The sequence below is a fragment of the Leiobunum rupestre genome, chromosome 5 (assembly GCF_980474605.1).
Source record: "Leiobunum rupestre chromosome 5, qqLeiRupe1.1.hap1, whole genome shotgun sequence".
Classification (NCBI taxonomy): Eukaryota; Metazoa; Arthropoda; class Arachnida; order Opiliones; family Sclerosomatidae; genus Leiobunum; species Leiobunum rupestre.
Window position 1 is genome coordinate 39,358,193 of NC_143388.1, and position 144,179 is coordinate 39,502,371.

General features: G+C 35.6%; 3 protein-coding genes and 1 long non-coding RNA gene across 6 annotated transcripts; 2 read left to right on the plus strand and 2 right to left on the minus strand.

Annotated features, from left to right (window-relative positions):
- Positions 1–29,794: 29,794 nt before the first annotated feature.
- LOC149944437 (cytochrome P450 3A24-like) lies at positions 29,795–47,298 on the minus strand. 3 transcript variants are annotated; one of them, XM_090175323.1, is made up of 16 exons: positions 47,175–47,298; positions 46,207–46,271; positions 44,988–45,084; positions 43,160–43,212; positions 42,827–42,923; positions 42,635–42,760; positions 41,219–41,456; positions 40,932–41,071; positions 40,723–40,849; positions 40,541–40,634; positions 39,114–39,222; positions 38,550–38,638; positions 36,795–36,932; positions 36,502–36,667; positions 29,912–29,997; positions 29,795–29,827 (listed from the first exon to the last, which is right to left on the minus strand). In XM_090175323.1, the coding sequence occupies exons 2-15, from the start codon at positions 46,263–46,265 to the stop codon at positions 29,923–29,925; spliced, it is 1,608 nt and encodes a 535-aa protein (XP_090031449.1). In that variant the 5' UTR covers positions 46,266–46,271; positions 47,175–47,298; the 3' UTR covers positions 29,795–29,827; positions 29,912–29,922. The 3 variants fall into 3 exon arrangements, with proteins under 3 accessions (XP_090031449.1, XP_090031450.1, XP_090031448.1); XM_090175324.1 differs by lacking the exon at positions 29,795–29,827 and having other exon boundaries at positions 29,866–29,997; positions 40,541–40,631; XM_090175322.1 differs by lacking the exon at positions 29,795–29,827 and having other exon boundaries at positions 29,866–29,997.
- Positions 47,299–58,335: 11,037 nt separating this feature from the next.
- On the minus strand, positions 58,336–58,824 carry LOC149944438 (uncharacterized). The gene is made up of 2 exons (XM_090176359.1): positions 58,625–58,824; positions 58,336–58,561 (listed from the first exon to the last, which is right to left on the minus strand). The coding sequence occupies exons 1-2, from the start codon at positions 58,822–58,824 to the stop codon at positions 58,336–58,338; spliced, it is 426 nt and encodes a 141-aa protein (XP_090032485.1).
- A 2,484-nt stretch (positions 58,825–61,308) lies between these two features.
- LOC149944439 (uncharacterized) lies at positions 61,309–62,153 on the plus strand. The gene is made up of 4 exons (XR_016480804.1): positions 61,309–61,350; positions 61,415–61,486; positions 61,553–61,689; positions 62,086–62,153. It is a non-coding gene; the product is annotated as an uncharacterized LOC149944439 (long non-coding RNA).
- Positions 62,154–112,226: 50,073 nt separating this feature from the next.
- LOC149944440 (cytochrome P450 3A29-like) lies at positions 112,227–127,881 on the plus strand. The gene is made up of 14 exons (XM_090174665.1): positions 112,227–112,353; positions 117,383–117,479; positions 118,274–118,326; positions 118,602–118,698; positions 118,765–118,893; positions 119,210–119,447; positions 119,640–119,779; positions 119,861–119,987; positions 120,343–120,436; positions 120,873–120,981; positions 124,895–124,983; positions 125,853–125,990; positions 126,119–126,284; positions 127,699–127,881. Exons 1-14 carry the CDS (start codon positions 112,295–112,297, stop codon positions 127,774–127,776), a joined length of 1,614 nt encoding a protein of 537 aa, XP_090030791.1. The 5' UTR covers positions 112,227–112,294; the 3' UTR covers positions 127,777–127,881.
- The last annotated feature ends 16,298 nt before the right edge of the window (positions 127,882–144,179 follow it).

The following is a 144,179-nucleotide window of genomic DNA, read 5'->3' on the forward strand; positions in this document are numbered from 1 at the left end:
TCGCAATTTTTTTAAATCTATGCAAATTATGTGGTAAATCCGATAGATTGAGAGAGTTAAATATATTAATACCTCTATAGAAAATTGATTTTAATTTCAGATTTGTCCGAGCCGGGTTAAATATTAGAGTCCTTTGGTTTCTTAAACCATATACCAAGGGAACTTTATATTTAAATACATTAAAAATAGGATTTGTTAGAGATTTGAATATAAATTTTAACATAAATAATACATAGATCTCTTCAATTCTCAATAAATTAAGACTAGCGAAAATAGGCGCTGTATGGGCCAAGTAAGTGGAGTTACTCACTAATCGTATAGCTTTTTTTGTAGAATCACCAATCTATTCATGTTGTACGCAGGCGTATTTCCCCAAATAAAAAACAGTTTGATAAATAAGATAGAAATACAATATACGCATTATATTACGATTAAATACCTCAATAGGTAAATACCATATGACATTTTGTTGGCAATGCAATCAATATGTTTAGTCCAGGTCAAACGTTCGTCGATCCATAAACCCAAATATTTAACACCATTAATATTTATACTATACGTATTAATGCCAATAGGCTTGTTACGTGAGCTTATAATCATATAATTGGTTTTTTCTTTGTTGATTTTAAGTAAGTTAATTTTAAACCAATTATTTAAAAGGGACATTTTTCCATTAGAATTAACAAAACGTGTATTTAGATCCAAGTTTGAATCTAAATGTAGAGTATCATCCGCGTACAATGTAAGATTATTATCTTTATCCAAAAACGCAATATCATTTAAGAATAAATTAAACAATAAGGGCGATAAGATCGACCCTTGTGGGACACCACATGACACATTATTTTTTATAGAGTGATTTTGATTAACTTTAGTTTTAGAAGTCCTATTATTCCGATAACTTCTTATCCAATCAAGAGCAATACCACGTACACCCATTAGATTTAACTTATACAAGAGCAAATCGTGGTTAATATAATCAAAAGCCTTTTTGAGGTCAATAAAAATAGATTATACCAGTTTTCCGGCGTCTAAAGCTTCAATAACTTTTCTGTACACTAATCAAAGACCACACCGCATTTGTCACGGAATCCAAATTGTGTATCCGACAATAATTTATACTTTTTAACAGAATCCAAAAGACGGAGACAAAAACACTTATAAAAGGGAGATTGACCTATAATTTTAAGGGTTATGTAGATCTCCTTTTTTATGTATAGGTATGATAATCGAGTTCTTTAGAGTATTAGGATATTGTCCATTTTTTAGCGATAGGTTAATTAAATATATATATCATGTATAGAATATGATGTTGACTATAAAAAAAGCTCAGTTAGTTTTGTTCGGGGAACTAAAAATTTTGAATCTCATCTATTGTGAGTCATCAGAAAAATAAAGGCCATCAAGAGTCCATGGAAAAGCGGGAATTAGAGAAGCGACCTATCGTAGAAACCCCAATGGTTAAAAGCATATTAACAGAATCCAAAAGACGGAGACAAAAACATTTATCAAATATTTTCGCGAAAATAGATAAAAGGGAGATTGACCTATAATTTTAAGGGTTATGTAGATCTCCTTTTTTATGTATAGGTATGATAATCGAGTTTTTTAGAGTATGAGGATATTGTCCATTTTTTAGCGATAGGTTAATTAAATATATATACCATGTATAGAATATGATGTTGACTATAAAAAAAGCTCAGTTAGTTTTGTTCGGGGAACTAAAAATTTTGAATCTCATCTATTGTAAGTCATCAGAAAAATAAAGGCCATCAAGAGTCCATGGAAAAGCGGGAATTAGAGAAGCGACCTATCGTAGAAACCGCAATGGTTAAGAGCATATTAAAACTGAACGAAACTCATCCAAAAAGATTGAAATATATTTTTAACAGTGTTTTTTATACAATCAACTCTAACTCTTCATATGGAAGCTATCCAGAAATCTGCTCGCTCCAGAAGAAAAATGGTGTTGCACTCGGAGAGTCATATGTTATATTTCAATAGCATTTAAAGATAAAGTTGTTAAAGACCTCCAATCTGTCGAAACCGTTGCTATTACTATGGATGGCTCCACTGACCGCACAACCTCATCTCAAGAAATTGCCTACATTTCATTTCGATTAGATGGCATATTTAAAACTAAATTATTAGGTTTGTGTGAACCAGAGAATGGTTCAGCAGGGGGTTTATTAGCAGCCTTGGATACTATGTTCAAGTCGGTTTACTTTAACAACTGGGCTGAGACACTGGGTAGTATAACTACAGATTGAGCAGCTGTGAACAACCGGTTGTTTCAGCTGATCAAAAAGCAAAAAGAAGGTTTCCTGATGATCAAAGAAGTATTCAAGAAGAAGGAAGAATTGGACAATTTGTGTGGAGTTATCCAATAAATTTACAAATACTACCAGAAGTCTCCAAAGAAACAAACAGCAATTAAAAAAATAGCCAAAGAACTCGATATAATGATTTCCATATTTGGTTATCTGCTCAAGACAAGGTGGCTAATGTCTCACTTTAGGTCGATATCAGCTGTGGAAAAGAACTGGGCTCCGACTCCGATGGTTTAACATTTGCGAAAAGAGACTAGTGATAAGAAAGAGACAGGTAGAAAGAAGGCAGAGGCCTTACTTTCGGAAGTTACAAAATCTTTATTCTTAGCCAGATAAGCATTTTTGTATGACATCTATTGTTTGATTGGAGATCTTTGAACTAGGCTGCAAGCTCGTAACTTATCACTTTATGAGGCGTGTGATGAAATCCTCAACACTGCAGATTCTGTGAAGAAATTGGGAGATTATGAAGGAAAAAATTAAACGCCTTTACACAAGAGCTTCTTAAGAATAAAATTGCATTTAAGGGCCAGAAAATTGAGTTTGATTTGGATGTATTATCTTTTCTGGAAGAGACCGCAACCCCATCCAATGAAATGCATGAACACATAATTGAGCTAGTTAAAGGAAGATTAATATGGAATAATACTTAAGTTTTCGACGTTAGGCTTTGTCCAAAAAACTTTGAATACCTGGACCAAATAGGCCTTTTTATAAAGTAAAATTGGTATTTTTGTTTGATGTTGCTGCTGCGTCACAGGTGACGTATCGACGACTTTTTTCAAGGAAAAGCCCTGGACATAAGGGTAAATTCGACCAGGCATTCTGTTTAAAGTATAAAACTGAACTTCTACGTATTTCGTGACGAATGAGCTACATAAAAACAAGTTCAGCAAGCGTAGCTTATTTTATGGAAAAGCCTATTGAAGATATTTTAAATATTTTCAGTCATTGTACAAAAAAACCAAGTTAATTTTACATGCTTTTTGAAAGAATTTAAGGGTCTAAAACGTAGCTCGTCATAAATATTTAATTTTATAACCATGGTGGAAGTTCTATACTAAATTTACAAAATTATTGCACGACGGATACTTCATGGTTCAATATTTTATTAAAATTAAAGGTTTACGCTAGCTTTCGGGTCGAAACCTCTTCAGGCGTTCTGAAGAGGGGTTTCGACCCGAAAGCTAGCGTAAACCTTTAATTTTAATAAAATATTGAACCATGAAGTATCCGTCGTGCAATAATTTTGTAAATTTAGTAGCTCGTCAGTTTTCAAAGGAAACAAAATCGAACATGTAAGATGTTTTTAAGCCAGTTGTTGAATCATTTAAAGAGCAATTTCTAATTTTCAGTATGCTTTTTAATTTTTTGTTGATAACCAATCCGACATCTGCGGAAGCAGAACGCGGCTTAAGTTTGTGTAATATTACCAAAAGTTCGTTTATGGGTCACCTAGGTCAAGAAATCCCAGATAATTTCATTATAATTAAAATGGAAAAATAGTTGTTAAAGATTTTGACTGTCAGCCTGCCCTTAATCTATGGTTTTTGGATGAAAACCGTAGATACAAAACTAGAAAAAAGAAAGTTGTTAAAGCTAAAACCAAGGATCCTATATGCTAGAAGGATGGGTAGCCCTCCGACCAGCCCGTGTTTACAAAACGTCGGCAGCGCCGTCGATATTAAGAGAGCCTCTAAACGTGGGACGTCTTGTTTCTATTCCCTCAAGGACAAATTTTGGCGGTGCTTCCTCCATGTTTTGTCCTTGACGGAATCTAAAGACGGATTCTCTATCGCGCATGACCCACCGACGGCGTTGCCATTTTTTCGTCCCTTCACCTCATATCTTTCTAACATATAGGATCCTTGCTAAAGAAAAATCTATAGTTATAGAAGAAGAGTTGGAAGACCTTCGCGATTTCCCTGCCAATATTTTGTGATATAATTAATTGTGATGATTAAGTATCAACTTCGTTACATTTTCATACTGTAGTTCCTAAACGTTTCTAAAGGCGAGTAGCCTAAAATTGACAAAAAAGTGGTTAAATTTCATATAATTTTTTTGTAAACTCATAAATAGTCAATAAAGTACTAATAAGTTATAAACGATATTTTACGTTTCATTTAGCTAGTTTGTACCCTCGAATTCGAATTTACCCTATCAAAACGATTAAAAGTTAAAACACGCTATTTTAATATAGCAGACGACGTGCACTGGTCATGGTCCTGTTTATTTATTCTAGGCCTGGGGTCACTGGTCACACGTCCACTTTCCAAAAAATCCCTTTTTCCCACCCACTACAAATATTACTATGAAACGCGTCACTTGCAACCTTCAACGAAATCAGCATCAGGTGATTTCATTTTATTGAACCGGCTCGCTCCCTCTATACACGCCTACCGAGCGAAGTTCAGTACTTCAGATTCAAAACCCAGAAAATAGACTTACGGGAATTAGGCTTTTATCGGTCTCGATAGATAAGATTATACTAAGAATATTTCAAATAGTGTCCGTTAATTTCAGTATGAAACCTTGTTTTTATCAGTTTCAAATAATAATAATTTTTTAATCATATAAAGAAAGGTTTTATCAAATTAAATTTTTTGAGTTATTAGGTTTTGGATCTAAGGAATCGACTTTTTTATCCTAAAGGTTACTTAGCGCATGAGCGGCCATCTCTATAGCAACCGTGACGTCAAAGGATAGAAGGTGATAAAAGCCCTAGACGCGTCGGAGAGCTCTCAGTTAGGACGTTTTACAGCATACGAAAGAGCTTCTATCGTTCGAACGATGGCGGTTTTCTGGAAAGACGTCCTCGGTTGGAACAAATAACGCTTACTTCGTTTGGCCGGAGCTTTCTAAGCCTCGGCAGGCTTTTCGTTTCGTAGCATTCTAGAGCGGTCTCGCAATCGCCCGCTTCCGGGTGCCCTGAGGCTTGAATGCTGCACCAAGGAACGAAAGGCCACCTCTTTCGAAACGTACGCTTTGTTGTGCATTTTAACAATCCAACATTCGTCGTTTTCTGTTGAGGTGGCTGTTTACTTCGTTCGGGAATTATTCGGCACGGCGAATCAACTATCAAGTGCAAAGAACTGTAGAGAAAAAATCGAAAAGTTTTCCTGATGAAATCTGAACATTGATGACTATAACCATATGTAACATAATTACTCATAAGTATGCTACTAGCTCTATTTCTTCACTAACGGTTTGTTTCGCAGATATTGCGTCATCTGTACCCTACGTAAAATTTGACGTCATACTTGATGTCATATTTGACGTCATCGATTATGTCGTCGCAGAATTAGCTCTACGTCTGATAAACCGACGGCCATTATTTTGAACAACCAAGGCTTAGGAGCTAAAATTAACTACAATATAGTGTAAAGTTCTGTTAATGTAATTAATTTGAAAATTAATGAAGTTCCCGGAGACTCACGTTCTAAAATAAATTTGCATTGTCAAATAAAAGAAGAAGGTTTATTGAAAAAAAAGTTGAAATTCCGGTTGAGCTCTTCTGTCGCAGATTGTTTTGAATCTAGGCCTAACTCTTCTAGGCTTGGTATGGGTTTTAATAACGCTGGTGGAATATCCCACTTCGACGACTTGTTCCATTTTCGGAAAGCGATCACTCATTGGTCATTTTCCCCAACCTTTTATTTTCTAAACTACTCATAATTTAACTTCATCCGCACAAACCGAGCGAGTTTATAAATTTCAATAAAGCTACATTGGGATGACTAAAATACTGACACCAAATAAGCCTACTCAATTTTGAGGTTTTCCATTGGCTTAAATACATATGTTAGTAGCCAATGGTGTGACTCCCAAAATTACTAGGATTAATAAAAAGGTTAAAATCTAACGTCGTCCACCTTTTTACTAGTTCGGGGGGAAACAAACTGTTAGTGAAGATTTTTGAAAGGAATAAAGGTGAAGTGGTATACTTATGAGTAAATATGTTACATATGCTATAACCAATACTAAATAAAGTTGCCAGAGTACGTTATAAGTCTGGGAATTATAGGTTTTGTTTTCTTAAAAAATTTTAAAGTTGATATTACATCTTTCATTATTTATAATTTTGGGTGTTAACTATTGTTAAATGGTCATGGAAAACCTGGAAACGTTATATGATTGATTCAAAACACTTATGGATTCATCCCACCTTTAAGTGTTGTTCATAAAATGATACGATATTCCCAAGAAGATTTGATCGTTAAAACTAAATAAGACATTTTTAAACAAAACATTTTTTCATTATTACAAATGCAAGTCGATTATATGAAGGGGGAGGGGGGAATAACGTCATATAGTCAGGAAATGTGAAATAATTTAGATTAAGCCCTAGAGAGATTAAGCCCTAGAGAGAACTTGTAGAGCCGTGGCGCAGGCAAATTTTAAAACCCCAAGGGTTTAACATTCATAATTAAGCGCTCATCATGAAGTTATTAGTTAATATGGTTGAAAACATGTTGTTAATTTTATTGGATAATCTTGTCTGGTTTAATAACAATATTATAGTTTAATACTCGTATGCATAAATTTATCCTAATTTTAGAGATTGATGACTAAAATGGATTCTAAAAATACTGTCACAGTTGCACCTTAAGATTTCAATTTTTTTTACATATATTAATTAAAATCTACGTTGGTTAATATTTAACATGTTACATATACCAGGGTTTTGGTCACAATTATATTTCAACCAATACTGGTCTGTTACTACATTCGCAACAATTTGTTCAGGATATTGTGCAAGGTATTAATTTGGATTTTTGTCTTTTGAGGATAACAAATGTTGGTTACATGGTTTGTCTCTATTTTCGAAATCCACCTATCCGATTTCCAATTTAATTTAATATAATTAAAAAATTTAAAAATATATTAACGTGCATGTATAAATAATATTTCGCTACTTATTCAAATAATTAGAATGAAAGTTTAAACTTGCTGTTGTTTATTTTGAGTAGCAGAAATGAAAGCATACACGAATCGAAAGGGGAAAATATAAACGACGGTAGCGCCACCATTCGTGTATTTCTTAATTCGTCTGTTAGAGTTCTTCTTACTGTTATCAAGAATGAATTTATTTATACTTTGGGAGAATAACTATTTCGAGACGATTGGCGGGCATCGGGACTACTTTTCCCCCAGTATGATTTATGGGGGATGAGAAAGGGGGAAACGTCATGGGGAAAAGAGCTAACCTGTCGAGCGTTAAGGGGATTGGAAACAACGTTATAAGTGGTTTCGAAATTGTCACTCTCTCTAAGTCTATATACATTTTTATCTTATTCTTGTTAAACAAAGTTTTTATTTCGTAGCGATATTTATTCACGTGGGGTGGAGGGCCAAGTCGACTAGCGATTTATAGCCCTCCTGTATACAGTTTGATCCAATGTTAAAAACCGTTACGAAATTTTCATCCTCTCTAAGTCTATATACATTCTTAGCCCAGACGTATCATTTATTTTCAAGGGCAATGTATTCCTCCCTCCCGTATTATCCGCTGGTGGGCTCGCCTTGATTCTTCCTCTCTTCGTTCCGTGTACGTTGATATGACGTCATTTTTGGCCTGTATTCGAAAAGGATTTTATCTCTGCCTATCCGATTCCAATACCAACGCTAGCGTTTTCAACAATTCGCGAACGAAACGAGTGTAGGTGACACTGCGGTGTCACTGTTTTCCGATCTAACGTTTGTTATTGTTAAACTATATAAAAATGCCTATATCCACAAAAACAGTGTCAAATTATAAAATAAATTTTTAGCTTGGTAGGTTATACCAGAAGTCTATATTATTTTTCTTTAAGTTTGTCACATTGGGGAATATTATACTGAGAGCTAGGAACGAAGTGACGTCATCACAAGAATAAAATATCCCCGTAGCGTGGCGCTGTCAAAATCTACGTTTGACGCTGGAACAGGCGGACGCAAAACGGCAACGAAGCCCGTAATGCAGTTTGCCTTGTGAGTAGCTCCCAGTAAAACCTTTGCATGTGAAGAACAGAAGGTGTCACACTTTTTTTTTAATATTATACACTTATAGTTCTACTTCTCCTATCAAAACCATCAAAAACGCGCAATTGCATAAAACAAAATTTCCTAACGCGTCTGCTAATACGCTACCTATCTAGCCAAAAGAGGGCGTAGCGATAGCTTTCGGTCGTGAATACTGGAGGTGTTCTATAATTAGCATACTAGAGATGTATTCAGCTAGGCCTAAAATGCAAAATCTTGGTTCAATTTTTGATGAGCGCGAATTTATAGCAAAATCGCGGGAATCATAAATCACATCAGGACTGAATAATATACCGCATGTGTAAAGTATGCGTAACGATGTAAAATGGATCATTTAAATTTTTTTAAATTTATTAATTGAAAGAATTAAAATTAATAAATTAAAATATTTGAAATAAATAAACTAAAGAATTAAAAAATATATAAAAATAATAATTTAAAATATTTAAAATTAATAAACTTAAAAATAAAAAACATATAAATAATAAATTAAAATAAGAATATTAATAATTAAAATTAATACTTTTAGATTATTTAAATTCAAACATTAAAATACCTTGTATTCGCTCTTATACACCATATTTTAGCGAATAAATATTTAAATACTAAAAGAAAATTTTCGACTCTGTGTATTTTTTTCGCAGAATTATTTTGCGGGAGTCAGCAAAGGTGCGTGTTTCAAGTCAATTTTTTCATTGGGCGGAAATTTCGGTAGGTGTTGTGGCTGTTCTTATCGAAAAACCATTTTGACGTCGTTGCGTCACCGAACTTGCATGCATGCATGAAAGTGACGGAGCCGTCGCCATCTGCACCTTATCTTGTGCATAACAAGGTTTTATTATTCCGTGTTAATTTTAATTTATGTGTTCAATTCCTCGAAATTTTACATACATATCAGAACGTTTATTTGAAATAAATGAAAATTAATAATTATTTTCTCAAATGTTATGGCGCCATCTACATCTAATAGTTTAAATTATACAATTTTCATTTTGAGTTATGGACAGAGTTGGGCATTTTCGCTTCACGGACTGCCTTTGAAGAAGCAATTTACCTTCACTAGACTTTTTCGCGAAGTAATCGAATTCCTACAAAAAAGTCGAGTAGCCTTCAGAAGTTGAAAGTTTTAAAACAATAAAACGTATCTATAGTTTATTCGTTCGAACATTTCAAAGTTAAAAATATCATCCGTCAAAAAAATTAAGTTGTGAATCAAACATTTTCCTGAACACCATTCGGTTTTATAGATGGTAGTATAAAAAATTTCATATACTAGTTTAGACGAAATGGTCTGAAATATATTCAATCGTTAAAAAATAACGCAAAGGTGTTTCGAAAACCGTCGAACGAAGAAATTTCTAGAGAATGAGTTATGTGAAAGCTTCGAAGTATAAGCTTTAGCTCTTTCTAAAGCAACATTCATTCTTCAAACTAAATTTCGTACTATCATTATACTTATTTGATTCTAGCGACATCGCAATAGTATGAAAAATGTATGCAAGTATTAACGCGATAAAAATTCGTGATGCCATAAATCAGTTTTAAGCGCAAAAACTATAAGGTTTAAAACTAGAGATCCGGGAACTTGCTTAAAGAGGAGTGCCTGAGAGGATTGTAGAAAGGAAGGTCTAACATCTAAGGACCCTTTTGAGGCTCAAGCCGAAGATCCTGGATGACAATTAAAGCGCCACTGCCCGATGCGGCAATTTTTGTGAAAATCCCTGAAGAAGGAGGAACAGTTCCTCCGAAACGTTGGATTACGTAACCGTATTTAAAGAGCCTATAACCAAGGCATGGAAGGTCAAGCTTCTAACAAAATTTGCTGCGGCTGCTGCATGTAAATCTTTAACGCTCTGCGCGTGCTCCTCGTTCCCCTCTACTTCCGAAAAATGTAATACACCCTTAAAGCGATATTTTAATCATTCAGTAGCACACCTAACGTACCTAATAGGCCAGGACAGATAAAATAAAAATGGGCCGTATACGGGGAATTTTAGGTAAAAGTTGGATTTTGGAGTAGAAATAGTACTTACCATTAGAAACAATATACTGAAAGTCCCAAGCTGAAGGACGATTGCGTCCTAAGATGGCCGACGCGCGATTTACTTTATTGCCTATAACTTCGGTTTTAATTGTCGGAATGATTCGTACTATACATCAATTGAAAGCTACAATCATGCACTATATTTTATTTGCCGTACTGCTATAAGCTATCTGTAGCCATATTTGACATTCCACGCATTTTAAATTGACCCACCCACTTTTCTTTTGACAATTTTGAATCCAACTAACAGGAGGAAAGAGAAGGATGATAAAATACGCGAAAAAGTAGATTAGTCCATAATTAAAAGGGATAATATAGCTAAATCCTAAACAAATTTGAAGAAATTAAAAAACTTACTAATAACTCGTACCAATAGGTCTTCGAGCAAAAAAAAAAGCGAAACTCGGATAAATAGATCTTCGAGTAATAAACTAAATTAAAAATAAATAAAATAGCCAGAAATTCCAACGGTAGACCGGTTTCGTTCTATTTGGAACTCATCAGTACCGTGCGGGAAATCTGGCTGGCGACTGTGAAATCTAAAAGAGAAACTAAGCCTAAACATTAAAAATTTCAAAACGCGTATATACTAGTGACGGCTTTTAAAATTCATTTTGCGTGTGAAAATACCTCTACATGTTATGGTCAAAAAAGCACGCAAAGAAGGCTGTAGTGTCGCGCGCTAAAACGTAATTTCAAAATCCGTCAATTCTCCACCACAGTCCCCCCTTTCGGCTTTCCGTTGCTATATGCAACGCGTTTTGATTACATAGCTACTACAGAGCAGTCAGAGTTAGTGCCGAGGGGCTGATCACTCCGCGTACTAATGGGATTACGCGTAATCTTTGAAGTCCCTGCCTTTGGCAGTGCTAATCTAAGCGTAATCCAGTGTACAGACTTTCTAAGAGTGGTTAGCCTCTCGGTTAGTGCAAAGCGATTACAGCGAGTACTTGATTATTACAGAGCGAGGACAAAGCGATTACACCGACTACGTAATGATAACAAGTTGCCAAGCCAAAATATACCTCTCCTTGGAATAAATTAAGCAGTTACAACAGCGAGTTAGACTTACTAAAACAATGCACAATTGAATTTAACCCTATTTACATAACAAGTTTATTAGTAAATAATACGAAGCAAATTTTAATGAAAGAAATATCTACAGAGGGTACTTGTATTTTTCTCGCTTACGAAATACTTGCCGCATCTTTAACGCTCATTTTATTTCAACACTCGCCCTTGATGAAGATGGTAGTGGACGACTCGTAGACTTCCTGTTGACGTTGTGGCACATACCGCATGAAAAAGAACAATACCATCCAATTTCCAATATCATATAATGACTCGCGCACCCAGGAAATCAATGACTGCATTAGGAATCGTAGATGTCCAAATATCCACACCAATAAAAAATGAATTAACAAGAAGCGAAAAACTTACCCTCACAAAGCACAGAAAGCCACTTGACTAAACCACAGCTCGTATATCAATAAATGACCGTAGATGGAATAGTTAGTGCGACACCTTACCATTAACAAACAGGAATTTTCGACGTTATTATCATGAAACCGGATAAGCTAAACAACACGACCTACACACTATAAAGTCTCCTTCAAAACTGGACGTTTTCCTGGAAACAAAATTATCTCAAAAAACCAAAGATAAAAATATAAGATCAAAGAATAGACAAAAAACAACATTATCTCGATCAGTAAAAATAACATACGACCCTTCCTTTGCCTAAAACCCAAATAAATATTATATTAAAATAATTTAAATCTTACACGAAATCTTGTTCTATTTCAATTAAACCAAAATTTCATACTCTATTAAATACGCTTCCGATAAAGCTGAAGGTCTACTTTTCAATGAAGCGTAATAAGCGTCGGTGGTTCTGTGGTAGAACGTCCGCCTGTCAAGGTTCGAAAGTTCGAAACCCGCCCGATGCGATCGCAAATTGATACTAAGACGAATACCGTGAACAATTGGTGTAAACCCTGCCATTGGACGTTGAGAGGTTCCATAACACTCAGCACTCGGTCCGTCCCAAACTCAATAAGAAGGAGTTGGAGAGAACGCACCCATACATGTAACAACTGGCGCGGCGGTTAGCGTTAACGAAAAACAAATGCAACCAAACGCAACGTAATCGCAAATTTAGCCGTTAACACTTACCGTCACACGGGTGTTTTGCCATCCTTTAAACTGCTAAAACGGTTATTCACCTGCGTACGCAGTGATCCAAGAAACTACGTACGCAATGATTACCCTTTGCCCCGAAAATGCGAACGCGTTCGCAGGCCTGACAGACAGACCCACAGACCCACAGACAGACTGTGATGTCAGGTCATACGTTAGTCTTATCTAAAGATAACGTTATCGGTGTTTATTTATCCCCTCTGTATTACGCAATACTAGCCCTATAAATACTCATGTTTTTATTTCTACGATATCCATTTCTGTACCTGCCTTCATCATGTAAATAAATCGTATTTTATCTAAACAACTTCGTGTAGTCAGTGACATACGAAACATGGTGTCAGAATCGTCGAACTTTCGCTTTCAGTCCATAAGTTAAAATTATAGTATTCTAACGTAACCCGCCGTTAGACAGTCAACAGCGATGCCGAACGACGCACTTGCTGCAGTACCAGGACAAGCGCCAACTTCTTTTCACTTCCTTCCACCGGAGCCATTTGACTTCTCATGTCCTAACGACTGGCCGAAATGGAAACGGAGATTCCAGCGTTTTCGCATAGCGTCTGGTTTAAGCTCCAAGTGGGGCGAGGAACAGGTCAACGCATTGATATACATGATGGGAGACAAGGCGGACGACATCTTCATTTCGTTTACCTTCGCAACTGACGCGGAAAAGGAAAACTATTCCATGGTCGAACAGAAATTTGAAGATCATTTCGTTATACGTAGGAATGGGATTTACGAAAGGGTGACTTTCAATTCAAGAATCCAGCAAGACGGAGAGCCAGTGGAAGAATTCATAACAGATTTCCGAGCTCAGATCGAGAAATGCAACTATGGCACGCTACAAGATGACCGTATAGTCGTAGGAGTACGAGATAAAGCGCTATCGGAGAAGATGCAGCTAGATGGTACCCTGACGCTAGAGAAGGCCATATCCACAGCCCGTCAAGCGGAACAGGTTAGAAGACAGCAACAAGCTCTACATGGTTCAAACTTCAGTAATGGACCAACCGCCTCTATTGACCGATTACGGGGACAACCCAGCTCGCGAAGAAACCAGAAGCCGTCGAAAAACCTCCGACACATCGGACAGGCAAGTCTTCCAAATAAAAGCTCTAGTAATTCTTATTTACCATCTTGCAAGAAATGCGGAAAACTCGAGAGACATAACCGATAAAATTGTCCAGCGCACAAAGCAGTCTGCCGAAAATGCAAGAAGATGGGCCATTATGAGCGAGTATGTTTGGGATCTGCAGCCCGCGAGGTCACCACGGAAGCAATGTCCAGCAGAGTCGGAGCGTTGACGTCAGACGTTTTCCTGGGTGAAATCACAAATACAAAGCCGGTACGAGGTTGGATGATAGACATCGGAGTAAATGGAGTGGAAATCCGATTCAAGATCAATACAGGCGCTGACGTATGTGTTATATCAGACAAAATTTATAATGATTTTCTTCAAGATTTACCATTGAAGAAACCTGACCGACGTCTATTTGGGCCGGGAAAGACTATGCTCCATTGCAAAGGCATGGTCGAAGCACGATTATCGAACAAGAACATTGTAATACACGACCAGCTTTACGTAGTAGCTGGATTGCTAATTCCACTGCTGAGCCTCGACGCCAGTGAAGATCTTCGAATCGTTCAACGCGTCGACGAAGTGCAACTAACAGAATTGTCAACCGTCAGACCAATGGAAGAGTACCCGAAACTATTTACCGGACTTGGCCGAGTTAAGCGCCAATACAAGATAAAACTAAAACCGGGAGCCACACCGTATGCGATAACGACGCCAAGGAGAGTTGCGATACCGCTATTGACGAGAGTAGAAAAGGAACTAAAGCGCATGACTGAACTGGGAGTTATCAGCAAAATCGAAGAAGCTACGGATTGGTGTGCCCCGATGGTGGTGGTGATGAAAGATTCAGGAGAGTTGCGCATCTGTGTGGATTTCACGGCACGCAATAATCAGGTTCAAAGAGAGATCTATCAGATTCCTGCGGTCGATCATATGCTTGGACGATTGGCCGGGGCGCAGGTCTTCTCTAAGCTGGATTGCAACTCCGGATATTGGCAAGTACCATTGCATCCTGAATCCATACCATTAACTACTTTTATCACCCCATTCGGAAGGTACTGTTGCAATTGCTTACCGTTTGGTTTAACGTCAGCCTCTGAGCACTATCAAAGTCAAATGTCCACCTGCATCGAAGGAATCAGTAACGCCATCTGTATGCAAGATGATATCATTGTATGGGGTAAAAACGTCGAAGAACACGACAAGAATTTGAAAATGGTCCTCGAGAGACTGGCGGCAAACGGAATCACACTCAACAGGAAGAAGTGTGAATTCGGAGTGACCAGAGTTAAGTTCCTGGGCCATATAATAGATAGTTCCGGTATTCAACCCGATGACGAGAAGGTCCGTGCGATTACTGAGATGGAACCACCATCCGATGTCCCAGAGCTACGCCGACTGTTGGGAATGGCGAACTACCTTGGGAAGTTCATTCCGTGCATGGCCGAGCAACTTCAGCCGTTAACCAGCCTACTTAGTAAGAAAAACAGCTGGGTATGGGGTCCAGGTCAAGAAAAAGCCTTTAAATACTTGAAAACTACCTTAACAAACAAGCCAATCTTGGGTGTCTTTGACCCACAGAAACCTACTACCGTATCTGCCGACGCCTCGAGCTATGGGATCGGTGCATTTCTGAAGCAAGAACAGACCGATGGTACCCACAAGGTAATAGCCTACGCTTCAAAAACCTTTTCACCTACAGAGCAAAGATACGCCCAAATTGAGAAGGAGGCATACGCATTGACCTGGGCGTGTAAACGCTTTGAGGATTTCGTTACTGGAATCACATTTATAATGGAAACTGATCATCAACCCCTCATCACTATACTCCAATCGAAGCAATTGGATGACCTCTCACCTAGGCTTCAATGACTGAGACTTCGCATGATGCGTTATTCATATAAAGTCATATATACGCCGGGGAAGTTTTTAGTCACAGCTGATGCGCTATCAAGAGCGCCTCTTAAAGATGTCAATCATAACGAACTGCAGCATGAGCTTTCCGCTCATATTCAATTGGTAATGACGAACCTACCCGTGTCCGATACTAAACTCGCCGAATTGCTCCGGGGGCAACAGGAAGATGCTACATGTTTGATCCTACGATGTTACCTAGCCCATGGATGGCCGGATAAGAAGCACCTTCATAGCACATGTATCAAGTACTTTGCCCATCGAGACGAAATTACAATCCAGGATGGTATGCTGATGAAGGGAAGTCGATTAATTATACCTATTTCCATGTAAAAGGACATAATGGCACGCATCCATGAAGGTCACCTAGGGATCGTGAAATGTCGTGAAAGAGCCAAGCAATCCGTCTGGTGGCCAGGAATATCACAGGAGATCCAAGAAAAAGTCCGAAGTTGCGAAAAATGTCTAAAAGAATCTCAAAATCATCGAGAACCACTTTTACCATCCGACCTACCCGACCGTCCGTGGCAAGTCATAGCTATGGATATGTTGCATCACGCCGGAAAATGGTACCTTGTACTTTTTGACTATTACTCAAAATTTCTTGAACTTTACCAGATGAAGAATCAAACCACGAAAATTGTCGTTGAGATCTGCAAAGAAGTATTGTCGAGACACGGTGTTCCTGAAGTAGTCCGAAGTGACAACGGTAGCAACCTGGCAGCGACAAAAACCAACGAATTCGCCTCTTTCGCCAAGATGTATGGATTCCTCTCTATTACAAGTAGTCCGAGATATCCCCAGAGCAACGGATTCGCTGAAGCCGCTGTCAAAATCTCAAAATATTTATTAAAGAAAACAAACGACATTTCCTTGGGACTACTGGTCTACCGCTCAACACCAACAACCAATGGACTCAGTCCCGCCGAAATGCTTATGAACAGACGGCTACGAACTACACTTCCGACCACACCGTTCATGTTGGTACCCTCCATTCCGCCCGCAGCGACGCTACAGGAGAAACATATCGTCCAGAAAAATACCCAGAAAAGAAACTTTGATCGCCGCCACGCAGTCCAAGAGTTATCCGAACTCGAAGACGGACAAAGAGTATGGATAACAGACTTGCGGAGAGAAGGGGCAGTAGTAAGAAAAGCCGACGAGCCTCGATCGTACGTAGTTGGGACAACTTCAGGAACAATCCGAAGAAATCGACTCCATCTCATCGCTTTGCCAGACGATAATCAGAAGAGTACAGTCGATCCCGTAAACTACTCTTCAAGCATCGGTCCAGAGAACGTCGCCACTGAGCCAGGTCTTGGTAGCGTGGTTCCAGTTCAGTACCAGATAAATGCCTTCAGCAAAATCAGTCAGCGATCAACCCAGTCCAGCGAATCGCCGAATCACGACAGCACTCAAGCAACGAGTCAGCAAGTAACCAACAACCAACGCCGAAGTCTTCGAACGATCGGACAATTACTCGAAGTGGGAGAGTATCAAAACCAACCGAAAGATATGGTTGTTCAATTAAATATTAAATTGTAAAATAATTAAAAACAAAAGGGGATGTGATGTCAGGTCACAGGTTAGTCTTATCTAAAGATAACGTTATCGGTGTTTATTTATCCCCTCTGTATTACGCAATACTAGCCTTATAAATACTCATGTTTTTATTTCTACGATATCCATTTCTGTACCTGCCTTCATCATGTAAATAAATCGTATTTTATCTAAACAACTTCGTGTAGTCACTGACATACGAAACACAGACAGACAGACTGACACGGTGGTTGTATAACCCCTCCTAGGGTACAAAGTCCCCTCGGAGAGGTAAAAAAATTTAGAACAAAGTAATCATTTTATAAAATTTGTACATCGATTTCCGGAAGTGGTTAGCCCCTCGCATTTCTACAGGTCACTTTGGATAAAATGGACAGGGACGCGAGGAAAATCTAAAAATAGATCCGAACAAATTTCATTTTAGCAGCATCCAACTGAAAGAGCCACAGACTCGTTAAAGCAATTCGGGTCTAGTTTTGTGTCACAACTTCCTGTTTCTCAAAACACGTTATTATGTTAAACGATCCCTAGGCCGTTAAAATTAAGATATATTATACTACGTTTTTTAAATATAATATAATTATCATTTGCTTTACAAAAGTTATCCACAATTTTAAATAAACCTTTTAAAAAAAAATGAGAAAAGTGGTAGGGTTTAAAACCTCTTTCGTAGTCTCTCAAACCTTTCTAGGCCTTGTGCACTGTGCTTGATGTACATAATCCGGTTCTACTCTAAGCCGCTCTAAACAACTATTTGACGTGTGTTTTGACCAGGGTCGTAGTAGCGTTCTAGAAGTTGGTGGGGGAAAATAAACATTATCTTTATATTTAATTAGATCAATTCTTGGCTACTTTCTTTCGTATAAATATTATATTATATTTTTAAAAGTATTGCATTGTTGCTTAAGGCTCGTTTACCTCAAGGCTATTAAGTATAGTAGAAAATCCTGCCTCAAGTGTTTTTTATCCAAAGGTAGCTCTACACGCCTCTCAGCAGGATGGGAATCTAGAACTTTCCTCTACTTTCCATATTCTTGCGCCTTGATCTTCTTTGCTAGGATTTTACTTTCATTAATATTATAATTCATATACTCTTATACAGGCTGATAATAAAGCATTTAACTAAACTTTTACTTTACATTAGATGTTTTTGTTTTGCCTGTCCCCTGTGTTTAGCTCATTTCTAAAAGTAAAATTATGCTTTTATTCAAAACACCTAAGATTAATAATATATTTTATCACTTTAACCGTTTTTTCGCCTCTGTACCTACTGTATTTAGCTCATTTGCGTAGTTAAATATTGTTATTCAAAGTGTTGTTTTGATTAGACATAGCCCAAAATTAATTTTATATTTGGGGTACAGCTAATATTAGACTAATCGAACGATGCATTACGCGTTCTTTTCGATGTTATTAAGTTGAAGTATATCTGAATTGTACGTATTTAAAACAATGAAAATAATGATATTGTTATTATAATATGTCTCACAACATTGTGCATGACACTTTTAATGAAACAAAATTTAAATAATAGTAATATTATTGTAATAGTTTTAGATAACTATGGTTTTAGCCTTACTTTTCATGAAATCAATCATAATAATAAGAAGCATAATAAATGATCAGACGCATATGATAAGAAGGTAATATTCAAAATAATAAATCAAAGATTTGCGTCATTGCAAGTTGCATTTTTACTCAAATTACTAGAGGAAGTTGAAGGCTTCTATTTATAAGAGTAACGAAACATTTTTGGGAAGTTACATTTTAGTAGTTTCATTTTATAACAACAATTCTGAATTCAATCAGGAAATATGTTTCAACGATTTGAAATATTCAACAGATTTTATGATTCAGATTTTAAAATATTTCACAATACCAGTATATTGAAAGTGGCTCTGCCGTGGATGAGTACCGTGGCAAGTATCTTCATAGACTTTTAAATACTTTAGAACACGCGTTGATTCTTAAATTTAAGCGTTATTATTTCTATTAATTACAACTTGTTCTGGTAAGCTTTAATAACCTAACTTGGACGTAAAAGATGATCAAAACAGTATTTTGCCTTCTTGTGCCGTGGTTCCATGTTATTTGAATAATTATTCTGGAAATATAAATCGGGGTACATCGCTTAGGAAAATGATTTGATCCAATGTTTAAATTTCGATCCAACTGAAATCAGACACATCCAGTTTTAATCCAATTAAGTTTGGATCAAATAATTTCGATCATTGTAGAAAAATGTTGAATATCAAATTGATCCACCACTTACACAAAGCAATTTTTTGTTGTTAACGGTAAAAAATTAACCATTGTATAGCAGAGCAGCGCATATCGTTTCTTGCTTGAGCCAATCACGGACTTTACTAGCGTAAAATAACGGCTTATGCATGTATGTAGCTTCACCAATACTGTTAGTTCAGTTCGATGACAACATGCCCGTACGGAGGGATCACAGGAAGAGGGGAGAGAGAAATAACAGGCTTCAAGGCCATTTCTCAAAATCAAATAGCATCAGCGATGACCTTGACAACTGGAGATTAAAGAATATGAAAATAATCGGATAGCCTTATACCCGGAAAGCACCATCGCAGGCTAAAGGCATCTAGCAGCTTTTGTTGCCTCTTAATTCAGGTGGCCGGGTTATAATGCGTATCAGGGTGGGGGCCAGCCCTTCATGCACACAAGCAAACAGCTCCCTACACCCACTATTCCGTTAACTGCTTTTAAGTTTTTATGGAAGTGAAAACCGAAGAATTCGAGGGGGGACCCCTTAAACCAGTGGGGAGAGAACTTGCAAACTAAACGCGGAAGGAGTTGTTACGATTTTTACCCCAGTGGCACATCTTGCTGCGTGGCGATATTGCTTCCCGCTCCGCTACTCCACTTCGAATCACCTTGAAAACCTGAGATTGATATCTACTTAAAAACTGCATGCTCACTTGGCATGAAGGGCTTTCCACCGCCCTCTTACGTAGTTTAACCTGGCCACCTCGTGAACCATTGAGGATAATCATTTCTAGTAGAAGAGGTTGATGGAGGACAACTTTGCTGTATTGATACCGTAGGAAAAGGAAAATATATCCACCCAGTAATTTAATTAAAACCTGAAAATTCTCGTAATATACTTCTAAAGACTTATGCTCTAAATTATTTTTAATACATCGATTCAATATTTCTGAAAAGTAAAGTTATCAATAAAATTTTTTTATTATAAATTCTTAGACTTACTCAAGCGTAGCTGCTTTATTAAATAGTGAATATAACGTGTATGATTTTATGGTGGACAATTTGTACAAGTATGTTTTTGGAAACCTTTACAATATCAAGTAAATATATACTTTTAAATTTAGATTTTCTATTTTCACGTTTTAATTTTGTTTCAAATGTTTTGCCATGTTTAGAGTGGTCGTTATTAACGTAGATGATGTTAAAATGCTACTTGCTTTGGGAAATCTATCCCAGGAAACGAAGCCGGAATGGACAGTTGTGAAAGCAGTCAATAATAAAGTACCGTTTTCGTTATTTATAAGTAGGAATTTTAAAACGAGTATGACTAGTTCATGTTTTCAGTACCAAAAAAGAAAGGTTTGATAATTAGCGCTTAAAGAAACAAGGCAGTAAGTTAATATTAGCATGTGCAGTTGAGCAATATATAAAATCTACCAAGTATTGATTAAAAACGTGTATTAAAGGAGTCGAAGTGGTACATGAACGTTACACTAAAATGTGTTGTAAGTCAGAAACTTTTCCAGAAAATGACCGAGGCTTTTTTTCCGGAAAAGTTTCCGTATTCCATGATAAGTCTAATTATTGTTTGCAAATTGAAATAAAGCGGAATTTTCGCCTAATTGTTTCGAATCAAAAAGTAAAACTAAACCTCTAAACTAGTTTAAACTGATTAGAATGTTTACTGATAATAGACATTTTATTTCGTTAAAAAGTTAAAAACATTAAAAACCTTTAAAAAGGAATTTATGTGTCAATTTATTATTTTCCCGATTTGCTGAAAATTTTCCGAATTCCGGAAAATTTTCAGCTTTTTATTTTCCCAGAAAAATAACAACACTAATATAGATTATAATAGTATGAATTCAAAAATTTGATACTAATATAATCAATAAACAGGTTAACTCACCCCTCTAAAACGGGTACACGAGTGTAAACTTAGCTTTATTCTATACAATACTCAAACTTACAAGTTCCCTTTACAAGTTTTCGACGTGTGGCTAAACCTTCTGATAAAATACGCGAAAAAGTAGATTAGTCCATAATTAAAAGGGATAATATATCTAAATCCTAAACAAATTTGAAGAAATTAAAAAACTTACTAATAACTCGTACCGATAGGTCTTCGAGCGAATCTCGGATCAAATAGATCTTCGAGTAATAAATTACATAAAAACCAAATAAAATAGCCAGAAATTCCAACGGTAGACCGGTTTCGTTCTATTTGGAACTCATCAGTACCGTGCGGGAAATATGGCTGGCGACTGTTATATCGAAAAGAGAAACTAAGCCTCAACATTAAAAATTTCAAAACGCGTTGCATAGCAACGGAAAGCCAGTCCATAGGTGGTCTCTTCTAACTTGGCTAAACCTTCTAATTACCCTGTTTTCGATTAGATTATCGACGTTTTATTGAGCCCAATGTCGAATTGGGGAAGACCAGAATCAGTTAGCCTCTCAACCAATTTTGAGACAACGGTGGAAAAAATACTGACTTACAGAAATAATAGAATCGATGGGATGAATCAATACAACATCGGAGGTCTCAATTCTTTGGTGTGGATTACGACTTGCTTATGTCTTCTGGTGGTCTCTTTGTTGTCGTTTCTATTCAGAGACATGCGGTACAGAAGCAAAACCTTTCGACACTTCACCGAATACGTCTGGTTTTACATAACGGAAGTTCTCCAGAATTGTTGAGTAAATTATAGTTATCATTTTAATTTAATTAATTTTAACATTATTTCAGTGTTTTTGGAACGACATTATCCTTTCGTGCTTTTTGCGCTGTTAATGATTAAATTATTTTAATCTATTGGCAGCAATGGAAGTTAAAATTGATAATATGCCAACAATTATTCTTTTATGGTCCTGGCTAAGTGCATCTTTCATTTTAATGAGAGCCTTCTCTGGAAACTTGAAAAGTGATCTAATTATACCGCGCTTGTTTTATATAAATACTATTGAAGATTTACTTAAAGAAAATAAATTAACTCCAGTTGTCATTGTACCCACCGCATTTTTCTCCAGATTAACGATACAAGTAAGAACACTTTAATTATTTATCCCAATGTTATGTCTCTGTGACTGCAGAAGACTACACGGAGAACTTTTCCACTCGTACCCTCGCCTGGCAACTCTGCTTAATTTTACAAAAAGCGTCTTTTATAAATATTTTTAACAAACATTTTAGAGAATAAATGGTTTTAATTCATTTTGTAATTGTAACTCAATTTCGGTTAAACTATCGGTAAATAGCAGGTTATAAGGCCACCATTTTCCAAGATGGTGAATTTTCTCAAGGTGGCAAAATGGAGAAAAATACAGCACTTGAGAAATCGGCTTTTTATAATAGAAAGCTCTTGACGACACCTTTCTGTTCCAAGTCATTTTATTTTGAACTAGATAGCCTCTACTGCAGAATACGGAGTTTACTTTCTATAGGAGATAATTTACGGCGACCTGCCAAATGTGACACTAGCACAAATGTCAGTCAGCTGCAGGGCCGTCTTTACCTTTCAGGCGCCCCTTGGTTTAGAATATCAGGTGCCTTTTTTCATATGTCCGGGTCCTTATTGAATACTTTACAAATAAATTATGACATATATACAAGGCCTGACGGTACCCCCCAGAGCACGGCGACCTAGCCCAATGGTTGAGATGGCCCTGGTCAGCTAATTAAAACCTGTTTTGTCATTACCTTAGGGGGCGCTATTTATCGAAAACTTACCCCTTTTCTATTTGTATTTGGCTGGAGCCATTAAGGTAATAGATGGATTTACTTAGTTGATGTAGGTAGAGCACTTAACTGAGGTAAAATTTCAATATTTATCGGCAGATTTTAATTAACTTTAACAGCTTGAGGTTGATTCGGTGACGCAGCTTCATGCTAAAACTAAATACGGTGGAAGTGGGCCACAGGAATGTCTTCCAACGCATTAGCTAATTCAATCTGTAAGAGCTTCATTTTGCTCTGCACATTCAGACGATGTGGGGACCGACTAGATCCACCGATATGTTAAGTTAGATATTGAACTTGATGATGATGAGCGAGGGGCCATCACTAGAAAACGAACATTCATCGGGTTTTCTTCACACATGATGCTCAGCCAAATACAAAAGTCAAAACGACGTTCCGTATCGCAATCGTGAGGTGCTTGGTTAAGAGTCACTCGAAATGGATGGAAGTTTTGGTTTCGAAGGGTTCTCAAGGTCATCACTGGCGCTTTAGATACCGTGTCGAGGGCACGCAACCAAGTACGCCCAGACAGTGTCTTCCATGTCGATGTTTTGACGACCTTCTCAACGGGGGTTGAAATCTCGAACTGCTCCGAAAACGGTGTTACGGCTTGGTGATCTGTTCAGGTAGCGCATATCAAATAACTGACTTACTCTTATAGCGTTGCAATTCACTTCGCCGTAAAACCATTGGGCCATTAATGCCGGCTAATAGGAAGTTGTCGCTCAAATACTAAATAAACTTTACTTGGACCAAAATGAGACAAACCGTGCTAGAATCAAGTAGATCTGAAACAAAAGGGAAACGCTCCTTGTTGTTAAAGTACAGAGTTAATGCGATTTTGTTGTTAATACACAGGTTGGTTGAAGGAGCGCTAGGTTTGGTAAATATTACTCTTGGGTATTTCAATGATATTAATTAGGTAACGATTATTGAAAATTTATTTGAGAATTAAATTTTAAATGCAGTGTATAATTAAATATTGAGGGAGTATTGAATACTCAAATATGTAAGACATTGGTTTTTATTGGTCCTTCTAAAGGTTAAACCGGGAAGTTTATATGAGAAATTGATGAACAGAATGAACAAAGACGGAGATTTTGCCGATGATTTTCGAGACATAAAAGAAGAGTTTTTTGATGGAAACGTAGCTGTGTTCCTGAATACCGGTATTCTTTTCGACAGGCTGGCGCTCGAGTCAAACTACTTTAAGGAAAACCAAAAGTTCTTTTACATTAGTAAAATGGGCTATGAAAGGACAACAACTCATTTATACCTCAGCAAAGGCTTATCATTAAATGTTTTGGAAAAAATTAATTTAAGGTAAAATTTATTATTGCATCAGTTGTAATTGTCTGTGAAGTAATTCACAAGACACTTGCAAGTTCAAATGAAAAAACTATTAAGTTGTCTTTTCACCTTGAACACAGTTAGGTTTATACCACCTAAAGACGCTCCTTTGCAGTAAGGTATATACTGCCTTCAGACGCTGCTTCACATTAAGTTATATACCGCTTACTGCCGCGGCTTTAGAGTTAGGTATATACCGTCTGGTGACGCTGGTTCACATTTAGATATAAACCATCAGGTCCAGCTGCTTCACAGTTAGGTATATACTGACTGGTGATGCTTATTTACAATTAGGCATGTACCAACTGATTGCGCTGTCTCATCTTTAGGTCCGTTGACGGCACGATTAGGTTCCATTTCATGTTTTACTTTTGGTCTTTATTTTATATTTTCTGCCTGGTTTTACTGCTTTCAGATTAGGGTTGAGCTTGAATTTATTTATTCAGGTTAATAAAAAAAACTCACTTCTTATATGGAAAATTGATTTGAATCTAATTTTCAAATATAAAGTTAGTTTTTAAGATTTCAGACATTTAATGTATGGTATTAAGCATTTTTATTTACATGTATTATATTAATTGTAGTCTTGCTTTAGTTTGTTCTATTAAAAATATTTTTTTTCTAAGAATGGACCTGACTTCTAATACCTGTAATTTTAAGTATACTTTTTCAATTATTTTAAGACCAATTGTACAATTTGAAATATTGAAAGAGTGAATATTTTAAGTTCAACATCAAGAATTTCAAATGTTGGAAAGCTAAGCATTTTAATTGCAAAAGTTAAAAACCTTAGTGCTAAAAACAAACACGTAAAAATTGAAATAATCAGCTAGGCTAATACCCAAGGCACCACCTTAGGCCTAAGTCATCGCGCGACTACTAAAGCCTTCAATTCAGGTGGCCGGGTTACAATGCGTAGGAAGGTGGTTGTAAGCCCTTCATGCCACGTGAGCCAACAGCTCAAAACACTAACCATTACCGTTAACCTCAACAATTATTTTGGAAGGGGAAACCTAAGAGCTCGGGGAAAACCCCTTAAACCAGTGGGGAGAGAACTTGCAAACTCAACGCAGAAGGAGCTGTTCCGAGTTTGTACCCAGTGCCACAAGCTCTTGCTCCGAGGCGGAAGTGCCAAACACTCCACCACCCCACATTAACATGCATTAGATTTCTAACGATACATGTAGATTATTAAATGTTTAAAAGCTTAAAATTTAAAATATTGAGAAACTAAACGTCTTATGCTAAACATTTACAATATTAAATGTTAGAAAACTGAACGTCTTGTGCTAAACTGCTGAGCGTTTTTAAATAGCCATGCACTGGTCATATATTCGTGTATTTACTAAAAACAAATATGTTTTAGGATTTTAAGATTTGTGGAAACGGAGCAGTCTAAACCTAAATACACTCATAACATTTGGAAGATCAGAGAAGGATTGCAGACCACAACGAATAACGTCAATGAAGCCGAGGTCATGACTTTCCGATTTCTCGAACCAATTTTTAAAATTCTCGTATTTGGATATGTAGTGGGATGCATCACATTTGTTTTGGAACGCTTTTCGGAAGAATTGAAAGAATGCTCATCAAATCGACGATTTCCATATTATTTCTAGAAATTGAATTTACTTCTTGGCCTCAAGCATTATTTTGCCAATATTTTTGTACACCCAGTTTTTCAGCAATTTCGGCATTATACTATTTCTTATTCACAATTATTTGTTGTTAGGAAAGTGACAAGTTTTTAAAATGTTTAAGGAGTAAGTTACTAAATAAAATGATCTTCAGAAAAATTCAAGATACAATTTGACGTGGATACACATATTTTTACGAGCTTAAAGGGATACGTTTCTTGACCAGATTGTAATACAGTTTATAAAGAGCAATATTTTTACGAGTACAATATTATTCAGACCGAAGAATACTTAAGAACCTAAATGATTCAAGACTTACCTTTAAAGAGGAAAGATTGTTTTTATTATTGGTGGAAGTGCGTAAGTTTTAAATTTCCGGCATGGTGGATACCCGCTATTTTAATATAAAGTAAAGGATAATGAATGAAATTAGAGAAGTTAACAAAAGCGCATTAAAAGTCTTAACAACAACCTCGGGAGTATGAATGAATTAATGAATATTTATTTATTGTTTGAAAAAGAACAAATCCCTTTTATAACAGGGAGGAAACCATAACTATGGATTCACGAGCTACACACTTTTAAATTTATTTACCATCGTCAAAAACATAGTATATACAATTTTTTCGATAGCTTGAGTTTGGAAAAAAAACTACAGAAATCTAGAAAAATTAAACAAAAGGAAGGGTAGGACTAATACTAAAATTTTTAACAATATGTACAACTCAAATATGAATGCATTTGCAAAAGGGGATACATTTTTAAATTTAACACATTAAAAGAGTACCTCGACGTTCGAGAATAAACATAATTTAAAATTGGTTTTAAGCGCGCTATCGGTTCGCCGGCTAACGCAATCAAGTGGGTTTGAAATACAATTTCAACAAATTGCAGCACATTGGCTAACAAACGGTACACGAAAAATTAAAAAGTCCGTTTGAACATTAAAAAACCGGCGTTATTTATGGCTATGAGTTTGGTTTTAAAATTTGCTTGTTACACCACGGCCTTCGCTGGATGAGACTGTACTCTCATTTAGAAGCGCTTGGTGATAGCGCTTTGTATTATGATACGGACAGTCTCATATAAAGATATTTGAATACCAAGTAATTAGTTAAGGAATGGACTTATTTCGGGGATATGACCGATCAACTCATCGAATTCTGAACAAATTGTCATGTAACCGAATTTTGCTCCCGCAGCCCGAAAAATTACGCCTTCCGGGTACTCAACAGCGATACAGGTGAAATGAGTGAAATCGTGCAAACGAAAGGCCTTAGGCAAATCTACGTCACCAGGAAATCTATTGAAAGGGATGCTAGTAATCGACGTGGCTCCCCCTTCACGAACAAAACGAAATTCCCGATCTGTCGGTTAAATGTTACATTCAGTTATAACAGTTAAACAGGTTAAAATATACAGATCTGTATTAATGCAGCTCTTAATACTCTAGTTCATAAACGTAGTTAATTCAAAATATGGGCATGGTCTTTATAGCCCATAAACGTCGTGAAATCAAATTATGGAACAGGCCTATGGGTATATTCCCATAAGCGTAGAAAAATGGAAATATTTCTTCATATCACATCACTTGTAAGTAAAACCATGAGTAACTATCAGATAAACCCATTAGGATCTAGTAGATAAAACATTTCGGCACTAGAAGATTTACCCATTAGGAACTAGTAGATAAAACCTTAAGGAACTAGTAGATAAAACCTTAAGGAACTAGTAGATAAAACATTTCGGCACTAGAAGATTTACCCATTAGAAACTAGTAGATAAAACCTTAAGGAACTAAAAGATAAACCCATTAGGACTAAGTAGATAAAACCTTAAGGAACTAGTAGATAAAACCTTTAGGAACTAGAAAATAAACCCATTGGGACTTAGTACATAAAACCTTAAGGAACTAGTAGATATAACCTTAAGGAACTAGTAGATTAAACCTTAAGGAAATTGAAGATAAACCCATTAGGAACTAGTAGATACACCCATTAGGAACTAGTAGATAAACCCATTAGGAACTAGTAGATAACCCATTAGGAACTAGTATATAAAACCTTAAGGAACTATTAGATAAAACCTTAAGAAACAACAAGATAAACCCATTAGGAACTATTAGATAAAACCTTAAGAAACTAGAAGATAAACCCATTAGGAACTAATAGGGCAAGCCGCTAGAGCCTTTAGGGACCAACGGATAAAACCTTTAGGCACTAATGGATAAACCATCAGGGACTAACGGATACAAATTATAAAACAATCAGAGACTTATGAATAAAACAAGTTGTACCATTTAGAAAACCTAGTGGTTTAAATGGAACATACTAGTGAGAATTGTTCATAAAACACATGGATGCACCAAATTATTTCAAACTGGAACCATATAGGAAAAACTATTAATATTTTAGAAAGGGCGGAATCACTCGAACTAATCCAAACATCACTAATATTTATCTGCCAAACTTATATTTCATGCATTTATTTTTGCATAAAGTATACAAATAATTGTGTGACTCATATATTTTTGAACTTTTAGGTCAATTCCAATTGGCATGTTCCGACTCGACATTGTATTCCCACATTGTTTCCAGATAAATTTTTCATTAATTCTAAATGTCACAAAATTATAATTTAATAATGATTAAAGCAATTAATTAAATTACCTTTTATAAAAAAATTTCGAAATTTTTTTATGAAATTTTATATTTAACATGTATTCAATCCAATTTTAGAGTGTACATAAAAAGAAATCTTCTGAAATAATATTGAATTAAGTAATCTACCAACGAAAATTAATTATATTCTTTGTTCTAGTGTCGTAACGAAGATATAAGAGGTAGTTGAAGAATAGCGAATAATAAGTCCTTTCCCAATTTTAGGTCATCTACGTGATCAATTAGAGGCTGACAAATGGTATGCTCATCGGTCCAGGTGGGCTTTACTGCCTTACACATTTCTAATGAACAAAAGTAATTTCATCGTAATTTCTTGTCGAAACTCAACTAACCTAAATAACATGAGCCGCAACAGTCTTACGGTATCGATCCTGGCCGAGGCTAACATTCTTCTTTCCGATGCACAATTGGAGATACCACAGGTTATTCTACCGTCACCACTACCAGTATCAACGCCACGTTTATAAATTTGCGTATTAGAGTTTTCAACGCTCTGCATTAGAACAAACTAGTTATAATGGTTTTTATATCTTACCATATCAAACTTTTATTTGTAAATATTAAATAATTAGAACCGACGTGGGTAATATTTAGGCCTGAAGAAGTGCATCTGCAAATTTCGTTTACAGGAGATTGAAAGAGACTCGGTCGGCCCAACGCGATCAAGTACAACACTTACACAGCTGTTGGATCAACCTATACCTAATCAAATTAAATTGCACTGAAGGTACGGTTAATTAATAAGCTTGGAAATAAGTGATTTCACGGCATTATTTAGATGCAGTTTAAAATTTGATCAATCTTTTTGGAACACATTGCAAAGAAATCAATTATATACAAAAATTTTACATTTCCATTTTAGAAATTTTTAACTGCACTATCTTTATTTTGCCCTAAAGAATTTTGAGATCATTATCCTTTCTTCGGAATTCGCATTTTTTTATTAATTATTTTATTTATTAACGTCCGTTGCATTACAATATTTTCTAATCTACAAATTTCGTCCCGAATAAAGAGTTTTCCTTGTGATAAAAGATAACTATTAAATTTATTAAAACATTTAATTAATTTTACCATATGCAACATTTATTTAAGTGTAAATGCAAGTATTTGAAATAAATACATTAAAAGTAATTAAAGTTTTTCCAGCTTGAGCCACACTCCTCTTTTAGGCTGGATCACTCCAATTTTCTCGACCACTGATAGTTTCTCCAAAAATTAAAAGGAAAAAAATGTAGTTAACACATTGTAAGCACTTGAAAATTTAACTCTCAGGATTTAATAATCTGCCCTTGAAAAACGTATGTTTCAAAAACGCACCTTTCAAAGCGTTTTACAGAAAAAAAATCGATATAGCTTCTTTTTGGTTAATCACCCTCGGGAAAATGCACTTTGCTTTAAGGTTTGAATTCAAACCTTTTTATTCGGTTTCAGAGTAATTAGATTTTTAATTTATGCGTTTAATTGTTTTATTTTATATAATATTGTAAGTGGGAAATTTTGATACCGTTTCGCATATTAGAATCACCCTAAATTTCCCTTAAGTATTGCGTATTAGGCTTTCAGCCCTTTCAATGGCTGTTGGAATAGGTCAAGATAACGAAGATGAATGGACGTGTTGTAACTATAGAAATAATTAGAGCCCTTGCAGGAAGGTTTTAAGGCGAAACAAAAACAAACGAATTGGAAGCATTGAGGGACATTAAGTTTAGGGAGACACGTGTTTGATAAAGCCCGTCTTCAATTCGACATTGGAAACACGCCTTTTTACAGCTTCCGGGCCACTATGGTAAGAGCACGAAGTTTTCCTCCAGTCCCATGCCCAGTTGGCGAACTGGCTGAATCTCTTACTGTGGATCCGGGCTAACGTTTCGGCGTGGACACGATTAACAATAATTTTTTTTGGTATTTTCTTACTAGTTCTGATACCCTTGTCTCCGTTTCGAACTTCGTGTCTTCCAAAGTGGAGGACATGAAATCCATATACGTTGACGGGTCGTTTGCGGTGCCAGCCCTTTTCAAGCAGCTGGTTACGGTGCATTTCCAAGCGAATCACAACGATTTCACTTTCGCTTACGCACTACCGACCATAAAAACTAAAGCTGCCTATGATGAACTTTTCAACAGGATCTGCCAGCATTTTCCGCAGTTGCAACCCGAGGACGTCATGACGGATTTTGAGATCGGACCCCAAGAGAGCTTGTGTAATCATTTTCCTTTGAGATATCGAATGAAAACTTTGTATATACAGGGTCTTTTTTTTTGCTCGGAAAAGTGTTTTTTTTTCAAAAACTATTTATATTACCGATTTCAAATTTGGAAGGTCAATTCTCTATACCGGGCCACATCAGTTTGAGAAATTTGAGCGTTTTCGGTAATGTTTTTCACCAATTTTGAAAAATTATTTTTCGACCACTAGGTGCGAGATAAAAAATTTCTATCATAAAGTTGTAGGCCGTCATCGAAAACCCTTAAAAATTGTTCACTCGACGAAAAACAACTTATTTATCAGTGAAAATTCGAGCTTGAAAAATGTACAAGTTGGTGAAGCCAAATTACGATTGTTTGAAACGATAATTGAAAAGGGAACAAGTCTAATACAAACGTAGTAGAGTTTTCACACTTGAAAAAATTTACACGTTTGGTTTTTAAATGCAGATATTTTATTCACATAAATTTTTACAAAACATTTTCAATAATATCACCATTGGCTGCAACACAGGTTTGTGCGCGGACAATTAAGTTCTCAAACGCTTTCTCTACCATTTCTGGTGTGACGTCTCGGCAAGCACTGATTATTCGTCTAATGAGTTCCTCCCTAGTTTCAATGGGCGTGGCGTATACCTTTGCTTTAACGAATCCCCAGAGAAAATAATCCAGCGGTGTTAGGTCAGGTGACCTTGCTGGCCAATGCACTGGACCATTTCTCCCTATCCACCTTTCAGGAAACTCGTTGTTGAGGTGCTCAGTTACTTGCCGGGAAAAATGCGGAGGGGCGCCATCTTGCTGAAACCACAACTGACGTCTTTCAGCCAATGGAAGGTCGTCGATTGCGTCACTCAGTTCGTTCTGTAGAAAATGTAAATACCTTTGGCCGATGAGGTTCGTCGGCAGGAAAAAGGGACCAATCAAACGGTTTCCAACAAGTCCAACCCAAACATTGACCCGTTCAAATTGAACCTGGTGATGATATTCAAAACCCCAATGTGGGTTGATGTCAGACCAAAGATGGCTGTTTTGATGATTAAAGGGCCCATCTCTAGAAAATGACGCTTCGTCGGAGAACAAAACATGCGCAAAAATTGTCTATCTTCTTGGACAGCATTTAGTAACCAGTTGCTAAATTCATAACGTCTTTGATGGTCTCCGTCAATTAGTCCTTGGTGGAGCGTAGCTCTGTATGGGTGATAGCGATTCTTACGAAGAATTTTCCACACACGATTTGCAGAACAACCCAAATCAGCAGCGGCGTTAGCGCAACTATGACGAGGATATGCCACAAAGTACGCGAGTACATTGTTCTCGAAGTCTAAATCCGGTTGACCCAATCCGCGAAACCTAGGTTGCAAGTTACCAAATTGATTGAAATCGTGAATTGCTCGTCTTACTGTATTTACAGATGGTGCTCCATTTGGATGTCTTTCTGCGAAGATTTCAGTCTCTCTTCTAAGGTTTTGCGCTGCTTCTCCATAGTAAATGGCAACTATCTCGGTACGCTCAGCTACTGAATAACGAGGCATTGTTCGAAATAATATCAAACACTGATAATAATCTCCCAAAGTTTTCCTTTAAATACCCAATGCATGTTTAGGATTGACCTATAACCTCGTGTTTTTTAAATCCGGTCGTTTTTTTAACCAAAGTTTCAACTGGATTAGGTAATTCGGTTGCAATTATCGTTTCAAACAATCGTAATTTGGCTTCACCAACTTGTAAATTTTTCAAGCTCGAATTTTCACTGATAAATAAATTGTTTTTCGTCGAGTGAACAATTTTTAAGGGTTTTCGATGACGGCCTACAACTTTATAATAGAAATTTTTTATCTCGCACCTAGTGGTCGAAAAATAATTTTTCAAAATTGGTGAAAAACATTACCGAAAACGCTCAAATTTCTCAAACTGATGTCCCCCGGTATAGAGAATTGACCTTCCAAATTTGAAATCGGTACTATAAATAGTTTTTGAAAAAAAAACACTTTTCCGAGCAAAAAAAAAGACCCTGTATAAGCCTGTTCTTGCTCGTTCCGTTAACCCTTTACCTCCTTGCAAAGACTTAGCTTATTTTATATGTTGCTGCTTTTCCTTTTGAGTTATCGCGTTATTATAACTTGTTATGAGGTGCTAAAGTAAATTTTTGCTTCTAAAGTTTTGAAGTACTTAATATGAAACTTAAAATGTCCTCATTATTTTAATTACGTTATTTAGAATACAGACTTCTGTACCAAACCAAAAATTATTCCACCCATTACTTCATCAATGCCATCTAGGAAATAGTAATATAAAAATTGCAGAACTACAGTAGGAGTTCAGCAAACTACGATGTTGAACCTTTAGGATAAAATATAGAGAGTTGACCTTTAGGTCTGTTCAAAAGATTGACCATCCATAAGTATGACACACTTGCTGCTACAGACAAAGGCTAGGCGATCAACATTTTTCTAATAATTTGGTATCGGGTAGTACTAATTTGAAGTAACATGCGAAGATTAAAGTATGGTCGAAGTTCGACAATTCATCGTCAAGGCTAGTCGATCATTTGAACAGCCGACAAGTACCAATATCAGTCCATAATAAGTTCCGTTGCAAGAGATGGAAATTTGACCTATTGGTAGAGTAAAACCAAAGTAAAGTTTACCTGGTACAATTGCCAAATGCTACGAAGCAGTTTGACTTCTACAGTTTTATTATTAGGTGACACTGATTTCTTTAATAGAAAACGACCTTCCAACCAGTCGATCTTTTGGACAAGTTTCGACGTTTTAGGCAGTTAACCTTATAAAGATAATCAGCTAGGCTAATACCCTAGGCCTTAGTCATCTGTAGTGACTTTTAAATCCTTTAATTCAGGTGGCCGGGCTACAATGCTTACACTGTTAAAAAAATTGTTCTAATTTGAACAAATCGCCGTTCAGAAGGTTGTCCCTGTAACAGAACGTCATTTTGTTCTAATATGAACAAAAAATATTCGTTCGATAAAGAACGATGGTTGATGGTTCAATATTGAACTTAGATGTTCTATATTGATCAAACCATCTTTGTTTAAATTAGAACGTTTTGTCGTTCGCCGTGTATCATTTTCTCGTTCGCCGCGGAATGCTTTATCGTTATCCAATACAAAGAGTACATAAAGTTATTGCTTTCAATATTATAGCTCATGTCTCCTGCCAGCAGTTCATCATGCTCAATTAATAAAAGTAACCCAATCTAACCCATTGCCCACCGAAAAGAAAAACCAGGCCTATAAGTAGATTGTTTCAATTTAGTTCCAACCTCAACTACAACCATCTTATTAAGCTTAAAACATCTACATGTACCACGAAAGCGATAAGCGTAAAATAAATAAAACCTTTCCATAGCGCAAAAGATTTTACATTCTATTCTCAGCCGAGAGGCCGAGCACTGGTAACAGACGATTTTAGAATTTATTTCTAAGCTGAAAACGTCAAACCAAATTGCAGTATATTACGAAATATTTTCTGTAAATTTCAATTCTGGAACTTGGGCAATTACATTTCCGAACTAATTTCGTCTACCTTGCCAATCAAATAAAAATATACTTAAAAAAACGGTGCGTGTCCTATAAATTCGGACCTTTGACAACCCTTTTTCGTTTTCCACTTCGTTAGGACACGGAGGTTATTTATATCGTTATTTGTGTGAAGTTTCTTTTCAATTGGTGGGGTAGTTACAGACCTAACGCCATTTGAGTCGCTAGTGAAGGAGCTACGCTCCAACAATGAAATTGAATCTTCGGTAAATTTCCAAACACACTGTACATACAACTACAAAAACAACTTCATTACAACATGTTCTAACTCACCCTTTAAATAAATTACTACGAGTAATAGTTTAATCAACCAGTACACTAACTTAAAACAACATAATAATGTACGAAAAGAACTACCTATAACAAAGCGCACTCTAAACCACTCATTTATTACTTTATGGATGTTATACTTGTTTATTACTTTTGGCCATACGAAGTTTTCAGCAAAATAGTGTCACACTTATTAGTTACTGTTGGCCTTACGACGTTTTCCGCAAAATAGTGTCACACGTATTTGTTATTTTTGGCCATACGAAGTTTACCGCAAAATAGTGTCACACTTATTTGTTACTTTTGGCCTTACGACGTTTTCCGCAAAATAGTGTCACACTTATTTGTTACTTTTGTTCATACGTGGAAAGTGTCACGCTTATTTTGTTAGTACATGTACATGAAACCAATACAAAGATATCCATATAGGATTGTGTGTAAAACCTGTTCTAAGGGGAACGATATCCTAGCTATTGTAACGAATCTATTCTATTGGGTAGTTTACAAGCCTTCCTCCAGAGGGCGAAAGAGCATTCGTTCTTATTTGAACGAAATAAAATATCTTGAACACACCGTTCTCTGTTACATACCTTTAGAAGGCTATCGTTCATTTTTGAACAGACTGTTCTAAGTTGAACGTCTTCTGAACGAATTTTTTTAACAGTGTAGGAGCAGAGATCCTGCAGTTATAGAGATGAGAAACTCCCTATACCCTAAGCAAACCAGTTTTTTTCAAATTTTAGCCGATCGCAGCGACGCCTGTACGTGGGGAGTAATCGCAGAGATCCTAGGATTGTTACCGTTGTTTACAATTTTTGCGTCTCTCGGCTTAAACGGGCGCTTCCTTCCAAAATCATTTTTGATTGCCATGGCAAAACAGTTGCCTATGGAGACATTTCCCATTTCCGATTTGGCACTTTAAAAAAAATTTTGTTTGCAGTACCCGAAAACCTTTACTTTTTTAAACCAATTTATTTTGCATTTCAACTTAATCCATTCGTTTTTCGTTTGTATCACTAATAATGTACCGTTGCTTTATTAGAAAATAAAACTACATCGCTTCAATTTCACTAGTTTCTTGCGCTAGAATTTTAAAATAGGGCTAAAATTATTCTAGAAAATAAGCGATCTTACATTCCACCTCATTTAAGGAGGGGGGGGGACTAGAAATTCGACCCGAAATATACATATGATACTTGGGCCCATTTTTAATAATTTTAGAGGAGGAATGAAAAGAATATCATCAATACACTGACCTTAACTAAGAGTTCAATTTGAAAATTTAAAATACCATCTCACTATATAACGGGTAATACATACAGAAGCGTGTTCTAAGGGTCATACGAAGCGTAATATCTCGTTTGAAAGATATAATAATAATCATCCGCAAGGCTAATACCCAAGGCACCACCTTAGGCCCAAGTCATGTGTAAGTGATGACGGTCATTTTACTAACTGACGAGTGAGACCGGTCCGTTCACTAAAAGATGGCAGTCGCTTTACTAATTAGGGTGGTAGCTTTATCAACTGGAGCGGGTTACTCCCACCCCTCGCCTCATACTGACGAAAAGTGGATCAAGCATACTAGGCCCAAGCGAATGAAATACCAAAAGTTAGGGTCTGACTATTGAACCTGAACTCAGGTTAGGAAAAGTTATAATATTTGGCATATTTACAATTTCCGAGTGTTCGCTTGGCACCAGACGGTATCGACTGAGAAGGCTGGCCATGGTGAGCTTCGCTTCCAATTGGGCAAACCTCATTCCAATGCAGTTCCTGGGGCCCGCGCCAAATGGCTGATAGGACATTGGAACTATGTTCTTTTTGTTTTCAGGTGAGAACCTAAACAAAACAATTATTTGCAATAAATTGCATTTTGTAAAAATGCATTTAGAAATATTTCTGATAAATGTCAACTTAAAATATACAAAAAAATTGTAAAAATACTGGTCTTTGAAATAGAATTTACCTTTGAGGGTCGAATACTTCCGGTTTGTTCCACAGCTCTTTGTCAGAGTGTAAAAGGCAAATCGGTATTTGAATAGACACGTCTTTTGTTATTCTCAAATTTCCATATGTTTTTTCTTTTGCGACAGCTCTTGTTAGTCTTTATTTAAAAAATTAATATTTCAAATGTGATGTCAATAAATAGCATAACAGACGAATACTAGGAGTTGGTTAAAATTACGATATAGCTATTGGGCTGAACCGAGAGGCTAGTCACTTTTAAAACCCTTGTTCACCTAATTACTGATTTTCAAAAACCATTAGAGATTGCCACTAATTTCGCAGTTACTTCCAATGATTTCTCAATTTTCTCATGATACATCACTGATTTCCATTAATTTCCATTATACCCTATGATTTGTACACCTGATTAACAGGGTTGGTAAGTATAAGCCACACTGGTTTAAACCATGGTTTAAATTTTGGTTTAAGCCCAGTGATTTAAAAAAACAATGGTTTTTTAATAATTTGGTTATTTTAGTTAATTAAAAAATAATGCAAAATGTTTGTTGATTTTCTTACCAAAATTATTACATTTCAATACCTTCCTAAACATCCCTTAGGATTTCTCATCTAGTATATAACCCGAAAACATTCTGTCGTCGTTTACCCTTCTTCATCCTATACTTAACATAAATTTTGCTACTGTTTTTCAATAAAAATCTTTATTTTTACTTATGGTTTTTGCTACATTAAAACTAAAACTGAAAATTCGTACTGGTGATACTTGTAAATAATGAAATCAAAACTAAAACTTGGTTCTGGTCACGTGAGACTTGTAATAATAAAAGTAATTTTTAGTTAATTGGTAATATGTTAAACAAAAGCAAAACATACATTAAAAGTAAAATAAAGCAATGGTTAGAAAATACGGATTTAAACGAAACAAAAACCTGGTTCAATCTGAACAAACCGGTTTTTTGGGTTTTTATTTAAAAAAAACTTTTTTCTCCAACCCTTCTGATTAATGAGGTTACTACACCCTTGGGTTCAACGAGACCTTTTTTATATATATTTCGGAATTGGAGCAAAGGTGGCCGCTGTGAAAACTTTTAACCTGATTTCAAGGGTCTACAGGTTTTTATTAAATTACACAAGATGTTCACGATAGTTTCCAAAAATAAGATTGGCCGTATGTTTTACCCAGAGATTTGAAAGAAAAAGAGTTACCTTGAATTCGTGTTGAATATTTTATGATTATGTGGCTATTTAATCCTGAAAACGTGATTCGGGTTTCACAATGATTTTGGTAGTTGAGACTTAATGGATTATAGTTTCGACAATATGAAGAATTGTGAGACCATTATTTTGCCCCTCAAAGACTCATAAAAACATTGACAATTTAAAAATTTGCCCACGTGAATTAGCCAACAGTAATTACAGCCGATTTAACAGTTAAAGTTATTCGTAATTTTGTCAGGGCTTAAGCTATAAGCCAAATGTTTTGCAAAGCAGTGCTACAGCCTACAGGTTTCATAGTAGTATTGAAAAATGCTTCAAACCAGACTGCACAGAAATTTGATTCGTAAAAATTATACATTAACTAACCACAAATTGCATGGTCGGCGTAAGAGTCCGATAATTCTGGGGCACAAGCTACCCAATCACTGTACTATCACAGCTGCTATTCGAGGGGTTCCGCGTATCGGAATATAGTTAAAGACATTCAAAACAAAGTGTTACTGCTACGTCTCACTTGTATTTCTGGTACACTTACAAAGGAATAAGGTTATAGAACCTCAACGTTTCAGACATAACTTCGTCAAGATATTTCAACTTTGCAATACTGGAATAGTTAAGTTCGCCCTAAAAAACGAAAATAAAAATTTGGTTTAGTATGGTGGTTAGGATTTTCTGGTAGTTAGCAAATTGTTAATACGCAGCACCGGAAATAACTTATTTTGGAGGTAGATACTCCTGAGATAAAATATTTTCCTAATTTATTCGGTTTTGAAGAGCAGGGAATCTTAACAAAATTTGTCTAAAACATTGCGGGAACTAGACTAGAGACAAAATGTTTTAAGCGAAAACGTATCCAACTTAAAATGAATTTTTTTCCGGATGGGTAAATTTCATATATTTCCATCGCATTGTCAGCACTAAAACCCCGGTAGCTTGGTTAGGCTCCGAGATCAGAACCTGAATGTAAAGTCATACACAAGACACCTAGCGAACGCTTAAACGTTTGGGAACTCACAAGTCGGGATTTTTAGAGTAACGTTCTTATTAACATGGTGCTTTCCAGAAATGTATTCGAGGATCACGCAATGTTATCACTTACGTCTTCAGCTTCCACGTGTCGTACTTCATCTCTTACTTTGTCTTGAACGTCAGGATGAGATATAAGAGCATGTGACATATATCCAAGAGCCGTACTAGTCGTTTCGTAACTAAACCCATAATTAAATTTAAATTTTTAAATCAAGTACCTTCTTTTCAGCTAAAACAATTTCAATATTGGTATAGGTATTAATGAAAATGTTTTTGGATATATAATGAAATGTTTAAATTATCTTCAAGATATCTTTCTGATAATTGCAAAGTAAACAATTTTATTCATAAATATTCAAATTTAAATTTTTTTTCTGTCAAAATTAATTACCAATAAAAACTTTCGTTAAAAAACGTTCATTTTTAGCAGTCATACAAACATAACAATTTAGATAGATTACTATTTAATTTAGTTGCGAAAAGGTATCTACTACCAACTTGTTATTTTTCATGACTTAATATATACGACAATTGACCTATTCCGACCAAACCAATTTCATATAAGGTTTTCACTGTCAGTTTTCGTCTACCACCTAGCGTTAAAAAAAGTCGCGATTTTGCTGAAATTTACAAATAACATCGACCTTCCCCAATAATGTATATCCTGAACATTTCACATTTGTAGGTAGTATAGTTGTTGAGCCAAATGCCTGGGGCTATCGAATTAAAACGCATATAGTATATATAATTCCTATACACTTATTAAACTTATTTTGTTACAATTGATAGCTAAGTATATAACTCATTCTAGTACGGGAGGCTAAAATAAATTTGAAATTTTAATCTACACTAATTTGGCGGGTATAATTGTTGGAATACTAAGTAATTTTGCTTTATTTTATACAAGATGGCGCTATAAGCTAATTTTACTTTATACTGCTAATGACTGATATAGTTCTAAACTAGACCTTACGTTTTGTTTTCTTTCTTATCAGGAGTCAATGTAAATAAAATTGTATGAGACGTAATAAAGACTTATTACTAATTTCTTTAAGAAAACGACAGTTTTTATGATCAGACGATTATAATTCAATTATAATTCTGTTTTAAAGGCTGATTATGTGTAATAACCAATGGCTTTGAAAAACCTCTTATTGAAAGTAACCCTTTATACGAATGATTTAGAAAAATTAGGAATATAGTTAGGAATCCTTCACGGAATGTCGTTTCAGCCTGTATCTATATTGTAAATTATTTCGCTGATTAAAGTTTATCTTCACCATTTCTCATAAGACATTAAAACAAATATTGATTCAAGTGGTACTCATATTATAATTGGTTCCAAGAAAATTAATCAATTTGGTTTACTATAGCTGGCGTAAATTTTAATCAAAAACATTAGATATGTTTAACAATAGAAATATCAGCTAAATCATTACAAATGAAAACTCGCAGATTTTCCAGCAAAGTTAGATGAATGTTTTAATCAAAACTTACCCAGCAAGTAAGAAAAAAATTGCATTAGAAACAACTTCCCGGTCAGTCATGCAATACTTCGATTTCTTATTTGCATTTATTACACCGTTTTCTTCTAAACACAAAAGAACGAAAAATAATAATTTACACACAAATCATACATGGTCCTCACCAAGGTGTTATTGAATAGTATTTTAACTCACCAGCTTGGTTTCCCGCTGGTGGTTCCAATTCGTTGCCAGCAGTTAAATTCTCGACCGAAGCGTTTTTAATAGCAGTCCGAGTAATTTCAGCATCCAACATTAGTTGTAAAAGGTCATTTCTTTTATTCTAAAATATCATACCATGCCAATTGATAATGTTTACATTTATTGCCAACTGTGTATAAATAGTAAAAATATCCAAAATATACCGTAGAGTCAGCTCTTCGTTCTTTGACAATACCAAGGCATCTCAAAATAGCCTGGTTGCTCTTGGTAGGCGAAAATAAATTAGTCAGCTTTGAAATTAGCTTTCGCACAAATGTAATTAAAGAGAAATCCGGAAAGCACACTTTAATTAAAAGAAATATAATTTAAAATTTGGATGAGCTTCGCGTACAACAACTACTTTGGCATTGAGTGATAAAATGCCATCTACTCTCTGAGAAGTTTAATTCAGTAGTAAAGGGTCACTACATTTGTGCTTTAGTTATAGTACTTGCAAAAAAGAGGAGCCCTGAGATTGGATTCTCCTTGAGGATATCTTGAAGGCCATCTAGGAATGGATCCTTGGGGTTTATCTGCACGTTGGTCTCGGTTCCAAAAGCAGTTCTCGAGATGACATCTAATGTCAGTCCTTTAAACATTTCGTACAAATCAATTTCATTTGCTTTAAGACTTTCTTTGTTTACTTTGCCGAGAAAAATGTCCAGAGCCAATTTAAAGTGAGAAAACATCTGGAAAATAAGTGACCATCAAATTGTCAGATAAATGACCATCAAATCGTCAAAGAAATTGTTTCAACAAATTATAAAAATCCAAACATGATACGTACTTCACTGTTACATAAAGATATGGACTCACTATGTATGCCAAAAATAAGGTAAAAAACGATGTTTTTAATGATAATTTTGATATTAAACTATTTACGGGATAACTTGCGCATCGTACTAAATTAAAAATAAATCACACCACAGTACACAATAAGTCGTTTATATGAAACGCTACAGCGGTTTCGCTACCAAGGCGAAAAGGCAAACAATAGGAGTAAATAAACAAAAACAGAGTAATTGAAAAGCAGCACTCACAAATTGAAAATCCATCGTATAAAATAACAATGCATACAGAAAAATATAAATATTGCCACCTATAAACGAAACCTGAAACTACAAAATTAGTATATACGACATAGTTGGAAAATGAAGAGGGTCATCCTCGCGATTTATTATTTTATTCTTAGATTTTAATTTAATAATTTCCCATGTGCCCAATTTTTTTGGCTTAAGCCATTATATGGAAGAACAACTAACTTTTTATCCTTTAGAAATTCCGAACACATCTTTGTATCATTTATCGTTCCCAACTTATTTTTAGTTTTACTAATGATCCTATTTATAGATAAAACCCCTGTCCAACGCTATTTTCCTTATAAAATTGAGTTCGTCGTTTAGATATGTTTCGTAACATCAAATTTGGAACTCGCGTTCTATGTATGTGTAGAACGCCGTTTTCTTTGGCGATTCTGAGTGACCCGATTGTCTTTGGGGAGGGGTCACCATGGAGAACGATTTGCGATATACTGTGGCATCTAAAATTTTGGTTTTGTTTTTTATAAAAAGGTTTTTCGATTTATGTAGATTGCTGCTTTTTAATTACTCTGTTTTTGTTTATTTACTCTGATTTTTTGCCTTTTCGCCGCGGTAGCCAATAATAGTTTAGTATACGCCTGACGACAGGATGTTCAAGTCATCCCGAAACAGCTGAAGCGTTTTAAATAAACGTCTTATTGTTTAACAGTGGTGTGATTATTTTTAATTTTGATTGAAATTTTTTTGAAGTCACAGAAATTACAAGATTTTGCCACATTTTAAACCAAGAAATATCAGTCTCTTATATTTTAGTGAGCTGATCAAACCTGTTTCATTTTCCCACTGGTGAAAGTCGGTGTAAGAATGGCTCTTTGCTCTTTCCATCTGTCGTCTTGTTCTTCGAGAAGGTGTTGCGAATATGTATTGCTAATTTGGCCTCCTGGTATTAGATTCTGAATTACGGAAATCCTCTGTGTTAAAGCATTTAGGGATATAATATATTTCCTTGTGGAACTTACTGAACGGTTAATGAATGAGTGGAAATCTTTAATTTCTACTTGCTTTAATATGTCGGGGTCTAAAATTACCAAAATCGGATTTCCTCCCAAATAATACCTATTGTCAAAACAAGATAATTAAAAGACATTTTAAATTAAAAACTTTTTGGAAAAGAATTATAGAAAATTAACCAGGGATTCCCAGATTGTGAAAGTAAAGGAAACACTCCAATGAATTAATACCATTTTATATTATATATATTTATAACCTTGAAAATCTAATTAACCTTTTTTCGTTGGACACATTGCCATTTGGTTAAATAATTTAAATAAAAAATTATTTTTTCAAATTACCCAAAGCATTTTCCATATTGTTTCCTCCAATCAGAAAATGCCTTAATTAAACCCTGAAAATATATTGAAGTCCTTGGTTAGGGGTTTTTAAGCAATAAATCAATAACACGTTAATTTTTAATATTTTGATAAATACTTGCCGCAAATGACCAAAAGTATTACAATGTTTTATATCTCAATATTAGCACTTTTTCTAAAGGGTTTCACTTCAGCTTCTACCATCTTTCCATTTTTTCATTATTATATCTTCTTCTCAAAATGTTACGGTTTATGACTTTTAGTCAGTCTTCTCAATGAGGTATTACATTAAACATGTTTTGTTACAAATCAGTTTGAAGTTGTGAAAAAATACGTTAATTACGCGCGTTTTAATTTAAATTTAAACTTTTAGTGTGTGTCACTGGCACCTTTAAAACTTTCCTAAATTTTCGGTAAATAACACGCGTTCTAGAACATCCATTGGGAATTCCCACTTATTAACGGAAATGTAACCTCTCTATGGTCATTTATTTTACTTAGTGTACTTGCAATGTATATATTTTTTTTCAACATTTTTGTAAAAAAATTCTTTTGTAAAACCTTGAAAAATGTACCAAAATTTTTACCCTAAGAAAAATTACACCTGTCATTTCAACATTCCTACTTCAAAATATTTTAGACCCCCCTTTTTTAGTAATAGTAATTTATTTAATAGTATAGCAAAGGTACGCAAAATAAGTACTAGTTAGTTTAGCTGTTTAACTCCGGTTAAGCTAATTTAAAACTTGCTCTCTCCAAAGAACCAGAAACCAGAGGAAAGGAAAAAAATAGAATTTCTTCAGAATGGAAGGGATTAATTTAAATTTCGTGAAACATTTTGACCATTATTGGAATATTTTGCCACCTAAAACTTAATATATTTTAATAATGACCAATGAGTTTTCTCATTTAAAAAACCATTTCTTCGTTATGATGATTCAAACTGTTGCAGTTAATGTAGAATACATTTAATATTTAATTGGTGCCCAGAAATAGATAAACAATGAAAAAGCTTGTCTGGCAATTTAATTTCTTTTACTAAATATTAAAAGTGCAAAAATTGTCCATTTAAGAAATTCCAAAAAAATATTAAATAATGGCCAGCCCGGATTAAAAAACGTACGTAGGTTTGTAAACACTTCTGACGTTCACAATTCCCAGTTATCTAAATAGAGTGGGCTTCATAGCGTAGTCTAGACTAATAAATAAATTTTAGAAAAAATAGTTTCAACGGTGTTTAAGAGACAAATGCAGGGGCCGTGTACTGATCGCATATCTAGAAAACTTTAATACCAAAGCTTGAGAACAATGCACCAGAAATTCAAATGGGTTTTCTCCGCAAAATGCAGAATATTTTAGGTTGAAATCGAAATTTTGAAGAGTTAGAATTGGGAAAATGGTTTTTAACTATGACATTTCCAACTGGGAAATATCGCTATCAGTTGGGTAAAAGAAAAGAAAACTCAATGACAATTATTAAAATATGTTTAATCTTAAATAATTATATTATTTCAGAATAATTTATTTTTGAAAGCCATTTTTATTATATTTTTGTTGTAACATCGCAACCCCATAACGCAAAATTTCAAACGGATTTGAAAAATAAAACATGTTTTAATAGAAGACTTATCGACCAAATGTGATATATTTCTGGGCAATAAATAAATGTTTATAAATTATGCAGTTCACGATATTTCTTTATTTTTAATTTACTGGGCATAAGTGGAAGTTATATTCTGGTATCATAATATTATAAAACTCAAAATTGTGTTGCCTTTATTAAATTTAAATGGGTTAAAAAATTAAAAACCTTTCTTTTTATTTCCAGGATATTTCCAGTGAAGAAATTTGGGCTGGGGCCTGGTATCCCGAGATCCATCAAAACTGACATTTTCCTCCATCTTTTACTGTAATCATAGAAAAAACGAATTAGAAATTTTAATATATCTTCGGTTGTTAAGATAAATCTAATAAAAGTAAAATTGGAAACTGATAAGGGCTGCATTCAGTACCGCTCAACGAAATATCTGGAAAATTATTTTCGTTCAAACTGTTGCTAAACGTGACGTAGAATCTTGTTGAACACAATTTACTCTTATTGTTAATTTTGTAAAATACCATCTGTCACGGCGTCTGCAGCTAGCTTTCTTAGGTGCTACGACGTCACGTGACCGTTGAGCAATGAAAAAACCTGCTCTTACAGCCGCTGACTACATTGCTTAACGGAGCGGCAACGTGAGGCCAAAACCAGAAACGCGAAAAAGCGTACAATATGAATCCGGACTCAATGTTTACTCAACGGTGAGTCAGTTGAGCGTTACTGAACGCAGCCTAGTCTATCAAACGGAACCGATCTAAAATACCGGGTTCATGGTCTATAAAATCTTCGCTTTTACATGGTACCCCTTTAATCTTTAGGTAACAAGACACACGCAACAAACCACGTTCTTAGGAGTTATTTCATGATAATTCTTCCAGCGACTTTCTGGACTGATCAGCGCAAGCAAAGAGGAGGTTATTAATTTTCGTGGGCGACGATAGCATTTTCGTTGCATACGTTAACATAGAGGCATGTGCACTCAAACGTTATTAAAAAGTAGAAAACCATTTGCACCGAAACGAACGAAAAAGGAAGTATTTCGATGGCGTTTAGAGTTAAAGCTATTCAGGCGTTACTCTAGTTTCTTTGCCTTTCCCAGGGCTCCGTCTGCTTGGAAATCTTGTTGATTTTCTGAGTCTTAAGCCTGAATTAAGATACCGACAGGGAAATGACTAAAGCTTTAAACAAAATAGCGCGTAGTTTGGTTTTATGGATTACAGCTATGAATAAAGTACATATAAAATTAAACGTTCGAAGGAAAAAAATAAGAAATGCATACCATTGAACGTAACACTTTCCTTATTGTAAAAAATGACTGTGTAGTTCAACAGTATGGCAAAAGGCAATATAATTTGTATACTTCATAAATAATAAAGTATGCAAAGCATAAATGTTTGCCTAAAGAAATAAATTAAAGTGAAAATCTTACTAAAACCACAGTGACACAGGTGCTATGAATAAAATGAGCGTGATCGACAACACTTCCATTGCAACCTAGCAAATATTTGAATGAAATGAAATTATCAATGTGGAAGAAGTGGTCGATTTAGTTGACCACCTCCCCCCCCCCTTAAATTGGAGAGAATGGTTAACCACAGCACAGCAACCCACTTTAATATTTTGTAAATAACAAATATTAATAAGCAACACTTTTGGGTTTAATTTCGGGAAAAAACATGGCAGAACAGGCGGAAAAAGGGTGATTGGGCGTTCTCATTAGCTCTGGAGTAGGTTGGTTTCAGAAATATATATTTAATAGTCTTGGTAAGTAGGTTAATATATGAAACTTATTTGTAGAAATGTTTTAGTTCCAATATGCGAATCTTTATTAGTAGAAAGCCCATGAACTTAAGAAACGGCTAGACGAAATTAATAAATATAATCAGGTTATGTGCGCTCTCTAGTTTCATAAAATAAGTCTTAATATAAATAAGGGGTGAACACTCAATTTTAATTAAAATACGTAATAATTTAAACTTACTCTGCTCAGCTTTCTCAGAAGAGAGATGACCGAAAACGTCATATTATTATATATTATTAATAACAAGACTTAAAACACTAAACGATGTAGTTAAGAATTCTAGACATTTAAAATCCATTTACAGAATTAAAATCCGATAAGTGATTTGGCTTAACACTTATTGTAAAAATGGAAAAAAATTCAAAACAGCCGCTACCGAAGTCCAGAGCCCATTTCTAGTTATCATTAAAGAATTTATTAGACTACATTTTTTTCCCGGGAATATAAATCCAAAATAATAAAATAATGTATCTTTATAAAATACATTCGAATTTAATGTAAAGCCTATTAAATTGTTATATTTTACATTTTCTTGAATTCCAAACAAATCTCCCTTATAAATATAATCTGAACGTATAAGCTAATAAAATATTTACCTTTAACAAGAAACGGAATGGGTTGTTTTAGTCCTGTAAAAAGAGCTTGAAATTTGGTGTAGCGTTTTTATGCTGGCGTGGCTCTAAGGAATAATGAACAGCGGATACAGCTAGATGGTTTTGAGTCACTCTTTAAAACAGTTGTAGCAGCGTAACGAGCAAAGCGCTAGTGTGATTATTGTGTAGACCTCTACCACATCAATTACACTTTACCTGACACTGTACATGGTGTTTCCATTTAAACAAAAGCATAACGAAAAGAATACTAATGTTTCGTTTTCATTTTTATAATGATGGTTTGTTTCAATAATGACCATTTCATATTTTTAGGTTTATTCATCCAGTGGAATTCTTTAAGTTTTATATTTCGGAAAATAGATCCACTTTTCATGGTTTTGAAAACAAGATAATATTTTACCTGTAGAAGGTAGAAAAACAATGATGTAGATTGAGATCTTACGCAAAACCGTACGAAGAGAATCAATTTGTGGTAAAAATACAAAGAAATGAAGACCAACTAAGTTGATTTGAAATTCATTTTCGATTTAAGTTTTATATAAAATTAATTTAAATTTATTTAAATCACGGGTACCTATGCCAAACGCCAGTGTGGCCCGTGTGGACCATTGAGCACATTTTAAAGTTCATTGTCTTAGCCTCATAGGTCTTTGGAAACATATTTGTTTTTAACGGTGCCCCTCAGGAGTTTGCTGGGTCCCCTCAACTGAAAAAACCTGGCTACGGGCCTGCATATGAGGTTCACATGAAAACGTAAAAACAAAGATTGCTAATAATGTACTTGATATTCAAATACATCTATTGGATTGTCTTTGAACAATGCAGAATATTTTCGGTTTAAAGCGAAATGTTATTCTTTTAAAGTCACATTTAAAAAAATTAGAATTGGGAAAAAGAATTTTAATTATTACATTTCCAACTGAGAAATATCTTTATCGGTTGGCTAAAAGGAAAGATAACAAAATGACAGTTATTATATTGTATTTGGTCTTTGGTAAATAATTATTCCAATATGATTCAAGAAGTATAACTTACTATTTATACCATTTTCAATACCTGCTCCTTGAGTTATCCCAACCCCTTAAGGTTAAATTTAATGTTTTATTTCTAGGCATTAATTAATATTTATTATTTATTTCGTGATATTTTGTTATTTTTGGTGAAAAAGAAGTGTTGGTATGATAATACTTATAAAACATCCTATGCGTATTATCAATTTAAATAAGGTTAAGCCTTTAAGTCATGTTTTCTTGGATACATAATTTTCGCTTTAGAGAAAATATCTTAAAATTTTATGTAATTTGGGTAATTTTGACTTCATTATATTTATAAAATAACTTGAATACGTAACAGAGAAAAATTGCTGTAAGTCTTTCGTCAACTAACATTACCAAAAAGGAACAGCAAATCTTTACGAAACATTGAAATCTGAACTGGGTCTTTATTTACGACAGTCCCAACCTCAACTTGCAATTCTTGTTTAAACTGTTTTAGAGACTGCCAAAACTAGTTTTCTCACAGACGCCTCAACCTTAATCACTCGCCTGTCTCAAAAGCGTTCATGATGATATCATTTACGCTGGGTCACATATGTTATCCAGTAAATCTGATAGCATGGTTAAAAGATTGTACTGCCTGTAAAGCTTTCTAAATGGTTCCACCAGTAACGCACGAAGGATGTAGAAATATTTTAATGCGGTATTCAATCATTCTGGTTATCAAAAACTTAAGAATATATAGAAAAACATTTGAATAATTTTGATTATGATTTATTGAAATTTATTGTCTTTTAATCTGAAAATCGCAAAAATTCCTGCCTATTTAAAATGGCTTTTCGTTGAACGGGTTTCCAACGACCGAGATATCGGAGAGCGTCTCTCTCGATACGCACTCTACGAGACATGATTCATAACTGATTGAGTTTACGAAATGTTAGTTCTATTTATTTGGGGAAATAGGCGTAGCAAGTTTCTCCCGGTAATATATTAGTTAAGACTCTTATATCATCGGTGCAATTTTTAGTAAAAATTAAATACTAGATAACCGTGAGGTCTCGAAGTCGCGTCTTCGTAAGCGTCTACTACAAAACGCCATTTATCCGGGAACATTTGCTGAGCGAGAAAAACCACTAGCTGACGGTCTCGGGGACTTTTCAATAAAATTATATAATGCGAGTTTATGGAAACGTCTCTGCTATCTTAAGATTGATTAAATTGATTTTGAGTATTAAGGGAACGGTGATGCGTGCCTTTCACATATAAATCTCCAATTTGACCTTTACTCTAGCTCATCTGGTCGTCGATTACCAATAATATGGGATCTTTTCCGTCATAGTCCGATAAAACCGGTAATCCTTCTTTAAAAACTACCCGATGTTTCATTTTCTCGTAAAGTGTTTGCCATTCTCCGTAATACCAAGGTATTTCTTTGAAACCCGGAACAAACATTTCGTCATCTTTTGCCACTCTGACTCGGCCCTGCTGTTACGCAATTAAATGGATGAATAAATTGCATGTTTATCTCCCTTCGAGTACTAGCGTACGAATGAAGGTTAAAAATAAAATTCGGTTAAATTTATGGGACTCTTCAGCGGGGGGAAATATAATCGAATAACCGATTTCATCTATTACCCCGTATAGGTTTGGGATTCACTTTTAAGTCGCGAGGCTTGGGGGTCACATTTTAAACTCGCGAGACTGAAACAAATAATCACTTTAGAATCACGAGACTATAGGGTTACTTTTACTTCGCGAGAAGATACAAATTAAAGTCCAACGTCTGTAAAGTTTCCATTGCGGGACCAATTAGATTTGCTTTATAACTGTAAGGAACCGTAGTGAAGTCTTCCAGTAATCGTACTTTGTCTACGACGGGTCTATAGATTTTAGTACGGTCCACGGCTGGGGTACGGTTACTGGTTCCTTCTTTTCACCGTCGACGCCCATCACACTTTTAAGCGTGCCGATATTTACTAAATCCTTAAAGCCCTGATTTATACGGAAACCATGACTTTCATTTCATATGAGATTTTTCCGGTCGTAGGGTTCACCACTTCAAAGGCGTAATTTTTTACTCCTTCCGTAACCAGTTCTTGGATGAACGAGCCTTTACCGTATTTCTCCAGTTTATCCGTCATATCACCGAGATAGTTTCCCGTCTCAACCTCTAATACATCTCGTTCATTTAAATAGATGCAACTGTCTGTGTTGTAATTATTAGCTAAACTGCCTTATCTTCTTATATAGGAGTATAACTTGACCCGCGCCAAGCCAGTAATATACGCGGCAATTATCACGCAATGCGTTTGACTTCAGGGAATAACTTATTTAACTTCTATGTTGGGGCCAAGAACAAATTGAAAAATATTTTGGGGTCACTTATAATGGCTGACTGGTCTTTGCGCGGGTTTGAACCAGAACGGCCCCAAAAAGAGTTAAGGCAAAGCTTCGCGATGGTACGTAGTCCTGGGTACTTTTTGATATTGGTTGGGTCAAGTTTTACTCCTTCCTTTTCGTAGTACTCGGCTACGTAATATCTTATTTGTTCTTCCGACTCTACTCTCGCCGGTAACCCACTCGATTCCTGCTGGAGTTGGAGAAAAGAATTGACGTATTCCGTAAAAACCCCCCTCCTTAGTTAGCGGATCGTACTGCTTTATCTCTTATTCCCAAATTTCATGAATAGAAATAACCTTATATCCCATTTCGATAGCGAAAACTATTTTAGAGCCTTTTCGCTGTGGTAAAACGGGACGGTATAGAGATTGAGACGGTAGCATTGTCGCTTTTACTATACCATAAGCAGTAGAAATGTCAGGAAAAGGAGCTTTTACGTGTATTATAGGGTGTCCCACGGGTAACTGGCAATACTTGTTACACCACGGATAGAGTGAACAGAAAGCAATGTATTTAATTACCTCCCCCTCTTTACAGATGTGATGTAATTTCAAGGCGGACGTTCGTCCTCCGAAAAAAGCTTCGAGGGGGGCGGATTGGTTTTTATGTTTTTAATTTTAAATTTTGAGTAGAAAGATAGGTGTCGATGGCAGCGTTAGAACGCCTTTCGGCTTTGAAATCAGACTCCCCCTTTTCATGGACAGTGTATCCCATTTGATTCAAGCGATTTGTGGTAGCAACGGTTGACGCGTATCGTGAATTATGGGTCTGTGTGTGGTCGCCGTATAACGCTACCCTAGTATCACAAACCTCGAGTTTTAGAGTCGGCTGTGAGTCGCGGAGTCCATATAGTGTCGGCGTCGTATTTAAGTCCATATTTTTCGGTTGCCCGCCAGTTAAGACAATTATATTTTTTAGCCGACGTAAAACACCCGAATAGCCGCCATCTGCATATTTTAATTATAACGCTGATGTAGTTTTTAAGATTTTATGATATTTTAACTACTAAACGATTACGCCAGGCGCAATAAGAAAAATTAATCGTTAAAAACTAAATATGTCTATTATTAATATTTATTAACGATTAATTTTTCTAAAAGAGAAACTAAGCCTAAACATTAAAAATTTCAAAACGCGTTGCATATAGCAACGGAAAGCCGAAAAGGGGGGATTGTGATTAAGTTAAGTTAGAAGAAACCACCTATGGACTGGGAGAAGGATGATAAAATACGCGAAAAAGTTTCTGTTTTAGATTTGACAGTCGCCAGGCAGATTTCCCGCACGGTACTGATGAGTTCCAAATAGAACGAAACCGGTCTACCGTGGGAATTTCTGGCTATTTTTTTATTTTTTATTTAGTTTATTACTCGAAGATCTATTTGATCCGAGTTTCGCGTTTTTTGTTTGCTCGAAGACCCATTGGTACGAGTTATTAGTAAGTTTTTAAATTTCTTCAAATTTGTTTAGGATTTAGCTATATTATCCCTTTTAATTATGGATTAATCTACTTTTTCGCATGTAACATATAGATGAGCAGCGGGGTTAAACTCACTACACGAAAGACAATAAGTCTCTCCGCAAACGTGTAATGCATTACGTTTAAACATACTGACAAATTTTCCGCAAAGATTACAAACATAAATTTTATTACATAATAGCTCTTAAACATGATTGGAAGATTATCTTATCTACGTCCTTCCTGCATTCCTGTTTTCTACAACAAGCTTTACAGAAAAGAGAGCATTTATGGTCCGTGAGATTATTATAACTTACCAAACATTTCTCGCAAAATCCATTAAACGCGAAAAGGGGTCTTGGATTAGTAATAACGTTGAATAGATTGTCAATATTTAAAAGATAAAGACGTTTGCGGAGAGGTCCATTGCATTCCCCTCTCTTCTTCCACATCACCGAAAACAACTACGGAGGTAGGATTGCATAATCGAAACATTATTATAGTGTATTCGAGCAAGATTTCGTCATCGGATATCGCAGCGTAAGCTAAAAGTTCCCTAGTTTCCAAGCTCTGTAACTGTGTTTCCATGTTTTTACCCCTACAAAGACTTATAGTGTTATGTTTCCTTTTTAGTTCATAGTCGTTCTTATTATTTATATGCTCTCGGGAGCCATGGATGCAACAAGAGCTCTAGCTCTACAGATTTAATCTTGGTTATTAATTGTAATGGTACATTTTTTTATAAAAATAAAACTCTTCTTCATGGGAAATACCAAGCCCAGCTGGTCTAGTTAAAAGTAACCGTAACGAAACTAACGATTCCTTCAAAAACAATACCGTCGTTCTCGGTACGTCATCAACAATTGCAAGTCTAATTCGTTACGACGTCGAAAACTGACGTTAATTTGAAAGCCGGGTTTGCTGACGTTCACGAACGAAACAGAAACCCCCATATCGGAAGGCTAACAGTCTTCCGATATGGTTTCCATCAACGTATGAATTCCGTTTTCGATATTATTTTCTAGCCTAACATTTAAAGTCCGTCCCAATAGTCCAAAATTTGGTAATTTTTTTACATTATTATTCGATATTTTAACAGAACCTGGGGCGTGATTCTACTCTTATCGTTAGGAGTTAACGACAGAAAATGTTCGTTGGCTCCATTGAAATTATATTAGCTAACGAAAAATTATTATCGTTCAGTAGCTAACGATAAGAGTAGAATCACGCCCCTGGTAAGTTAGGAAAGGATGGCTGTGGTATTAAAACGTCGGCTAGCTCACCTCCAACTTGGGGGAGTGGAGGCGATGATGGGACTGTCAAATTTGCGTTCTCGGGGTTCACGTTTTTCTCCGCACGATTAATTTCCGCAGCTATTGCCTGAGACGGTGGTGGCGAATATTGCGGAGCTCCTGAAAGACCTGCGACTGCTATGGTATCGTTATTATGCGGAGGATAAATAATACGGGAGTGGCTACTACTAATATCCGAACGGGCAGCTAACAACGCTTTAGCTTCATCGTACATTTCTGCAGCCCAAGTGGCAGCGGCGGTAAGTTCCTTCACGTCCCGTTGGGCAACTTACACTTACTAGAGGACAATTAAATGCCCCAATCCTCTTCCGAAGAGTTAGGCGATTCTAAAAAGGGTGACGGAGCATCCATAGGAGAATACGAAGGAAAATTAGATACTTCGCCAGGTGAGATATTATCGTACCATTGTCATTTCTTTTAAACGTTCCAATTGCGAATCAGTTACTGTAGCTAAGGGAGGGGTTGGGTCTTGGATATCAGTTAAATCTATAATTGGGTAAAGCTGCTATAGGTACTTCCGGGATTCGTTATCAGTTATATCATTTACCTCAGGGGTGTCAATTAAAATCTTTTCTGGGGTATCAATTAAAATCATTTCAGGGGTGTCAATTAAAATCTTTTCTGGGGTGTCAATTAAAATCATTTCAGGGGTGTCAATTAAAATCTTTTCTGGGGTGTCAATTATAATCATTTCAGGGGTGTCGATTAAAATAATTTCGGTGTACTGTAAACCTTTCATTTTAATGCCTATATAATTTGAAAATTAAACCTAACTCCAAAATTATGATAAAAAATCAAAATAAACTTACGTAGAGAGAGCTTCAAAAATCCCGGTACTAGGCGCACAAAGAACAACAATAGTGACGTTCCCGGGTTCAATGACGCCCCTTATATAGGGCAGAGGGGAGGATAGTAAGCGTATCTCTTATTCCCAAAGAACTTTATCAGTTACCGAGAATACAGGGTGTTCCCTAAATGGTGGTAGGACCGAGTGTCTACGGGTTCTACAGATTATTTTAAGACGAAAATGTTCTATGGCATTTTCCCGATTTAGGCCACCATTTCGAAGTTACGAAACAATTGATGTATAGATGATCCCTTAATTTAACATATATCATTTTGTTGGGACGCGAACGCGCTATATTTTCGTTACCATGGCGATTATCTGATTTGATTTTTAATAGGTTTAGTAAACTTTATTTTCACTTATTTCCTAAAAGAAATAAATAATCGCCATGGTAACGGAAAAATAGCGCGTTCACGTCCCAACAAAATGATTTTGTAGTGAGCGCGTGAATATTTTATTCATTCGTAAAAAGTTACTTTGCCGAGAAAGATTTTTTTATTTCGGCCACGTGCCGATGTCTACGAATGAAACAGTTAATTTACGTAAGGTTTTAGAATGTTATGTTAAATTAAGGGGTCTTCCAAACATCAATCGTTTCGTAACTTCAAAGTGTCACATTTTACGTCACCTCGCAGTCATGTGATTTTCACTTTCTTCAATCATCTACTCAAGTTCTTTTCGTTGGTGATTACTAGTGTCATTTCATTCCTTATTGATTTTAACCATAAGTTTTAAATGACGAATTTCTTTTTGGTTTTTCTTTTGATCCTAGAGAATTCATAACTCTTATTCGCTTAAATTGTAAAATATTTATATCGTCAGACTTCGAAGGTAGGCCTAGGCTGTAATAATCTGATTTCAACTATTCAAGTTCCACTATTTATGTCAGTTTATAACTTCAAAGAACTGCGGCAATTTCGTTATTGGTTTTCATGATATCGCTAATATTGTTCGTCCATGTGTAGCGCCGGATTGCAATTACCATAGTACCAATCCAGGGCCAATTTTAGCCAAAAAAGATGGACTTATTTTTCACATATTCCCAAAAAATGAGACACTACGCAATAAATGGTTGAAAAGTTTGGGGAAACCCAATTTTAATGTCTTAAAAACAAGCAGCGTTTGCTCTTGTCACTTCACGCCGGAAGAAATCCTCTTGCTTTGGTTGGATTAAACAAATCAGATGTACCTATGCCAGGACGGTTAAAGCGTGATTCAATTCCAACCGTTTTAGGACAACATGCTCTTAAAATTATAGCACAGCAAGATGTTGAAATGGAAGATGCAGTGGGCTCTAATTCTGATATTGCAAGTTCATCTAAACTCAGTTCCAATTTGGAGGGTAATTTAGCGACTGCAAGTATTTTATCGAAAAGGGACAAATCAATGGTAAATATACTCTTATTCAAGTTAATAAACTACTAGTGCACAAGTGTAAATTTCAAACTGAATTATTACAGGATAGCCTAGCTTTGGATTTGGATTTTCCTAAACGAATTAAATCATTTGGACATCAAGCTTACATTCCGTTGCCACGCAAAACGAAAAGCACTCAGACTGATAGTAGTCATCTGGTAAAACGTAGCCTTAAATGTGAGCTAATTTTTACGTAAAGCATGTTATCGGTATAAAAAACTAATACTATATTTCCGTTAGATTCTCAAACTATTGGGCCTAAATTGGTTGATAAAACAACTCAGACTGAAGGTATTGAAGATAAAATTCGTGAATTTATGAAGAGTCGGAGTGACGATGATCAATATGATTATGAATTGGAAGACACCGGAGATAAAGATACGACATTAGATCCACTTTATAGTAGCTAAACTCCATCTGAGGTTCCATCTGAAGATATAGAGAGGAACTATATCCTAAATAATTTTACTTTTGGTTATTATTATTATTAAATAAACAATTTAGTTTCAGGCTGTTTTCACCAGATATAGATGTTATAAAAGAGAAGAAATACATTGTTTTTGAGACCGCCTTACTTCAGCTATTTATATTTTGCAATCAATGTATGTTAAAATGCACAAATATAAAGACTTCAATTAAAGGATCAATGGTCACTATCCACACTGATTGTCCTAACCATCATAATTTGACGTGGCAGAGTCAGCCTGAAATTGGAAGAAAGCCCACTTTAAATGTTCTAGTGGCAGCAGGGATATTGTTTTCTGGTCTAAACACTGCTAAATCATTACGAATGCTTAAATTTGCTGGGATTCAGATGTTCGACCTTGCTACTAACTACAGATTGCAAAAAGCTTACCTGTGGCGTGCTGTCAAAAGTGTAATAATTTTTCAAACTATTATAAAATAACAAAACTAAATTATATATATAGTTGTTTATTAAAGGTTTGGAACACCGAACAAAATGCTTTGTTGGATGAACTTCAAGGAAAAGTATTATCACTCGGAGGTGATGGACGTTTCGATAGGTAACTAAAATGGGGTACTATTAGGCTTTCTTTTTTAAAACTCAAAATGAACAATTTGTTATTATTTCCTAAGTCCTGGCCACTATGCAAAATACCTTAGTTATTGCTTCTTAGAAAGTACTATAAAGAAAATTATTCACCTTGTTTTAATCCAGGTAAACGCATACTTTTATTGAGTTATAGTAGTTTTAGTAGTTAAATTTTTTTTAACATTTCAGAGTAACCAAGTGAAAAGTAGTGTTGCCATGGAATTGGATGGTCTTTAGCGTGGAAAAGTCTTTTTTTGGATAAAGGCTTTCAAATTGGTTCTATAGTAACAGATAGACACGTTTCAATCAGAGCTTTTCTTCGGAAAACTTATCCAAAAATTAAGCACCCTTTTGACTGTTGGCACCTAGTAAAATGTAGGTAAAATATTTTATGATATTTTATAATAAATACATTAAAATTATAATTTACAGCTATCAAATCCAAAATGTCATCAGTTTGTGGGAAGAAAAAATATATGGAAGTGGTACTTGCCTGGAACAGAAGTATACAAAATCATTTATACTGGCTCGCTTCCACCTGCGATGGTAATTCTGCGTTAATGGCTGCCAAATGGGAATCTCTGCTAAACCACGTCATAAATAAACATGAGGGCCACACTGGGCCTTACGAAGTTTGCGAACATGGTCCTTCAGATAGCGAGCGTCCCAAAAGATGGCTTAATCCAAGTTTGTTTCAGTCTCATATTTTGGTTTATTTTGAAGAATTAATTTTAATATTTTTCTCATTAGTACCTCAAGCATATACTGCGTTAGAAAAAATAGTTTTAAAATTTTCTAAAGATGTATCCCAACTTTCATTGTCTTGTCAAACCTCCTCGGTGGAGGCTTATCACGCAGTTGTCATTCAATTTGCACCTTAACATACACACTACTCGTATTTTGGAATGAATAAGTTTATATTTATAGATTACTACTTGCTGCAATGCATTTCAAAGAAAATTCTACGAAAATGCAAGCTGTTACTCTTAACGGCACAAGACGTTGGAATATTTTCTTCCCAAAATTCAAAAAGGGGGAATATTCGTTACGCCCAATCATGGAAGCTTCTTCTTACAGTAAGCACAATAATCTAAAAACAAATAATCAAAGATTGATTCATAAGGGTATATACCATTTCAGCTTACGTTAATAAACTGATGTTAAACGTAATTGTATACAGTGAAGACTCGTATGAGAAAGGATATGAGAAGACTAAATCTGTTTTGGGCGCTACACCCAAAGCTTTGTGCTCTGAATTAAAACACCCCACCAAAGACGACGCTGTTGAATCTTATACAAAACATCTTCGGTTCTCTGACTAATAATATTGTATACAAAAAATGACAAATAGTTCCATAAAAATCCAAATTTTAATTTTATTAAAAAATTAAAATAAAGTAGCCTTAGAAAGTTTCACAATTTAAAATCAATTTCTTTGAGCATTTCTTCTACGTCCCTGCCTTGGTATGTAAGGCCGGAATCCACAAAAATCATCTGATGGAAATGTATTCCTAATTGCATTTACTACACAACTTGGTATGGGAAATCGACGCTTTGGAATAATCCAATAACACCATCTAATAAATCTTCGATATGCCAAATACCTATAAGTCCTAATAAAATAACCCATTACTAACTATATTATAGCCACAATGATAAATCTCACTTGTGAATTAATCCCTCTGCGGGTTGTCTAAGCATAACCCCAGGTTGAGGGTTGTGGAATTCTTGATATGCCAAATTCAACATCGGAATGTTAGTACAGGTGTTTTGGAAGTCTGGGTGTTTTGTTATGCAAATATCTTCAATCAATGTATTTACCCTTTCCTGTTCTTGACAACACTGACATTCTGCAACAAGTGGAATAATAGTGCAATTGCCACAACACCTTTAATGAGGAATAATAAAAATATCAATTATTAATTAATATTAATTAAAGATTGCTACCCACCAATCATTATTTTGAAATCGTTCATTATTGGCTTCGTTTTCCTCCTGAATTATTTCATAATCTTCTTCATCTTCAGTAAGGGCCAAGGGTCCAAATTGATAGGGTAATATACCGTGAATTTCGCCAATATTTTCATCAGCTATGCCTATTTCAGCGAAAAGATCTAAGGAATTTTCTGAACCGGTTTCATCAGATTGCATTGAATCCGATACTGCGATATCAGAATCCAAATCCGACTAATAAATAGATTCTTCACTCGAATCGCTCATAGCTATTAATTATCATAATTAATCAAACGTTCGACAGACAGCCTAGGCCTAGCAAACGAGCGGCAAAACGTCTCGTGAGCGTGATCATTGATCACGTAACTAAAACAACTCTACGTCACTTTTAGCCACGCCTTACCGCCAATTTCCAAAATTCACATTTTTAATTATATTAGTTTTTATATAATAAAAAAAAATATTTTACCAAATATTGAATATATACATTTCTTATAGTCTGATAATAATTTAGAAAGTATTAGATTAATGTGTTCAAATACCGTGTAAGTAACGCTTTAAGGGTCATCTCGAGAAATTAATACCACTAGGGACAATTCTTCCGAGGAGGGGTATATTTTGGCTTGCCAACTGGTTTTTCAAGTGTAGTGATTCATTTACGAAAACAATTTCAAGTTGCATATAACGTGCTCTTATTTATGCCTATTCGTTTTGCTTACCTTACTTGTAGCTTCTCAATTTATTTTACGTGTTATCTTTTCGGCTTTAAATGTGTGATACATTTTCATTAATTTAGTTACGTTGGTTTTATCTATATTAAGATACGCGCTGTCATTTAGCATTCACTATTCAGTGAACGGTTTTTGTGTGCGTTTTAAGCCGGGAATTGTAACGGTAAAGTGTTTTTGATTTTTTCTATTACAATTTTTATTTCCGTGGGTATTTCGATTGACTTTTTTTGAAATTCCAAGTATTTGAATTACCTAGTTGTGTGATTGGGTTAATATTATACATGTTTTTATTGCTTATTTCTGCTTAAACAGTTTTTATTATTGTGGGTCTTTATTGACTTTTTCTTGACTCATAAGTATTCGAATTAACTTGTTGCTTGGTTGGGTTAATATTCTATAATTTCCATTGTTTTTTTAATTTTATTTCGTTTATCGAAAGTGTTGATAATGTAAGGGATTATTCATATCTACGATTTTTTACTTGCATTGACTTTTACCAGCTTCGTTGGGTGGTCGTGGTGAGCCCACACAGTTTTTATTAGTCCTTTAACTTATAGTTTTGGTTTTCGCTTCATCTTGGGTTATCCGTATATATTTGATTGTTTAGGACCTATAATACAAAGGGTTGGGTTTCGTCTTTAAAACAGTTCCTTGCACGTATATATTTTACGTTTCATGAGCGTTTTAATAATTGTTAATTTTGTAGTTTCTATTTCTTGTTTTTGTTGCTTTGTGAATTTAATAACGTTTTTGATATAAATTTTTTTTTGTTTTATTGATATTTGAAATTTGTTTAAGGCTATAATATTTGTAATATTCATTTTACTACAATAAAATATATTCTACCAGTCTGGATAGGACCGGGATTACTTTTTTTAAGAGAACGCTTTCAATATGGCGGTATGTCGTTGAGTGCCGTGACCAGTAGTTAATATGCCCAAAGGCCAACTCTTCCAAGGAGAGGTATATTTCGGCTTGTCAACTCGTTTCTAGATCGAGATATTTTGAGAATCCAAGTATAGAAGACCCACAAACATTCTGCTTCACAAAAGTTACCATTGGAGTACAATCAACGCCGTCTGAAGTGGCATTAATCATAAATATCGAGATAGAGCCAATTATTCGTTAGGTTCTGATATCCAGTAGAGACACTGAAGAATTTTTTTACTCTTGTCACAAAAGCGATTAACATACATACAAAACAGCGAAGGAATAGTAAAACAAAAAGGAGTAAATAAAGCCATTTCGGATTCAGTTAATTTCCCTTTAAGCGAATGGGGGATATATTGCTATGTGTGCTAACTGATTAAGCATACTTATAATTGTAGTTACACTTTAAATTATTTAACGTGGTGTTAAGTCTTAGACGACCTTCGCGTTTATTTGTAAATTGTATTAACCATTTTTAAGCTTTTCAGCGCTATATGTGAACCGCTTTATGAAATCTGTTACCTCCACATTTTAATAAAAATGTGTAAATTGAAACAATATTTTACCATTTTATAGTAATTTCCCAAAAAATAATTTAATGGGTTTTCAAAGTCATTTTTAAAATTTTAAGAACACATTGCGAAAGAAATAACGATTAAATTGTAATATAAATAATCTTTTTGAGAATTTTCATTGCATTATCTTCTTTATGACTTTAAGTATTTTAAGATAACAATCCCCTCTTCAGAATTTGTATTCTTAAGTATCGCATTGAGTATTTATTGCATTCCATCATAGACTAAGGAAGGTTTCACAAGGACATTTCGCGCGCGAATTTATAACCTTGTAAAGTCTCAGCATGGGAGGGCGCCACGTATATCAAAAGGCTGGTGCGAACCAAAGACTAGTGAACAGCGAAGCATACACCATATACACTTTAGGGACTTAAATCTTGTAGCTAGTGCTTTTCATTTATCCCAAAAACACGTGGTTTTGATGGTAAACAATAGTGAGATTTTAATAATGATTTCCATTGAAGATGACTTTGAAAGCCTATTTAATGGTATGTACCAAGTTTTTAAATAATATATCTCCAAGGCAATTCATAAACATATCAATTATTTCAGATTCAATGCCATCATTATCATCAGTTGGTGAGAGTGAACCTATAACATTGGTTCCTGATCAAATTTGTAATGGTAAATGACTAAATGTATATCAAATTCGTTGTTGAAATAATACTTAATATAATTTATATGGATTAGAGTCTCAATCATTCTTCACGGGTGATCATTATGGAAATGTCGCTAATGAACAAGATATCCCACCCACATCAGTTCCTACAACTCGCAAAGAATGTCTCTCAAGAAAAAATGCCATGGAGGCAGAAAATGCGAAGTAAGTAAGCCAAATCATATAAGTTAAAAAATTTTATTACCATGGTTGAATTTTCAATTATAATGAGTATTAAAATCAAGAAGAACACCGCTTGACGAGGGTTCTCGAACCCGAAAGCTCCGGGAATATGTATAAATTTCAAAAAAATTAAATTTTAAAGATTTTAATAAAAACACCATGAAGTATCAGTCGTGATTTAAATACTCATTATAAAAGTAAGCCAAGTTATTTGACTGATGTTATATTGTAAAATTTCAATTTTAACTTCATGGGTAAAAAACCAAGAACAAACCTCACCTTAACAAGTACGTAAACCTCACCGTAACAAATACGTTCGAATTTTCAATGAAATTAATTTACATTTCAAGTTATTAAAACATTTTTTCATATAATTTTTCAGCAACGAGATTTAAGACAGATGCGAAAGACTTCTTCAAAGAATGCCTTCGGAATATTAATAACGCTGCACAATCTTGTCATACAGGATAATATAAATCTGTATATTCTTGGGTCTCGCAAATGTCTGTTGCAGATATCATGTTCTGGAATACTTTAATTTCCAAGAATTCAACTGGAATATTGCAAGCAAAATATTGAAAAAAGGTCAAAATTATATTAAGTGATGAATCTAAAATAAAGCAATTTATAATACCAACTATCATTTCAGCATCTTGTGTGAAGGCACCCTTTGTGTTTAGGCAAGAAAACAAAAATCACCTTACAACACTGTATCACGACCCTTTAACTTTCGGGAGTGATCATCTTGTTATTTTTCTACTTTTTTCCCCCTCAGTATAGCCATCTAGGGACCACTCATATATTGTTTTTTGTTTCATTTCGTTTCTCTGGCCTATTCTGGCAGCCCCGTAGCTTTTTTTTTTGCTATTTACACACCCCGATAAGATAAGGGGTCGTCTATTTATCTAGTATATAAAGCCAAGTCAGCTTTGGACAAGGGTCAGTTTTTCTTTAGTTTTGTTTCAATTGTGTCTTCAAGGTTTTATTGATCAGGATGTGGTATATAGCATCCGGTGACGCGGTTCGACGTGAAGGTTAAAGTGCACGGTATTTGTGCGGGTATTTCGCGTCGGATTCGTGGTTTTTCGTGATAATTCTTGGTGAAGAGAATTATGTGCGGTTCGTTCCTTGGTTTAAGGACGGTTACTTGAAGAACGATAAGTACTTTTTAAACTATTGTTATTTTTCCATTCTTTTGTTATTTATTCTAAAGTGTATTTTGTATAACTTTAACTAAAAAGATTCGGCCAACCATAGCCAATCTATTTAATTACTTACCCAACCGAAGCTACCCCTGCTATATTCATTGTACACCCCTAAGAGCCCACCATAGCCATTAAGCATTAATCATCTCCAAATAATTACCAATGTTTATATAATTACCATAATTGAATCTATTTTTACCAAGTCCAATAATAAACGAAGACTTATATTTTTGCATAACTACCATTGATTTCATTTACCTACTCTGTGACAATACCGACTCTAAGGATCCCGAACAAATAAATTCGATACAAACGGCACGGGGAAATAGTATTTAAATTTCCCTCGAGTTTAGTGCGTGGGTCAGATTCTCAAGGTTACATTTGGAACTTTTTGAATCTTCCCTCCCTTCCAATCTCCACGACTCCCCTAAACCCCCCCTGGAAGTTATAGTGTCGTAATAACTGTTTTAATATACAAAGTAACCTAATTTTAAGCTTAACTCTTAAAATCATAATGTTTTCCAAAGATTGTTTAACTATTTAATGAGATATCTAATCTAATGTAAGCTGGCGAAGATACTTTCGAATTTCGAAATGCCTAGCCGAAAATAAATAGCAGACGACAATTTTAAAATAAAAATTAACCCACGTGATCGCCGTTTCACCAAGGAGGATTAAGGAAAGGGGAGTTGTATTGAGGCTCCTCTTATGGCTGCATCCGTAGTCAGAGAGCGTGAGACGCCCAGTGGGTGGGAGCGGGAGGAAAACGTATGTAAAATACCGGATCGCGTTCCTGTTTTGAGCGCCCTCTAGTTCAAAACAATTGTTGAAAGTTATTTCGGATTTTATTTTGAGAATTTTGCTGCTTCGGTGTTTCGTCGTGAATACGCTAAAAATGTATGTCGACTAGATTTACTTAGTAAATAAAATTCGAATTTTTTTATCACGCGAAGATTAATATCATATAACTAAAGTAAGAGCATTTTCCATATATAAAAATATTTTGAGTTTTGCAAATTGTTTACTAATTTACGGCATTAGAAAAACAAACACCAAAGCAGCCGAATTCTCAAAATAAAAACCGAAATAACTTTCAACAGTTTTTTTTAACTAGAGGGCGCTCAAAACAGGAACGCGAGCCGGTATTTTACATACATTTTCCTCCCGCTCCCACCCACTGGGCGTCTCACGCTCTCTGACTACGGATGCAGCCATAAGAGGCGCCTCAATACAGCTCCCCTTCCCTTAATCCTCCTTGGTTTCACCACAAATCCGTTAGGCGCGCGGCCGTTCGCCCCAGGAACTACCTCAGTACACAGTGAAAGGCAGAAAGGGGGTACGTGCTACCACGCGCGAAATGTCCTTCTGAAACCTTCCTTAGTCTATGATTCCATTATTTGCTATTCTATATGTAGAGTCACGTTTAGTAAGCATAGTACGTTAAGAAACATTGCTTTTAAGTTATCTTAAAACATTTAATAAAATTGAACATCTCTGACAGATTAGTAAATTATATTATATATCATATTAAATATAAAATATATATGTTATTGTTTTAAATGCATTAAATGCTATTTAAGTTTTTCGCTTTGAGCAACACTCCATTCTTAGGCTGGATCACTTTAATTTTCTCGGCCTAAGATTTAAAGTAAAAAGACATATAGTTAATACATTGCAACAACTCTGCAAAAGCGTTTTCGTGAAAAATGCAATATCGCTTTTTTTATAAGAGCGTTAAAATCAGCCTCCGGGAAAGGTGCTTTGCTATAGGTTGTGATTTAGAACCTTTTTCTTCGGTCACATTGAGTTTTACACAAAAGAAAAAAATTAATATTTCCTGGTTTTGATGAAAACCCAACTATGGGGTACCGAAACAGTGCAGAACAAAGTCTGTCACTTATTTTGGCCTTAGAAACAGTAAAGATGTCCCGTAGAAGCGTCCAATCACATTCTACAGGTGGCTCCGATCGATGTTGAACAATCGCTAGAGCGCGTTACAAAATTTAACAATATAAAGGGCTTGAATTGCATTATTTCAAGGGCTCGTCATGGTGAAACATGATATATAGATATCGTAGCGAGGGAAGGAAATGTCATTTAGCTATGTTAAGTGTTTTGAACGCCTTTAACGACTATAGAAAATCTACATTTTCTAGACCCCGAAGCAAAGGTAAGTCGTGTCTAGGCTGGAGCCTTATCCCTTTTATACGTTCCCCCAACCCTTTTCCCGGAAAAAGTGTGATTGAGCACTTTTAAAAGACAATTTATTCCAAAATGCTTTTTACGATTTTTCTCAGTACTAGAATGTGTGTGAAAAAATTGGTTTCTTAATCATTTGTGGCTGATCTAAGGGGAATTCAGATATCAGTTTTAAAAGCAAGGGGCGAATTAATGGATGGGAATTGGTTTTGTTCCATAAGCTCCCACCCCTTGACTCAAATTGACAAAATGTTTACGCCTTTGATTCTGAAATCAGTTAGGATAAATTATAATAGTTTCGTACACTAACAAGTTCCGAGTGTTCACTTGGCACAAGATGGTATTGACTGAGAAGGCTGGCCATCGCGAGCTGCACTTGCAATTGGGCAAACCTCATTTCAATGCAGTTTCTGGGCTGATAGGACATTGGAACTATGTTCTTTTGTTTTCAGGCGAGAACCTCAAACAAAACAATTATTTGCAATTTCTGTTAACGTTGAGTATAAAAATTTCCAGAAATAGTTGTTATAAATGTAAACTTTATAATTATAAAATGATATTATTTTAATATTCATGGAAATTAAAAGCCTTTTTAATTAAAGTCTCATGAGTTGGGATTACCTTTCAGGGTCGAATACTTCCGGTTTGTTCCACAGTTCTCTGTCAGAGTGTAAAAGGCAAATCGGTATGTGAACTGTTAGGTCTTTGGTAATTTTCAAATGTCCGTATATTTCTTCTTTTGAGACCACTCTTGCAGCTCTTCATGTATGAAAACATTTCAAATGTAATATCAATAAATTAAATTAAATAAAAGAATAGTTCTAGGATTAAATTAAATTTACGCTTTAGCTTTTGGAACGAGGAAATGGCTTTAATATTTATTTCAGAATTAAATCTAATGTCGTCACAGTGAAAAGCTTTTATCGAATGTATGCTTCATAGTTTTGGTTACCCAAATTCGAAGCGCCACAGTTTAGTTAAAATTTCACTGGTTTCCAAAAATAGGGCAGAAAATTCAAAATTTATTTTCCAAATCACGAAGAATGGAAGAGGAGGAGGTACCTGACCCTTATTTAGGCCATTGAAGATTTACCATATAATATTTTAATAAAATTGTTCTCATGCCGCTGAACTTTCCGTCAGGTGATTTCAAACAAACTGAAGGTTATTGTTTTCAATTTGACTCTAAATAAAATGTGAGAATGGGGGTGGATTGTATTTCATTTATTCCAAAAATTACTACCTAACATCAATACTAACTGTAGTAAAGGAAATAATTTAACACCTTTCATCGATATGCTCAAAAAGGTATATACATTAAGGATTTACAATTGCTTATTATCTGCGAATCGCCGCTATTCGGCAAATTAAAATACCAAATCAAATATTGAAAAGAATTTAGAAAGAAACTTAAATCGAATAATAACCGAATATCTGGCCAATACAATAATGGAAACAGCGAAGAGGCGATGAAACCTGCACATCTATTTATTTGTCGAGTAAATTATTTTGTGCTTATATATTTTAAAATGGTTAACATGTCTCAGAAGTGAACATCACGATAGATAAAGATATCCTCCAAGCTTATGTAAGCACTTTATAATAAACCATCCACTATAATTTATAAATGAGCTCCTGTAGAGTTAAGACTTAACCTCCACTATAATTTCTACACATGCACCAAAAAAGAGATCCCAAACTCCAATAGTATTCTTACCAACAAATAATAAAGTTTCTATACAAAATTTATAGTTACTACAAAAACATTAATGAATTACATCACAAACTTAAATGAAGTTTCGTTACAAATAAAACGTAAAAATGCCACAAGAAACACCTAAGACAACCACAACTTCATACTAAAACTAAGTGGTGCAATTTAGTGTAATTTTTGTACGGGTAGTGGTAGTCCGTGTTGACGTAAATAGCGCCAGCTCCCTAAAATATATGTTGGTCTACTTAATTCTTTTATTTTATCTAATACCCTGAAACAGATCGTGGGTTTATCGTTACATTTTTTAATGTTATTATCGTGAGGTGTTTAATTTAATACGCAAACATAAACAGGGTGTTCTTAAAACTATGTTTTCTAGAAAGTTGAAATTTGTGCTGTACATTATACATGCCGGGGGAAACTTTCTACCAAAATTGCATCTATCTCGAAAAATATTTTCACGTTTTTTGAAAATTTAAATTTTAACCGCTAATTGCTATAAGAAAATTGTCAATGAGAAAATTGTAGAGCGTCACCGAAAACGTACAAATAGCGTTGGCGCGAATAAAATAGACGTCTTTATAGCTAAAAATATAATTTCAACGAAGTTGGTCTCAATTTAAAATGTATGATGCTTTAAAGTAACTTAATTGCGCAACGTCTTGGGCTTAAATTTTAAAATTATGAATTGGGGCTGAGAAGGTTTTATATTTACTTTCGAAAGATGTATCATTTACCATTTTACTACAAACAGTTTTAAGGGGTATTGTCGTGAATGGCGGTGGCGGCTGCGTACTAGGTAAAAAATAACACGCATATCCCCATTTTGAATTGTATGTAAAAAGAAAAATTTACATATAAACCAAGCATTGTGTTCTAAGAAACTTAAAGTGTTTAATGTTATGTATTCACCATTTTTGATTCCTGCTTGTTGTTCCGATTCGTTGCCAGCGGTCAAATTCTCGCCAGAAGCGTTTTTAATTGCAGACTGGGAAATTTCTGCATCCAACATTATTTGCAAAAGGTCATTTCTTTTATTCTAAAATATCATGCCATTTTAAATAATAATGGGCAATTATTGTTTACTTTAAATAAATATTACAGATGTACCTTAAAATCAGCTCTTCGCCCTTTAACGATACGAAGGCAGCTCAATATAGCATGCTGTGTCTTACTTTGAGATAATACATTTTTCAGTTTTGATAATATTTTTTGCACAAATGGAATTATAGCACAATCCGAAAAGCATGCTTTAATAACAAAAAAGTTAAAATCTGAACCTGCTTTAAGTAGGCAACATTTTTGAAACAAATCTGTGAGAAATATTTTATGTCTAAGCTGTTTACCAAAACACTGCTACACAGGCTGTTTTTTAGATCTTTGAATTCTAAGGCTTTTAATATATTGTACTCTAAAAATAGTAAAGAATAACTATCAATTAATATCCAAACAAGTGACTTAAATATGTAGAGGTGTAAAAACGTGAACAAGTAAAGAGACCAAGAAGGACTAACCGACAATTTTAAACATTTTCAAATTGTTGGTTAGTCCTATTAAAGTTTTTCGCCTTGAAGGCCTATCGGCCGAGGTACCGCATATTTTTCCCCAATAAAGCTTAGTTTTCTCCCCCACTTCTTCGCGTTTTTACTCCTCACTCTCTAGACCATTGGTGGTTCTCGTGTTTTTGCTCTAGCTACTTAAATATGTATATATACAGGATTTTTGTTCGAAAAAGTTTTTTTTTTCAAAAACTATGTTTTCTAGAAAGTTGAAATTTGTACTGTACATTATACGTGTTGGGGGACACTTTCTACCAAAATTGCATCTAAATCGAAAAATATTTTCACGTTTTTTGAAAATTTAAATTTTAACCGCTAGGTGCTATAAGAAAATTTTCAATGAGGAAGTTGTAGAGCGTCACCGAAAACGTACAAATAGCGTTGGCGCGAAAAAAAAGACGTCTTTTTCACTGACAAAATACGACTTGAAAAAGTGACATGTTGGGCAAGCTAAAATAACTTTTTTGGAATTCCATTGGGAGAATAGTGTAACTTTATGAAAGTCAGAAATTTGTTAATCTGGTGTTTTATGCAATAAACACCGCTGAAAAATCGAGGAGACAATGGCGAAGAAATTAAATTAATTAACTAAATTATTAATGGCGATTTAAATTACGTAAGATCTGCCGACCTTGCTGGCCAATGTGCCGAACCGTTTCACCCTATTCATCGTTTTGAAATACAGTATTTCACATTTCGGGGGTCATGAGGCGTGGCACTCTTTTTACCTCTCCGAGGGGACAAAGTCCCCTAGGAGGGGTTATACAATCACCGTGTCTGTCTGTCTGTATGTCTGTCTGTCTGTCTGTGGGTCTGTCTGTCTGTCAGGCCTGCGAACGCGTTCGCATTTTCGGGGCAAAGGGTAATCACTGCGTACGCAGTTTCTTGGCTCACTGCGTTCGCAGTTTCTCGAAGGGTTGGCAAAACCACCGTGTGACGGTGAGCGTTAACGGATTGATTTGCGGTTGGGTTTGGTTTGGTTGGTCTTTTTTCGTCAACGCCCACCGTCGCGACAGTTTTAACTCAGTTTGATTGGATATTTCGTTATTGTAATGTTTATGTGTAGGTTGTGAATGTTGAGTTCGTGTTGTGCTGGTTGTGGGTGTTGAGTTTGTTGTGAATGTTGAGTTCATGTTGTGAATGTTGTGGGAGTGGAGTTCATGTTGTGTTTGCGTTATGAAAGTTGTCGATGTTGGGTCTGTTGGGTTTGTATGGGCGTTTTCTCTCCAACTTCTTCTTAATGACGTTAGGTACTATAATTTATTCTACTTCATTTTAAATATTTATAAATTAATATTAATCTTATATTTAATTAAATATTTATAAATTATATTAATCTTATATTTAATTAAATATTTATAAATTATATTAATCTTATATTTAATTAAATATTTATAAATTATATTAATCTTATATTTAATTAAATATTTATAAATTATATTAATCTTATATTTAATTAAATATTTATAAATTATATTAATCTTATATTTAATTAAATATTTATAAATTATATTAATCTTATATTTAATTAAATATTTATAAATAATATTAATCTTATATTTAATTAAATATTTATAGATTATATTAACAATGCGGATAGTTCACCGCCGAGCCATTGACTTCCTTAGGGAAAATATTAAAGTAAAGGAACAATTATGATAAGGCGGGTTTTTTTACTAAACGGATTAATACAATATCTGTATATATTGTTTATTGAACTTTGTTTGTTTATTCTTTGGTACGGTTTTTGGTTTTGTTTTAAATTTTTGTTAAATTCTTAACAAAATTTCGTTAAAACATAAAAAGTAGTTCATTGTTACCTTTTAATATCGCTTAGAAAAAGGATAATTATTCAAAACTCGCGCGGAAACTATATCAAAGTAATAATATAGCGCCACCGTGTGAAGAACTATCAATCAAACCGGGTAAAAAATATAATCTCTTAAATTTTTCGAACTTTAGTCAAATCTCGACGGGTAAAAAAAAACACAAAATAAACGTATACTATAAGGCCGTTGCCGTCAATATAGAAGATTTAGTCTTTCTTAGTTCTTGGCTGTCAGACGAACTACTACAGGACGGGGTCCTAGTGTCGGTCAAAAGTTATGAGGTAACTTTCCGGTTTTAATTAGTATGTTTGGTCTTCGGTCAAGAAAAGAGATAAATTGTGTTTCGCGTTTGGAACGTGAGTGAATGAACTTCAGTGTATGAACAGTGCGTGTTTAAGACGGAAAGTGTTAAAGTAATTGTGAACTAACTCAAGTCAGCTGTAAGATAAAATTGATTGTTATTATTTTTTGAATTGGAATAACCTAATTATACCCTTGAAATTATCAATTCAACGTGTGAGGGTAATTAAGTAGATTGGAAGTAATTAAGACAGAGTTTATAGTTAGGTAGTTTGAATTTAGTTAAAATTACTCAGTATAATTTATGATATTTACTTAAGTGTAAGTGTGTTTTGGTTTATTTTTCAATCACGATGAACTAAGACAAATCTAGTCTTAGACACTTGAGTACCAGTTCTGTACAATTACGTAGAAGGGATATATATTGTTGGGTTATTGATGAAAGTTAAATCTAGAGCGTTCCATAGACTGTTCTGAATAAAAATAAACATTTATAATTTTGCATAATTCTGGTTGCCATTTTATTTTCTAATTACTCGCCCACAACATTACAGTTCTGGCAATCCCGAATCAAATAAATTTTCGATATAATGGCGACGGTAAATTATTCTCGTAAATTTATCGCGCGGCCTTAGGGAATATTATTTTAACAAAATTTCGATAAACTATCATTTAATTAAAATCGGCCCGATTCCGTTAAAATTATAAACCAAAAAGCGAACGGTCGTTATAATACCCTCTGTAAATATTTCTTTCATTAAAATTTGCTTCGTATTATATTTAACTGATAAACTTGTTCTGTAAAAAGGGTTTAATTCAATTGTGCATTGTTATAGTACGTCTAACTAACTGTTGTAACTACTTAACTTATGATATTCTGAATAAATTAAAATTGGTCGTTTCGTCTCAATTATTTTAATTATAATTAAAATGTTATACCGGGCGGGATAGAACTGGGTTAACATTTTTAAAAAATAACTCTAAATTGCGGAGATATCTTAAAGGGTTATCTCGAGAAATTAATACCACTAGGGACAATTCTTCCGAGGAGAGGTATATTTTGGCTTGCCAACTTGTTGAAACCACAATCTGGCTAATTTAGCTATTGACTTTTCCTATTAGTTTTTTAATCTAATAGGCCTGTGTTTGCATCTAGTCGTATTCGAAACCTATTTTAAGATAAATAGACCACAGGTTTTAAGGTCAGTAAAAACCTTACATTTATTTAATATTTAAATAAATGTAATACATACTGTGTAACATTATTGTCGTAATCAATCTTAACAATCATGCCTCAATATTCCAGAGCTGATCGTACGGAACAAGTGGCCATTTACTACCCGAAAGTGGAAGAAATCTACGACGAGTGAGTGAGATCTTTGAGCAACGACATCCAGATAGAAGACCACCCATAACTACTGTAAGGCAAGCAGTTCAGGACTTTCACCAGTATGGTAACGTACAACCTCGATTTCGTGGGCATGGTCAGCGGGATTTGGACTTTGAAAACACCATTTTAGCCTATTTTGCCGCATGCCCACGTAGTAGTTGTGCCGCGGCGAGTAAGTATTTGGCTTGCAGTAAAACTCGCATTTGGGAAATTTTACATAGGCATAAGTACCATTCTTACAGAGCAACGCTTTAAAACGGTTTACGAGTTGGAGACGCTCAACAACGGCTGGATTTTTGCAACTGGCTGCTAAATTCCGTGCACGACGACCCACAATTTCTCCGCAACATGCTATTCTCAGATGAATCCTCGTTTGCAAGAGACGGCCCTTTCAATCACCAAAATAACCATTTTTGGGAAGACACAAATCCGCACTGGGGATATGAACACCGTCCCCAATTTCAATTTGGGCGCTTGAATGGTTGGATTGGTCTTGTTGGAAACCGGTTAATTGGTCCAGTATTCTTACCACAAAATCTAAATGGCCAGAGTTATTAAGATTTCTAGAGACATGAGCTAGAACAATAGCTTGACGAACTACCGTTGGCGCAACGAGCAAGACTGTGGTTTCAGCAAGACGGTGCCCCGCCTCATTACCACAGAGCCGTGAGAGATTACCTAAGCAACGAATTACCACAACGATGGATAGGGAGAAACGGTCCCATACACTGCCCAGCAAGGTCGCCCGATCTGACTCCGTTGGATTTCTTTCTTTGGGGCTTCGTCAAGGACAAGTTTTACGCCACTCCGGTTGAGACCCTTGAAGAGCTGCGTCAACGAATTGTAAGCGCTTGCCGGGAAGTAACCCCGGAAATGATTCAAGCCGCCTTCGACAATATTATTGTTCGCGTCCCAGCCTGCATCGCAGCCGAAGTTGGTATTTTCGAAACGTACTTATACATTTTGTTTGTAAGTAGATAAATAAAATGTCTTTGTTTTTTTAAAAAAATTCCCATTTTTCATCCTATGAAATTAAATCGTGTAATACCTTCTTGCATTAAACACCAGATTAACAAATTTCTGACTTTCATAAAGTTACACTACTCTCCCAATGGAATTCAAAAAAAGTTATTTTAGCTTGCCCAACTTGTCACTTTTTCAAGTCGTAATTTTTCAGTGAAAAAGACATCTATTTTTTCGCACCCTGTATATATACATATTTAAGTCAATAGTTTGGCTATTAATTGATAGTTATTCTATTTTTAGAGTACAATATATCACAAGTCTTAGAATTCAAATGTCTAAATACTAAAAACTATTCCATACTTGTTAAATATAATTAAAATTAACGTTAACTAAAAACTTAAATAACTTTTGAATGCCACGTACGAATTAAATAAAGTTTATACAGATAATAGAAATTGTTCTACCCTCACTTTATATTATAAAATTAAGTTAAGTAATAGAACAGTTTTGTTTAAATAAAGTATAAACTACATCTCTGCTTTCAGCAAGTCTTAAATGAAATCCCTCGCATAATAGTGCTAATTAAAGTGATATGAGCATGGTGCAATACATTCCCCACCCTTCCTAAACTCCAATACCTCAAAAAAATTTCCTCAGCTCGCAGCGATCCCATGAAACAATTTTTATGTTCGTGGGTCTCCGATCTATCAGGAAACAAGACTTCAATAAAAGCGTTGTTTTTCCAATCCTGCAAGGTCAATACCACGTCTCTCGCAACAGCGATAGATACTACTAGCTTCCGCGTTCTCCCCTAGTGCGTGTCGTTATATTTATGAAAACTTTATCGTGTGCAGGTTAATGGTACAATATGGTGGCAGATACCAAATGTTTTCAGAAAAAGATGAGAATTCGAATATAAATGGTACTAGTTCGGGGAAGCAGTAGCCCCCCCAAAAACCTTTTTAGGGATTTATAATTAAAATAAATTAATTGTTTAATTAATAAATGTTTAAATGCTTTAGTACTAACATAAATATAGTAATTACCACCATGGTTCCGTAAAGCCTAATTTATGTTAAGTTATATAGATTAGGTGCATTAAACTCCGCCTCCTCTCCATTTTCAAGCAAACTAGGTTTTGGTATTTAACCCCATGGTGTAAGGTATCACCGAGGTGTTAACACTGGGTACAAATGGCAGACCAATTAAGGGTCACGTGAATGGCAAGGAGAGCGTTTGTTTACTTCGATGACCTCTAGTTAGAAAAGAGTATCGGTCAGCTAAAGATACATTCGATAACGCTTTATTTAAAACATGTCTCGTGCGCTTAAACGTGATACCTGTTTTGTAAAAATAAAACTAGAGGAAAGTTTGTAGAAGGTTCATCAGATTCGACCTACCAGACTATATCGTCTTTATGGACTAAATACGCTGAACAAGAAGACGATGATAGCCTAGAACTATTAAATCTTCTCGGTGGAAATGTAAAAGTTGAAAACTTAAAGAAGCGAAAGGTAAAGTGGCATTTGACTTGTTTAAAAAAACTGAGAAGCAAACCGCAAACTACTCTAAACCTCTTTGTTTCTTTTGTGATTAAAAGGAAACCAAGAAATATCCTTTACGTACAGTCTGTTACAAAAGTGTACGACAAAGGGAGTTTTCGCATTTATCTTAAATTTTCTCGAAACGTGTAAACGATAGAAAAATGAAACAATAGGCAATTTCTAATACTTTTTCATTTCCTTTCAGGTAGAGTTGTCGTATTTTGCAAAGCGATAATAGTTACGGCGGAAACGCCAGATGTCGTTTTAGACAACTTTTCAAATAATGGAGTTACGCCCCTGAAACTGGCATTTTCGGATTCAGGGTGGTCGATTCATGTTTAGAAAAAGTCACTGTCATTGCTCTACCACCAACGGTTGAGGAGCTATAGCCGGTTGCACTTTTTGATTCAATTTGGGAAAAGCTAAAAGACGTCAAATATCACTTGTGGCATTCCCCCAATAATGCAGAACATTTCAACAACAATTAATATTGCATTGGAAAAGAGACGACGCAATGAAAGTAGAAAATTGGTACATACAGTAATGTATCATTTGCAATGCTGGACAAAGAGCATAACTCAAGTTTTACGATCAAAGACTTTAATGTCAGGTACTCAGAAAGTGAAAAACGCAGCGGTAGTAGCGTCTGGTATTGAGTTCACAAATTAAATTATAAGGGATTTGATCAAATTCCATTTAAAGTTATATCTATTACTGAACTCCACGCTTTGTAATTGAACATTTGTACTTCAAATGGCCTTTACCAAACTAAAGATGACATTATGTCAAGAAGGCAACTGTAAGATATTTTTAAAGATGAAATACTGGGAATCGAGTTTTGTCCAGCGAAACAAAAGCGCTCTTCGGAGTAAGTATCTTTGAAAGTTACCAAAGACACCGCTTTACCCACCCTGAAGATAACGACGAGTGTCGGCTCAAATGCCTTTTTAAAGCGTCGTCACTGATACGAAAGTTGGTATTGTAATCAGAAAAATTGTGTTTTAACGGATCTCTTGACGTAGAAAATGACATATTACTTCCAGAAATATTATTTTTTTATTAAATGGTGTATGATCGGAAAAGCAACGCTTAGCTCAAATCCAAGACGCGAAAGTGAAATTGACCAGCGATCGTTAAGATTGGCTTAGACGCTTATTTTCGAATGTTTATCTCCTCGTCAAGCTTCTACCACGAAATCGCCAAGTATAAGAAGAGCTAGAGAAATGCCATTGCATTCACAAGGAATCTCGAAGCTCAATACTAGTTGAGCAACTGAGTCATTAAGGAATGAGCATCAATTATTCAAGGGTGAAAGATGTTGATACCTTAATAGCTAAAAACGAACGCTATGGAATGAACGAAAACGGTGATATCTATGTTCCTCCGAATTTTGAAGAATATCATTCCCTTTTGACAACTTGGACTTCCAAGAGGACACTTATGACAGTTATGGTCTTTTACCAAAAGGTCAAGTCGTCAGATTCACATGAACAATTTGGAAAGCATTTCTTCACGCAGACGAGGTCGTTTTGAACGCGTTAGCCTCACTTGGGGAAGACGAGGAAATTACATAAGCAACGTGCAATTTATTACAAACGTTTGTTTGCTTGGTATATCTAAAGGTGGTGGCCTTTAAAAAAAAAGGTTTGCAAAGAGAAATACTACTACCTACGTCAGCAGCATTGAGACCAGCAGTACTAAGGGCGCATTATCAAAGCATGGAATGGGCAAGATATTTAAAACCACATCCCAAATTACCACCACCAGAGAATTACGGGTGGATCCTTCAAGATGAAACCTTTGAACTAGTTCTGCATGACCTTCCTTGCGCCCCTAGATTTTAAAAAAATTTACTGTCAACGTCGACGTTGTAAGCCAAAAAATTTAAATATTTTAAAACGCTAAAAACTAGAAAAAAATTGATCAATTCGTCAATTTTGATAAAAAAAGATTATAGTTTTGGCATTTCAGAAATTTTCAAAATCCCATGTTTTTTTCGGAAAGGAATATTCCATTTTGTGTTATCAAACACCTTTTCGGTTGCCATGGCAAAAAAATGCCGGTTGAAATTTTTCCTTTTTGGAATTTTCATGACTCTTTATGTCTACAGAACCCCCGAGTTTGAACAGAATCGGTGTGTTACACCTCCGGTAGTCTCCTAGTAAGTCTTGTCGATTACCACGCGTAATTGGACGAGCTCGAAAGCTACATACGCGTTATTAAATTAACGCAACGTCACTGGCGCGAAAGCTATGCTCAAGCGAATACAATTGTAGAGTCTTCAGCTATAAGGCTCGCATAATCACTTTGTCCTTCTATTATCAACTCTCCATGTTAAAATAGCTTTCGCATACGACAAGATATCGAAATAGACCTAAGGCTTAAAGGTCAATACAAAAACACAAATTTATTTAGTATAAATAAATATATGTGTTTTACACCATTGTCTTAATTAAACATTAAAATATGTCATCAATATTATTTCAGAGCAGATCGTACGGAACTAATCGCCATTTACTACGGAGAAGGGGGAAGAAATCTTAGACGATTAAGTGAGATCGTCGAACAACGACACCCGGATAGAAGACCATCCATAAATACAGGGAGAAGAGCTTGTATGAATTTCAGCAGTATGGCAATGTAGAACCTAGATTTCTTGACGTAGTAGCTGTGCCGTGGAAAGTACGGATTTGGGTTGGCGTAAAACAAGCGTCTGGAAAATGTAACGTAAACATAGGAACCATTGTTAAAGAGCTACACTTCACCAATGTTTAGTAGATGGAGACGCTGAAAGATGGCTGGACTTTGGCAACTGGCTGCTGAATTCGGTGGCTGAGGACCCTCAATTTATCCGCATAGTGCTATTCTTGGATGAATCTTCCTTTTAAAGAGATGGGCCTTACAATCACCAAAACAATCACTTTTGGCCAGACGAAAACCCACACTAGGGTTCTTAACACCGTCACCAATTTTAATTTGGGTGCTTAAACGTGTGGATTGGTCTCGTAGGAAACCGTATAATTAGTCCCTTTTTTTTTCAAAATCTGAATGGCCAGAGCTATTTTGATTTCTTGCGGAACGAGCTGGCAGATCAACTTGACGAACTGCTGTTAGCCCAACGAGCCAGACTGGTTTCAAGAAGACGGTGCCCTGCCTTATTACCAGAGATACGTAAAACCTTCCCTGACAATCAATTTCCACAACGACGGATACGGAGAAACGAGCCGGTTCACTGTCTAGCAAGGTCACTAGATCAGACGCCATTGGACGTTTTCTTTGGGGCTTCATTAAAGACTGAGTATACGCCACTCCCGTTAAAACACTCGAAGAAACATTCAAACCAAACTTTTAAATTTTGTTTGTTATTAGTTAAATAATAATTGGGCGTTTCCATGAAAATTCTAATATTTTTCCAAGATACGTTATTTAAATCATGTAAACTTAATATCTTTTTTCAAAATTGGCTCCTCGATTTTACTGTAGTGTTTATTGAATTGAAGAAAAGTTTGCCAACTTGTGACTAGTGCTTCTAATAACTATCTGAAAAGAGCATCTGTTATCTGTTTCTGAAATCAGATGACAATCAGACAGATAAATGGATATATCTGATTACCTGCCCCTTAGATTATCTGATCTGGTATAATCTGATTTGCTTATTTAGATTAGATATCTGACCAGTTTCGGATTTTGAAATACGACAATAAAGTAGATACGCAAAACTGATATCTGTCGTTAGCGACAATCATTAAAGATCATTAAATCGCCAATTTATTCTGCTAAATATTTATTTGGATCCAAAGTGTTTAGAATTTACACAGGTGAATAGGTCTAAATACAATATATTGCCCTAATTACATTGTATCGATTCCACCAATTTTTTAAACAAAGAATAGCCGTAATTGTCTCTGGACATAGGGAACCACGTTTAGGAGTCACTTCGTCAGGTCCTTTTGAGAATTGTCGTTCAGAGGCCACCGAAGACCCACTAACTCCGAGGTAATCACGTGCCATGCATGATACTCTCATATGGTCCACTTCGTGCAACTGCATTGAAATAAAAACAAACGTTATTTAGAGCAAAACTTACGATGGCTGATGGTGAAAATTGCATTCACCGTGAGCCTGGCTATATAGTCACCTTCCACCATTGCAAAATATTTGTATGAGGTGGTGCTACCACATCTTTTAAGTACAACAATAATTCCGATGACTTGGCCTTGTTACTTCGCTTAGCCCTCTTTGGATAGAGCGCCGAAACGTCTATTCCGGAATAATTGTCGACACTACTTGACGCGTTCTGCGTGTCGTCCACCATAGCCATGGTCCCGTCTTCGTAGTAACATAAAAAAACCTGACACGATAGTATCTTTAACCGTTTTACATAATTTGGTGTCATGGTGTTCCTTGAGCCATTCGAGCTTCAGTGTTGGATTCATTGCTAAAAATAAGTAATCTTTATTTTCGAAAACATCCTGGAGTGATATAACGCTTTTACAGAAAAATCCCTTAAAATTTGGCTTCGGTGGCGTTACGACAGACGGGAAACTGGGGTGCAAAAAAACAACTTGGAGACCTTTTTGTCAACAAACAAAATGTGGTATTTTATTTCAGCTATTTTTTAAGCCCAAAATGACGCCATTCTGGAATTTTGCTCTAGTTGCCACATACTCTCGGTTAGCCACTGTTAAGCTTCACTGCACTAAAGTTACATATTTGATAGAACAACATACCCATTGCAATCCACAAAGCCGAAGTATCCGAATATTTGCAATATATAGTCAGTTTGTCCAATGCCTTGGTACTTGCTTCTTTCATGATTCCAGTTAAATATCTTTTGATTTTTTCTTAATTGTCTAAGAGCAGCTTAAACATCGGCATTATTATTGCTGCTGTGGCGTACCGGGCCTGACAGATGCGATTTGTGGCAAAATCGAAGTCCTTGAAAAAAAACATTTACTTCGGGTTTTATAACTAAATGATCAAATATAAGTTACCTTTAAAATATCTATCAATGAATCTAAAAGCAACCACTCTTTTATCAATCAAATGGAAGTTAAAAAGATCCTTGTCCGTGCTAGATATAGAATCTAACGACTGAAAAATCATTGATTACCATCGGTGAAAAAATATATGGTCTTAACATCTAAAATCAATTTGTGATTAGGTAGACCGTGGACTACGTTCAATTCTGAAAATTTGTCCGATTTCGTTCGTGACAACCTAATAGCAGTTACGAGCTTTCTCACCTGCAAATACAGAACAGTTACGTTCTTAATTCCTAATTATAAGTAAAAATACAATTCGGTACTTTGGTCACGGCCACTCCGATACTTATTTCCGTATTTTCAGACGCTTCAGAATATTCGTTTGGTTCCAATAAATTTGTTTCGTATTGACTTTCATGTTTGGCATCCGACTTCAAAAACCTAAGTATATCTTGCACGACTAAGTTTAACACATGAGCAAAACATCGAATACGATTATCTGGAGTAAAGCGGAAACCTAACTCAAGGGAACGAGTGGCAAATTATTCAGTAAATGTGTCGTTGTTCCCAGCGTTATCTATTGTCACAGCCAAGACATATATGGAATTATGTAACTAAGTTTTAACTTGGAAACAGTGATATATTTAACGGGGGCCCTACGGTCACCCGACCCCCCCCCCCTTAAGTTTATTTTTATTGAGGGCCACTGGCCCAGGAGGGGGTGAAACGGGAGAAAGATTTTGAATATAGGGAGGAAAAATACTATAATAACAATTGGTTACATTACTTTCGTAAACATATATTGACTTTAAAACGTTAACTTCAACGCTAGACTTCCCTCTCGACTAAGGTAGGGTAGGAAAACAGCGTTTCAGAAACCGCGTAAAAACCTATTTTTCTGAAATTTGCATGAAATCTTTAAATATTTTTTATTTAATTTAGGGTACCCGGTGGCCCGCAACTGCCGTTCGAATGATTTATTGGAAGGCACCCTCGATTTCTGTTAAAAGCCATTGGCTCCAGGGCTCCCACTATTTCCAAGTCTGACAGATTAGGTATTTGTAAATATATTACATTTCTTATTTGACGTTCGTGGAGTTATGTTATAAATTTTGCACAAATATTTATCCCTGTATGGCGTCCGGGAAAGTACATAAATCCTAACAAGCAGTCATGCTCATTCCATAACTTATCCACCCAGTGACACGTTACGGCTATAAACGGTATCATATTTGAGGACGACCAACAATCGTGCGTGAACGACATTTGACTCTGTACATTCTAAAATATTCAAACATGTTGAGATGACGTATCTTGTACAAGGTAGGGGGAAAAACTGGTATTAATCAAACCAAATACAAAACCAGGTTTTAAAATTTTGGTTTAAACCAATAATACCTAGTTTAATTTATACAAACCAGGTTCAAACCAATAATACCTAGTTTAATGTATAGAAACCAGGCTTAAGCCAACCAAACCTGATTCTGTACGAAATTGAATATCGATAATACCTTTAACTCTTTCTGTAATGTTCTCCGTTTCCAACCGATATTCTTTCATAATATCATTTTTCAAGGTCGCATCCGTTATTTGCAAATGGGCAAGAAACATGACTGGATTCAAAGCGTACAACATTTCCCTTATTTTTCAACTATTTGAAACGAGTGATCCGATAACACCGCGAAACGCACCAGTTTTAATCTTGGGTTTACCAGATCGCTCATAGATTATTTATCTTAAAAAATAATGTAACAATAGCTCAAGAAAGCACTTACTTGGTCCGTTGTTGGTATTATATTAGGTGGGGCAACAATAGTTTGGTTGATGGCTTTGGCAAACAATAAAGTTTGCTCGATATCCGGATGCTTAGTAACTAAATGTAGCCTCATATTGCCCGTACTCTTATTTGACTTTAATCGTGACAATACCTTCCACTATTTACATATACTATAATATAGATTTACTGAACTTTTAAGTAAAAAATCACTTAGCCTGAACAATGAACGCATTTTGCAAAACAACTAAATGACCCATCTGGTTTAGGTGCGTTCTCAATCGTGAAATGTTTCCAGACTTCACTACGGTAACGGTGTGGCTTCTCTGTCAGTGTACCACTTGCCATGTCGATAAAGACTGTCCCTTCCTTGCACGAGTTATGGTTAACTAATCTAAGACGACTAGATTGTAAACGAACGGAAATTCGTTTGCCATTTGAGATAAGATACATTTTTTTATATTTTTATTGGTAATTTTTGACACTCACTGAAAATTAGACATTTTCAGAAAATACACAGAGAATGCCTATCTATTTGATCAACTGCAGCTATCGCAGATTATAGATACGTATTAATAAACAGATGCCACTCGGATGACGTCAAATCTCTTTAGATAAGCGTCTACTGGTAATTGTTATCTGTAGATTGATAAAAAAATCCGTTTATCTGCGAACTGAATGGATACAAAAAATTGCAGGTTATCTTTTTTATGTAACAGATATCGAATTCGGTTAGAAGCACTACTTGTGACTTTCATAAAGTTATCCTACTTTACTTACGGAAATTAAGAAAACTCATTTTAGCTTGCTTAACTAGTCACTTTTTTATGTCGTGTTTTTTCGGAGAAAAATTCCTTTTTTGTTTTCGCGCCAACAATATGTCTACGTTTTCGATGACGCTCTACAAGTTTTGAATTAACAATTTTCATGTAACACCTAGCGGTGAAAAATTCAATTTTCAAAAAACAATCAAATGTTTTACGATTTCGATGAAATTTCGCTAACGAATGTTCCTTGGTATGGATAACGTACACTACATTTCTCAATATTTGAGAGAATATAGTTTTTGAAAATAAAATCACTTTTTTTGAAGAAAAATACACCCTGTATATGCTAACCAAAGATCACGGTAAGATTGATTGCCATATTTTACTGGGTCTATGGTCATACTTAACATACATGGACTAGGTTATTGGTTAAGTTTGAAGTGGCAGAAATGAAAAAAAAAACAATTGTATAAATTAATGTGATCCGTTTTATCCAAAAATGTATTTGAATTGAAATGAAATTAAAAAATTAAGTTTAAGGTCATTTACAAAACATCAATCGTACGCCTAAACATTTAACAATCCCACAAGCCAAGCTTCGTAAAGTGATGATACTATTAATATCATGCCATGCAGAAATGTTTTCGAAGACTATACCTAATGTAATTACTTACTGATTCAGCTTCGACCTCTCGAACTTCCTCTCTGACTTTCTCTTGAACCTCAAGATTTGATATTAGAGCATGCGCCATATACCCGAGAGTCGTACTGGTCGTTTCAAAACTAAACCCAAAAAATATATATTTTTTAAACAAGTGTCTTAATTTTATCCACCAAAAATTGCTTTTGAAAACCCTTTATCAAAAGAAACCCCTTAAACTTTTCTTAAAAATTTAAAGCAAACTGAATTGTGTTATGTTTCATGACTGTGCAACCTGTATCTGTTTTGTGAACTGTTTTGCTAAATGAAGTACATCTAAACTAATTTTCCCTAAATATTTAAATACATTATTGGGTCAAGTACTATTCAGTGAATTATCCTATTCTTGGATCAAAAGAAACTTAACCAAATATGTTAAATAGTTGGCGCCAAACTTAAATAAAAAAGATAAGGAATCATAAGTGTAATGAAGCAACAACAAATATTAGCTTCATCCATAAAATTGATGGCCGTTATAGCGTCAAAACGTTAAGATTTTAAACTCGCTGATCATGCAGTAAAGCTAGATGAAAAAGTCAATCTTAACTTACCCAGCAATAAGATAAATAATTGTATTAGAAACAACTTCCCGGTCACTCATGAAGTACTTTGATTTCTTATTTGCATTTGTTACATGGTTTTCCTCTAAAGACAAATGAAAGAACAAATTATCACGGAGATATAAGTACCTACTGTATTAAATATATTTTTAATATTAAATTTAAAGTGGAACTTTTTCAATCATGTTGTACATAAACTTCATAAACATACTATAATTATAGGATAAAGCTTTGTTTTTCGGAGTAAAAATATGATATAGCTAAAGGTGTATGAATTCACTACGCCTAAGAAATGACAGGTATTGAAAATAATTGTAAATAGAGTTTTTAGAGAAAAACATTTTGGATATTTTGGAGATTTTATGTTGGCTTATAGTAGTGCGCTTGAAAAACATTGTATCAAAGTTTTAGTACAGCTTACAATAACGTTCAAAGTGGTTCTTTTTTGTAATATAGTTTTGGTTTTCGGCTATTCTTCATAACAGCAGTTTTATTTATTTCAATGTGTGATAACTGTTTAAAATCAAAATCTAAACGTTTTCTTTACAGGGAAATCACGTTTCTACGTGAATAACTGGGTCTTCCCAACGTTGCCGTTAAAACTTCTTGATTGCAATTCTTTAGCGCTTAAGTTTAAGTTTATTATAAAATATAAGATAAATATCAAAGTTAAAATATTCTTTGGTTTTCAGGCATTATAAAGCTTTTATTATACCTATGAAATAAACCAATTGATTTCAGTAAAGAAAAAAACATTACTGTATGGTAGATTTTAATGATATTTATAATCGTAATATATTTAAATAAAATTTATCCTTTAAAATAAAATATGTTAATTCAATTTTAAATTGTTCAATACGACTAAGGCCTAAGGTGGTGCCTTGGGTATTAGCCTACCTGATTATTAGAAGTATTTGGCTAATTACATAAGTATTTAATAATAAAACTAAAAATATTGCAAAGACATTTAAAAATAAATATTTTTTAAGAGTGAAGTTTCTTACTAGTAACGTTCCTAACGAACGGCAGCTCACTCCAATGATTATTATGACACCCTCGTATGATTAAATTATGATTAGATTAGATTAAAATTAAATCTGTACCTTCCGCTGTACAAAGATACAAAATTATTAAATAATGATTAAATTTTTAATAATTTTTATCAGGAAACCCTGTAACATAGTCATCTGCCCTCGGTTCCTTATAAATAAAGTTCCTTACGAGTAACGTTTCTTATTTTAGACTTTCTTTACTTGAGAAGAACTTGAGATGTGCCTTATTTAACAAGTGCCATCATAGTGATATTTATTACGATTGACGTTCTTTATTAGTGACATCTCTTACCAGTGACGTACCTTACAAGTTACAAGCGGCGTTCCTTACTAGTGACGTTAATAACTAGAGGATTTCCTTACCTTACACCTTCTTAAAAAGTGACGTTCCCTACCAGAGATGTTCCTTACGAGTTACGTTTCTTACAAGTGACTTTCTTTACACGTGACGTTCCTGTAGAGTTTCGTTTCTTAGGAATGACGTTTCTTGTGAAATATATTTTTTTTGATGTGACGTTTCTTTCGGGTGACGATCTTAACCAGTGACGTTTCTTATGAGGTACGTTCCTTTTGAGTATTGTTTCATACGAGTGAAATTTTAACCAGTTACGTTCCTATCGAGTGACACTCCTTATGCCATGCATTGATTCTTGTGACGTTCCTTACAAGCGAAGTTCCTTGAAAGTGACGTTCCATATAAGCGACGTTCCTAACAAGCGACGTTCCTAACAAGCGACTTTCCTAACAAGCGACGTTCCTAACAAGCGACGTTCCTAACAAGCGACGTTCCTAACAAGCGACTTTCCTAACAAGCGACGTTCCTAACAAGCGACTTTCCTAACAAGCGACGTTCCTAACAAGCGACTTTCCTAACAAGCGACGTTCCTAACAAGCGACGTTCCTAACAAGCGACTTTCCTAACAAGCGACGTTCCTTACAAGTTACGTTCCAAACTAGTGACTAAGGAGCGTTTTTACAAGCGGCGTTTGTTACAAGCGGCGTTTCTTACAAGCGACGTGCCTTACAAACGACGTTCCTTCAAAGTGAATTTCCTTACAAGCGACGATCCTTGCAAGTTGCGTTCCTCAATAGTGAGGTTCTTTACCAGTGGTATTCGTTACAATTGACGTTCCTTTCAAGTAACATTCCTAACAAGGGACGTTACTTACAAGTGACGTCCCTTAATTGGGAACTCCCTATCTCGGGACTTGCAGTCCTAGTGACCTCTATCTTTCGGGACCCTCTTTACTTGGAACCTCGAAAGCAGATATTTGGGCTAACGTCATGTGAGTAACCTCTCAAACCAATCAGAAAGTATGAACCTTTAGAAACTAACGGAAATAAGCTGTATTCACCTGAGAGTATTTGGGCTGTTCTATGCAACCGATATTATTTGTTCTCGGATGAACATCTTTTATTTTTTTTACAAATCCCGCACAAATTTCATTTTATATAAGTTACTTATAAAAAAGTTATGCATTTCTAAATTCAACTTTATTTAAAAAAAACCTTCTAGAAAAGGGTCTTGTTCCTCCTACTTATCTCTATCTGTCATTAACTTAGGGAATTGACCTCACCTTTTCTGCTACAACAGCCAATTTAACGAGCGTTAAACCCCACGGCAACGTATGCCTTGCTGATACTTTCAGGCCTAAGTCATCAAGCTACTTTTAAAGCCATTAAAAATAGCCTAAGATAATTTTCTTAAAACTTTCCTGTTATTTTTGAAAAGTGTAAATTGAGCTTTTTTTTAAGTTACAGTCCAGCAAAACAGTGCTTGACGTCATGTTCATTTCCAAATAAATCCCTAAATCTCAGTCCTCAAATAGGGAATTTTTAATTTCCTTATAGGTTCTGTTTTAAAACCAGTATAATTTATAATGAAATTGGTTTAAAGCGAAATTTGCCATTTTCAATATAAAATAGATATAAGAATTAAGCCTTCTGGATTGTTTCATACTCTTACGGGAACCATTTAAAATTTCCCAACTTAACTATTTTTAGTTCATTTGCAGATATCATTGAAAATTAAAAGGACGGATAGAATCTTGTAAACGCCTTGTCACGAAAGCTAAGTCTTGTAGCAACTTTTTTTAATCGAAAATTTAGAAATTATTTGATAAAAGGCTATCATACCAACGTTTAAAAAACGTTATTATCGTACGTGTATTTGTTTTAACGCGTGGAATGTCCACTTTATTTGTTTGATACTCATTAAAGCTTCAATATTCATAAAAACATTAAAAACTTTCGTCGAATGTCTCCACAACTTTAAAGAACTCTGAACAATGATTAAAATGTATTTTCAGGGTATGATCAATGCATTTTCTGATTGGAGGAGACAATATGGAAAATGCTTTGGGTAATTTGAAACATTGATTTCTTACTTAAATTATTTATCAACACGGCAACGTGTACAAAGAAATAGAGATAATTACGTTTTCAGCTAAGAATGGAAATCAGGGACAATTCTTCCGAGGAGAGGTATATTTTGGCTTGCTAACTTGTTACCTCTCCGAGGGGACTATGTCCCCTAGGAGGGGTTTTACAATCACCGTGTGTGTCTGTGTGTGTGGGTGTGTGTGTCTGTTTGTCTGTCATGCGAACGCGTTCGCATTTTCCGTGCAAAGGGTAATCATTGCGTACGCAGTTTCTCGAAATCTCTGCGTTCGCAGTTGCTCACCTTCGATAACTCCGTAATATCTTCCATGCGTGGTGTCCAACAAGGCGACCCTCTAGGTCCGACACTTTTTTGTCTCATAGCTCAAAAGGTGGCCTCTCGTATGTCTTCCGAGCTCAACATTTGGTATCTAGACGACTCCACCCTCGGTGACCATCCGGGCATTGTGCTTCGTGACTTGACTCTCCTCCAGGAACTTTCCGCCGACATAGGCCTCAAGCTGAATCCTGAATTCGGGTGCCTTCGACGAAGCTCACCTAACTTCTATGTTCGACGTGGCGGCCCCTGGAGTTAAAATCATCGCTCGTCCCGGCTTCACGCTTTTGGGTGCGTCACTCTCAGAAGAGGCCATTGCGGACAGCCTCTCAAGTAAAATGAAAGCTTTGAGAATCATGAAAGAGAACCTCCAACAAATTTATGCCCATCACGGTTTTTTCTTGCTGAAAATTTCCATGGCAATTCCAAAGCTTTCGTACCTTCTTCGCTGCGCCCCAATCTACAAATGCGAGGCTGGTTTCCAGGCATTCGACAACACTCTCCGTTTGGCGCTTCAGAACGTCACTAACACGCAGATGGAAGAGGAACCATGGGCTCAGTCATCTCTCCCCGTGTCCGGAGGTGGGCTGGGAATTCGCCACCAGTTGAGGCTTGCTCTCCTTGTCATCTTTTCCCAGCGTTGAAGCTCTGGTGCGTGACCTCCTCCCCTCAGCTATCACGGATCCTGTCGACCCAGTCTTTCGCGCCGCCCTCAACCAGTGGCATTTTTGCACGGGGTCCACGGCTCCGCCTACTGACCTTTAGCGCTACCAAAGTGCGTGGGAGAATCCTATCACTGACCAAACTTTATCGCGTTTGTCCGACCGCACCACGTCTAGCCGCGACGAGGACCGGCTGCTGTCGGTAAAATCCAAGGAGTTCGGCGCTTGGTTAAACGCTCTTCCGTCGCCATGTCTCGGTACCCATTTGGACAACAACTCGTTTCGTATCGCCGTCGGTATTCGGCTAGGTGCACAAATATGTGTCCCACACACGTGCGTATGCGGGTATGACGTTTTTGGGGGGCAACAGTTGGCCGTTGCCCCCAAAATTTGCGTCCAACGAATTGGACTTTGTTCACGCGGATTCGAATGAGACCAGCCACAGGTCCATAGTATGAGCAATTTTCGAGTTATGACCGAATTTTCACTGAATTACACGGTTTTTCAAAATTTTAAATTTAGAACTTGGGTCGAATGTGAATAATAGTTTCGGAATTATGACCAAAAGTACACTCGAAATGTCACAAAATATTGAAAGGTTATATCAAGACTTTGGCCAGGACCGACCATACTTTATTGTTTACGAGTTGTTTAGTGCCGAATCGAATAAGACCAACCATAGGATGAATCGTTTCCGAGTTCTAACGAAATATTCGCGGCCAATAATTGGTGCTTTTTTCAAAAAGTTCTAAAACCGCCGTTTTGTTTGCAAAATGTCTAGCTTTAATGCAGGAGCTACAAGTTAACTACATACGAAAATGTCGCTTACAAAGATATATACAGTAAATTCAAAAAACATGTTAAATAAAAAATAAAGTACAGTAGTTAAATATATATATATATATACATCTTTACACGAACCACTGGGGTTCATTATACAAGCCCCAGAGGTCATTGAAAGAACCCAAAGTGTCACTTGCTACGGCGTTTTTACGTTGCGCTCGATACCTTGCTAAGGTGCGATTAATAATGGCACGATGGAGGCGATTTACATAATCTATAAAACTAAGGCGGGTGAGAGAGATCGCAGAAAGGTCGCTGTACATTTCAAAAAAAGCGACCTTTACAAGCACAAAAATAAAATTGCATAGATGACAATTACGCTGACTATCACTCACTAACGTCCATACGTTCGTAAGTGAGTGATGGTGGCCTGTGTAGCGGAAGACACTTTCTACGCCCTTCTCACCAACACTCCTGGCGAGAGGGCAGTCATAATAGCAATGTTTCACTGTCCCCTTAGCAGGACAAAACGGACAGAAGCCATGATCCAGGCTCTCCACAATATGAGAGAGCCTCGCCGGAGCGGGGAGAGCAAGATGTAAAGCTCTCCAGTGAATACATAACTCTGACCGCGAGCTAATAGGGGACAGTTTTCGACCGAGCCACGAGGTGGTGGTAACGATGGTTGGGTCAACAATTGGTACTGCTGGTGGCTTTCCAGGGAAAGTGAGGTTGACGAAACACTGGTATATGTTTCGAGTAAGAGGGTTGTCGGTTAGTAGGAAACGACGGACGGTAGGGCCACTATCCGATTCCACCGAAATAGAAAGAATTTCAGCGTGATTGAAATTCACAGTAGCTTTAATACCGGAAGTGTCAAAGGTTTCAGGATATGTGCGGATGTAGGCTGCTACCAATCGTAGGTGCTGCTGGATGAACAGTCTAGTCGGAGATCTAGTAAAGCATAAACGTTGTTCCCCAAGCCATCGACCCCCGGATCTAAGAGATCAGAGAGGCGATGAAGCCCTTGGTTTTTAAGAGTGCAGATGTCATCGCTGATTAAACTTGCACCATCAACGGACTTAAGAAATGGTGAAGATGTGAAAGGTATATTCAAAAATAATTCTCGAGATGTGAGCGAGGGCTGAATGCGCAGGGGTAGGCCAAAACAGGAGGAGAGCGCCATAGAATAAAAAGGAATTTTTGCAAATTGGTTCGTACTATCCTATAAGATCTCTTCCGGAGACGGGATATGAGGGAGAAAAGACTCTAAAATGGCACTGGTACATTTGTAAGTAGGGAAATCTCGGTCTTGGGTAGTTAAAAAATACGAAAGCGTCTGAAACCTGCAAACTCGAACTTTCAGTTCAACGTTAACGAGTCCCAAACCACCGGCTTGAGTCTGAGGGTATAAGTAATTCGACGGAACCCAATGGACTCCCGCCCAAAGGAAGTTGACTAACTTGGACTGCCATTCGCGGATGAAGGAGATGGGAGCGGTAAGTATTTTTAGTCGGTGCCATAAGATGGAAGAAGCTAGTTGGTTAATAAGTAACACTCGTCCAGTAAGCGAACAAAGATGTCGGAAGTGTAGCCAGCACCCAAGAACGCGACTAAGTCTCGTCGAGTGCTCTGGCCAATTTTGCAGCTCGTAGGCCGGAGAGTTTCCCAGATAAATTCCGAGGAACTTGCCACCCTCAACACTAGACGGAAAAGTACGTTGACGTTTGGCGGGTTAAAACGCCACTCGCCGGACCAAAGCACGAAAGACTTGTCGTAATTTACGACAGCGCCTGAAGCGGAGGAATACGCATCGAGACATTTGCCGATAGCGGCGAATTCCGAGGGATTTCGAATGAGACCATTTAGGTCGTCAGCGAAAGTTGCGTCAGTTTTGTCGAAATGAGCGGGACCTAATGGTCGGTGCAAGGCTCTGCGCATCGAGCATAAAAGAGGCTCAAGGGCCAAGACAAAAAGCAGGCCCGAAAGCGGACAACCCTTACGAATCCCGCTGGTAAAGGGGATCTCGCCAGTGACGGTGTTATTTACCCGTACGCGAAGAATCGGGTTCGAATAGATAATTTTGAGAAAGTCTAAGAAATCCCTCGGAATTCCGTAACGAGCGAGAGTCTTAAAAAGATAGACATGATCGACGCGGTCGAAAGCTTTCCGAAAGTCAATGTTTAGGATAGCAAGACTCTCTCGCCGGTAATTGGCGAGGTTGATGAGGTCCCGTAATACAGAGAGCGAGTGATATATACACCTACCACGGATAAAGTACGTTTGGGAAGGGTGAAGAAGCTTCGCAACTACGGTGTTCAACCGGTTGGCCAAAACCCTAGCGTAAAGCTTGTAGTCAGAGTTCGTGAGCGAAATAGGGCGCCAATTGGCCAGATTTACGAAGTCTCCCGTCTTCGGAAGGAGGGAAATGATCGAACAGCAGAATTTTTTCCAGTACATGGGAGAGGTTAGTAGACCGTTAAAAGCGTCTACTAAGACGGGACCTAGAATGTTCCAAAACGCGAGGTAATATTCCACGGGAATTCCATCCAGGCCGCAGGCTTTGCCGCGCGATAGGCCTTTTAAAGCGTTGCTAGTTTCAGGGAGCGTGAAAGACCCGGATATACCAGCAGCATCTTCCGGCTCGAGGGCAGGAAGTTCATCCGACAGATACTCGTCGATGGTAGACTGGTAGATATCGGGAGACTTCGAATACAGGCCACGGTAGTAGTCAGCCACCACCTCGCGGATGGTATCGGGATCGGATACGGTAACGCCTTGGGAGTCATAGACCGCCGGGATGATATTGGAGGCCACTGCTTTTTTCTCCAGTTTGTAGGAATCGCGCGAAGGGGTGTCGATACACTGATAAAAAGATTATCTCGCCCGAACGAGAGAGTCGGTATAGCGCTCGAGTAAGAAACGCTTCAGATTCTCACTATGTTGTTGATGTTCGGGGGAGTCGGGCGGGGAAGCGGCTACTATAGCCTCGTGATGGGAGATGGCTGAGGCTTCACGAACTTGACGGCGCTGCCAAAAAATCATGGAAAACGATTTAATTTCGGGTTTCATGACGTCAAACCACCACGAAGTCCAAGACCTCATAGGTGGTTTAGCGTCAATAAGGGCAACTAGCGTATCGCGAGACTCGGATAAAAAACTTTGATCCTGGAGACAGCGTATATTCATCCGCCAAAAAGGAGGGGAGCGCGGAATCGAGAACATGTCAAAAAAATTGACATAAAACCGCATCGTGGTCGGAAAAACCCGACGGGATATGTCGAACGGATTTAAGTCGGAGATGAGAGCGGATATACAATCGATCTAATCGGGCGGATAATAGTTTGTTGTTATTCTTAGCTCGCCAAGTGAAACTTTGGGTGGTCGGGTTGAGAGACCTGTACGCGTCAGTGAGGTCAAAATCGGTGACGAGATCATTCAAGTTAGCGACTAAATCATTACGATATTCGGCACAAGGTTTTCGATCAAGAGGATTTAAGCAACAGTTAAAATCGCCCATAATCATGACGGTGTCATTTGGGTCGACATTATTTAAGATATTCGCGATGTAATTTAGCGTGTCGATGGCAATAACGTCACTCGAAGCGGAAATATATGCGCAAAAGAGATGCGTAGGTGACTGCGAACGAGAGATACCCGCGTTAAAGCGAATATATACGCAACGATCTTGAAAAACGTCAACCGTGTGGACGTGTTCCCGTATAGAGGAACGTATCGCTATCGACACACCGGCACTGCGCGGTTTGAGCGAGGGCGCGTGATAAAAAATATATGGCCATTGCGACCATATATACGACTTGGCAAAAGCGTTATTTACGAAAGTCTCTTGAAAACAGACTATGTCTGGTTTAAAACGGGTGACGTAGTCGCGAGCACGGATGGATGTGACACCCTGGCTCATACCGCGAACATTTAACGATAAGATACTAAAAACCATATATATATATATATATATATATATATATATATAGATAATGATTAGCAAGAGATAAAAAGGAAAAACGATAAAAAAAATATATATAGAGTTATATATCTTGAGAGCTGTCGATGTCTGAAAATAATAGCATTCAAGCGAAAACAAAGACCTTTCTAATGTAGTTATATGGCATTTCGTGACCTTTTTGGCTCACAAAAATGCCGGGGGGCAATGTCCCCTGCCCCATTCTAATGACGTCCCTGACTACAGTCCATGCTTAATAAGCCGTCGTCATGTATTTCGCTGTAGCAAATATAGTTACGACGTTGTACTAACGAATACTAGTTGTTATTTAGGGCTCGTGTTTGCTACATGTAGTAAACTAGCATTGAAACGGTTAAACCGTTTTTAGCAGCTAGTTTAAAATGTACTATCGAATCGCTTTCGCAGTATAGACCTTTTCGTAATTTCATGCACGCCTGCGCAGTACGGCGTTGGGGGCCAAGTTATCAGACGATTCTATTTTTCTACGGGAAAAATGAATGGGGAAGGCAAGTCGATGAAAAATTATAATTTAGAATACGGTAAATTAAAAATTTCGCAACTCAAAGAAATTTTTAAAACTAAAAATATACCTTTTAATTCGAACTCTAAGAAGCAAGTTTACATTAACTTGCTTTTAAACTATGATATTGAAAACATTCAATCTGGCGACCAAGGCTTAACGACTTCAGTAGACTCTATAGCTAAAGAAAGTGCAAAGTTAAAATGTATTAATAATGTCGAGATAGAACGCGTTTTATTTCAGAAATCTAAACAAACAAAAGATGAATATACAAGAAAACTAACATTTAGTGCGTCCTGTTCATCTCATAATGATTTTGTTCTTGAAAACAAAATTTTGGAAACTTTACCATTTTACCGAACTCCATGTATATTACCGGATCTGGATGAAATTCCGCCCTTCAGTTGGACAAAAGATATATCTGTTTTACCAGACACTAATATGTACCACATATTTTATTATTTTGTGAGAAGCAATTTAACATTTGATAAGAACAAGCGCAATGACCGAATTGGATTGGAAAGGGCTATATCACACAAGAATGCTGGAGATATTCACTCTACGATATTTGTTGCTCAGGTAAGGGTAAAATTTTGGATTAATAATATGCTCACTGGATATAGCAAATTTTTGGATCTATAAAACAACGGATTTATTGGTGCTAGCTTTTTCAAGTTGAATGATAGGATTTAACTGATTTGACCACTTGCAAATTGATGGAAAATGTTACATTTATGCCGAAGAACTTGTAATAACAGTTCTCTACAAGCACTCATCCCACCAGCTAATATTGTTTCCTTTTGAGTGATGTTTATTATAGCCTGTGTACTCTTGACATCCAAATATTTTATTGACCAGTTTCACAAAATACAATTAAAATCAAGTACAATCTTAAAGCAACAACTAAAAATTTTAAGATCCAGTCATTGAGTTAGGTTATAAAAAAATTTAGTTGAGTTCGGTGATTTAGCTGTGTGTTCCCTAGATTTTTTTTCACATACCATACTGCCATACTGCATAGTGAAATTCTGGACTCTCAATAATTTTTTAAGAACTTGGCCCCAATTTTCCAGGACTCAACTTGAAACCCAAAAAACACCCTTTATCTTAATGAAAGCGGAAGTACTATATCCAATAGCATATCATCATAAGTAACATAATAAAAATAAATATGACAATGAGATTTTCAACGAAACTGATTTTTATAGTTATTGCGTAATCAATATGATTTATTAGCAGAGTCCCGAGTGTCTAAACTACTCGAAATATCTGGTTTCCGACAGTTAGGGGGCATATTAGGCTTAAATGATAAAAATTAAAGTTTTTATTGATGCCATGAGCTTAAATATATTTTTTAGCATGCATAATTCGCACGCTCACTTCAAAACAAAGCCGAAGCCCCTCGCAACTACAGAACGGGCTCTCTGCCATTAGGCTTAAATGTTTATCAAAATGTATCCACCAAGAATGGTAAGTTGCGAATCCAATTCGCAGCTTAAAGAGAGTATCAGTGTCGAAAAAAGGTTCGGTTAGAAAATTAGCATTAAGGCAATAGAAAATGTCAAACTTATTTTTATTATATTAGTTATGATATCTTTTATCTAAGTTGAAAGCTTAATATTTATGACAATATTAATATTTATTTTTAGGTTACAGATATCCTTTTTTACGTGAAGTCAAAGTGTTTTGCTTCGGAACGGAATATGGATTACACAGTTGCAGTGTGCCTGAAAAGTAGTGGAAAGGTTTGCGCTGGTGCTTGCGAGTGTTCTAGGGGACTCTTAGGTTCTTGTAGCCACATAGGCGCACTACTTTTATGCCTAGATGCCTTCTGCCAAGAAAGATTAAAATCTGGCGAAAATTCCTGTGCTTCAAAACATTGTATTTGGTATCAACCTAGAGGTAAAAAATAATTCCCGCAATTTTAACACCAAAAATGTTTAAGAAGCCCAAAATTCACGAGCATGATGATAGAAATATGAGACCAGAGGTACCTGATGAAGAATTTGATTTTGATCCAAGAGCCAAGGATCTAAGAATTTCATACCCTCTTGATCTAGCGAATCGGTTGCAGAATTGGTAAAAATATTTCCAGCTACAGGCCTTCAACATTTTTGGGATTTAGAGCCATTTCAAGTTCAAATACCCAAGGCCAGCAATGAAGTTGAGATATGTACTAATTTTGTTATGAGAGATGATGTGATGGAAAAAATTGAATTCTTTGAAATTTGGGACGTAATAAAATATTTTATGATTTATCTAAAAGCAATTTCCCTGAATTTCTATAAAAACAAGAACCAAACCTACCAGGGGCAAATAACAAGGGGGCATCTGGCAAAGAAACTACCATAAGAGTCAAACATGAATACGAAGCTGAAGCTAATAAAATGATATAATCAATTCGAAATGAGACATGCAATATTTTTCCGGAAACTGCTCAACAATATATTATAAATCGAAAAATTGACATGGAGTTAGTAAAATATATTTTACTAACTCCATGTCAATTTTTCGATTTATAATATATTGTTGAGCAGTTTCCGGAAAAATATTGCATACATGAGTCTCACACTATCAAACAGTCCCAAAGTAAATTTTGGTATGACCTAAAACCAGGGCGGATTACGAGTTCAATATTTGGATTGGTGTTCAAAGCAAAGTGTAAGAAAATCCCAAAGTCTCTCATTACAAAAAATTTAATCCCCAATGAGTTAAATAAATATAGCAAATTACAAAAGCTATACAAAGGGGAATAGATTTGGAACCTTTTTCAGTAAAAAAGTACATAGAAATAACAGACTTTTCCGTGAAGAAATCCGGTCTCTCACTTCTTCAACGCTACAGTTTCCTAGGTGCTAGTGGTGACGGCATAATTACCGACCCTAATGTTTCATCTGAGGAAGTCCTGGAAATCACGTGCCCCTCATCTATCAGAAACAATAACATCAGTGAAATGCCAGTTTACGAAATTGTGGAAAAATACAAAGATTTTTGTTTGACCAAAGAAGGAAATGTTTACAAGCTCAAAACGGATTCAAATTATTATTATCAAGTTATGGGGGAAATGGCCTGTAAAAATCTAAGCTGGGCAGATTTTGTAATTTTTACTGGGAGTGAAAAATTCAGTTATATTTACATAGAAAGAATTCAGTTCGATGAGGAAATTTGGAAAATTATTGAAGGGAGACTAGTTAATTTTTACAGTGATTATATTGTTCCTTATGTCATTTAAAAACATGGTCCCGTACGATTCTTACGTGCCTTATTGAAAATGTCTAGTCTCAATGCGTAATGCTCAACCAAAAATGTGCTGTGATATATTTGACCATTTATGAGGTTCCTATTTTGAGTAATTTTTTGTAAACAAAATGTGACAAATGTTCCTAAGATTTTAAAAATGTATAATGTAGTCAACAGTTTTACGTTTCTAGGGCAATTTAAAAAATGTTAAGCAATATAAGCGAAAATTAAAAATTTAGGACCTAACATTTAAAAATAAAATGAATTTCATTCAATTAAAAGTTCCCTCAACTAAAGTAAAATATGTAATGCTCAATGAAAAATGTGCTGTGATATGAGGTTCCTATTTTACATACATTTCTAGTAAACTATCAAGGAGACGACCCGAGGTGTTACACACCGATTTTGTTCAAACTCGGGGGACCTTCATGTAACTTGAAAAATCCTAAAGGGAATTTATTCAATGGGCAACGGTTTTGCCATGGCAATGAAAAATGTTTTTGACAACATAAAATGGAAATTTTCTCATTGAAAATAACATGGGATTTGGACCGATTCCAAGGGTGATAGATAAATTAAAAAAAAATACCAAAATTATTAAAAAAAAATTAAAAATTGACGAAAAAAATCAAAATTGATCACATTTTGATTAATTTGAACCAAATGGGTGAAAATGAACCGATATGGCTTAAATAGGAAAAATTTCAATTTTATGTTGTCAAAAACCTTTTTCGTTGCCATGGCAAAACCGTTACCCATTGAATAAATTCCCCGTCTCCTTGTAAGTGTGACTTACAAGGAGTAAGTACTTAAGTAAATGTACTTAAGTTTGAGCCTTGTGATATTTAAAAAATGTTAAGCAATATATTGCTACTTTCGTTTCAAAACCAGAGATACAAAAAGATTTTAAAAATTTAAAAAATGTACGCTTTTGAAAAAAGGAAAAAAATTAAGGTTAAAATCCTTTTTTGGAACCCAAGAAATTTCACCTTTGGATTTTCTTAGTTTTGAAACTATGGTAGAAATGTTTTAAAATTAGAATTTGAAAATTATTAAGATTGATAAAAATTTACATCTGACATTTTGAAATAAAGTTTATTCGTTTAATTACGGGCTTATTAATGTTTGTAAGATTAGCACACACTCTGAAAATTTTGCTTTTTATTTTAATTTGCGTGATGTGAAATACACCATCAAGAATATGAAAGTTTGTAATTCTTCCTATTGCTCTTTCAACATGAATGCGTAATTCAGCAATCCTCCTAGTTTCAATGACTTCCTCTTCTGTAAACTGAGTTTTATTTTTCAGAAAGGGTGGGATATTCAATGTGCACTGTTTATCTTTCAGTAGGTCTTCAATAATAAATACTTTGTCAGCCATCAAATTATCGAATGTGTCTAAAAGATCAATAATCCCAGTTTTATCCACCATATATTTGTCTGAAACTCTTCCACCCCATGCTGAAGAAACGTATGATATTACTCCTCCAGGTGTAATTGCTATTAGGAATTTGGCTGTATTATGGTGCTTGTACGAAGAATAGGTACAGTTTTGGGTCAGCATATCCTTTGACCTTTCTATGAACACCTCAGTCGCGTCCAAAACGAGCCTAGTATTAGGATATTTCTTGAATTTCGTAGGCATATATTTGTCAACCAACTCCCTTGAAGGGAAAGGGCAGAGGTCTTGCAATTCTTTGTCAAGTAGACATATCCAAGTGGTAAAAATGTCAGAAAATGTAGATGTAGATATGCCAATACGATCCGCAATATCATGCGTTAATAACCCTAGCTTAAGTCTCATTAACACAGCTAAAAACACATTAACAAGTGATTACTTGTGGTACCCAACATTTTTTCTTTCACTTTCACAATTATTCTTAGAACTTCTGTAATATGTCATGGACTCAGCTTTGCATTTTAGAAAACTGTAAATTTACAACAAAATATATTTCAACCTTGAAAAAATATCTAGAGGTGTGCAAGTAGTAAGTACTCAGATTTCAAAGAATAATTTCGAGTTAAAATGTGAAATAAATCTGAGTTATGTGGCTAAGGCTTTCAGCTTTAAGCTTCGTGATTATGGCTTGAAGATAGAAGTTAAGTGGTTATGGTTCTACGCTGCATTTGTGCTACTTCCACTTGGATGTAACCGTGAAGAGTAGATCCGAGGTGGGAACCCATAGTTGAAATAGTAGGTACCTACCCCCAGTGGCATAGCAAGGGGGGAGGGCAAAGGGGGCATCATGCCTTGGGCGCCACTCATTAGGGGGCGCCTGACCTTTTGGTCAATGAACAAAGTTGCATTTTAGGTATTTTTAAAGTAAAAAGAGCGTCATTCAAAAGATTTGCCCAGGGCGCCACAAACCCTCGCTACGCCCCTGGGTGCCCCCTACAAAAACTCACCCATTCGTGGGTGGGTGTGAAGGGGACGGGATAGTTAAAATTTAGGGTAGGTATTATTGGTTTTATTAAAGCAATTTGTAGTGCTATAAGACTCTCAAGACCCCCCCCCCCCCTAAGTTTGAAACGAATGGTATTTTAACATTAGGCTAATGACTGGCCAAACTGGCCACATGAAGCCAGCTGGTGGTGAAAATCTGAAACTTGTGAACTAATGCATGCTACCGGAAACTACTTCTTAGATGACAAGAATCTTAGCGAGGGGGGATAGATTTGATTTTTTTTCTCCAGCAAGTGGCGTAGATTCTATTTTTGGTTTCTCCCTCGCTTCTCTAGTGCGGAATACATGAACCCTTATGCCCAATTAAACTTAGGGGTGTCTTGGTAGTCTTATGGGAGTGCGGGTATCCATCAAACCCGATATTGCATTTTTGCAAACATATTTCATTATCTTTAGAATTTTTTCTGATTTCCTTGTTAATAGAATGCCAATATACAACGACCATAAGTAACATAATAAAATTAGTATGACACTTCCTATTATCCCAACTCTATTGTTTTATAATCTGTATCGCCTATGGCCATATAAAAATCGTTATGTGGCTAAGGGCTAACAACTCTGCGCTAGTTGAATCTGTACCTTTTTTTCGAATTTGGAACCTAGTCGCGTTTAGTCTAGTAATGCCACAAAGAAAATGGGGAAATGGCAAATTTCCTGTTCCAAAATCCTCCGACTATGCATTATCACTTACCAATGTTGTTCGTTGTCATACTTATAGTTAGTATGTTACTTATGCAACAACCTATTACTGAATAGTATGATTTCTTAGCTTTTTGGTCACCAAATAGTTGTTTCTATAAACTAAAGTGGCCTTCTTGTTTTAACTATTCTAATGGAGCTATGACATTGTGACGTAACAACACCATAAAAACAAGTTCGGCAAGCGTAGCTGAATTTATAGAAAGGCCAATTGAAAAAAAAAACTTTTTCTTGGTGGGCTGCTGACGTAAAACTACTCTATATGAAAGCATTGAAAAATTTCCGTTTTTGCAGGGTGAACCGGGTGGGTTAGGGCATTGTATTTTTTTACTGGTTATTTTTATTGGGCCGGGTAAAAGTTCTTTTTTGGTATGTAGGTTCCCACCTATAGAGCAGCTGTAGTAAAACATTTGTTCAGTGTCATACTTGCTTATTATGTTGCTTATGGTTATAGAGTTGTCGTAAAGGACAACACCTAACTACTTGTACCACACTTCAGTCCCAGCAAGAGTTCCACTAAAAATATATTTCAATGTAGGAAAAAAATGGGGTGAATTCTTTAATTTGCCAATAATTTTATAGTTCTGTTCGTCCCAACCACTAAGCTTAACTAAGGTTCCCATCAGAGGCTTTTCACATACGAAAACAGGTGCACATTTAACCACTCCAAAACTCAGGACCAGGACCATGCACAAAGCACCACAGTGAGAGTAAAAGTGTTCACTACCATGACTAATGGAGGCTAATCACCTAGACTAATACCCAAGGCAGCACTACAGGCTTAAGCCAACTTGCGACTTGTAAGGTCTTTTAACCAGTGACCGGGTTATAGAGCATAGGAGGGTGGTGGCCAGCCCTTCATGCCACGTGAGCTAACCGTCACCTACTAGTACTATTACCGTTAACCTCGGCAAGTTTTTATGCTACAAGAGCAGGCCCTGTAATTTAATTTAGAAGGCCTTGGATAAAGTTAAATCCCTGCACAGTTTTCTAGGCACTCAACCCCAAGCCCAAAAAAAGGACTTGCACACCTCGTTTCAATCGATATTTATCTAAAATTTTGTTAATTAACTTACTTAAAAAACCACATAAACACAGCAAAGGTAGGCATTCCAGTATAAATCTTGGTAACATTGTCATCATGCTGTATTTTTTCAACAGACCAGGTCTTTTGGCGAATGCTATTTTCCAACTCCTGCGCTTCTTGTTTTAACAATAAGTTTTCTTCCAACAGAGGATCAGTTATAGTTTGTATGCCAAAGCCTACCAAAAATTAGACAAGCAAATGAAATTAAACTTGTTCCGTTGAAATTACTTCTAAATGATTTTCCATTATTTTCATTAAATGTGGGTTGCAACTGCATGCCTCCTACATGGTTATGGAAAGAAAGTGACGACTGAAGAGAAAAATCTTGCTAATTCTTATCATACAATTCCTCTTCTAATTTTCTCTACATAAAATAATATTAAATTAAATACATAAATTTATTCCAATATTTTTGTAAGTGGGGTCTAAATTGAGACAATTCCGAAAGTCAAAACCTTTCCCCCAGTATAGTCACGCCCGTTTTAAAAAGTAATTAAACTTGGTAGACTAATATGCTAAATGGTAAGTTCCTTTTCCCCCCTGATTTTACTCTTGCCGCGTACTAAGTTCCTGCAATTCAACTCACTCATCTGCAATTACCCCTTCTCTCCGCGCGTATCGTTTAATACGACGTTGCAGTGCGTTGATAATAATAAGTAAAATAAAGATGATGATAACGTACAGTAATTAGGATACTCAATGAAATTCTCGATTGAAATGTCATTATTGATATATATAAAATAACATAAAAAATGCAAAATACAGTTAAATCAAAAATGGGATTTCTTACTTAAATCTGGCGTATCCTAGGGATACTTGGCAGCCATGGTTAGGGTTATACACTTAAATTGGGGCGGTAAAATAAAATATAGAGATAAAAAAATTGCGTTAAGCGCTTAAATTTACTTAAGAGATTTAATAAAATTATTTGGAAGAGTAGCTCTAAATTTAAACTGGCGTCGAGAAGGTAGAAATCGGTTAAGATATTTTTTGGTTTGGGGGCTTGGTTTTTACACGGGTTGGAATAAAGGGGAATTGTTCGGGACTCTCGACACGGGGCTTTTCTCGTTCTCGAGACAGGATATTGGCAAAACACTCTAACTTGGTATTAGAGGAATTATGGGGGAGCATCGGTTTAACATGGTTTTAGGGGTTCTAGACTCAATCTTTTAACCTGTCGGGGATTAGCGTATATTCTTAAACGTAGTTTTTTTGTCTTAGGGAATAGTAAGGGGGGTTTTCAAGGAAATTTTCAACGTTACGGTTTCGCTGTCAGGGGACGTTGTCTTCTTTTCGCTGGATCTGTTTCTTGGTGTCTCGAATATCTGGATTACTGCATAAGTGACTTGGACGACTTATTTCTCGATAAGAAGGGAACGGAACCCAGGAATGTCCTTTGCCAGTGGGATGATACTTCGATGACAATTGGATTTGGAGGGGTGCCTTTAGTTGACTCGATCTGCTGATAGTTTTTCCATCACGGGAAAAACGTTCTTGGATTTAGGGATTCATTCGAAAATTATACGCGATGGGCAATTCGCCTCTTTTGGGTTGACCGTTTATTTTGTACATTATGCATCGTCTATTGGGACATCGGGGACTACGTTCTTGGGATATCGCGGCCTAAGCCCGGACTGGGTTGGGGATCTCTTCTAGTTCCGTTTCTGTTCGAACTCTTCCTGTCAAAAAGTCTTGCTGTTTCCTTTGCGTTCTCTGGTTTTGTTGTTCTTCCGTCTAGGGGGGGGGGGGGGGGTGGGAAAGTCGGGTGTCGGAAGTGTAGGCTTGTTAGTGGTTTTTACTTGCAGTTATACTTTCTCTGGAGTTTGGAGGGCGGCGCTATTTTCTATCAGAGGGGTCTCTGTTTCTACGCCTTTTGGTGACTTTCTATTTTTCGTCCTTGGCAACGAAATTTGAGGGATTTTTCCAGATCCAAATATGACCTTTCACACTGTAAGGCAGGGGTTAGGTCGGCCGCTACATAGTTTGCATGGGAAAGGGGGGGGGGAATTCGGACGCTCTTTCCTGTTGGAACTGTCGACCCATGGTGCAATTTGAACTTCTAAGTGAATTTTCTATTTTTTCCTGGCGCCGGATTGTCTATATGGGAGTAAGTAACACTAAGGTGATACAATGAATAGAATAGATTCGCTAAATTATGGTTTTAAATAACTTTTTCAGTTTTATGGGTTTTTTAATTTAATTTTGATATTTAGAATTTTAAAATTATGTCTATTTTCTGGGGCTTTTCAATCATACCACGCATGACATACCAAGTATAGTAGGGGTTAATTAAGTGTATTAAAGGCTTTTTATTAATTGGGAATTTTTGATTAAACTTAATGTATACTATGGGAAATTATCGTATAAAGGATTATGGGATACACAAATGAGAAACAATCTTAATTCTATTAACATTCATAAATGGGATACACAAAACGAAAAATTTTAAAAAAATAAACAAATATATAAACCAAAAAAACTTTTTTCTCTCGCCATATGGCTCCACAGGGGTAACACTGCCCACCAAGTTGAGTTCACCTTTACGCTACGGCAACATACCTTTTTTTTGGTCCAATTCTCACATCGACTTTCTAAAGCTATCGCCAAGACACAGTTGTTTAAATTGTCACTGTTATCATCTGTTGTTTCATCAAACATTTTCAAGGAATAGTTCACCATATTGCATTTAGTTATACTTCGGTTATGGGAATGGTTCTTGTTATTTTCAACTGGCTTCATGAAAAGTGTTGGAACCCAATCCACATCAGATGGTTCCCACCCTGGATAACCACTAACAAAATGCCTACTGCATATTTTATCATATCTTCCAGCTTTCCAGTGTTTACGATTAATTATTCTTTGCCATAACTTACGCCGCTTTACCGGAATTCGATGAAATATAATTGTATCTTTAATTATTTTGGAGGATGAAGAATGACTTTTACATCCGACAAGCGAACATGAAGGCATATAGCTAAGGCTTAGGTAACGAAGGCTTCTAGGTAGTTATTTCAAATATTTTAATGGTAGTTTTTGACAAAACCGCACAAATAAAGAATTTATAGATATTATTTTACGTATTTAAATAAAAAATGCATTATATAACTCAAATATACATGACTAAAGTGTAAAATATTACGCAGTGTTAGCAAACAATACTAAATCGCCATTAATACAGCCTGATGCCTGAAACTTTGACCCCCATGAGCTATCTGCGCATGCGCGAGTCTGTTTCCCCCACCTCTACCCCTCAGTTTGCGGAAAGAGCTATTGTGACATATCCTAGCTCCAAACGACTAATTTCACGCCAGTGTCCGTCAGTCGCCATTTTCACAAACAGTTTATTAAAGTATAAAATACGTGTCCGAAAACGCCTGGGAGTGAATCTTGAATATCACCAAATAACAATCATTTTTTTAACATGTTACCGATAACTATACTTTTTTACTTATCGACTTTCTCTTGTTCTAGTTTAGATTCTTATTTTGGTGAATTTTAGGAAATTTTGGTCACATACAATGTTAAGGCTGGCGCCCTTTTTTCCCAGATTTTGTACGCCCTTTCAGTTTTCAGGTCGGGCCATGGCCCACCCTGGCCCTATCGTGCGGACGCCTATGGGCGCTGGGCAGAGGAGACGGTTGGTTTAGCTAATTTTAGGAGTGACCACGAGTAGAGGAGATATTGATGGAGAAAAAATTTGAAAAGTTCATGGTTAAATATTATGGAAACAATCATAGAGTAAGCAGAGGTTGTTAACGCGATGACGAAGGTGGACGGGGTCAATATGGAGAAGGCGTTAGCGGGTGGGGGCAGGAGGGCGAGAAATTTGTGAGAGAGTTTAGTGAAAGAATTTTGAGCATTTTGGAAGGTAGTGATGGCAGATAAAAGGGAGGGTTTCCAGATTGGAGATCAATAGTGTAAGTGGAGAAGAATAAGGGAATTGTATTATTTTAGTACGAAAAAGGAGGTTGCGTCTGATAATACCAGTGGTTGAGCGAATCTTTTTAGATACTTTATTGACATGGCTAGATAATTTTAGAGCAGGTTCGGATAACGTGGTTTTAATGGGGACGCTGTCAATGGTGAAGATGTGGTTAGGGTTTTTATTACCAAGTTGTGGGATATTTGTCAGAGTTGAAAGAGAGACCCTTAGAGGAAGCCCAGGAAATAGATCAAGGATATCCGACAGTTCGCAACTAAATTTATCGAAGGTGACGCGCAGGGAAATGGGAGGGGGCTATAGGGACGAACGTTTGGGTTTGGACTGCTGAGGTGAAGTAGTTATTAAAAACATTGGTAGCCTCCTTAGGAGCAACTGTAAAGGAACCGTCAGGTTTTTGGACCTCAAATATTTTATAACGTGTCACACGGAATTTTTTTATGTGTGAGTAAAATGATTTGGGGTTACTGGTGATGAGTTTGGAACGAGCTGCCTCAGATTTCCGTCTTAGAGGGTGCAAATGATTTGAATGACCATTGCGGGCTTTCCGATAAATATTAAGGTGACGAGAGATAACGGGAAGGGTAGCTAAGCGTTTTTTTGATAGAGATAAGCTTGGGTTTTAGTTCTACGGCTTAAAGCGGTACGGCGCGGGTAATGGGCCTACGATTTGGACTGGTTGCCGGGATTAAGTAGCAAATGTCAGCTTGGATAAAAGAGATAAAAGAGTCTAAGAGTCTATTAACGAACTACTGGATATCACGAGTGACCAGTCAATTTTTGAGAAAAATGCATTAAGTGAAGATTAATCACCTCGACAGGCTGATCACTCCGCGTAATCGGTGTACAGAGCCGTACCTTTGACTGTACTAATGGGATTACGCGTAATCTTTGAAGTCCCTGCCTTTGGCAGTGCTAATCTAAGCGTAATCCGGTGTACAGACTTTCTAATAATGGTTAGCCCCTCGAATCACCTTTAAAAAAAATTAGCCGTAGGGCGGAAAATGGGGGAGTCACAAACAAGGGCAAATGAAAAAACCAAGAATAACATGGTAACTGGAGCCAAGAGGGGGCAGGTTCTTCGCATTAGAGACAAGATCAGGCTCCGATGCTAATATGAAGTCTAGAATATTGTCCCGACACATTGCACCGCCATTTCTAGTGGGAGATATCACAAACTGAGTGAGGGAATTTTCCGCTCATAGTTAGTTCTATGGCATACTGTTGAAGTTTCAAAGTGGCTTTTATTATTTTATGGTTGACGTTAAAAGAGTAAAATGGGTGTTTCCATAACTACACATTCGAGTAGAAACTGGTTTTTGTCATATTTACTGTTTAATTTAATGGAAAATGACGGTAACTAGATTTTCTACCTCTCCGAGGGGACAAAAGTCCCTTAGGAGGGGTTATACAATCACCGTGTCTGTCTATCCTGCGAACGCGTTTGCATTTTCCGTGCAAAGGTTAATCATTGCGTAAGCAGTTTCTCATAATTTCTGCGTTCGCAGTTGCTAGGACTGTCGAAGTAGTGGCAAAACCACCGTGCGACGGTGAGCGTTAACGGATTAAGTTGCGGTTGGGTTTGGTTTGGATGGTCTTTTTTTAGCTATTGTGTGATTAGCGTAATAGTTTTCAAGGGTAATGGTTCATTTATGAAGAAAATATCGAGTTGTTTACATAGTGGTCGGGGTTTTTAACTGGGTCGTCATTACTTCGTAATTTATTTCAAACGTTTTCTCGACTGATTAAGATGTTTAATGCAGTTCATCAATTGGGTTCGTTTGTTTTATTTATAAAGAGCCCTAACTATTCCGTCTACGGTTATTTATTGATATACGAGCTGTCGTTAAGTCAAGTGGCTTTCTGTGCTTTGTGAATAGTACGTTTTTCGCTTCTTGTTAATTCATTTTTATTGGTGTGGATATTTGGACATCTACGATTTCTAATGCAGTTGACCATGTACTTGTCTGGTGTTTCTTTCAAGGACACCAGTACCACCCATTCCATTTACCATAGGTTCAATCTTTAAATGAGGACGACTATCCAAGATGAGTCGATTTTTGTCAGTGGTTTCAGTAGCAGACGTCAAATTGTTAAGTACGCTCCTAGTCTCAGACGAGGCTAGTTTTTTTTTCGTGACGGAATCTTCAATTAACATAATCTTCATGAGTGGCAGCAAGAAAATCGGCAGGCAACTATCGATAGGTCACATCAAGTACAGTTTAGTCTCATCGTATGGTGCGGAATTGTTCGCGACCATTTAATTGGACCTTATTTTCTACCACCAAGAATAACTGGTGAGTCATACTTAACCTTTCTACAAGACACTTGACTAGAGCTACTTGAAGACGTACCGCTAGCCTTGGGGTTAGAGCTCATCTTGATGCCGAGTTTCCTCAGAGGAGGATAGGTCGAGGCGGAACTGTTGCAAGGCCAGCTAGATCTCCTGATGTGAACCCATGCGATTTCTCTCTTTGGTGCCATAATTGGTATACAAGACTGAAGTTCGAAACGTTCAAGATCTACGTGCACGCATAATTGACGCCCGCGACACAATCCGAAACACGCCCGAAATCTTTCGTCATGTTCAAGAATCTCTCCGAAGACGCGTCCAGGCTAGCTTACACGCCAATGGTGGACATTTCAAACAACTTTTGTAAATACAATGATCAATGTAATGTTATTAGGTAACAGTACATGTAACCAATGCCGACCAGTGGTATAGTCCCAAAAAAAAGAACCCGGGTGCTACCTGAGTAAGGCGAACTTCGATTTCGCGCGTGGTCAAAGTTGGCTGTACCGGTCACTATAAATGTACGTCCAACTTCGATGTTTAAAGTGATTGAAGTTGGCCGTACCTAGGTAATGATCTGAAATTGTCATGGTACTTTTCTACGGGCAAAATGCATCATAAATTCCAAAACCCTTTAATCGAGGCTGCGAGGCTCGGCTTATAGTAATACTCAGCATTCCTATGTCCCCGAATTCTACGTATAATTTTCTACCAATTATTAAACGTAAAATGTGGACTAGACTAAGATAACCAAAAACAATAATTGTGTTTTCTAAAAAAGACATCATTCGTTAATATTATGAAAAAAATTATATTGGGAAAAAAATCACAGAGCTAACTAGAGTCAGTCTAGAAACAGCTGTTACTGTTACGATAACCGAACGCTTATAGACACTAGAGTGACGTTGTTTATATGAAGGCTGGCAGTAAAGTAGGAAAGGTGAGGATAAAATAGTAAATGGATAAAATTTACTAAAAATCAATATTGTTAATAAACAAAAGATTATACTAACTATTACGTAGGTCGTAGTGGCAATGATTTGTGAAATATAAGCAAGTCAAGATGAAATAAAGAGGGAGAGTGCGTTTGAAAAAAAGCACCGGGACGGCACCCTGGCCCGACTACACCACTGGTGCCGGCCCAAGGCAATTTTTAGGATGGAGCGAGACCCGTTTATGGCGGCCCCCTTGTTTGCCTCTAATATAAAGATTTTTTTTACTTCATTTTTCTTTACCACTGACGTCCCCCCCTGAAACAATCAGAAACCATAAAACAAAGAAAATAATTTTTTACTGCGTCTCTTGGTAATTAAAGTCACCTTGTCATTATTTTAAATCGTAACGATAGCATACTTCTAGATGCTAACGCTTAATAAGCTTTTACTAGTAGACATTTTTAGTCACTTATCTCATAAGACGTTTTAACTCATTGTCACTCAAAGAACACGAATTTTTACCCATTCCCAAATTTTAGTTCTGAGGACGACTTGTTAGGTTGGTACACATGGCTGAAGTCCGCAACATTGACGGCCTAGGACATAGCATTATTAATCGCAGTTAAACTATTCGCGACCGAAACGGGTCTAGATGACGCAACGGAGCCAGCCGTATAAGGGATCCATTTACGTCTACTGTATGCTGAAGTTTCTAGCTATTATTATTGAAAGGTGTGGCAAGCTGAGCTATTTGATCTCAGGTCCATTGTGCAACCCCCAACCTGTGACTTTAGGTAATATATCCTATTTCCGACGCAAAGTTAAGAATCCGTTTAGCCGGCTAGTTGAAGAAGTCATGCATCTCCAGCCGATGCATACCAAGATGCTTAAACCATTGAGCCGCATAATAGTCACAGCTACAAATAATGTGAGAGGCAGTTTGCTCCTCGGCTTGACAAGCCCTACAAATTAGGTCATCACTGAGTCCAATACGTATGCGTTAAGTAGGCCACTCTTAGAGAGCGTGAGTAGCTCTTTTGCTCTTTGCCTAGAGGGGCCAGGGATAAATTATTTGGCCTGCCTTTGACCTTCCATGTCAAGCCAAAGCTCATTGAGTTGACGATCCGACATTTACTTGGAGACCAGGACGCGTGTCAAGCCACTGGGGGTGATAATTTGGATCGATCAGAAAGTGATTGAGTGCCAACGTTTTTATAGTGCTAACACCAATATTTCGATTAAATAAACTCTGCAAAATGCATACAGTCCTACTTCTAGCGTTAATGAGGAATATACGTCTCAAAAACGTATATTTAAAACTCCTACAAGATTCTCATAGACATCTTCGATCGACGGCTTAATTTGTGTAAAGATATATCTAGAAAAAATCTAAATTTGCCACCTAATCTATGGACCAAAAACTTGATAATATGATCTTCATAGTTCATTCTTAATAAAAAAAATCATATTGAAATTTATCACATAGGCAAATGTTATTTATTAAAAATAGGTCGGTAGGCGGCGTTACTGACGGTAAAAAATTTTAATTTTAATTAAAATAATAGAGACGAAACAACCGAGTATAATTTATTCAGAATTATATAAATTAAGTAATTACAACAGCAAGTTAGACGTACTAAAACAATGCACAATTGAATTTAACCCTATTTACAGAACAGGTTTATCATTTAAATATAATACGAAACAAATTTTAATGAAAGAAATATCTACAGAGGGTATTTGTATTTTTCTCGCTTAATTACGGCATACTTACCGCATTTTTAACGCTCATTTTATTTCAACACTCGCTCTTGATGAAGATACCGTAGTGGACGACTCGTAGACATCTAGTTGACGTTGTGACACATGCCGCATGAAAAAGACCAAAACCGTCCAATTTCCAATATCATATAATGACTCGCATCCATTTACTATTTTATCCTCACCTTTCCTACTTTACTGCCAGCCTTCATATAAACAACGTCACTCTAGTGTCTATAAGCGTTCGGTTATCGTAACAGTAACAGCTGTTTCTAGACTGATTCTGGTTAGCTCTGTGATTTTTTTTCCAATATAATTTTTTTTTCATAATATTAACGAATGCTGTCTTATTTAGAAAACACAATTATTGTTTTTGGTTATCTTAGTCTAGTCCACATTTTATGTTTAATGATTGGTAGAAAATTATACGTAGAATTCGGGGACATAGGAATGCTGAGTATTACTATAAGCCGAGCCTCGCAGCCTGGATTAAAGCGTTTTGTAATTTATTATGCATTTTGCCCGTAGAAAAGTACCATGACAATTTCAGATCATTACCTAGGTACGGCCAACTTCAATCACTTTAAACATCGAAGTTGTACGTACATTTATAGTGACCGGTACAGCCAACTTTGACCACGCGCGAAATCGAAGTTCGCCTTACTCAGGTAGCACCCGGGTTCTTTTTTTTGGGACTATACCACTGGTCGGCATTGGTTACATGTACTGTTACCTAATAACATTACATTGATCATTGTATTTACAAAAGTTGTTTGAAATGTCCACCATTGGCGTGTAAGCTAGCCTGGACGCGTCTTCGGAGAGATTCTTGAACATGACGAAAGATTTCGGGCGTGTTTCGGATTGTGTCGCGGGCGTCAATTATGCGTGCACGTAGATCTTGAACGTTTCGAACTTCAGTCTTGTATACCAATTATGGCACCAAAGAGAGAAATCGCATGGGTTCACATCAGGAGATCTAGCTGGCCTTGCAACAGTTCCGCCTCGACCTATCCTCCTCTGAGGAAACTCGGCATCAAGATGAGCTCTAACCCCAAGGCTAGCGGTACGTCTTCAAGTAGCTCTAGTCAAGTGTCTTGTAGAAAGGTTAAGTATGACTCCCCAGTTATTCTTGGTGGTAGAAAATAAGGTCCAATTAAATGGTCGCGAACAATTCCGCACCAGACGATGAGACTAAACTGTACTTGATGTGACCTATCGATAGTTGCCTGCCGATTTTCTTGCTGCCACTCATGAAGATTATGTTAATTGAAGATTCCGTCACGAAAAAAACTAGCCTCGTCTGAGACTAGGAGCGTACTTAACCATTTGACGTCTGCTACTGAAACCACTGACAAAATTCGACTCGTCTTGGATAGTCGTCCTCATTTAAATATTAAACCTATGGTAAATGGAATGGGTGGTACTGGTGTCCTTGAAAGGAACACCAGACAAGTACATGGTTGAATCGCTATCGCCGTTTAGCGTTTCTGATAATTGTAGTTGGATCATCCTCGAAGATAGTAAATACTTAATCCTCCACGTCTTCTGGAACGTGTCCTTCTGCAGTAGCAGGTCCCGTGGTTTGTATTTTTCCAGTTTCTCTTAAGCGTCTGTCAACCGCCGTGAACGTTCGTCGATTTGGAAGCTGTCTTCGAGGAAAGTTCTCCTGAAACAAGAATTCTCCTGACTCCCTGAGTGAGTCCATACATAAGATGCATATCGGCATATTCTGCATTCCATAGCATAACACGTTTAAGATATGAAATGTGAATTAAGTTATTGAGGTCCCTCAATTTATTGCAAATTCGAGCCTCTTACCAGTCCAAAAAACCTATTAGAACATGTGTTGTAGACTAAACCTGTAGATTAAAAAAAATGTAGGTGACTTTTTAATGACATTTTTAATTACACAAGCCAACTACATTCGAAAAAAAATTTAGAAGAATAAAGAAATTCAATAATTCCCCTTTTTTTAATAGGCGTATTCACTTAGAAACACCTTCTTATTGATAAAACGTATTTCTATATGTAGCTTACTTCTTTCATTTTAATAACGCATTTTTTATACAAGTTTTGTTTTTTTATCGAAAAAGATTAGGAGCCAAATGCTTAGTAAAGGAAACAATTGTGTCCAAGGAATAATAGAAACTGCACATTCACTCGTTATTCGACGTTTTGGAGGGCGATTCAATTTAGGAAAACGTTTCTTAGGACTTCTTTCACTCCTTGTTACTAAAGAACACGGATGTAAATTTGTGCCAGACTTCTCTAATCACCCTGTATAGAGATTAAAATTACGCCGTTTGGTACTCGTTAAAAAATATGTGAACACCGCCAGGCGATATCAACGCTTGTACCAGCGGATCGTAAAAATTACCAGCGGCCAACTTTGAATTCCCCTTTTCGGAGTTATATTTTTAATGTATATATTGAGTATCATTGCTTGATATTGTTTTGCTTGAGTACAATAAATCCGTCTTCTCTACAATTTTATATTTACCATTCTGACGCAAGATTTGCAAGATTGGCGTCGCGATAGAGTTCGATACGCGGGAAAATCTGGGGTTTCGCATTCTTTTTATCTCTAGTCTGCAAATGACACAACGTTTTCGCTGTAAGTATACATCTATTATCAACTCGTTAAACCTACTTGTTACCCAAAGAACTGTAAATTTGTGGCAGACTTCTCTAAAACAATAATAATTTTTTTTGTATTTTGATCTTATTATTAGAAGTTAATTTTTTATTGGAATAATCAAGGAACGACAATATACAGATTCGCAATAGCACTGCTACAGGCACGTGGATATTAGATTTATTTATCTATACGCCCTAGAAAAGAAGCGAATATAAAAAGTTCGCTGTAGAGGATTAGAGATAAACTGTGTCGCTGATCAAATAATCAACTCCAAGGACATTCATATTGAGAGAACGATTTCATTCGGAAACTTGCTGGGTTGAAATGGAGTTGACGTCGATCACGTTGCTTTTAGTCATCGCATTTGTGTCATTGTGGTCTTAGTAAGTTATTTGATTTAATTTGAATTTTTAGCCCACATTTATTACGTGTAGTTGTAATTGTTTTATGTGGTCTAGGAGGTATTTTCTCTACACACCGACTGTAATAATAAGAGGAAAGGGTAAATTTAGTACAAAAATATCAGTTCTTTGCTACCTTTCACGTTTGGTTCAATGCGACGGTTGTATTTCCACGTACAGTGTATTGTTTTAAAACAAATTGACGCCCATATTATCCTTAAGTGCGTCAATAAGAATATTTAATTCATTTGCGATACAATGTCATTTAGCAGTATACGAATTTATATTAATTTAATATTTTTCAATGCAACACTTGATTGTGCAAAAACCAAAACACGTTATTAGATCAAATTTGAAAGAATTCGGTTAATTTTTCCCAATTTTTATATAGACTAAAACAAAACCAAACCAAATCACAATTTTTCGTTTGATTATAAAATGTAGGAATTTTTATGAAAAAAATTAATATATGTAGAATTATATAGTATTTCTTTTTATCAGGATTAAGAATTGGATTTTAATGTTGTTGTATCACGCGAGTTGCACGCGTACCGAATACTCTGGCGTTCATTTTGACATAAGCATGTGTTCGTATAGGCTGGTAGAAGCTTAATAGCTAAGGCATTTGCGGATAGATTTTCTAGTTCCTCCCTCAATATAAAATTAGATTTAAATCATTTTACGGGCTATCTGGAGTTTAGGTTAGTCACTTAGTTTGTTTGTCCCTAACAATCTTTTATCATTGAAAATTGCCCTATTTTAGATGTTCGCAACAGTAATAATTGTTTAATGGTAAAACGACAAACTAGGCGTGTGTCAACGTAGTGAAAGTGAGCACAAACGTTTCATAACTCTTGAAACACGAATACATTGAGTTTATTGCACAGCAGATTAAATAATGAATATTGATCTTTTAATGGCGGTAATAATCTAACAGATAATGAAACAAGGTTATCAAAAAAACGGTTAAGGGCTTAATATAAGTTATTTATTTCTGAGGCTTTTTTGTAAACTAACGCGTACACTCTTTCACACAATAATACAAATTATCTTTTATACGATAAAGGTTTGGATTACATATTGATTAACTTCCACTTCCTTTTGTTTCGAAATTTTATCTCCGTGGTTAGTTTTATGAAAAAACATTTGTTGTACAGCTATGATTTTCGGTGTTTTTTTTTCTTCAAAATCTAGTCTCAGCTCGCATTCCATACATACTAGCTTTACATAATTGTCATTCAAGCTCTTCTCAAGAGTGCCTCAGATATTGTTTCTCTATCACACCCACTCAAATCAATCGTGTTTTCTACTGGCTAATCTCGCCTTTCACCAATTTTTAAAGAAAGTGCATGGCCTCCCTCATTTCAATTCCGGATAGAATACAGCTAATGCTATCCCGCGTTCGGTTCCATATAAAAAGATTGAGCTTATGTCATTAATGAGGAAACATAATATTTAAAAATAATTTTATCGTAATACATATTTCTGGAAACATTATTAACAAAATACCAGGCTTTTAGGCTAATAATAACTATTTAACATCCGAACGGCAACTTTTGTTATGAGTGTTAAGCCAGGGTCTTACTAGAGCTTAAAACCCAGTCCATTTCGTTTGCAATGCCAGTATTGACCGCCGATGATAATTATTGGTTCACACATGCGAAGTCTATCCACCCCGGTTCGTTTTAGCCAAGGCACAACGTCATTTTAAATTATGACCAGGATATTAAAAATACTAAAAAATATCCCTAAACCATTAGATAATCATACAGTAATATAATTTGCTATCATTTAGAATTTTATTCCCATTACATATGCAAATACGACGAAATTTACTTCCTCGCCTTGTCGTTTTGAAAGTGATTCTAAGCGAACCTACTTGGACGAGATGCTTCACGAACCAACAAATAGCGATTTCTTAGGCTGGTTTTAAAGCCTAGTTATCTTAAGCCGCATTCACACTATCCAACTTTAGTCACCTGACTATGTCTGTCTGACTAGTCAGCCCGACTTGTCAGGTCAGCTTTCGCGTTCATACTATTTAACTCGTCAGCTTGGTGTTGAATGCCTTTTGTCGGGTAGTTTAGTTCGAACGTTAGACGCATGAGGTCGTTTATATATCATTAACCAATCAGAGAAAGTAAATTTAGGTAGAAGCTGTCTGCTTGTTTTTCTGATTTGGGAATGTTGGCTTTGGCTCAATATTGTGGCTGGTTAAATTTATTGTTTTGAGTGATAGTAAATATGGAGTCTGATGAAAAAAAGAAAATTGTTTTATTGGGTATTGTTTTGATACAGGCTCTTTTTGTTTAGGAGGCATTATTGTCTCAAGCCTAGCTAAACACACACAGGCTTTAATATGCTTTTCAGTATTAATTGGCAATAAAACATTTCACAATTAGATTAATTCTGTTATAATTAAAAAGGGAAAGAATTAGTTATAAAACTTACGGTTTCTTTTACTATCAATTTTTCTCCACACAAGGATCAATACATCGAAAAGTATATAAAAAAAGCCTAAATTTAACGTCGTCCGGTCACTGCGATTTCACACGTGATCGCATTGACGCCACTTTTTCTCGGTTTCTATTGGCTGCTGCCACCTGACTAGCTAGTCTGCCTGATTTTAATCGCCTCTCTTCCTAATTCAAAGTCGGAAGCTTCCCCGACAAAAATCTTATCAGGTGAAGCATTCACATTACCGGACTTGTCAGTCAGACTAAAATCGGGTAGCTTGTCAGCTGACTAAAGTTGGATAGTGTGAATGAGCCTTTAAACGAAGCATTTTTAGGGGAAAGTATGAAACTGGCTTTAGAGAAAAACATCCGCTTTTCTTTTTTTAAATATTTTACTTATTTGAGCAGATACCTTTAAGAATGAGACATTCATCTACTTTGCTCATTTAGACAACCTAAAATTTAGATAATTAACTGGTTTACCCTTCCCGAATTTTGATCACAATCACTGCGTCCACCTCTTAAATGCAGATATTCGAAAGTAAAGTGTAACATAATTGAAAAAAGATGAAAAAACCCTTTTTGAAAAACTATTTTATCATTCTTATATATATATATATATATATATATATATATATATATATATATATATATATATATCATTTTTATATCAACAAAACCCTCTATTTGTTATTAAATTGTTGATCAATAAAAAGTAAAACCGTTTACACTGTTGCATATTAGTCAAACAAGGTTACACTGCAAAAAAAAAGTTCACTAGTAAATCACTAAAAGCACGCTAAAAGTGCGCAACAAAATCGGATCACTATACACCAAGAGATCACATTTGGAACATAGTACTTCGTGTGTAACTAGTGTACTATAGTGATCTACAAGCGTGAATAATACGTTCTTTAAGCAATTCAAAAAAGTGTATAAATGGATCACTAAAAGATCACCTGCGCAACAAAATTGGCTCACTTGCTCACTTAAAGCACATTAGGAAACACATAAGAGAACACTACTGTTTAAGTGTTCTTAAGTGTGTTTTTAGTGTTCCTGAGTGATCTTGTAGTGCTTTTTTGGCATTCTGAAAGTGTTTCAGAAATAGTTCGAAATAGAGCACTAAAAGATCACCTGTGCAACAAAATTGGCTCACTTTTTTAATTAAAGAACACACAGGATACACAGTAGAACACTTAAACAGCAGTGTTCCCTTATTTCTTTAAGTGAACAGGTGAGACAATTTTGTTGCGCAGGTGATCTTTTAGTGCTCTAATATGGAACGGCACTTCTACAAAGGGGCTGATGTAGTGCATTATTTTGATCAAGCACGAAAAGAGCTGTTATAGATTCTAATTTTCAGAGTTCAGTAAAATTTATCAACGTCAAGGTTTAGTTTTAGTTAAATGTAAAACTTTATTACATTTTGACAATTTGTTAAAAAAAAACTTGGTTTTACCGATATTGTCCCCTACTCACCGTGTAAGGAAATAAATATGTAAAAGCAATAGGCCCCTGGCGTAGATTAGATATCTGGCAGCATTAAAGCTATCCGCAGTGAGGAAAAATACCATGTGGCTTTCATTTTCGTCTGCTTTATTAAGTTTACACTATAGTCCTTGGATAAACTAAAAGTTAAGCAGACGATTTTGAATTTACTTGTATCTACTCTTTTCATGCACGGGGCCTATAGACGCCGTGCGTAGAAAAACAGGAATAAGAGTCATCGCCTACTGTCCGTGTTTGAAAATAAGTGTGTTAGCCATACTGAAACGAACCTAGGTGGCGCCAGCGATGCAGAAGCTTTAGCTTAGCTTCTGCTAAGTGGGATCACCGTGTATCTATCGTCTGCTAAGCCCCCTGCTCTCGTAGCTTTGACTTCATTACGTATTTGTATCCTCTACATGTTTTGGATGGCCGCCGAAAGAGGGCATAACGAAAGTTTTCAGTAGCGAATGGGGATAAAACAAAAGTATGAAATTTCAATTCGCTACCGAAATGAGACTAGGTGGCGCAGCGACACTCAAGCTTTAGCGTCTGCTAAGAGGATATATAAATAAACTATTAGATGTTACGCATAGTGTACCAATTTGCATTATATAAATTTAAAGTGTTCGAAAAGAGATTATGTGGTGTAGCAAATTTTACAACGTGGTGTTCTCAAAGTGATAATTTAGTGTACTAAACCATTGCTACTAGTATTCTAAATGTGTTATGCGTTCTTTAAGTGCACCCTGATCACTTTAAGATCACGGATAGGTGAAACGAGATCACTTATAAGCGATATTTTCAAAAGAGTGAACACTCAGAGATCGTAAAAGCACACATTGAACACTTTGTAGAATATATACAGATCACATGTATGTGCTCATAATGTGTACAATAGTGATCTAAAGGTGAACGATTTATTTGCAGTGTAGTCGTTAAATACGTATGGCAAACTTATGCGATAGATTTATCAGTTCTTAATTATATTTTTATGCGTTGGCTCTAATGGTCTAATCAGCAGAGGTTATTTTTACAATTCTAATTCGTTCTTTCTACGAAAACAGTAAACGATGGAGGAAAATGTCAGTTTTGAAAGATCTCGGAATTGATGGTCCAAATCCTAATTTCTTCATTGGTAACCTTCTGGAAATAAAAAGAAAGGTATTAAAGGATTTCACCCTTTCGAAATAATTCCTCATACTTTAAATCTAAATTACTAGAATTTAATTAATGGTAACAATCTTCTGAGTATTTCTTTTATTATGATAACAGAATCTCGTTTATTAAAAAAGAACTTTCTTTCACCACACAATATATCGCACCACCTATAGTCATCTAGCGACTTTTTATGCTATTAATTGAGGTTTCCGGGTAATACTGCCAGCCCTTGAAAAATCAACGGCGAAGGAGTTGCTCCTAATTGTCATTGAAAGCCTTGAACTGGGATCTATCGCGGCGTATTTTGCTGCGAAGCGAAAGTGCTAATCACTTCGCCAACCTACTTTCATGCAATGCATCTAAATGAATCTCAACACTACTTGTTATATACTAAACTTGGATTTGTGAAACTGAATTTTGTGAGCTACATCTCACTCATGATTACTTCAAAATATTCGTTAATTCTAAATTATCACTTTTAAATTTAAACAAACTGAACTAGAATTAAACCTGTCAAAATATGCAAAATTAAGTAGAACCATAGTAAAATTGAAAAAGGTGGTACTAATATTATTCAATTGCAAACATTTTAGAATTCATACGATGGCGCTAACAAGTGGCATTGGTCAATATTGTAATTGACCTTCAGACAAAATGAGTTAAATATTTTATAAAACTAATAAGTGATTGACCTTTCACCTTTCAAGATTTGCAGTTAGATATTTTAGAATTAAAATTTATAGTGAAATTATTTTAAGCTTACATAAAAATTAATAAACTAAAATAATTTTTTTTAGGGTATACGTAATGCAGTTTCCGATTGGAGCAAACAGTATGGGAAATGCTTTGGGTAATTTAAAAATTTAAATTATCACTTATTTTTTTATTTTATTCGGAATTGAGAACAAAAAGAAGTTGAAAACCTTTTTCAGGTGAAATGAAAAGGTAAGGCCTAAATTGAGAGGTGTATTCGGATCAGAATATATCGAAACCAAAAACGTGAAACAAGAATGTAGATAAAGCTTCATAATCACTGGATACTCTTAATTATAGATTGTCCTGTACTTTTAATACTTACATTAAAACAAATTTGTAACACACTTAATAACCTTTTATTTAAAATAGGTATTACTTGGGAGGAAGTCCAATTGTGGTTATTTTAGACACTGACATATTAAAGCAAATAGAAATTAAAGATTTCCACTCATTTATTAATCGTCCAGTAAGTTACGCAAGAAAATCGCTTAAACCCAAAAATGCGTTAATACAAATGCTTTCTGTAATTAAGAAACTGATACCAGGCGGCTCAACTGGCGATGATACTTATTCCAAACACGTTCTCGGCGAAGAAGACGACAGATGGAAAGAGCAAAGAGCCATTCTTACACCGACATTCACCAGTGGAAAAATGAAACAAGTTTGAAATTTTTATTAAGTTATTAAATTATTGAACAAAATATTTAAAGAGACCTATAATTGGTGGTTTAAAATGTGACATCATCTCGCACAAACTGATATTGTAACTTGGGGCTTAAAATGAGCGCTTGTTTTTAAATTAAATATTTAATACACGGATTTTAGCCATACGTTTCAAATATTACATGCATTTTGTAAATGTACCTTAAAACGTTTAACCAATTTGAACAATTTAAAGTAAAATACTTTCCATGTAAGGCTTCTATATATCTTGTTTATTGAATCTTTAATACAATTTGATCAACATTTTTTTCTAGATGTTTCCTCACTTTAAATCCGCTCTGGACATTTTTCTCGGCAAAGTAGACAAAGAAAGTTTGAAAGGAAGTGAATTCGATGTGTACGATATGTTCAAAGGGCTGACATTAGACGTCATCTCAAGAACTGCTTTTGGAACTGAGACCAACGTGCAGATAAACCCCAAGGATCCATTCCTGGATGGTCTACAAGACTTTCTCAAAGAAGATCCATTCTCTGGGCTCGTCTTTCTAGCCGGTAATGAAAAAACAGTGTCCTTTAGTTTTCAAGCTTAGCTGAAGTGCGACATGATCGTTTAAAACAGTATTAAATAATATAAGGAAATGTTTTGGTGAACTGCCTAGACATTAGCTATCTCGCTATCACTTAAGACCAAATAATTTGCTGTGCGTAAAGCTCGTCCAATTTAAAATATATTTTTTATTAAAGCATGCTTTCCGGATAATCCTATAATTCCAATCGTGCGAAAATTAATATCAAAACTGAAAAACATATTTTCTCCAAGCAAGACCAAGCATGCTGTTTTGAGCTGCCTTGGTATTGTCAAAGGGCGAAGAGCTGATCCTAAGGTATATTTTTGATATTATAAACTAAAAATTTAAATTTGTCCATAATTGTACATTATCATTTTGCATGGAATGATATTTTAGAATAAAAGAAATGATCTATTGCAACTAATGTTGGATGCTGAAATATCTCGGGCAGCTATTAAAAACGCTACTGGAGATATTTTGACTGCTGGATACGAATCGGAACCACCAGTGGGAAACAAAGTTGGTGAGTGCATAAAATAAATTCATTTACGAGGTCCTTTAACACCTTTATAAAGACCGAGTGTCATATATATACGACCCCCGAGATCTTCGGTTTCCCCTTCCATAAAAACTTGTTGAGGTTAACGGTTATAGTAAGTGTAGGGAACGGTTGGTTCGCGTGGCTTGTAGGGCTTGCCACCACCCTCCTACGCATTGTAACCCAGCCACCTGAATTAAATGCTTTAAAAGTCGCTCGATGACTTAGGCCTAGGGTGGTGCCTTGGGTATTAGCCTAGCTGATTATTATTATTATTATTATTATTATTATTATTATGTATGTATGTATGTATGTATAATTTTTTTAATTCTTTGTTTAGAGGAAGGCGGTGTAACTAACGCAAATAAAAAATCAAAGTATTATATGAGTGACCGGGAAGTGGTTTCTAATACCATTCTTTTTCTTATTGCTGGGTAAGTGTTGATGTAACTATTCATATTTTCTGAAATATCAGTTTGCCTATGAGTGATTTAGCGAGTTTATAATATTAATGTTTTGACGCAATAACTGCCTAATTGTTTTTATAAGCTTGATATTTCTTATGTTAGACTTATATCTACTTAAACTTATGAAAGTTATCGGGATCCTCAATAAGAATCGTTTGCTCAATTTTTCTTTATTTTAAGAGCCATGGTAAGGGTGTACGTTATTCTGCAAAACCATTTACAAAACCGATTCAGGTTGAAAAGTAAGGGAACATAGGATAAGACAATTTGCTTTAAAAATTTAAAAAGGTTTCGTTCCGGGTATTTTATTTAAGATGCTTTAAGCACTGCATTATATCTTTTTAACATTTGTTTATTACGAAAAAGGCAATTGTTTTAAATTAATATTTAATTTTGGGTTTAGTTACGAAACTACCAGTACTGCTCTTGGATACATGTCGCATGCTATAATATCAAATCCGGAGGTTCAGGAGAAAATCAGAAAGGAGGTTCGACAGGTTGAAGCTGAAGACGTAAGTCATAACACCCACACCCACATACCCAAACAAATTTGATAAAAAATAATTATAAATTAAAAACACACGCTGATGACAATTAACTTTATATACAAATTAACACTCTTCAAGACTGTATTTAACCCTGCTTGTTAAATGATGGAGTACTGTAAATGGCCTACCCATAAACCCCCAAAAAACGAAAGTTATTTCATACACGAAAAAAGAAAATTCTTTGAGTAGAATAGGTGTTTCTATAAAATAAAACAATAAACAAATTAAATGTTTGAAATTTTTTTCCCCGCGTCACGATCTTAAGCTTCTTAGTGCTTTATTGGCACGCGCGTTTCGCACGTCGGCTTCAAATACCAAAATATTTGCCGACTCGAGCGCACGCTCTCTAACTTCAATAACTATAGCTAGTGACGTAGAAAAAACATTTACACGTGAACTCCCATATTTTATAGAAACATAAAATAAACGGAGATAATGCCACCAGATGTACAAATGTAACTGACTTAGGGATTTTATTTGATAAAAAATTTCTTTTTATTTCGTGCCCGCCCTATAGGGGAGGCGGAACGAAATTTTGCGTTTACTCAATAGCGGTACAAGTAGATGGTTAGCTAGTAGTGCCCGTAAAGGCGGGAGAGAACCGTTCGACTCTTTAGAGAGGTCCACGGGTAAGCTCTCTGAAAGGGAATGGGCGGAGAAAACTGGAAATCGGTCACCTCGTAGCGGTCGCAAAGGCGCGCTTATTGCTCCAAATCCCGAAGAGCAGTATCGGTTAACCTATAAAAATGTTCTGCGGAGGAAACGGAGAGAATAAATGAGGTGAGCTGCTAGTACACCTAAGGTCTCGAGGAAGGTGAACTTTCGGTTTAAAATAGTAGAGGGTCCGACGAAAAGACCTCTCTGTATGAAAGGTGCGGAGAAAAATAAAATGAGAAACAGTTACCTAGTAGTGGTTACAAACTCGCACTTATAGGTTCAAATCATGCAGAGCAGTATCGGTTAACTTGAATTAGATGCCACGGAACGAGAGAGCGCCTGCTGCCGTCGGAAGGGAAGAAATTCGGAAATTGTCTCCCCCATTTTCGAAAAAAGGCCCCGGAACTAGCCTTCTTTAAACAAAAATATTTTTACAAAATGCTAGTTCCTGGGTGTAAAGATTATCATTATCGTGTTTACTGTTTACTCAAAAAAACCCGAATAGTTATAAGATAAAAACTTGCAATGGCTAAAGCTGCAGGTGATAGATCCATGTTCAACTTTCACCTAAGAAGAATCTATCATGGATTAATCAAACGGAAATAGATCCTTCTTAGGTGAAAGTTGAACTTAGTTCTAGCGCGTCGCATCGCGACGGTGGCGCCACCTGGATTAAAACAAAAAGGAAGCTCAACATCAATTTTAACAAGTTGGCAAGCCAAAATATACCTCTCCTCGGAAGAATTGTCCCTAGTGGTATTAATTTCTCGAGATGACACTTAAAGATATCTCCGCAATTCAGAGTTATTTACTAAAAACGTAATCCCGGTTCAATCCCGCCCGTTAAAAGTTTAATTTTAATTAAAATAATTGAGACGAAACAGGCAAGTTTAATTTATTCAGAATAATATAAATTAAGTAGTTACAACAGCGAGCTAGACGTACTAAAACAATGCACAATTGAATTTAACCCTATTTACAGAACATGTTTATCATTTAAATATAATACGAAGCAAATTTCAATGAAAGACATATCTACAGAGGCTCTTTATAAATAAAACAAACGAACCCAATTGATGAACTGCATTAAACATCTTAATCAATCGAGAAAACGTTTAAAATAAATTACGAAGTAATGACGACCCAGTTAAAAACCCAGACCACTATGTAAACAACTCGATATTTTCTCCATAAAACTAATGCTAAACACACACGCAATATATTAAAAAAAGACTGAAAACACTAAATAAATTACAAATAACTAACGGGTTCTACCCTTTAACCATTTTATCTGCTGACTGCGCTAAAACAAGATTTGACCTTTAAATTTTCACAAGTAAAATATTTAAACTTTAACAAGTTAACAAAAATTAAAAAACAAAGTTCAATAAACAATATATACAGACATTGTATCCATCCGTTTAGTAATAAAACCCGCCTTATCGTAATGGTTCCTTTATTTTAATATTTACTCTAAGTAAGTCAATGGCTCGGCGGTGAACTGTCCGCATTGTATCAATGTGACCCGAGTTCAATTCCTGATCACGATCAAATTTAACATTAAAATATTAAAATATAAGATTAATATAATTTATAAATATTTAATTAAATATAAGATTAATATAATTTATAAATATTTAATTAAATATAAGATTAATATAATTTATAAATATTTAATTAAATATAAGATTAATATAATTTATAAATATTTAATTAAATATAAGATTAATATAATTTATAAATATTTAATTAAATATAAGATTAATATAATTTATAAATATTTAATTAAATATAAGATTAATATAATTTATAAATATTTAATTAAATATAAGATTAATATAATTTATAAATATTTAATTAAATATAAGATTAATATAATTTATAAATATTTAATTAAATATAAGATTAATATAATTTATAAATATTTAATTAAATATAAGATTAATATAATTTATAAATATTTATTTTAATGTAATATTAATATAATGGTAACTGAGTGGTTAGATTAAATCTCTAGCACGCAGCAGACCCGGGTTCGATTTCCGGCCGGCGCCAATAAATCCCAAATTGATACTTAGACAAATACCGTGAACAATTGGTGGAAACCCTGCCATTGGACGTTGAGAGGTTGCATAACACTCAGCACTCGGTCCGTCCCAAAAATCAATAAGAAGAAGTTGAAGATAAAACAATAAGGAAATATCCAATGAAACTGATTTAAAAAACACCATACAGACTTTGTCCCCTCGGAGATTTAAAACAAGTGTGCCTTTAAGGCTCGTCCAATGAAACGTGTACACAACACTGCGATAGCGTGTTTAAAGGCCTAGTGTGGAACTTTCTTATCGAATAAATGTGGCACTTACTTATCAAAACCGTGTATGTTCAGAAGTAATAAATGAGTGTGGCACTAACTTGTCGAAACCGTGTATGGTCAGAAGTAATAAATAAGTTTGGCACTTTCTTATCGAAACCGTGTGTGGTCAGAATTAATAAATAAGTGTGGCACTTTCTTATCGAAACCGTGTGTGGTCAGAATTAATAAATAAGTGTGGCACTTTCTTATCGAAGCCGTGTATGGTTAGAATTAATAATTAAGTGTGGCACTAACTTATCGAAACCGTGTGTGGTCAGAAGTAATAAATAAGTGTGGCACTAACTTATCGAAACCGTGTGTGGTCAGAATTACTAAATACGTGTGGCACTTACTTATCGAAGCCGGATATGGTCAAAGTAATAAAAAAGTGTGGCACTTTCTTATCGAAGCCGTGTATGGTCAGAAGAAATAAACAAGTGTGGCACTTTCTTATCGAAACCGTGTATGGTAAGAAGTACTAAATAAGTGTGGCACGAAATAATATTATCGACTTCTTGGTGAACTTGTTTCAATACATATATAAAAATTGATGGTGACTTCTTACGCACTCTTTACGCGGCTTGTAAATTCGCAAGAAATTCGAAAAGCAAAAGCTTATTTGTCAAACTGTATGTAAGTTTAGTACGTAGCAAAATAGAGTATTGTTCACAAATATATACGGGATGTAGCAAGTACTTGCTCATAATGGTAGAACGTATTCAGCGAACATTTACCCATTTATATCATAATTATAGACGGGTACCTTTGACTACATAAAAATTTTAAATGCTATCAAACTACAAACTATTTATATATATATCGGAAACGTTTCATGGAAAACCTTTTTCTTATTTTTATTTTTAGGGTGAACTAAACTATTCCAGTATTGCAAAGTTGAAATACCTTGACCAAGTGATGTCGGAAACCTTGAGGTTCTATAACCTTGTTCCGGTGTAAGTGTCTATTAAATTCTTTGACAAAGAAAAACTTGACACGAAGTAGTAACACTTCTTTAAAAATCTCTTTAACTATGTTCGGATAACAAGCGTCATTCAAATATCTATTCAAGTATCTGTTCTCGTAAGAAATTTTTTGTATAGAAACAGGTGCGAATATAAGCTTGGTTTCTGAAGGAACTTGGAAGGTCAAAACAGCTGGGTGGTTCGTAATTCCAGCTAGCTTTACTTTAAGTAATAAGTGTAGGTCAAGCCTATCTGACAGCTGCGATGTCTCGTATACGGGACGTTCATCTTACGCCCGAGAATTCTCAGACTCTCATGCTGAAAGAGCACCATGTGGCTATTTTGATGAATTTTACTTTCTAACTTGCTTTCTTACGTAAATCCTACGTTTCTGCTTAAGAAGGCTTTCCTTTTTGAGTGAATTAAAGAAAAATGGTATATTATTTTCAGTTCTACAGTAACAGTAATTACTTCTTAAACATTAGAAGTATATATACACTTCTGACCAATGTTACAAAAAACTTTTAAATTTCAAATAATCTTAAAATACTGTTTCTATTATTTATTGCGAAGCGTTCCGGTTTCCAGACTTTTGTTTAAGTAGGTTTGTCAAAAATAACAGAATCCGGTTTTGAGGAACAAAGGGCATCAAAGTCATATGTTATATTCAGTTCGAAGTACAGATAGTTACTTTTATCCGTGCTTTGAAATTTTTCTGTCCTATTATCATACACAAGCGCTGAAATCTAGTTAAATTTAAACGAACTTGTGGTTACCAATTCTAATCCTGTTTTCTATTTAATACAATTTAATTAACAAAATTCCCGTAAAATTGTTTGATGTTCTTTTTTAAAATAAAGAGTTGCAAGAGCTGTCTCAAAAGAAGAACGATACGGAAATTTGAGAATTACAAAAGACCTGACAGTTCAAGTACCGATTGCCCTTTTACACTCTGAGGAAGAGCTGTGGAACAGTCCCGAAATATTCGATCCTGAAAGGTAAACTCAACTCAAAACCAGCATTAAACCAGCAATTTATATTTTTCAAGGTTGAATTAAGAAGAATATTTTAAAACATGTTAATACTCAATGTAAAATTAATTGCGAACAATTGTTTTGTTTATAAGGTTCTCGCCTGAAAACAAAAAGAACATAGTTCCAATGTCCTATCAGCCATTTGGCGCCGGCCCCAGGAACTGCATTGGAATGAGGTTTGCCCAATTGGAAGCGAAGCTCGCCATGGCCAGTCTCCTCAGTCGTTACCGTCTCGTGCCCAGCGAACACTCGGAACTTGTAAGTATAGAATACTTTTATCGATTTCGTTGTTTCACTAGGGGATAAAGTTGTAAACAAAATCAAAGGTCGGTCACGGACTGGCGACATTTATACAATTTAGCATAATTTGCTCGCCCCCACTTTTCGCCAACTTGAGCCGATGGTGTAGGTGTTTAGTAAAATTCTAGAATTCTTAAAAGTTGTTAAATTTTTAACTGAGCCAATTCGAGCCTTTTTACTCGCATGGATTGGATCTGGCTTCCTACCCACCTGTCCTATAATAGAGCGAGCATCCTCCTCATTTCAGCAACAAGATCCAATTTGGAATTTGCCTAACGGGATAAATCCGCCTCTGCTAATTGTTTTAAGAGGAATTACGAAAAAGGTTTTATTTCTAATAAAATTTCCAAAAGTTTATGCTTTATACCACGACCATATTGATTTAACGTATCTCTTAAGTCAATTTCTTTAAAAATTAAAAGACTACGAGCGTTTAGTGATATTAAATATTTCTACATATAATATTTTTATTGTATAAAATCATCAAGTATACAACTTTCACAATTTTATTTTGTTTAAAATAAAAAGAACAAAATTAATTTTCCAAGAATCAAGGTTGATCTAGAAATTGTAAAAGAAAATAATTTCAGGTTGGTCTTAACAGCGTATTTAAGGGTGACAAAGTCATTTAAAAATTTCGGTCCTGAATTCTAGTAGCTCATCGACTTCCGTACCTGTAGAACCACGTATGAACAGTCATATTTTGCATTGTTTCCAGCCTTATTTAAAAAATGTAGCGCTAGAGACTGATGAAATTAAAACGATTGTAGCACCTGTCACATATATCCCTTAACTCTTCTAGAATTCATATTTTTCTAAGGCAGCAACTGTAAATGCTTTGTGGAACACATGAAAAAGGTTATGTTGAATTTGAAAACACATAGAGACCCACAAAAAATAGGTTTTCTTGATCTGATAAATATATTAATAAAAAAAGTTCAGAATCGCATCCCTTCAGAGAAAATGGCTGCGTGTAATGAAAAACGATACGACATTATTTTCTAAGAGCCCCGAGACTCTTAGAAAATAATGAGTCCTAGAAAATTAATTTTATGGTCATCATTTGTATCTATCCTCGTTAACGACCCTTGACATCACCTAATATCGGTAAGGGCCTTAGACACCACCTACTCTCACTGCAAGACGTAGATATCAGGTAACCGTGTGAGGGACCATTAATATTATTCAATTATTTTTTTCCAATTCCCTAATACACGCCCTAGAAATAAAAGAGACCATTCGAATTTTCCAGGAGGATTAAGAGTTTAAGAGTACAATTTAGTTTTTGGAGTGCATATAATAAAATCTTAAGATGAAAATTTCATGTTATTGCAATGTGTTCACTATATGTCTTTTTTACTTTAAATTTTAGGAAAAACTATCAGTGGTCTCGAAACTTGGAGTGATCCAACCAAAAAAAGGAGTGTGGCTCAAGGCGGAAAAACTTTAATTACTTTTAATGTATTTATTTGAAAACAATTCATTTAAACTTAACTTTATGTTGGAGATGATCAAATTAATTGTTTAAATAAATTAAAACGACAGTTTTATATCACGTATTGGTGTTTTTTAAACGTAAGAAACCCTAGCTGTTGCAGTTTTGTGCTTTCTTTAATAATAATAATATTCAGCTAGGCTAATAATTTTTCCAACATAGCTTTGATTTAGAAATTTTATCGAATTGTATTTATTTATTGATAATGTTTTAGGTGCTTGGAATAAGCAAAAAACTACTAACTTACACTCTTTTCAAAAACGGTTCTATTTAATATTTGAAATTTTTAGATGATTTTGGTGTAAACCAGGATTTGAATTTAAAGAAACTGGAGAGGGGTTATGGGTGAGTGTGTGGACGACAGTGATAGGTAGCACAAGGAGTAAATCATTACCCCTAACATGGAATATAACGCACGTACTATATACATTCATAAATCAGTGGCGTCGTAAATGTCGATTAACTCTTCGTGGTAACGCTTTAAGGTGAATATGACTTCCTTCAAATTTGCTAGACTTTAACTTCTAAATCTATCTTTATCTTCTTTATCGACCAGAAATTTAACTTCCAGAAAGCTCTAATTGTTTTTAAATGATGGACAAGATGATTAATAAAGCATGATCATGGGTTTTTCTTGGTGTTAAAATTACACTTTGGTTGTTTCTGCTCCGTGTTAGTCTTCAAAACGCGTTTGTTAAGTTTCCCGATAAATTTCCCGCTGGGTACGGGAATTATCTGCGCTTCCTAGAAAATGTTGGTGCATGTCCTTTTTAAAAATACACATCGTTATATATATCAAGTGAAATTATTGGTAAGATCGATTTGCAGTAGTCTTTCGCCGTGACAGCATCAGAGATGGTGCTAGCACCGAGTGAATTAATATTTCTTATAAACTAGCTCCGATTCTCTTAGTTAGAGGGCGCCACACAGGAATTAATATTTGTAACAAATTTCTAAGCCTTCTACGTGAACGACAAGTAAAAAATGTAATTAATACAAAAAAAATCTTAAAATATCAAATTACTTTGAAGCTATTAAAACTTTCGTTATTACCTTTAAGGTCTTAGCTGTGACAATGGATAACGCAGCGAACAATGAGACATTTACCCAAGAATTAACTGCCCGATCAGTTGAATTAGGTTTTCGCTTTACCCCAGATAATCGAATCTGTTGTTTCGCTCACATTTTAAATATAGTCGTGCAAGACTTATTGAAAATTTTGAAGTCTGATGCCAAACATGACACTGACTTCGATTTAAATTTAACGGAACCAAATGACCCAATTGAAAATAAGGAAATAAGTATTGGTATGGCGGTGACCAAAGTACGGGTAACGCTATACGTCGTCTTTTAAGTCTTTTGTAAGGTAATTGTTTATTATTTCTAGTTTAGGAAGATAGTGACCGCAGTTCGTCTGTCACGAACTAAGTCGGATCAATTCTCCGAACTGAACCTGGTCTATGGTCTTTCTGATAATAAACTTATTTTGGGTGTTAGAACACGATGATGATCTACTTTTGAAATGATAAAGAGGGCTGTGACTCACAGAGCGGTATACATTTTTAATCGTATAATGCCTAAAACGTAGCGTCTGGTGACGCTAACTTTCTTTTCAGTCGATAGAATCAATTTCTACCACGGACAAGGATTTGTTCAACTTCCATTTACTTGATGGCGAATGGTTGTTGTTGGAATCGTTGATACTTGTTCTACGGGTAACATAAATTCAATCGTTTAATTATATCTGATTAAAGGGGGTGTAAACTTGGTCATTTTTGGCGCCGCTTAGTGTTTTTGTCCGTTAAAGACGCCTTGGGTTATACTCACTTTCATTTGTAAATTGAATGTTCTTTTCCAGGAATTTGATTTTGCCACAAAACGTATATGCCAAGAGAATTATCCTACGGCTGCTACAATAATGCCAATGTTTAAACTGATCTTAGATAATTTGTAAAAATCCCAAAGAGAATCAAGTGGAGTAATGAAAGACGCGACGTCTAAGGCATTCGAGAAACTAACGACGTATTTTAAACATTCGGATACCTCTGCTTTATGAGTAAGATTTTAAACCTTAATATACTCAAATTGTCAAACATCAGAAGTAAATTAACCTGTTCATACCTAAACTACCTAACTTAAAACCAAGTAGCGAGAAATGAGGACTTTTTTCGTCTATATACAGCAATGAACCCTACATTGAAGCTAGAATGGATTAAGGATCACTATGACGCCCAATTTTGCAAAAAGGTGAAAGATACAGTAGTATCAGTGTTTCTCTCTCAGTATGAAGAAGGCCAAATAAGCTGGGTGGACGATGCTCAAAACGGACACAGTTGTCCTGACAGTCACGCAGGAGTAAACAATTCGGCCCTCTATCCAAAAATAACCAAACGAAGTACCAAGGCTAAGGCGTCTAAATTATTGATCTATTTGAAGGAAGTAGTTGCACCGCCCCATACAAACATTTTGCAGTGGTGGAAGGTAAATTAATTTCATAGCTGTGAACCAGAATAAGTTTTGGCAGTTGACCTTGAATGTTTTTACCATAGTTACACGAAAATGAATTTAAGAAGGTTTCTTGCATGGCTCGTGACTATCTCGGAATTCCTGGGTCATCTGTCGCTTCTGAACGACACTTTTCTCAAGGGACGGACGTGGTAACCCATAAATGCGGTTCCCTGAATCTGGAAACTATTTCGGTGATTTTTTGCCTAAAAAACTGGTGGAGTCGTTGAAATAAACTGATTAAACCTGTAAGCATTATAACTTGAAATAAACAATACTTGTAGCAAGCAATTACATAAATTTTAATTACTGAAGCTCATTGAAAGTCGTAGAATAGATATCTGGTAGGAGTATCCGTATATTTATCTGGTTTTCAAACGAAAATCAGATCAGATAGAAAATTCGGATAGACAAATCAGTTATCACCTGATCAGATAAAACTTTGAGCAGATTACCAAATTTATCTGCTTAACTGTTTAAAGAGGTATCCGATATAAGACACTGGTAACAGATTGCCGTATTCGGATAAAAGTTAGAAGCACTAATTATAAGTGCTACAATGTATTTTCTAATGTTGCTATTGATGTGTTTTTGATATGAAATAGATTTCCTAACTTCGTTAATCCCGTGTTTACCGTTTATATTTCATTCTCTGAAAAACATTAAAGATATAATTGAAGTAACTTCCCAGGTAGCAACAGCACGTGTAGATTTGGTGGATACTAGGTTATTATAGTGGAACAAACGTGTGGAGAAATATAACACGTGGTCAACACGTGTTTCTGGGGTTTTTTGTACACCAAATGAAGTTCGTGCACAAATACTCGTGAGCTACACGTGTTGGTTTCGCTTACCATCCACGAAAAGAAATTCGTGCACAAATACTCGTGGCCTACACGTGTTGGTTTCAGTTACCATCCACGAAAAGAAATTCGTGCACAAATACTCGTGGCCTACACGTGTTGCTTTGGGTTACCATACACGAAATTAAATTAGTGTAAATTGACACGTGAGCTACACGTGTTGATTTGGGTTACAACACGAAATCAAATTAATTAAATTTACACGTGATCTGGGCGTGAATGGAAGATATACCACGGAATTTAACTTTTGTAATGTATCACTCCAGCTTGTAAATATAGTACACTATCTGAGGTACCCGGTATTTCCCGCGAAAATATGCCTTTTTGTAATAGAGTCTAATAGAAGAATGCTTTAAAAAAAGATATCAAAATAAATTACTAAACATAATTAGTAAAAATCACGTATAAAATTTATATATTTAAAAATGAGTATAAAATTAATTTGATTAAAGAAATTTAAATTAAAAATTACTTTCATAAAATAAAAAATACAGAGAACAATGTAATCGTTTAAATAAATAATTACTGACCACTTAATACTGTAACCTCAACAAATTAACACCAAAAATGAAAATAACATTCCTCGAACTTCAATGCCAAGACTCGAAGCCGTGCATGTCAAATGTCAATCATTAGACGAGTATCTTAACTAGTCTATTACACCATATGTTGTTTCTAAAAATAAACAACAACGAGTCTATCACCATCGACGAGAGTGACGCCGCGCGGTGGTAGTACGTATCATCGTAGCCATTTTACTTTTCTCTGCTAAGCGATAGAACAGGATAAATTCGGTAGGTGTATTAGTTTAATTAATAGCTTATTTCATAGTATAAAAATTGATAAATCCTTCAAGCAAGAATTCTCCGAAGGTAGGTATGAGCCTTTTTATTAAACTGTAAATTATGTTATATTCTTATGGTTAAATTAATTTTTCGTGTATTTCCATTAAGCCTTTGTAATTTCCTGTCCAACCGCATGGTAACATTTGCTAAATAATACATAAAGGACATATTTCAAGGCACTAAGGTAATTATATTTTCATGCTTTTTAATAATTGAAATAAGTCATTGATTGGTTGGATTAATTACTAAAGCAAATGTTCAACTTTATTATTACTTATGTATATTTAAAAACCTTGTTATGGTTTGTTGATGGCGTAAACGTCAGATATGGTGGTGTAGTCTAGAGAGTGGTTATATTTTTGTTGCTTTTAAATTGAAATTAAGAGTTAATTTCAGTATTTAATACTTTTAATGGGAAAATCTCTTGCATGAAAACTTAAAAAAGGTTTGTTGATGGTAGCCAAGTCTGTTATGGTGGTGTAGTCTAGAGAGCAGTTATATTTTTGTTGATTAGAAATTGAAATTAAGAGTTAATTTTAGTATTTAATACTTTTAATGGTTTGTTGATGGTAAAAAAGTCAGTTGTCGTGGTGTAGTCTAGAGATCAGTTTTTTTTTTGTTGATTAGAAATTGAAATTAAGAGTTAATTTCAGTATTTAATACTTTTAATGGGAAAATCTCTTGCATGAAACCTTACAAAGGTTTATTGATGGTAGCAAAGTCTGTTATGGTGGTGTAGTCTATAAAGCAGTTATATTCTTGTTAATTTCAGTATTTAATACTTTTAATGGGAACATCTCATTTAAGATTTTATTGACCAAAGATTTAGTAATTAGTAAGAATACTTCTTTAATTTGTTTTTATATTTGCTTACATTAATTAAATCATTATAATTGACCAAAATGTTTAAATTTTAAAGGTGCTGTACGAGTAAACATTTGCTACATAAAAGCCCAGGAAACGGATATTGAAGAGATCATTAAAGAATGGTTGAAACAAGCGACCAATAGAATTTAAAGCTCGAGCAAGGGCAAAGGTAAAAAACAAAACAAAACCTTAAACGCTGAACAACAAGTAGAAAACAACAAGAACAATGAGATTAATTGGAAAAGTATATACGACGACGGATACTTCATGGCGTGTTTAAAATAAATTAAGAATAATTGTTTTATAAAAACATATTTTCTTTTATTTACATTGCGAGCTTTCGGGTACGAGACCCCTTGTCAAGCGTCATCACTCAGACGATTATACGGCTAGAGTGGTTATATTTTTAACATATCAAATTATGATTCTCTAACTTGTTTATCTTTGTTATTTTTTATATTTGTTATTTTTTATATAATTATTGTTTATCTTTAAATTCCCCCAGTTTTGTATACATATTTTTCCTTTATCTAAGTTAAGTTTACCTACATTTTTTATGGCTACCGCCTCTTTAAAATCTCTTTTAAAATAATGTTCTTCATGTGTGATTATTTCCCCGTTGTCAAAGTCTATTGTATGTCCCTTAGTGTTCCATACATGACTTGCAATCCCATTGTGTTTTTCCCCAAATTTTATACATTTTTTTGTTCTTCTTTCCGCACTTTAAATTTTCTTTTAGTCTGACCTACATATGATTGGTTACATTCGCAAGTTATTTTATAAACAATGCCAGTTTCATTATCTTTATCAATTTTAGGTCTATTTTTCATTAAAATTGAAGCCAAAGTTTCAGATTTTTTACTTATTAAATTAATATTAAAATTTTTTAGCTGTCTATTGGTTTTCTCGGTTATACCTTTTTTATACGGAAGCACAATTAAATTTTCAAATTTTTCTTTTGGTTTAGGGTATTGTATCACGTGATTATTAAAAATATCATCTATTAAACTAACAGGGTAATTACATTTTATTAATTGTTTACGTTGGATTTTTTTATCGTTTTCAGGGTTGTCAGAAATCTTTTCTATTTTGTGTTTTAAGCTTTTTAATATACCAATTTTAGTTTTATTCGGGTGGCTGGATTTATAATTTAAATAATTTTCAGAATGTGTAGGTTTTTGGTAGATTGATAATTTAAATTCGTTTTTTTCTCTTTTTATACGGATGTCTAAAAATGGTATCGTATTTTCAATTTCTTTCTCATTTGTAAACTGGATGTTTTTATCAATGGAATTAGCGATTTCCGTTAGTGATTCAAGATTGAGAGTCCTATCTTTAAGAGTTAAAATGTCATCCATGAATCTGTACCAGAACATTATCTTATTTTTTATAATCGGGTTATCTATAATTTTAACTTCAATTTTTTCCATATATAGATTGGCGATAAAACCGGATAATGGGTTGCCCATAGCTAAACCTTCCTTTTGTCTATAAAAATGTCCGTTGAACTGGAAAAATGTGCTTTTTAAACATATTTCACTTAACTTGATTATAGTGTCTATTACTCAAGGTTGTTCTGGTCTTTAATGATTTTTCTTGTTCTAGTTCGTCCTTTAGAATTTTTAAGGCATTATCGATAGGTACTTTTGTGTACAGGCTTACAACATCTAAACTACATAATTCCATATTTTCGCTTACAGGGTATTCCTTTAGTCTAGAAACCAATTCATATGAATTTTTTAAATTATGGCCGTTATTGCCTATAAGGGGTTTAATTATTTTAGCTATCATTTTTGCGGTTTTGTAAGTCGCATTATTTATCGACGATACAATTGAGATTTAGACGTTTGAATTGTATTTCAGTTTCAGCACATATATCAATTAGATCACTTTTTTTCTGAACTGGTGAAAAATTTAGACCTTTTGATAATAAATTTAATTCATTTTCTGATAGTGGTCTACTCAAAATGTTTACTACTGAGTCGTAGTTACACTTATGACTGTTTTTTAATATTTGATTAACGGTATTGTTTACTAAGGACTCTAGTTTCTTTTTGTAGGTCTCTTTTAATGAACTATCTAATGTTTTAATAGCTTGTTCTACATTATCTATAAGTAAATTTGCGGTTTGGAAATCTATATATGTATACAATTGGTCTTCTAATGTTTTAAACTCACTACTTAAGCGTCTTTTTCTATCACGTGTGTCTTTTATTCCTTGTTCCCGAATTCTATTTTCCAGGCGTTCTTGGCACTTCTTGATGTAAATAAAAGAAAATATGTTTTTATAAAACAATTATTCTTAATTTATTTTAAACACGCCATGAAGTATCCGTCGTCGTATATACTTTTCCAATTAATCAGTATTCTAACCATGGCCAAATTAAACATCTACGATTAAGAACAATGAGGATTGCGAAAAGTAATCATCTTGTTAAAATTTTGAATTTCATTTGACAAAATCGCCTGTAAAGTTTTTTTGGCTAATTTTAATCAAAGGAAAACTGATTCGTTCATAATTGTACCACTATCCCACTACAATAAATTTTTTATTATACGATTTTTCGTTATGAATTTGGTTGTTAGAATTTGTTTCTTAAACAGTAGAAAAATATTAAAAATGCCTTATTGTATCGTTTATTTTCGATGTCAAATTATCACCGCAAAATATTTGTCAGCAACTATTAGACAAGTGTTTGATTGGTGTTGAGGAAGTGCAAGTAGGGTGTTGAGGAAGTGTAAGTGGGATGTTGAGGAAGTGTAAGTAGGGTATTGAGGAACTGTATAAGAAGTGTTTGGGTGGTGTTGTTTAAGTGTAAGGTTGGTGTTCGAAGGGTGTTATTCCAGTGGTAACAACTGTAACATTGGTGGTTAAAAGGTGTTAAGATAGTGTAAAGTCAGTATTTGAAAGGTGTTGAATAGTTATTTTTACTCGTGTTGTACGGTGTTGAGGAAGTGTAAGTAGGGTGTTGAGGAATTGTAAGTAGGGTGTTGATGAAGTGTAAGTAGGGTGATGAGGAAGTGTAAGTAGGGTGTTGATAAAGTGAAAGTAGGGTGTTGAGGGAGTGTAAGAAGGGTGTTGAGGAAGTGTATAATAAGTATTTGGGTGGTGTTATTTAAGTGTAAGATTGGTGTTCGAATGGTGTTATTTTAGTGTTAACAAGTGTAACATTGGTGGTTAAAAAGTGTTAAGATAGTCTAAAGTCAGTAATTGAAAGGTGTTAAAGAGGTGTTTTTAGTTTTTTACTCGTGTAACTCACGTGGATAATAAATGGGTACACACGTGATTTAGGCGGAAATGATCCATCGTGGACACACGTGGATGTAACACGTGAAATCAATTATTTCAGAACTAGTGAAAAACACGTGATTTTGCTACCTGGGATTGGATTGAAAAAATATCGGACTACGAACCGTCATCAGATGTACCCGATAGGTTTCCTAACATAGGAGGGTTTCTGCAGTCTTCTGAGCAGAAGCAAGCGTCAGTGCAATTTAGCCCATGCCAACGACTAGAGAAAATCCCTTTGCACAGGAGCCTTTTACCAGTTCTAATATAACTTCTAACGCTGAAAGTTCTTGAGTGCAACTCCTCTTTCTCCAACCAAAATTTTCAGTTACTAGTTTCAATGGACCCTTGGTAATCAAATCCAAGTTAGTGAGGTCGTAGAATGTGTTGTTTCATTGCAACTCTGGCTGGAGGTAGATTCTCGCCATGGGAACCACGACAGGAATAAAGGCACAATCGAAACAATTCCAATGTCTCATCCCTTTTCGAATCGTACAATATACATACCTATGGCCTATATCTGGGAGAGAGGGGAAAGTATTAGCTCGTGATATTATAAGATATGTTCCTGAATAGAAGATAGGCGTTTCAATTATATAAACCTCTCATTTTCAATATGCTCAAAAGAATAGAGGCTAAATATTAAGAGAAAACGAATTAATATTTCTTTTTAAGGATTAAACATTTTGCCTAAAACTTTCTCGGATATTTTAATTTGAAAAAAGCCCGTTTGCGGAGACGTCTCACGCTTTTCCATTTTGACTGTGATATAAAATTACATCTGGTAAAAACGTACAAGAAGTAATATGAAAGAATCTCTTCTTAAGTAGCGATATGAAATTATCTATATTTTAAAACAAGATGGGTAGGTGCTATTAAATATGTTTCACTTCAACACTTAAAAAGAGTGGGGAAAAAGAACAGTTCCTTTTCTATAATAGAGTGAATGTAAATGATCTCAATGGAAAAAATAACGTGTGGTAAACCTTTCAGAGATAAAATTCTGATATTTTAAAGATAAAATGAAATAAGCAAAAAACTTGAATACATTTCATTTTAAGAATGAGGAGTATTTTGACCAAGTGTTGCAATATGAGAATTGTTAAATTCGATATGATTATTAGTAAGTGGTTTCGCGTATACCCATCAATGCCTTATGAGAAATCGAATCTGAATATACGCGAAAATAGTTTCAAATGAAGCATTTCATTTATTTTATTATAACACTATAACACAAAAACGGCCAACTCATCCACCGAATAAATTTCCCGTTCCAGGGACGGGTCCAAATACCAATCCCAGGTATTATGGTGTCGTTTCACGATTAAACATAGCTTTGACATATACGGCGCCACCCTATACCTGGGTGAGAGAGGGGAAAGTATAAGCTCATAATATTATAAACTTTGTTCCTGAATAGAAGAGAGGGGTTTCAAATATATAAACCTCACATTTTCATTATGTTTTAAAGAATAGAGGTGGGATATTAAGAGAAAACGAATTAATATTTCTTTTTAGGGATTAAAAACCTAGAATTAATCATTACTCTGTTTTAAAAACTATTTCCGAATCTTCATCCTTTCCACTAACGTCGATCAGATACGTCCATCTAAAATTAAAATTTAAATGAAGTATAGGTACGTTTTGCTTATTGTTTTTTAATATAGTCTTAAATTCTAGTTACCTTCAGTTACAAAATATTATGACTTTTTACAAATACGACCGGTGAGCTCACAGCTCTCTCGCAGTACAATAACGACCGGCGAAGGCATCAAATACCGTCAATATAATTCTCCATGTTTATTCTATGCTGCACGGTGCCCGGCGAGATACTGCCAAAATCATATCCCATGTTATTTCTATAGAGCATGATGCCTGATGTCTCATAGAACGTTCTCGGGGTACAGCATTCGCTCGCGGTACAATTAAGGTCGGTGAACGCTTCGATGTTGAGCCGGTACTTTTTTCTAGATGCTGTCCAAATAATATCCCGTGTTAATTCTATGGGGTTATATGTTAAACTTTGTTGCAATTTGTACCACGCCTTAAACAATTAGGATTATGCCACCACGTTCGAAACAGCAGATTAAGCAGGCTTTGGCACAGTGCCCAGTGAGATACCGTTAAAATAATACCCCATGTTAATTCTATGGGGCACGGTGTCTGGTGCCCCATAGAACGTTCTCGGGGTACATTTACGGTCGGTTTTCGACAGCAGCATCGACCTTTGCTTTAAGTTGACGAAATGGTATTGCAGAGGTATTCTAGGGCACCGGGCAAAAGTTACTCACGGGCCCTTTGATATGCACGTTCTGATTTGCCACCCCTCCCCTTCGATCTTCTTTGATGGAATGGGCCCTACAGCTACAGGCCCCCTAGTTTTCAGTCCCTCTTGGGCCCTTTTCAGTGGGGCTCCGGGGATTTTGCGCCTCCCCCTGCATGGCCCGGCTTCGCTACGCAACTCTTTTGAATTATAACTACAACTACAACACAACCTGAATAATGTATATAAAGCTACGCTTCAGGTCATTGATATACTGATATAGGCAGTTTGGCTGCTGAAATACTTACATTTAACACATTAACGATCGAGAATGGTCCAAATTAGTTTTTCTTTCTCTAATCTGCATTCTTCTTCGAGCCTTTGGTTCGTAGGTGAGTCCTTAGTTTACTTTGGAAGTAAAATATTACCTCCAATTCGTAGTCGTCATCATCCTGAAAAGTGGAAATATTTACATATTCAAGAATAAATTAATTTATGTATATATATGTCGACTGTACCATATCATTTATTTCCTTTAAAATTGTTGAAAGTTTTATAAAGTTCTCAGAAAACCTAGTCTTAGAATTTTTGACATTTAGCAGTAAGTTTAATTCAGCTTCAAGCTATATAAATAAATATGGTAAATATTTTGAAATTTTAATATTTTATATTAGTTTTAAATTAATTTAAACAAACTTACAAACTGCACGCCCTTAAAATGTGGAAATGTTTCAAAGATATTCCAATATTTCACTGATTCTTTTTCAATCCATTTAAGCCTTTTCGAGAACGTTAGGCGAGTGCGCTTTAGCAGTTTTGTGATGTCCATATCCACCTCGTTAAATTAGATTCCTATTTCACAAATATAATTTTCGTAGGACATCTCGTTTTAAATGTATTCGAATTAAACAGTTCACGAATATTGTCCTTCGTCTGCTATTTTTCGGCGTTTACTTGACCCGTGCGTTTCCACTACTGAACTTTTTTGCTCGAAGCTCTTTTCACTCTGCTTCTACAACATTAAAATATGCCATATCTGGGCTGAGACCTTATTGATTAAGAATCTCTAGAAAAAATATTACAATACCCAATAAAATAATTTACTTTGAATTTTAAAATAAAATAATTTGTTTCTACTTACTGAAATATCTACGTTAATGCAAGGATATTTTCTGAGCTTAAGTTTGCCTATAATGTAATTTTGCTTTTTCGTCCTAATATCAAATTTTGCAAGAAGCCCGTATGACATCTTTAAAAACGGCCATGGGCTTACCCTCTCTTAATAGATTTCCCGTAAATTGGGAAAATTCCGGTAGATGAAGAGATATATGTTCTGTTTCTTCCTGGATATCTGACTAATCTTTATCTTCTCCTACGCATTGTCACACGGCAACCTGTTACTTGATCACGCACAAACAACATTGCCTATGTGGTGGAAGGTGGTGTCTTGGGTATTAGCACTATTAAAAAAAAATGAAAATAAAAATACAATATTTTTTTCGAGTCTGGAATTTATTTCAACATATTCGCTAGGTTCGCCAAAAAGCGCTGATAATGTTGACGGCATTATGTAGTCAACTTTGATAATTGCAATAAACGTAACTCTACAACTTAAAATCCTAGATTTTCTTCTGCCTGTCACCCTTTAAGTTTACTTAGTCTTGCTAATTATTAGTTTTTAAAACATTTGTCGATTTCAACAAGCGACTATTCCTTAATTTTTTTGGGACGTTAACCAATTGTAATTAATCTATTTTCAACCTTATACTAAATACACATGCATGCAATTTAACATTAAAAAACTATATCAGAAACAAAATGAGTGTTTGCGATAGTTAATATTACGTTCCCATTCAATAATTGGTCTTGAAGTGGACAAATTTCACTTAATTTTTACTTCAAAAGCGTTTTGATTTTCTTTAAGCCTTGAAATGAAATATATCTGGATTAAATTTTTTTACATTTAGCTAGTCCGTTAAAAGCCATCAAATTAATAAATTATCATTGGCGTAAAATGGTACCATACTTGTTTGTATAACGTATAATAAAAACACCCGTACGACTAAAACGAAATTGACCTGGTAAAGGTCTACCAAATAGCCGCGCTTGCGTATTATATGGACTCGTTACGCTGCGACAACTGTTTTTGAGAGTGAGGCAAATCCATCTAGCTGCATCCGTGGTTCATTATCCTTTCGGGTCAAGCCAGGATGAAAAAGCAACACTTAATTTGAACCTGCTCATTCTAAGGATATAAAGCCACCGATTTAGTTTCTTGTTAAAGGTAAATATTTTTTATTTATTTATATAATGTTTAATTAAATTTGTTACGAAGTTTTCATTGGCATTTTCTTTAAAGAAAACGTAACAATTTTGTAGGCTGAACATTATAATCAGATATTTCACAAAAATATATATCTTTATTTTCCAAGTTTTTAACATTGTTATTCCCGAGAAAAATTGAAGTTCAATAAATTCTTAATTGATAAATCATAAATATGCTCTATATTTTGGGCGTCATTGTTTTGAAATTTCGGACATTTTGATCATAAGTGTTAAGCCAATTCAATTTACACCTTTTTATGCTGTATATGAATTTCAAAAAAGTTAGAACTCTTTAGATCATTTAGTCTTTTAAGTCTAGTCATTCATTTGTCAACAGCCGACAAAATTACGTTTTTAACCAGGACAAAGCTGAGCAGAGTTATAGTTTAAAGTATTCCATATTTTATTTTTTATTGTACTGTATCTCCTTATTTTTATTAAAACAATCATTTTCACATTTTAATATGATAATATTAATCAATTTCGTTAAGCCGTTTCTTTAGTTCATGGGCTGTATTTTTACTCAAAACAGATCTACGATTCGAGAAAAACATAACACTCCCTGAAACTAAAGCCATAAAGTTTTACATTCAGTTTAAGTGTTTTATGTTCATCTACTAACTATGCCATTGAAAAATATATTTCTCACAACAACCTATGCAAGAGCTAATCAGCACGCCAATCACCCTTCTTCCGCCTTTCCTACAAAGTTTGTGCCCCAAGTTAGACCCAAAAGTGTTGCCTATTTAAATTTATTTTTAAAGTAATGGGTCATTCCACACAGAATGGGTCAACGTGGGTACCATGGGTCAACGGATTTTAATGAAAGTTGACTGAAAACTTACTTAAGCTATACGAATAGCGAATATAAATTGTTTTATAAAAATATGAAGTGGTTATTTTTTTATGTCGAAATATATGACACCCCAGAAAAATTGAATTCGTAAAAGACCATTTCGGTACCCCTTTACAAAATATTGAATTAATTCCTCACTTGTTATATCAACTTGTCGAAACTCGCATCAAGTATGTAATGTAGGCTGACTCAAACGGTGGGCTACTCCGATTTAACATAAATAGTATAGTTCGTAAAGTATAGATTTATATACGCAAAGAAATTGTGGGGGGTGCCATTTTGGGTCCATTTACGGAAACTGTCCAACTTCAAATAAATAATTAAACAGTTGTTATTGTAGTACGCAACGATACCTTTATAAAAACACATTATTTTATTAGAGTATTTTATTATGTATTACTAAAAAAATAATTAGAAAAAACCGTTTTTTTTTAATTTATTCATTTCAAAAGTAAGGCGTATATAGAATACCATTAGTTTTCCAATATAAACGACTCTCGTATTTGCTTAAGACACTCATTATCTAATTTAAAATTCCTCCCAGAAATGCTATAAGGGTGTGGCTTAATAATAATAAATAATTATAATAATAATATAAATAAAAGAAAGGAGTCGCGGACCATAAATTTTAGACGGTAGTTGTTTTCGTCTCTGAAGGTTTCCATCACAATGGCTACGGCATTCTGACCCACAGATATATCGGAAAACTAAATGTCGGACTCTTTTTCTCTTCTTACAACTGAAACCTTAGAGCTAAAATGGTCGGATGATATTCTGCGCATATTCATTTCAAACTTATTTAAGGGAACAAATCGGTGATGGCTTTTTGTACTCATCACAGTCGAGGCCTTTGAAAATCTTTCCTCCAGTTTTTCTTTGTGTAATTTTACGATTTCTTTGGATACGAAAAAATATATAATTCGTTTAATATTTTCGTTAGCCCATTCGAAAAATTGACTTGGAGTAACAATTTGATCGCCAACTGGCAACTGCAAGGAAGCTCGTGCTACAAGAGGCTTAGCTATACCTCCAATACCGTCGCACGCATTTTTCCGTGGCTCGTGGCAAAAAAATTCCACTCTGCTGAAATTCCAAAATCGATTTCGTGGTGGCAAAGATTCACAATTGTGATGGCATTTCCTGGACATACAGACTACAAAGATTTAATGGGAAAATTTGTTTGCGATGTTAGTAACGGTCAATGCATGCTCCATTTATGTAAAAATTGTCCCGGCTCTGAGGGTTTAAACTTTTTTGTCGAATCAAAGTTTGATGTAAGTGAAATTTATCTAGAAGATAAAATTTATTTAAAGCAATGGATCCATCAAGATGGTAAAACCAAATTACAAGAAATCGTACTATCGGTCAGCGATTTCATTGAAAAACTGATGACTAGTATGGGGTAAGCTTTAGAACACCATTACATTGCTAAGGCGCAAGCGTTATATTTTCGACAATTAAAAGAGCAGTTGCCAGAAAACGAAGCGTTGATAATTTTGGATTTCTCCGAAAATTATACCTTTTTGGTGCAGGATGTTGTACAAGGATTCCACTGGGAGAATCAGCAAGCAATGATTCACCCATTCGCGGTTTATTACAAGAAAACTGGAAAATTATAATGCTTACGCTTATGTATAGTGGGTGATGAAATGGAGCACACCAATTCCACAGTCCACTGTTTCATCGAAACGATTCTGAAGTCTCTCAAAACATCACTTCCCAACTTGAGGCACATTCATTATTTCGGTGATGGCGCGGCTTCCCAATATAAAACTGAAAAAATTTCATAAATCTTTGCCACCACGAAATCGATTTTGGAATTTCAGCAGAGTGGAATTTTTGGCCACGAGCCACGGAAAAATGCGTGCGACGGTATAGGAGGTACAGTTAAGCGTCTTGTAGCAAGAGCTTCCTTGCAGTTGCCAGATGGCGATCAAATTGTTACAAACAGGCGGTCTCGGGTTCGAAACCCGCTCGATGCGATCGCAAATTGATACTAAGACGAATACCGTGAACAATTGGTGGAAACCCTGCCATTGGATGTTGAGAGGTAGCATTACACACAGCACTCGGTCCGTCCCAAAGTCATTAAGAAGAAGTTGGAGAGAAAACGCCCATAAAAACACAACAGACTCAACATGCACAACCATCAGAACACAAACACAACAAACTCAAAACTCACAACCTACGCAAAAACATTACAAAAACATAATACACCAAACCGTCACGACGGTGAGCGAAAAAACACCAACCAAACCCAACCGCAAATGAATCCGTTAACGCTCACCGTCATACGGTGGTTTTGCCAACCTTTTCGAGAAACTGCGAACGCAGAGATCTCAAGAAACTGCGTACGCAGTGATTACACTTTGCACCGAAAATGCGAACGCGTTCGCAGGCCTGACAGACAGACAGACAGACCCACAGACCTACAGACAGACAGACCCACAGACAGACACGGTGATTGTATAACTCTGCTAGGGGACATAGTCCCCTCGGAGAGGTAAAAACTGGAGGAAATATTTTCAAAGGCCTCGACTGTGAT

Excerpts from the sequence above, each read along its gene's own strand:
- LOC149944437 (XM_090175323.1), bottom strand. The coding sequence starts at position 46,265 with ATGGAAGTGTTGTCGATCACGCTCATTTTATTCATAGCACCTGTGTCA. Across the intron at positions 38,639-39,113 it reads GACACGTGGAAGCTGAAGAC|GGCGAACTTAACTATTCCAG; the intron begins GTAAGTGATAAC and ends TTCGTTTTTTAG. Across the intron at positions 36,668-36,794 it reads GAAGTATTCGACCCTCAAAG|GTTCTCACCTGAAAACAAAA; the intron begins GTAAATTCTATT and ends TGTTTTGTTTAG.
- LOC149944438 (XM_090176359.1), bottom strand. The coding sequence starts at position 58,824 with ATGCAATCTGATGAAACCGGTTCAGAAAATTCCTTAGATCTTTTCGCT. Across the intron at positions 58,562-58,624 it reads CGATTTCAAAATAATGATTG|GTGTTGTGGCAATTGCACTA; the intron begins GTGGGTAGCAAT and ends TCCTCATTAAAG.
- LOC149944440 (XM_090174665.1), top strand. The coding sequence starts at position 112,295 with ATGGAGTTGACGTCGATCACGTTGCTTTTAGTCATCGCATTTGTGTCA. Across the intron at positions 120,437-120,872 it reads ATTCTTTTTCTTATTGCTGG|TTACGAAACTACCAGTACTG; the intron begins GTAAGTGTTGAT and ends TTTTGGGTTTAG. Across the intron at positions 125,991-126,118 it reads GAAATATTCGATCCTGAAAG|GTTCTCGCCTGAAAACAAAA; the intron begins GTAAACTCAACT and ends TTTGTTTATAAG.